Source organism: Oryzias latipes, chromosome 3 (assembly GCF_002234675.1).
Source record: "Oryzias latipes chromosome 3, ASM223467v1".
Lineage (NCBI taxonomy): Eukaryota > Metazoa > Chordata > Actinopteri > Beloniformes > Adrianichthyidae > Oryzias > Oryzias latipes.
In genome coordinates, this window is record NC_019861.2 from 9755142 (window position 1) to 9896000 (window position 140859).

The window sequence follows — 140859 nt, forward strand, 5'->3', positions numbered from 1 at the left end:
GGTTCCTCTGACTCTGAGTGCTCCTCTGTAACGCCGGGCCCAAAAGCCCGCAGATGTCCAAGAGGACGGCTCGAGGAAGTCGGAACCGGCTCATAAGCCACTCGTCCTCGTTTGCCATCAAGTCTTCTCGCTGTCTAAAGATGCGTTCACTCCGAATTCTTCCATTTGCCACATCTTCTAAGAGCGCAAGATCAGCCATTGTGCGTCATTACGCATTGTGATGGGGCATTTTATTTCCTTCCATTTAATTACATCTGACAAGCTACAGATGTCGGTAATAATCGATGTGGAAATGGGAAATTGTTCAGCGCAAATGTAATTTCTTGTTGCTTTCTGAATGGTTGAGACATACGCCATACATTGTTTTATCAAAAATAAAACAAAGTAAAGGCATATGCATGAATACCATAATTCCATAGCTTATGAAGAAATGTTTTACTATGTAAACAACTTTCCCCAGTGGACAATTAATACATCTGTCTGTCTATCTATCTGCACCTATATCTGCTCCGTCAGACGGACACACTGACGAGAATATCAGTTTTGCATATTATTTCGTTCTGTTAACTATATTATTTATGAGGATGAATTGCACAACATGCCAATATTGCAGAACATATTTCACTTTTCTTTTTGCAAATATGTGTTCATATGAATTTCTGTTGTAATTTTCGTTTGTGTAGGCTGTTAATTGTAAGACTTGCTTTGTGAAGTCTTCATGTTATTTATGAGAGGCAGTATTGTCATTTTCACTTTCACGTGTTTCTTCCATCTGCAGACGGTGTCGCCATTTCTCATTTCACCCGTTTTTGTGCATACACCTGGGTCAGAGCTTGCGTGAAGGACCACACATTTTCCCGTCAAGTTTGCTTTTTATAAATATCAATTATTGCTTATAGAGTGGCGTTCGCCTATTTTTGTGCGTACGCAACGTTTATAAATGAAGCCCCTGGTCTGGAGCAGGTTTAGTTGAAGGTTAGTTTGTTTTCAGAGAGGTAAAGCAGCATGGCGTGTCCATTTGAAAACGATTTAGTGGATGAAGAAGCTCAGACAATAATTTTTCCATCATGAGAGGGTGATAAGACCACATATGGATGTTGGAAAGATAAACCTTTTTACTTTGATCTAACTTAATTATTTGCTTTAATTAAGATAAATCAATTCTTTTTAGTTAAGTCAGCTTAAAGATAACATGTAGTTATCAGACATTTATTTTACTTTTATTTAAATTAATTAAACTAAGTAGGTGTAACTTTGGTGCTGCTGTTAGATAAGCACCGCAAGGAATTGTGGGATACCATTCGCTTTGCCTGTCTGGACGGATTTGGGTTTAAGTGTGGGTTTTTGACCAAATGTGTTTAGTTGTTTAGCTGTTTTACTGTGTTTTGCCGAGTTATTTGTACTGTTATATTTAATTCTTTCTGCACCATGTGTGAGAGGGAGGGAGAGAATGATGAGTTTATATAGCACCCCTACTGTGTTTGTATGTAATGTTATATTTATAGATATGGTACATGGCTACCTTATATAAAATTGTTTTGTTTTATTCATTTTATTGATATAAAAATGAGTATATCTGCAGGCTCAAATTCAGACATATGAGAGTTCAAGAATTACAATAAATTAAGATGGAAAAACTTTAATTGAATTGGAGTAATATTACATTTAGTTAGATAAATATGTGAATTTTAGTTGTAAAAAAATATTGTGTAAGACGTAAGAAATTAGGTTGAATAAATTTAATTCAATTACTTGTTACCAATTGAATTAATTTAATTTGGATAAGTTATACATATATGCGTCACAATGAAAATAAGATCAGAAACTCTTTCGTTTCCTTTGTCCGTTTTTTTTTTCTCCAAGCAGAAACTCTTTCTTTTGCTGATGCAGCCGTATTACTTTTTTGATTTAGTCTTCATACGCCGTCATTAAAATCTCCGACTCCGTCTCACTGCAGTTTAGCGCTCTCTTTTTTCTCCACGTGTTTCCATGGTGACTCCGGAAATCGGCGATCCATTGAGAATGTCTTTATACAACTGCTGTGCAAACCCAGGGTTACCAAGTCGAGCGCAATTACGCTAACTCATATCTGGTCTTTTGGAACCGACATCCCCAGCGTCGGTAAGCAAGTTCAGGCGGATTTCAGCCAGAGTTTAAGGGTTTAAGTCAGGGTAGTTTAAACATGCTTTGTGGAAAATCCCCCAGAAATGCATGGATCAAAATAAATAAATTAACATTACAATACAAATAAAAACTCAAAAAAGTTGATTTTGCATGATATAGGCCCTTTAACACTCCAAAATTCAAATTGAAATTCAAATTTTATTTATAAAGTGCTTTACAGATTCAAAACAATTTACTCATAAAACACAGAATCCAATCAATCCTACCCACCCAACAGAACAAGACATACAATAACACATGATGAACACAACTCAAAGTGTAAATAGAAATAAAAACTTATGTGGATACAAAAGGCAGTGATACCAACAAGTTTCCTATTTGGAAGCAGCAAGAGACTAGAAGTCAAGAAGACTTAACCGTTATACCTTTTACAAAATTTAATTGATAAGACAAACTCTTCAAACTACGTGGAGTGAACCTGTTTAGCTTGGAGGTACGTCGTCATTAAAGCGCGCGCGCGTGTGCTCCTGACAGCGGCGGAAGCTGTGATAGAGGCGCGTGGCTGGGAACAGAAAACTAGGGCAAAGTTGACAAGCTCGCAGCGATGATGTCATCGTGAAAGGGCTCCCGGCTCCGTCGCACGCCCGACCTTTCCCCTACTTTCCCTTTTCCAGCTGACAGGAGCAGCTAGTGTTGTCAGCAGCCGCGCTCGGGGGGACAAGCACCGCAGCAGGTAATGTCGTATTAGTGGCTGATGTTTGCGTGATTTTTATCCACACAGGTGAGGACAGTGGGTTCGACTGGTAGGTTTTAAACTGGACTCAGAAACTAGTTTTAATTAGCTTTTAGCTGCTTTTGACGCTGCTGTCATCAAACGTAAATAAAGCTAGCTTGGGTGTTCTTTATGCATTATAAAGGCCTGGGTTTACCTTTTGGGCTTGTATTTAGGCTAATGTAGTGAAGTTAGCTGCTAAAGAGACAATACTTAATGTTTTTAACAACACAAAAGAAGCAGCATTTGAATTAGGAGGGGTTATGTTAAGGTGGTGGCTTTAGGGTGCTAAACCCATCAGAATTTCACACCCCTAACACGCACACACTGCCTGAACAAACATTTGTGGGGTGACCAGCAGATATAGGGATGTAGGTTACATTGCTAAGAAAAAACCTACCAAGTAATGTCCACCATGTCTAACAGCTTGCAGATTAAACATCTTACCTTTGATCATTAAGGATTTTAATTCAGTGTTACCTAACCATTGTCAAGCAAACAGCCAGTTTGGTTCAAAATGTTGTTTCTGGGTGTGGTATGCGTGTAGCAACTAGGCTATAGGTTGTTCTATTGTTCTGCTTAAAGTCAAACAAAACATTTTAATTTCATTTAAACCAGCAACTAAAAGAATCAACAAAAAAGAAAACCAGACTGTTTTGGGTAAGCTAAGAAACTAACTGTCTTTCTTATTCCTCTGTAACTGAGTGGGTTATGTAATGTTTCTAAATAGGTTCATGATCAATAAAAACCAGGAAATAGCAACACTTGATTTGTTTTTCTGCTGTCAGCCTTCCTCACTCCTACCTTCCGTTTTTTGTAGAAATTAGTGGAAACTATGAAATGAGATCCAAACCTGTTCTCTCACATTTTTGGCGTTGTAACCATTCATTTTAACAACAATCCCATTCATATAATGATTGTTGTTGCTGATCCGATTCATAGTGAACATTAGTTAATTCTGAACGAACTGAGTCACTGACCTAAAATCAATCTTTAGCTAAAAATTCAATCAGTGTGACTCAGAGATAAATACCTGGATATTGATCAGTGCAGGTGAAGTTTTCAACATTCCTTGTAAATCTTGCAACATACAGTAGTGGGGCAAGAAAGTTTTCCCAGTGACAGTGCAATGACGTACTTTTTTGCCCCACTGTAATCAAGTGTAAATTATATATGTGTACAAACAAACAAGTAAACATCATTTTAGTTTCAGTTCAGCCCACTGTTTTCCACATGAAAATAATCCAAAAGGATCATTCTTAGAACATTGTAATAATGTTGATTTGTTTTTCTGTTGCTAGGGTTCCTTACTTTTACCTCCATTTGTTCATTTCAGCCAGTATGAACGCTGACAATGGTGCTCATGATTATGGATGGGATTCTCTTTCTGTACAGACTGGTCACTTGCTCTTTAACTGTGATATGTTTTTTAATATTTTTATTTAAAAAAAAGAATGAAAAAAAGAAATTTGCAGTTTGTATAAGCATTACCTAATGATTAAATTCTTTAGGACGATGTGAGAAGTCTCTGTAATTATCACTTTATTTTGAAGGGAACTTCAAAAGTCTTTGTTAATTGATTTTTGATAAGTGATATAAAAGATTATTCTAATTTTAACATGTCAAAGCTGAACATAATATATCTTAAAAAGTATTTTTTGATCATATTTGACATTGGTAAGTACTTTTTTATTTTTTTTAACATTAGCTTTAGATGCTATCAACCCCAAACGTGAATGTTTGCTGATGATCTAGTGTTTTCTGACTTGTTATATAAACTGATTGGTCGATTCAATTTCTTCTTTTTTTGTTCTTTTCCCTCCTAGATTTGCACATAAAGTAGCCTTGAGGGAACAGCTCGACATGTGGATGAGCACTTTTGCACGTTTTGCTCTGCCCGGCCTGCAAAGGACCACCTCAGCCTCGGCCTGTCTGGCACTTAGGGCTTGTCGTCAGCTGAGGCCAACTGCAGCTCTGCGGCCCCCTTTCATTGGCCCGGCGCACATTTGTGGACACCAGACCCTTGGGTCTGCCTCCATACCTTTTGCTCGCCAGTCAGTGAGGCATGTCCGGGCCCTGGACGAGGAGCGGGTGGTTGAGGTGGAGTGGGAGGATGGAGGGCAGAGTCTGTACCCGTTCACCTGGCTGCGGGACAACTGCCAGTGTCCGCGCTGCACGCTGGAGTCCGCTCAGGCCCGCCTGCTCTCGCTGTCTGACCTTGACATCCACACAGGAGTGGATGTGGTGGAGGTCACAAATGACAACAAGGTGGGTTGTTTCACCCTTTTTTTCCTCCCACTTTCCCTTTATTCCGCTTTGATTTCTTTAAAATTTGCTTTTCATCACAAAATAACTCAAAAAAAAAAAAGTGAAATTCTTTAGAAAAAGTTCCCACCTTAGATTTAGTAATTCAACTCTCTTGTAAAAACATAAAAAAATAGTTTTAAAGTAAAAAATTAAAAGAGATTTTAAGTTGTTTTGAGTTCCTGGGGTGTGAACTTTATCTAGGCAATAACAATACACAGTTTTTCTTATTTTTTAGCAACTTTTAATGAGATTTCTTTTCATAAATGTTTTCAGGACACAAGCTTTGAAAACTGTCAAATAAAAGTCTCCATGATCTCTAACATGCATAGAAGAGTTCATGGTTACCTCAGTGGAACAGATAAATCATCAGGTTGACTTTTGTAGCGTTGTCTCCATTTATCCACCTTACCTTTTACGCTAAAGAGGCTCAAACTCCTGGCCCATGTTTACTTCTAGATAAAGATTAAATTTGACCAAAACAATGTAATTTGACACTTTTGATTTTATAGTTTTTATCCCTACAATAAACCAAATAGACTCTCACTTGACTGTAAAGCTACGTTCACACCAAACACGATTTCCATGTCATGCTACGTTCACATTGGACTATTGCTAGCTAACGGTGATACGAGCGCATGTACCTACAGTTGAATCAGGCTTGTTGCGAAAAGTTAAAGTGGTCCAAATCTTGTAAATCTTTTTCTTTAACTCCTCTTTTCCAATATATGTAAGACTTGGTGTCATATCATTCCGGTCGGGCACAAACCGCAATTTTTAGTTTCTCCTCCATGATCAATTTTCAAACAGTTGGTACTTCTTGGATTTCAAAGCAACGCCATCCATACATCACTACTAAATCAAAGTCCCTGATTGGTCAAAGTTCAACCTGGTTTGACTTTTAACGCTCATTCAATAGCTGCACATTTTGTACATAGAGCCCAAAAAAATCATTAAAACTTGTGTAGCGATGCATGAACACAAGAGTTTTGAGCGCACGTTTACATTTTTTTTATCAAAGAACACACGTTGCAGAGGACGGTGGGAATGTAGCGTCACTATAAAGGCCCGTTCACACCGGGGCGAATTTCACCGGCGATTTTCGCCGACGTTTAACGCCTCGTGACTAAACAAAGGGCACCAATGAGAGTGTGCACACCGACGCGAAAAAACGCCACGCGTCAAAGCGTAAAAAAAAAACGCCTCTGGTTCGTTTTTTTTTTTTCGACGCGTCGCGTCGAAATCTATTCGACCAATGAGAATGGCGCTTTTGCACACGTGTCTGGAGCTTCTGAAGTTACAGTAAAACACAACTTGGGGGCGCTCAAACACAAAACTGCCTTTCTGAGCACACATACCAGCGAAGAAGATAGACGTCAAGTAGCGTCTACACTGCTGCGAAGAAATAATGACGGACATTCTAAAATATCCCCGAACCAAGCACCAGTTGGAGCTACTGGTGCTTGAAATATTCATGTTTTCTTTGTATTATTCTGACAAGCGCGTAAATACTTGCTCTCTTCTTCTGAGTGAAAAGCGACTTTAAGAAGCGTAAAGTTGCGCAGCGCCACCTTGTGTACAGGAGTATTTCTGTTTACATTAAGCGCCATCTAATGTCAGGGAATGAAATTGCATGTTCGCTCGGCTCATCGTCAGCGAAAATCGCCTGGGTGTGAACACAAAAAACGTGGCGAAAAACGCTGGCGAATAACGCCTGGCGAATATTCGTCCCGGTGTGTACGGGCCTTAAGAAGGGCCTGGTTCAAATCCTGGCTGGTTCTTTTCTGTGTGTCAGTGTGCATGGTCTCCTGGTTCATGTGTGGGTTTTCTCCAGCATTCCAGTTTCCTCCTGCATTCCAAAAACACGCCATTGGTTAAACGGTGGCCTCAAATTGTCCCTTAGATGTGATTGTGTGTGTGTGGTTGTGTTGCTCTGTGACATGCCTGTTCAGGGTGTACCCCACCTTCGCCCGACACTAGCTGGGTAGCTCCAGCAACCCCAAGAGTCTGCACAGGAAAGAAAGTGACTAAATAAAAAGGTTTTCTTCAAAATTCTGCTCCTATTAAAGATTTTCTTTTTCATCCCAGTATAATAACTCATTAGTCAGACATGACAGAACATACTTCTTTAAAAAAAAAAAAAAAAAAGACAATATCTCACACTTGGAAAGCGACCTCTCTGTGATAAACTGGACGTCATAGAGGGAAGAGAATCTAATTACGGCGGAGGCGCATGCTTAGCCTGACCTTTGAGGCCTCTGCATGCGGGACCCGTCTTTTTCTGTCTGAAGACTTTCCTTGTAGTCGGCTACATTCAAATTCCTTTATTGTGGCTGTCCTTCCAGGTAACTGTGAGCCTTTAGACTCCGGTTGGCCGCCTTTTTGGAAATACTGTTTGTTTTGTGCTGATGAAAAAGGAAAAGCGTTACTTTGTTTTTTTCATCTCCTGCTTCCTGTAAACAGACTTTATTGATGGAGCACTCTAGTAAAATGCTTGTCCTTGGTTTCTCATTAGAGATTACTCCCTGCAGGCAGAAAACCTCAAATATTTAAAGCGCACGAATAAAAGAAAGTAAATACTACTTCTAAAAATACATTTACTTGAGATTCATCCAAAACAGTATATAATTTTAAGATAAAAAAAGATTTTGTTGCTTGATATTGCAAAGGTTAAATAGAAAAAAGCTAATCATATGTGCAGTGGGGCAAGAAAGTATTTAGTCAGCCACCAATAGTGTGAGATCTCCCACTTCTAAGATAGATAAAGCCTTTAATTTTCATCATTGGTATATCTCAATTATGAGAAATAGGTAATGAAGGAGTGGCTTCGTAAGAAGCATTTCAAAGTCCTGGAGTGGCTCAGCCAGTCTTCAGATCTCAACCCCATCAAAATTCTTTGGAGGGAGTTGAAAGTCTGTGTTGCCCAGCGACAGCCCAAAAACATCACTGCTCTAGAGGAGATCTGCATGGTGGAATGGGCCAAAATACCAGTAATAGTGTGTGAAAACCTTGTGAAGACTTACAAAAAACATTTGACTGCTGTCATTGCCAACAAAGGGTACAAAACAAAGTATTATATTCCGCCGTAATTTACAGATAAATTCTTTAAAGAGCAGACAATGTGATTTTCTGGATTTTTTTTCTGTATAATTGGTGGCTGACTAAATGCTTTTTTGCCCCACTGTGTCGTGAGGTAAAGAAATGTCAACAGCCTTTGCTTGTATTTTTTAGGTGTCCATTGTGTGGCCCGACCAACACATGAGTGTGTTTGATGGAGACTGGCTAAAGAAGCACTGCTTCTCTGCTGCTGCCAGGCAGGCTATGCAGGAGGAGCTCTTCCTCAATGGTGAGTGTTGGCTTTTACATTTTTCCTTAAGAGCTCAATTTGTAAAACCTTTGTTCCTCTTGATAAACGTGTACGTCTATTTTTGATAAGATCTTTTATAAACCATGATGTTTTTTGATGGGTTGAAATAGATATTTTGTTTGTTACAGTTATAATGAAAAATCTCACGTAAAGACCACAACTTTTCAAACGAATATTCACATGTGACCAATATTAATCTGTGCAATATGCGCAAAATGTATGTAGTGGCTGTGTGACATGGCCTTTAAATGATATGGTCCCACACAACACACTTACCAGACATGACAATGGTAGGTTCCATGTTCCAACTATAAAATCATCCCTTAAGGTGGCTGCACCTTAAGGGATGTCAAAGCAGTTCCCTTGAGGCTGCACGGGCATTAAGGGAACTGCAAGACACACCTGCGCTCCTCCTAAGATGTGGCATTTCCTCCGTATGGAGTAGATGCAATAAAGTAACCAGTAAAGACCTTTGCAAACATGAATGTAAGCATTAACCTCCATGGAGCCTCTTGTGCTCATATTTATGGGAATATCCTGAATGGTTGTATCTGATTGTTATCATTTTTCATTTAGGATTTGTTTGTATGCCAAGTTCAGTCAATTTAACCCAAACTGAAGCCATGAAATGGTACATTTTAATAAATGCATTGTGGTCCTGCAAGATAAGCCAGTTTAAAGTTTATTTTGATGGCCTTTAGCCTGCCCATGTTGAAGTCGGGATGATTGTTCTCCTTCTGTGCTTGGCCTGCTGTCCGCCATGAAAACCCCAGCACAGTCTTCTTCTGAGGAGCTGTGGAGATGACAGGACTCCCAATTTCTCCCGCAAGTCTGAGGTGTATAAATAGAAAAGAAACTGTGCGAGCTCCACCTCCTGCAGGGACCCGTGCTGCCGGCCGCCCGCGCAGACTCACAGGCTGTCGGTGTCGCCCACTGTGTTGCGTTTGACAGTAAGTCAATAATCCAGGCAGACGTGGCTGCTTCCCGCTGTGCTTTCTGGAGCTTCTCCGAGCAGTTCAAGACGAACGGAGTTACGTTCACAGGGGAAATCAACAAACATGATCCACACAGTGCCACCTGCTTTTTTCTCCTGTGGGCTCTCTGAAGCCGGAGGATTAATTTAAAGTGTTAAGGAAAGTTTCTTCTCTTCCCAAATGTTCATGTATCACACCATTTCGTTGGGTAGGTGAAGGTATTGCAACGATAAGCTTTCAAATATTTCACAAACAATTAAACTGCTGGAAAATAAAAAACTTCAGAGAATCGTTTGACTGAGACTAGCAATTACTTTGTGATTGTGGTGGATGTGATGGAAGAAAAACACTTCTCCATCACTTCCCAGCTGTCTCACAATTAGAAAGAGGAGGGAACAATGTTGAATTGCTCTGTTTCCATGGCCATCATTCAGCAGGTGTTTCCTGTTTGGAGTTAAGTAGAAACAAGCAAGTCCACTTAAACTGGTTAGACATCCTGCCTTATTACGTGAAGCCACATAATGGAGATCAAAGCTGACAGTAGAACTTTGGTGTAAATGTAGTGATCACAGCTTCAAGAAAAACAACAAGTTATACAATGTTTGCTCTGAAGTTTGACATGTATGACAAATTTCACTCTTTATATGGTTTTACTTTACTTTTCAAGCAATCAAGACCAAAACATTTACAGAAGACAAAAAGAGATTTACATTCAGACATAAATAAATAAAACTTAATATAAGTCATTATTTGATTGGAAAATAAAAAACTAAAAGTAAAATAGATACTTATCCCTATATATACATCCACATAAGTAATTGTTTTTCATAAATAGGCATATTTGTGCTCATACATACAATACATATTGAACCTATTACATTTGAAGTTTGTCAACAACAGTTCAATTGTTGAGTAACCCTTGTGCTATCCTAGGCACTTTAACGTTGGGAGTAGGATCATCTAGACCCACTAGACAGTGCTCTGAACCTTTTTTCTTCAATGATTTGTGATCTTCACTGGTGTCCATGGATTACTTGAAATCTTTCTACTTTTATCCACCTTTGTCATGGTAGGGAGAACATGTCAATGTAAGGGTGGGGTCACCTAAGATAACACAAGGGTTAAAGAGTGGGAAATGAGTATATTCCCACCCCTATTATGTTAATTTTTATGATTAAGTGGCGGCTGGGTAGCTCGGTTGGTAAGGTGAAAGGCTACCATGCAGGAATCCAGGGTTCCACTCCCGGAGGGGAATGAACAATGGCACTGGGGGCAATTAACATCACCCAGTGAGGGTTCTTGGGTAGGACTCTTAATGCTACTGCCTCTTCCTGAGTGCGGTTCGGCTGTGGGATAAATAAATTAATTAAAAAGTCTCATTATTATAACAAATAGAATGATTCAATTATTGACGGTCTTTTGGTCATTTTGTACCTGCTTTAGTTCATTTGTTGTTGAGCTATAAGTTTGTTTTGTTGCATTTGTCTTCAAAGAAACCTAGTTTTAATGTTAAGTCAATGTACAGACATAATTAGAGGTCCTGTCATACGTTTTGAGCGTTGGCCGTTGCTCAGCAGTCTATCTGAGCCCAAGGACATTGCGACCACTAAATGGCTTGTTATGCCAACAGGTCAATCATTACTTTTTTAATGTAAAATAGTTCTGCTTCGGCCGGAAACAAACTTTCAGGCTGGCTTGAAAACACGTTTCCCCTTCTGTATCTGGATTTATTACTCTTGTATATTTTATAGGGGTAAACCACATCATTTTTATTTTTGGTCCAGTGGGGTTTTCATAGAGCTGAAGATTGGAGGATCACCTTTAATAATAATTTAAAAAGAAACAGCCACTGTTATAATGGGGTCAAACTGAACTTATGACCAGAGGCCGCCTGTGTGGACATCCTATTCAGGTTACATAACTACAGTAGTTCATTCTGCTTCAATGGAGCCCTGTGACTGTGCATATAGAGGGTTAGCTCCAATATTAGGTTGGGTCTTAAGAGGTTACACAAAAAAAAAAAATGGATCTCCATCGCAATTGTCACATAAATTAGTTACAGAGCCAAAAACGAGTCTAAGTTTTACATTGGAGTGAATGGGGACAGATTTACTTGTGTACAAAGCTACTAGTGGTTTATTGGTGAACTGCACCTGGCTATGGTTACTTTTGTTTTTAACCAAGCTTCAATCAGGAAGCCAAAATGTTGCAATGCCTCCACATGTCAACATTTTACTAATTTTTTCATTGCCACTCTTTTGCTATTCATCAAAACTGATGCCTAAAATAATAATACAACAGCGTGTTACAGCTTGTAAAAGGAATGTACATTTGAATTATAAATATAGGTAAACATAAACTGCTGCTGAGATAAATGTGAAAGGTTTTGTTGTGAAGAAAGTGCTCGTTCCAGCTGTGAAAAGACCATTAGTGCCCCCTCTCTGTTTGTCTTTTCTCAGAAGTAAAAGAATTGTCCTTCTGTTAAGTTTTTTTTTTTTTCCGTTAGTGACGTTACCAAAATGTGAGGGTGGCTGTTTCTTGTTGTTTTTTATTTTTTTAAATCCAGGACAGCAGGACGGCTAACTTTCCTGCAGATTTACAGTCTGCCAGACAGCAGAGAGGGTTCGGCTGTGGAACAAGGTAGCTGCACTCGAGTGGAGGGGGGGCTGGACTCAAGTCGTTTTGTGTACACACACATGTGGTCCTGAAGGACCCACAGGGCTGCGCGGCTCTCAGTCTGTTCCACACTGATTAAGGTTTTGTGTGTTTGTGTGTGTGTGCTTGCCTCCATTCACGTTGGAGTGTAAACAAATCCCCCTCCTCATAATAAGCAGTTTGGGATGATCTGTACTCCATCTTTCTCCATTCTCGGAGCCGGGAGCTCTCCTGGAAGACGAGGCTGAGCTGATGCTCCTCCGCACTCCAGAGGAGGACGTGCACGTCCTCACTCTGCGTTTGATTATTTCATCCTGAGTGCTTGACTGAAATTCCATGAGCAAACACCAGTAAAGTCCAGATTCCCGCAGGATAAATGATTTCCAGAATTCTCCCCGAGGAGCTTCTTTCTTTTGGTCACATTAGCATAGTCCCCAGTTTGAGTTCACGCTTTCATGCAGCACACCCAGATTTTTACAGACCCGGGTTTTCCTGTTTTAGTGTTTTCAGCGGTGAAATTCAAGCGCACAGGGATCGCAGAGGTCAATATGATAATTGGAGCTTTGGGGTTATAAATCAGACTGCACTGTACCTTCTGTTTTTCTCTTTGAGTCAATGTTTTTCCACTTTGCTTTTACTGTTACCATGGAGTTGTACATCCAAACAAGTGTGTAGAGTTCACCGCTGAGACATGGAAATGATCGCCATTAGAAAACACAGTTTCACTAAGCCGCAAGGTAATGGCAGTAAAGTATTCGGACTTAAATTTCGGGTTTTGCTTACATTTCGAAGTAACCGTTTCCTTGGACTAAATGTTCCAGATCCTGCTGATGGGTCATTAAAAAAAAAAATCTTAGTTTTTATTTTTTATTTTTACAAACACACCTATTTGAGGTGTTTCCAGAAAAACCTGAACAAAGAGGTCGAATGTGACACTGACGAAAAGCAGAGGAGCAGTAAAATCGCTGACGTTTGCATAACGGTGAGATGCTCGTTCAGACCTCCATCTGTCTCTGCCATATGGAAAACGGATTTAGAGGAAACGGAGGGGGGGGGGTCAAGAAAATAGCTGCATGTTCTTACGAAATCCAGAATTAGAGTTGGCAGTATTACCTTTCCTGGGAAAGAGCAGATCCCTGAGCCTGCAGATCCGTGTAACCAGGGAGTCAAACTTATGCTGCCTGCCCGGCAGAAGCGGACAAACACACTTTTCCTTGACATGGAGACACACTCTCTGTGTCTTGCTGTTTGGTGTTTCGACTCTCGAAAGAGATTATTTAAACATACCGGTAATATACTTTACACTGGCCTTTTGATTTAACAGAAGATGCATCAACACTTTTATGTATTACATGAAAAAAAACCTGTGATCAGTTAATTCACTGCAAAAACTGAAAATTAAGAAAGTAAAAAACCCTTAATTCCAGAAAAAATGCCTTATTATTTTTTCTTAAAAAAAGAAATCTTGCTAAGACCATTTTGCTTACCCCATTGGCAGATTTCTTTGACTATTTGAACAAATCTTTTTTTCAAATTCTAAGATTTTTTTACTTTTTTAGGGGGCCCATTTTTGTAGTGTTTAAATGTTGTTCATTTAAAACGTTGCATAGAGTTTTCCGTAAATACTTGGTCTCTACTTTTAACACTCCCTCAGAAAGACAATTTGACCGGATTAAAAAAACACAAAAAACAAACTACCAGCAGAAAAGAAATACTAAAGTGAAGTCCTGACATTTTTTTAGAACATCCACCCTATGAACAGCCACTAACTATTTCAGCTGTTCACCTGACAAAATTCTGGCCTTTAAAAAAAACAAAGACCTGTTTAACCCTCTAAATAACACATGCTCTTTGACCTACTGTAACTCTAACACGCAGAGAAAAGCGGCTTCTTCCTGTAAGGTTGCATCACATGAGTTTGCATGTTCATGTGGAGGTTTTCTCTGTGCACTCGGCTTCCTCCCACAGTCTTTAAACACGCTTCATAGGATACCGTATTTTCCACACTATAAGGCGAACTTAAAGCCTTAATTTTTTCGACAAACAGCAGTGCACTTTATAATCTGGAATGGATTAATTGTGGTCGTATTTACTGATGTCGAAGCGATTTCCAGAGGCACACAGTGTTTTTTTATTTTTCCTTACAAGTTACCATCAAGGTTGGAAATTATTTAGAATACGCTAGTGTGGCTAACGTGTAGCGTTGTCGTACTGTTTTTTTATGTGTTACTAAGAAAGTTGGTAGTTAGCGTAGACACAGTAATGTTTGTTTTAATGTTAACTGTTTGTTGTTGTTTTTACATGTCGCAAACATGGCTGGGCGTTACAGCCATTATGAATACCCTAACACAACTAACGCCTCTAACGTTGCTAACGTGTAGCATGTTACAAACAAGTTCTAGAGTTACTGTGAACACAGAAATAAGTCCGCCATCCAGTCAGACTTTATTAACTAAGTGTTTTGTCCTGCTTAATGTGCCTTATATGACATAAGTTAAAAAAATAGACCATTCATTGACAGTGGCCTTATAATCAAACAGGGGCGTCAAACTCCAGGCCTCGAGGGCCGACCTCCTGCCCGTTTTTCAGAAATCCTGCCTCATCTGCTGTTGATTACCTGTATCAGGTGTGTTTAACCAATAAGGAGCTTTAATGGCAGGTTGGTTAGAAAACATGTTGGACACCGGCCCTTGAGGCCTGGAGCTAGACACCTGTGATCTAGTACATCCTATAGTACGCAAAATACAGCAGTTGGAGATTCTAAATTGTCCCTATGTGTGAATCTTTGCGAGTGTGTGGCCCTGTGAGAGAGTGGCGTCCTATCCAGGCTGTACCCCGTCTTAGCCCAACACTAGCGGGAATAGGCCTAAGCAACCCCATGACCCTGAATGGGATTCAGGCAGTGACGTGCAGTCAGGAGAGGCAGGTGAGGCTGTGCCTCACCTGTCATTATGGGAAGAAAAGAGAAAAAATAAATTCAATTATTATATTTAATCAGTAATTTGTGCTTTGCAGTCATTTTGCATTTAAATGTAACATTTTTGGGTGTTTTTTCTTTTGAAAATCGCTGAATATCCGCATTTGCCGTTCAGATACTAAGTGACGTGCGATGAGGCACCAGCCCGCTGAGCCTCACCTTGGATTGCGCAATACCTATGCAGTCAGACGGTACTGCTGTCTCTCTGTGTGTCGGTTCAGTCACTTGTACTATATGAGCTGAGTTTACATAATTTAGCAGATGTATATGATGTACAGTGTTTGTTTTTATAAATAACTGTATGTGAGGGACGTGTTTCTTGTGCTGAGCGCTAAACGCCGGCAAAAACGCCGCTGGGTGAGGCCAGAAGTTCCCGTGCCTCAAGTTAGGGGGCGCCGGTGAGCCCTGAGAGTAGGACGCTAAAAAATAATAGAAGAAGTGATGATGAGTGAAGTGCAAGAGGCAAGTCATTTTCTTCAGAAGGAGCGGCATATGGTTTTATTTACAAGTAAAGGTAAGATGATAATAAGGTTTGTGCTTTTTCTATGCTGCAGTTTGTATATGAAAAAAAAACATGTTGAAATGATATTTTAAACAAAACACGTTAACTGTTGTCAATCAAATGGTGAATAAGTTACTCAGTATGTTTTTTTTCCAACTTTATTGAACAAAGTATTAACATACAAAATCCAGCATCAATGAATGAATCAGATAGCATCAGCAGTGGTAGTCAATGTCATCAATCCAAACTTATTGAATCATCTCAAGTAAAAAATATAAAATAAAATTATCAGAAATATATCCAAAATAGAATTTGCTGATAGACAAATAAAGTATCTTAAAATATATAAAAGGGGATTACAAGATAATAATAATATTTACAATACAAAGTTTTCTTAGAGGGGATTACTTATCAAACAAAAAAGCACAAATTGTTTCAGTCTTACTTGTTTTGGGTGTGTTAATTTTTTTTTATATAGTCGTAAAACTGGAGCAACTCGATCTTAAATATGGTGAAATTGGGAGTTGTTTTTTTTTTTTATTCTGCACTTATGAATGTAAAATTTGGAATCGAGAAGTAACAAATTAATACTTTTTTCTACTTTTTTAACATCCGAATTAAAATATGCGACTATTTGTTTCAAATTTAAAACAATGTTACAGTTTAATTTGCTGTTTACAAAGCATTCTAATTGGTTCCAAAATTCACGGGAAAATTTACAAAAGTATAAAAGATGAAGAACTGATTCAGGGAAGTTTTTCAGTATGGTTCATATGTTTGTAAATCTGACTGATGACGTCAGTGCCTCACCAGCCGTTAATCTCACCGCACGTCACTGGATTCAGGGGGTTCAGAAGATGGATGGATAGTTCATTAGAAGGAATAGAGACCAACTCGGTGCTGGAACAAGTCCTTCAAGTTCTTTAGAGAGCTAACCTGGATCAAGTCGCATCATTCTTTTCTAATCTGGCTTCATAACTTCATAACTTGCATCCAAGAAATATCATGGAAGCTCTTTCTGCTTTAAAGTTTTTAATATGCTGGACTGAACCATTATCAGGGGGTGTGGTTTACAACCTTTGTTTCCCCACATGGCATTCAATGATTGAGATCATTGGTTTTACCTAAAGGAGAGTCCTGGTGGAGGGAGTTCCTGGGAGCAGCAGAAGCTTCTGTCACTCACAGCGCAGTTATCTTAAACGACTCCTCATTTCACCAATGAGTCTGTCAGCTATTCACTCAGCGCCTGCCAGATGCTTTCAGCTCTATACCCGTGTCATCATCTCAGGCCTCCCATTCTATGCTTGTCATGTTTGTTTAGTCAGGGCGGAAATCATGAATCATTTTCTGTCACTGCTATTTAACCACCTGATACAAAACCGGTTGCATAGGTTTCAAATTGAACCACTGATTGATCTGTTGTAAATGTTGTCATTCTTCAGGCCCAGAGGCCACAATGCACCGTATTCACTACAAAGGATGATTTTGGTAGTATTCTGGTTACATCATGACTTTAGTCATTAGTTAAGAGCAGATTAGTTGTGTATTGTTTGTCTAGTAGAAATAAATGTCCCAGCTTGGTTTATTTTTGACTCACCTGTCTTTTAAAGACAATTTTGTTGTGGACAGACAAGGACAAAGATTTTCACTTTTTTTCCTTTCATGCTCAAGTTTATAACTCATTTTACATAATAACAAAAAAACACTTGGGGGCCAGGGCACAATTAAATGGCGTATACTTATATAGAGCTTTTTTACCTTCTTCAAAGGCCCAAAGCACTTTACAGTCACAGTCCCATTCACCCAGTCACACACAGGTGACGGCTCCGCTGCTGAACACTGGCCCCAACCTACCACCAAAGGCAGGTTGGGGTTTAGTGTCTTGCCCAAGGACACTTTGACACTTGGTTGTGCAAGGTGGGAATCGAACCCGCAATATTAAGATCATGGGTCGACCGCCCTACCGCTGCACCACGGCCGCCCATTAATTAAAAGACATGTCACTCTCTTTGTTTGTTGTGATTCTTTGGTTCTTTTCAATTAACTCTATTTATGATTCTGCTTCTTCTTAAATTAAGAAGTGTTTTGAACAGTATTTCAGTCAAGGTTTGTTCTGGTTTGTCTGATAAAAAACGAACCCCTGGGGAGGGATTGGATTGTGTTTTTGTTTTCTTCTTTTCTGTCTGCAGAAAACAGTGGGGCAGCAGAATTGAAGCATTTCTTCTGTCTAAAACAGTCTCTATCTGTCCTTCAGTTTGTTCAGTGGTTTTCTGTTGGCTCCATCTTTAAAATCTCATTCATGATAAATATGACATTAATAGTATTGTTTACTTTTTTATGAAACTTCCACAATAATACTGAAGTATAAATGACTTTTCTAATACACAAAGTAAGAGCTAAACGCCATTATGCTTATGCAACATAGAGACAGGTGTCACTCAGACCAATTTATACACATTTTAACTATTTTGATCTTAAAGGTTTTATATTCTATACTCTCCCAAATATGGTTTGGTTTTCCAAAGGGGAAGTGGGTCTTCAAAGTCTTCTTTCATGAAATGTTTTACCACTAATCCAAGTGGCTTCATCAGAACTGATGAAGACCTGAAGGCCGTGTCAAACTGCCACTATGTTCATTTTCCACGTATGCAATGTGGGTCTTTGGTGATACATGCGTGATTTACGTAATTCATGGGTGTTTCTTGCATTCGTCATTCACTGATGTACGCAAATGTCCGTCAGGGTTTTGGCCGACGGGTCTTTACGTGAATTTGAGTTTTGAGGAGACTCGGCAATGAATCGATTAATTTGAATTTGTTGTTTTAGACAATTTATTTTTAGGGAAAATCGAGATATCATTTGCCTTCTTGCGCTACCGTTTGGAGTTAAGTTAGTCCGCCAGTCTCTCGCTAAGTGCAGATGTTAAAAGAGCAGCTAAAAAAGAAAGGAGTTACTTCTATGAGGATTAAGAACTGGAGGATAAACGTGTTGGACTTAAAGCAGCAACAGAAAGTTTCATGAAAATGGTTGATTTGGAGACGGCGGTGTCGTTACAAACTGATGCTATGCTAACATCCTATGATGCTATGCTAACGAGCTTTGTGTCGTCTACATGTGATCACGATCCGGTTAAAAAGTCAGGCTATATCTTCACAGAGCAGACTATAAGACGTGGTGGATAAATGCTACAAAATTAATTCAGAGAACATTTATAAAAACTGGATTTTATAAATATAACAACAGGCACATCAAATGTGTTCTTTGCATAGTTTATTTTCACTTTTTTTCCTTTCATGCTCAAGTTTATACCTCATTTTACATAATAACAAAAAACACTTGGCAAGCCAGTTTTAACGTGGTTCATTTGTGCTACATGTGTGAAAATTTCATGTGAAGACCACAATTTTTCTCACTTCTTTCACATATATTCACAAATGACCAATTTTCCTCCATGCAATATGCGCAAAATGTGCGCAGTGGTTGTGTAACACGACCTTGAAGTCCAAAGGTCATGACTCAAATTTAAGACATTTTCTTTTTTGTTGAGGTTTCTGTTTGAATCAAATATACCAGAGTGTGTAACTGCTCCTTTCAGTGCAAACCTCTTACCTCTTGTTTTGTTGTGATGGGTTTAACCTTTTCCCAGCATCAGGAGTGTCCTTTAATAGATTATAGATGATGCTGCAGAGAAGACGCTGTAAACGAGCAGCTCTCATCACCGTCAAGGTGCTGCTCCACCCGAGAGTTCTCTTCCAACCGGTGGAACCCAGACCTCAGATTAACAGAAAGTGTTACAATAATGTTGAAACTAAAAAGCAGAGAAAATCCCATCAATCCAGAGCAAATCTTTCAGACCGACCTGAGCCAGAATGTTCTTCTGCAGTAATCTGCCCGTGTTCTAAAGTTTTGACGGGTCCTTTATTTTGCTTCGAGCTCCTTCATTTGTCATCAATTAGTCTTTAAGTGGAATGGACGTTTACTGTAAACCCAATGATGGATTGGACCCCCACCCATAAACACTCTCATGAGTTTGGCTTTCGCTCCATTAAGTCAAGGTTCAGAAACTTGGCCAGACAGCAGCACATTCAGTCAGCTGCTCTTCTGCTGTTTGCTCGCCACTTTTTTCCTCTTTATCCTCACAGGAGGTCCGTCCAGCAGTGGAATATTTTTTTTTTTCCATAAACAATTTACGGTTCAGGAAATAAAAGTTCTCCAAACAAACAGTGCGGCGTAGATGTATGTACGACGCGCCGTGTTTTTAACAGAACAGGGAGAATCTCCGCTGGGCTCGTGGGTATTTGCCATTTGTCACGTTAGCTTTTACTTCGGCGTGGTGTGTTGTAATGGGCTCCTGATGATTTTAGCAGCTCGAGTGAAGAACGTCAGACGTGCTGGAGGTCAGCCAGACCTTTGGAAATAAAGCCAATTCTCTGGAAACGTAAAAAAAGAAGCATTTTCAGTCATTTCACCATTTTTCTCCCACATGCTGCGCTGATCCATCACTGTGTGTTCCTGTAATCCTTTCACACTGGAGCTAAATCTGGGTTAACCCCCCCTGCTTTGTCACCTCTTTTGAGGTGTCAGCACCTTTAAACCAGACCGCCCAGGAAGCTGAATGATTCATATAATTGGGTTTGTCGTTTGTTTGGCGGAACTGATGCCCGGTTTGGGATTTGAGACAACGCTGACTGCAGGTTGATGACAAAAAAGTGAAGGACAGCCCCCCACAGACCCCATTATGTCTGTGGGTCAACCTGACATAATGGGGTCTGTGGGTCAACCTGACCCACAGACCTAATTTGCGGAACTGATGCCCGGTTTGGGATTTGAAACAACGCTGACTGCAGGTTGATGACAAAAACGTGAAGGACATGATGGCAAAAGCCCCCCACAGACCCCATTAGGTCTGTGGGTCAGGTTGACCCAAAGACATAATGGGGTCTGTGGGTCAGGTTGACCCGAAGCAGGTGGAGATGTTGCAGCTTAGCATTATTCCATAAAAACAAACCAAAAAAAGCTGAAAAATCTCTTTCTTGGTTTTGGTGCCTTTAAGTGTTTAGCTCACTGTGGGTGGGTGGGTGGGTGGTGGTGGGGATTGAAGTGACCCAGGAACATTGGCGCTTGGACTGTTGTGTTCAAAACAGCTGATCGATGGAATAATTTTGAATGTTTTATCATAGTTGAACTGATACCTGTACAAAGGTAATAATCTATAAATCCACAAATGGAGCTCATTTTTAGTGCAATAAATGGAAATGAAATTGTAACGTAAAATTCCTAGAAAACATATAAACCATAAAAGATAAGTCTATTGACTTTGTATGGTAATTTCAAATGATTATAACATGAACTTTTACTGTTGAGGAAGATTGAAAATATCTGTACAAAAATGAATATTTTGTTTTTTTTATCCTTTGGAATGTTTTGTTATTATTTTATAATGTTTCTGTCCTTGTGGCCACACCCAGCAGATTTTCTACATCGCAAATATGATCTTTTTCAAACTGCGTTTTTTTCCCATTTGCTCCGGATTCACAACAATTTGAGTAAAGAGGCTCAAGACCCACCTTTTTAATTTAGCTTTTAGTTGATTTTAACTGCTAATTTAATGTTGAAATGCCTAATTTTCCAGAAATATGTCCTCCATCATCAGAAAAATGCTGCAAGAACACGTTAAAAACACCATTTTTATCAGAAGGAGTCTAGGTAAATGTTTAATTTTGATTGCTGTCAGTGTCACATCAACTGGAGCGACAGAATCATTTTCAGAAGAATCTCCATAAAATCTCCACAGTTTGAAGCTGTAATAAAAGCAGGAGCCCCCCCCCCCCCTTCTTTTATTCTGTAATTAACTGCCCATCTGGCTCTGAAACGGAGGAATCCTGAGGCAGACTGCTGAAGTGCGGCTGATCTGAGGTCTGAGATGCAACACAAGCACGCCGCTAAACAAAAGCAGGGATTCAAGCAGAGCTTTGAAGGACTCCCAGACGCTCCAGACGCCAACGCAGGCCTTTCAGCTTTTAACGGCGCACGGAGGGGGGAGCCAAACTGCCAGGAGCTGCTCGACAGCCGCAGGAGCCGCAGCCTCACACGTCCTCGTCCGGAAAAAGCTGCTGCAGCGGGAGGAGCGGATTCCGCTCCTGCACCATCCCGTCAGGTTGTCAGAGGTGTCCTGACCAAAGAAATTTCAAACGAATCAACACGCAGCCCAAAACTGGCAGGGGGCTCGTACTCATGCGCACATTTAGTAAAAAACACACGTGCATGCGCCGGCATCCTGACACCATACATGTGTTTAAGTGGAAACTATGTGAGCGGAGGGAGGCTAGGCTGCTCCTGACAAAAACCAGCACCTTTTAAAATACAAACACGCTTGTTTGTGTGTAAGGATGACACGGATGCTTCAGGGTTGCTGGGATGTGGACTTCATGGTCTGCTGGTACACTGTGAGCTGTGACCAGTCCTCTCAGCAAAGGTTTAGAGCTTCCTGAAGCTCTACATACTTATACTCACATTCAAGTTATACTGCAAAAACGGGCCCCTTAGAAAGAAAGAAAAGATTCTCACCCCATTGGCAGATTTGTTTTTTCATTGGCAAAAATATCTACCAATGGGGAACAAAAATGGTCTTACCATCACCTTTAAATTTTAGGAAAATAATTCTAGTAACCAAGACATGTTTTCACTTTTTTAAGATGCAGGTTTTGCAGTGTTTGTGCAGGTTGTTGTTTTTAACATGTTTGTGTGGCATTTTTCCAATGCAGGATCTGCTGGCCACAAAAAGCTAAAATCCTGTAGACTTCTATTAAAAAATAGTCAACTATGATTTCACACTGCCCAAAATGAAACAATTTCAAGATCTTCCAGCTGAACATGATCTTTAAGACTTTCTCAAAAGTCCCCCTGCCTCCAGACATTTGGTTTCTAGAATAGTGCATTTATATAATGATAGCTCCAGGGTGAAATCAACAAAAACTTGGAGCGAGGAGTTGGGCATAGAAATATCAGAATCAAAGTGGGAAAAGTGTTTATCCAAGATTCACTCTTGTTCTGTTAACGGCAGACACCAGCTGAAAAAATGTAAAATCATCCATCGGCTCCACTTCTCTAAAGTACAATTCCACAAAATGTATCTTTCAATTACTCCCATTTATGACAAATGTAAAATATCTGACTGGCTCATGCTTTTTGGTCTTGACTGGCTTTTGGGACAGAAAATTTGACTGGTATTCCAAAGCCTATGGCTGCTTTAGTCCACCGGATGCAGAGTTTGCCATTTTTAATAATAAAGTAAGAAAGTCCCACTATCTGTCACACACCTAGGTGTGCAAAATTTCCACATTTGACCCATCCCGCAGCGTTAAAGGTCTTGCCCAAGGACCCTCAATGAGAAATGTTAATTGCTCACCATTGCTTTGGTAATTTCCCCACTACCCCACTACCATTGTTCATTCCTCTCCGGGAATTGAACCCTGGATTCCTGCGTGGTAGCCTTCCACCTTACCAACCAAGCTACCCAGCCGCTGAAAGTTAGATTTTACGTAATGCAGCAACCACTAGAACTAGGGTTGATGACTGGAAAAAGACAAATTCTGCGAGAGTTGAAATCTACAGCGTCTCCCCACTTTACAGTGACAATGCTATGCTATCTCTCATCCAAATTGAAAAAATGCGCCATGTCAGGACCGCCTCAGTTAAGGTTCACAATAAACTCTGGACACAATTCTGAATCAAATTCAGAAAGTTACATTTATTTAGCTCTGTATTGAGACTGCATTTTTCTTTTCTTGAATAGAATATAACTGGTAATTATTTATTTACTTTTGTACGGGGGGCGGTTAACCACGACTCCTGCTGCTTCATCACAGCGGTGATCAAAAATCCCACACCGTCACGGTTCTAGATCGAACCACCAATCCACCCCTGTCCTGCTCAAACACCTGAACTCTTGTCATGTAGGAAATGATGATAGCCCTTGTGCTATCCTATGGGGTCAAGATGACCCCACCCTTACATTGACGTGTTCTCCCTACCATGACAAAGGTGGACAAAGGTGGAAAGATTTCATGTAATCCATGGACACCAGTGAAGATCACAAATCATTGAAGAAAAAAGGTTCAGAGCACTGTCTAGTGGGTCTAGATGACCCAACTCCCAACGTTAAAGTACATAGGATAGCACAGAAGCCTGAAATGTGCATGTGTGCGCGTTTTCATTGAAAGTGGTCACTTGGACGCACGTTGCAGAGGGGGGGTGTGAACGCAGTTTCAGACTCTCTGCGTCTTTAGACTTGTTTGTTCATGCAGCAGGTCTGGGAGCTTTGAATTTGGTGGTGATTTGGATCCTTTTGTGTTTGCCTTCCCTTTGATCGGAGCACAATTACTCCAACTAAACTACGGGATTATCCAAAACAGCAAAATATCCCAAAACATGAAACTAAAATGGTCATTATTTCCTTCGCAATGATGAAGAAAGACTCAACCTGGCTTCCCGCCACATCAGTGTGTGGTCCTTAAGCCGCTCCAGTTCGCCTGCTTTTTTTTTTTTTTTAGTTTTGTTCTGACTACACCCCCCGAGCTCCTCACTCTGAGACTGTGTGACTTCATCGTCATATCTGTTGTCAGCGGAGCCTGAGGCGTCTGTGCTGCAGCTCTGGCCGCCTCAGGCTCTTCATCACCACACGTGGAAGGGCAGAGCCGAGCTGCGCCTTTGAAAACCAATAAAAACCGTGGCCTTGATGTTCCTGAGTGAAGTCAAACTAAAGCTAGACTGCAGTTTGAGCCTTTTCCTTTATTATGTCAGGGGAAAAAACTCCACTTCTGTTGGAGCTTTGGAGAAGATTCAGTTATTCTGATGGAGTGTATTAATTCTTAAAAAAAACCATCTGGACCAAAAGTACAAATAATTAAAAATGATGTTATTAAAAGACCAAATCCGTGTCAACAATGACAGTAGACTGAAGACGTGTTTTTGGACCAAACGCAGCTTGATGAGTCACGAACAGCTGTTGGCTTTCATCATCATCTTCTCAGGCTACGTTCACGTCGCCCTCGGCAACGCACGCTCAAGCAGCCTCTTACAGTAAAAAGTCTAAGTTAAATGTGTGTTTTTTCAAATCTCTCGTGTTCCCACGAGCCGTTAAATGTGCGTTAACAGTCTAACCAGGCTGAACTTTGACCAACCAGAGATTGTGACGCATGGATGACGTCCCCCTTATGGAACTGGAGTGTCAACCGTTGAAAAATTGATCATTGAGGAGAAATGAATAGTTGCGGTTTGTGCCTGGATGGAATTATATGACACCAAGTATTAAATAATGGAATGTGTGAAAGAAAGAAAGAAGAGGAAGCCCCTCCCTGCCTGTCCAGTGTGAACACGATGGGCTGCACTACAGGTGCCTTCAAGAACCAGCGTCAAACGCCTGCTGTGTTCGTAGTTCACCCCTGAGCTCCGGGCATATTTCTTGACCTGCACCTGATCCACATGCAGCCAGAGCCGTGATGTTCCTGTCACACCGTACACCGCGGCGCCGCTACCACACACTCACCCTCCCTTCATTAGTAATAGTGGCGTTCTGGCTGGACCTCTGACCTCTGACCTGGCCTGTCGTCCTCCACCATAACGAGCTTCCACAGGTTTGAATTGATAAACCAGAAACCGATTGTAGCAACCCGTGCAGCCTCTGTTTTGCCCCCCCCCCCCCCCCCCCCCAGTTTAGAAAAAAGTGAGGGGTTAAAATCCGACCTCATTCGCTGACGTCTTCTGCTTTTTCTCTAATCTGCATCTAATCAAGGATGTTTGAAAGGTTTTTTTAGGCTGATAAATACTGAAGAGACATAATCAGGCTTCCTTTTCCCGCTACTCCTGCAGATGTACTTTGCAGCTGTTTCTTTGGAAGCGACTGGAGAGAGACGGCTTGGAAAAAGGAGTGGAGACAGCTGGGTGGAGGTTTTTTTTTCCAGTGGGTCTGATGGAGACGTGTAGTTTTTCTCTCAGCCGTTCGTCATGAAGGATGCACTCTGCAGCGTTACTGCAGTAGTGAAGGCTCCAAAACAAACTTTGGTTAGGAGCACTTTATGCTCTTATTTTGATTTAAAAAAAAGATTCATTTTTAGCTGATTAACAAACCTTTAGCTCATTATGTCCCGCAGCAGTCCTGGACTGAAGGGAAAATAGTTTATTTTTGCAAAAATTTGACCCAGACACAAAAAAATAATAACATCACAGCGAGAAAAACAGTAAAATATCTCAAACGGAGCTCAAAAAAATCTTTTCAAATCCACTAATAAAACCAAAATACACGTGTAAGGGATTTCCAAAACAAAGTTTTGAAATTATTATGAGATGGCCACAGGACTTAAGGTATGGTGGCCATTTTAAAATGTAGCAATTTTGACGTTTTCGGACAAGATGGGAAAAAAAACCTTTTGGTTAAGAAAAAATGTACACACCAGCATCAGCCACCAGGTTAAGTCTACAACCACAACTGACAATTCGTTGACCTTTAACCTTAGCAAGAAGCCACCAACTAGAATAAAAAAAGAAAAAAACTGCTTTGGCACCAGCTACAAATTTAAATTCCTCCTAGAGATTTCAGTTTATTGCCTCCTAACTCCTCGAGCATCATTGGGAAGCTGTTTGGGGGAAAATGTTGTAGATTTTGAACAGCTGTAGTGTAGCAAGCTCAGAAAAATTTGCGTTCCCTTCTTGTTTGTGTTTTCTTTTTACCGGAATATTGTGAAAATGGAAAACAGGAATCCCTGGCTGAATTCAATAATATGAACATATTAGGTAGGCGGTAGATAGGAAGATAGGTAGGTATAGACCTGGTTAACAATAAACCTACGTTGCCAAGGAAATTGAAAGCTTTACTTTTGCTCATTTTTCTAAAAATTATATAGCCGTGTTCGTCCCCCCAAGGCGGCTAAGAAATGAAATGGTTGCTATGGAGATGGAACCAATAAAAAAAGCTGCCATTTTAAAAGAAGTTCTTTTTTTTTCTTCCATGAATTCATCACATGCAGCTCTGAAAGGGGGCAAGCAGTGCCTGTGGTCCAGACACCACAGCTTTAATTCAAACCACTTTTTCTACCGTATTTTCCGGACTATAAGTCGCCCTTTTTTTCATAGTTTGGCAAAGGGTGCGACTTATACTCCGCAGCGACTTATATTAGAAATAAATGGAAATAAATACATTGTTAACCCTCCTGTTATGTTCATTTGTGAGGAACAGAGATGATGTTCCTGGGTCAATTTGATGTTTGAGGTATGTTAAGTGTTAAGAGGATGTTAAGTGACTCAGAGAATCAGCAAACTTTTTTTTAAGATCTTGAAGGCTAACAACACAATATTCTATTTTCCAATGATTTCATAGATTCAGAAATGCAATAAAAATGACAACTGTTTCTACAAATACAGGATGAAAACAGAGTATTAGTTGGCCAATGATGCTTCATGAAAGGAATAAATAAATAAGTATGAGAAAGAATTACTGTGAAATTATTAGATAAACAGTCTGCTATGATTGTGTCATATAAGGTTGTGAAAGTTAAAATGCGACTTATAGTCCAGTGCGACTTATCTGTGTTTTTTTCTACTTTATAATGCATTTTTGGGCTGGTGCGACTTATAGTCCGGAAAATACGGTAATTACTCTAAATTTTAAATTAGTGGGGGAAAAAAGAGAATAGATTCAACTGTAATTGAATCAGAGGGGAAATTACCTAAAAACAGAAGAATTTGCAGTTTTTGAAGAACAGCGAACTAGGAAAATAAATAAAAAAGATGTTTATAGTTGAATTTTTCAGCACATTTGGAAGATTTGGATCCATTTTAGTAAAAAAAAGGGTTTCTGGGACGACACGGCTTCAACGGATTAGTCCTGACTGGTGTCCATCCGTGCCATTCAGCCGAACAGAACCAAAGTGGAGATCTATTTGTTTGATGTCCATTTGGAAGGAGCAAACAGGCGTCGGTGCAACTGGAAGATAAGAGGTGGAACAATGCGGAGAGGAAGCCGCTTTCACAGACGGCGTTCTTACAGGAGCACATTTGTGTCTCTGTTCCACTCGGCTGCCCCAGAACAAAGCCTCCTCTGATGTTCCGTCTCGTTTCAGAGCGTTATTACTGGGACTCCAAACTGCGCATCCCCACAGCCGATTACCAGGAGGTGCTCCATGATGATAAGGCGGCCCTCGCGTGGCTCCTGGCCCTGCGCCGCGTTGGCATCGTCTACCTGAAGGGGGCGCCAGCAGAAGAGGGCCAAGTGGCCAGACTGGCGGACAGGATTGGCTATCTGAGGCTGACGTTCTACGGGTAAGACCAAGTCAAATTTAAATCCAAGACCCCCCCCCATCCTGGTGTTCAGCTTCACATCAGCGAGTCGGTTTGGCCTTTCATCCGCCAGAGTGCATCACTTTGGGTTTTTGCAGCGGAGATAATTTGAGGATGAAGATGAAGGGAAACAACCTGAAAGCATTCCAAACCAAGACCCACTCGGCCAGAACACAAAGCGGACGAAGGTCCGCCATCAGAGGCGCTGCTTAACAACACATCCCTGCCAACAGACGATGACTCATTAGTGCTCGTCTGCTGCTGCATCTCAATGAAGAGTCGTAGCTGTAACTGTAGAGTGTTACAGACTTAAGAGTCTATAGTCCGAGGACTCTGCCCACGCTCCCCCCTCAGTGATCCCTCCCAGCTTTTCAGCAAACGCCGATTAATTGTCGCCGCTGATCTTCTGCAAGCAAACGCGTAGAGGTTCAAGCGGGGCTTCCTTCATGAATGCCGTCTTTGTTCTCAGGCACACGTGGCAGGTCCAGGACAAAGCCATGGCGAACAACGTGGCCTACACTTCCGGGAAGCTCAGCCTGCATACCGACTACCCCGCTCTGCACTTTGCACCTGGGGTGAGCCGATGTCTGCTCTGCTCGTTGAATTTCACAGGAATTCCAACTGCTGCTGAGCCCCGACGGGCATTTCTCCTGCAGGATGGCGGGGTTTTAAAGGCAACGTGTGTGTGTGTGTGTTTGTGTGTTCAAAGGTGCAGTTTCTGCACTGCATCAACCAGGCTGTGAAGGGGGGGGAGAGCGAGGTGGTGGACGGCTTCCACATGGCCAAGAAGCTGCAGAGAGAAGACCCGGAGGCCTTCAGGACGCTGACCTCGGTGCGCGTGGACTTCACAGACACCGGCACCGACTACTGCGATTTCATGCTGCAGTCCAAGAAACGCATCATCGAGTAAGAGTTCACCCCACAGACACCGTCAGAGCCCCGCCGCAGTGATGAAGCTCATCCACGCAGGGCTGTCATTTGAAGTCTCACACTGCCATCTGCTGGCCACAACCAGTACCTCCACTCTCACACTGCATGACCTCCAAAATCTGAGTTTAAAGGACACGTTTGGGTTTGAATGTTAGCATCTCCATTGATCCTGAGAGCTTTGAACTCATTAAAGTGGAAAATACAAACCCTCGCGTCTCTCACCGTTCTCCTTCGGTGTTCCAGTGTCGACGCCGAGGGTCGAGTCGTGAGGATAAATTACAACAACGCCACCAGAGACTCGGTGCTGGACCTTCCCGTACATCGGGTCCAGCCGTTCTACAGAGCCCTGAAGGCCTACGTGAACATCATGAACCGACTGGAGAACGTGGTCACCTATAAAATGGAGCCAGGTCAGAACCGGGTTTTTTATTTTGGGTCACTTGGTACCGGGCCACAGACAGAAAAAAATAGATTATTTCAGTTCGGTTTCTTTTTTGATCCTGAAAGAAGTTTTATTTTGAAAAAACTACCGGATTCTGTTCCCCACATTCGTCTTGGTCCTCTGACTTAATGAAGGCAAAGATCTGGTTCTGCTTTAGTTTCCCCACTGGCTCTGTCCTCCACAAAGAAACTTTTTAAATATGTTTAATTGTTTGTTAGCTTTCCTCTCCCTAACCTTTTCAGCTAGGCCATCTTAACCCTTGTGCTATCTTACATGACCCCACCCTTGCATTAACATGTTCTCCCTACCATGACAAAGGTGGATAAAGGTGGAAAGATTTCATGTAATCCATGGACACCAGTGAAGATCACAAATCATTGAAGAAAAAAGGTTCAGAGCACATAATGGGTCTAGATGACCCAATTCCCAATGTTAAAGTGTTTAGAATAGCACAAGGGTTACCATTCACAGCTACACTGCAGATTATTTGAAATCCATTTTGTCACAGCTTTTGCAGTGAAAAGGTTGACTAAAGGCCCGTTCACACCGTGACGAATTTCGTTTAACGCCTCGTGACTAAACAAAGGGCACCAACGAGAGTGTGCACACCGACGCGAAAAAACGCCACGCGTTAAAGCGTCAAAAAAAAAAAAACGCCTCGGGTTCGTTTTTTTTTTTCGACGCGTCGCGTCGAAATCTATACGACCAATGAGAATGGCGCTTTTGCTCACGTGTCTGGAGCTTCTGAAGTTACAGTAAAACACAACTTGGGGGCGCTCAAACACAAAACTGCCTTGCTGAGCACACATACCAGCGAAGAAGATAGACGCCAAGTAGCGTCTACACTGCTGCGAAGAAATAATGACGGACATTCTAAAATATCCCCGAACCAAGCACCAGTTGGAGCTACTGGTGCTTGAAATATTCATGTTTTCTTTGTTTGATTCTGACAAGCGCGTAAATACTTGCTCTCTTCTTCTGAGTGAAAAGCGACTTTAAGAAGCGTAAAGTTGCGCAGCGCCACCTTGTGTACAGGAGTATTTCTGTTTTACATTAAGCGCCATCTAATGTCAGGGAATGAAATTGCATGTTCACTCCACTCATCGTCAGCGAAAATCGCCTGGGTGTGAACACAAAAAACGTGGCGAAAAACGCTGGCGAATAACGCCTGGCGAATATTCGTCCCGGTGTGTACGGGCCTTAAAGCTGCACAGGTGCTACCCGCCCCCTCCGTAACATCTGCCCTCTCATTGGTTAAGGTGCTGCACGCCCCTCTCTCTCCCCCTCTGCCACCCTTTCATAGCTACAAGTGACAAATTCCTGAAAGAAAATACTTTTTTCCAAATGGTGGCTTTTCTGTTGGTTTTATCTCCATAGCAACCATTTTATGTTCTGGTCACCTGGGGGCAACAAACAGGACTCTGTAATTTTTATTAGAATTGGCAAAAGTAAATTTTTGGATTTCCATGTCAACAGAGGTTTTGTTAACCTAATATATTCATAGCATGAGTTCTATCGTTTTGTTCAGCTTGTCAGTGATTCATGCATTATATTCTGACTACGTTCTGGTAAAAAAAAATGTGCGAGCTACGCCAAAAACTTGGCCTCCAAGCCGTAAGTCCTGTTCCCATCCCAAAATAATTTCAAACTTTCCACGGACACCTCCGACACGTATTTGGGTTTTGTTGAAGGACTTTATTTTTTAGCCCCATAAGCAATTTTTTGAGTTTCACCCACCGTGATGCCCCCCCCCCAAAAAATTCCTGTTCTGTGGGTCCTAAACGCGTTCCAGTTTCGGTGAGTTCCTGTGCGTGCGGTGAAAGAACTGCAAATACAATCTGGTCTAACAAATGCAGCAAACGTCTGTTTAAATGTGGCGTCTGTGCTTTAGTGGAGCCCTCCGCTCATTTCTTTCTTCTCCTTTTCTGATTCGGTCTCCAGGCGACATCGTGACCTTCGACAACTGGCGCTTGCTGCACGGGAGGAGGAGCTACATCAGCCGACCGGACCGGCTGCGACACCTGGAAGGCGCTTACCTGGACTGGGACGAGGTGATGTCCCGCCTCCGGATCCTCCGCAAAGCCGTCCACGGGGAGCTGTGAGCGCCACTCTGAGAACATGTTGGCAAAAACCCAGGTGCTCTTGAGCAAGGCAAACGTGAGACAGTAGTTCAAAAAGATGTTCTTATAACGAAGATGCAACGATTTAAACTCTTCAGTTTAGTGCAACGCAACAATGCAAAGGTGAACAGAATCACCCCAAAGCTTTCTGGATATTTTGTAGCTTAAACTATGTTTTACATTTGAATGTCCAGTTTATTTTTCTAAAATAATTAAAGAAAAGAAGAAATCCTTTCATCTACGATGACTTGGGTGAGGGTCCCATGACTTTCAGAAGAAGGAAACTAACTTTTTGTTGCCGTCTAGTGTCGACTTGAGCTTTTCTGTACGTTTATGGATAAATTCAAAACTGCCTTAAGTGAGAGAAAGGTGATCCAGTTCTCTCATGAACATGCTGGGATTAGTCAGAAAAGAAATCACAAAGAGAGTGGATCTGTTTGGAACATTTTCAGCACATGAACTAAATTAATCTGGCAGAAAAAAGTCATTCCGACAGCATTTTAGCTGAGCAGGTTGTGTTGACATTTCAGACAAACGGTGGATTTAGTGGCACAAAAACTAAATTCAATGTTCAATGAATGTCTTAGGATCTCCACTTTCAAAAACACCCAACCTGGCATCGTAACAGAGCGCCGTGTTTCTCTCAAAATCGCTTCAACATCAACAAACAACCAGGATGAATCCAGATTTAAGACTTTTTTTAATGGAGGCTTTGAAATGCCTTCTCTAGTGTGGAAAATACTGTTTTTAAACATTTTGGATCTTCAAGACAAACGTGTTTCTCTGAAACAGGAGCCATCAGCTACCATCATGCCATATTTGGTGCTTGTACCGCCACATTCTTTTAATAACAGATTCCACAATTTAGCCTGATCTTTGCAGTGTTCCAGCACGATGCCTTTACAGTCCACACAAGCGCCCGTTGTTTTCTAGGGAAGCTTTTTTTTTTTTAAATAAAAACAAAAAAATGTCAACACCATTTTATTTTTGTAAGGAAAGTTGTAAAAATTCCTCAATTGATTTACGAAGCTGCTATAAATAAAGTTTTGATGTTTTCAGCCGTCTGGTGTCGTCTTTATAGACGGATGCTTCCCTTCTCTCTGCACTGATGTCACGGCTGTTCGGCGCCGTCATGGCGTTTCTTTACTTCCCAAAAACAAACATGATTCAGCTCCAGTGTTGGTGCATTTTGTCACAGCTGAGCCGTTTTATGATAAAGTTGAGCGGGAACTTCCAGGGCAACAAACGAGCTACGAACTTCATTTAGAACAACTTTATTTATAACCAAAGCTGCACATTATCCATTCATACCAGAATACTTCCAGTATCATTTGAATGTTTTTGGAGCAACTGACAGATAAAACTGAAATGTTCATATAAAGCAAAAAAAACAAACAAACTCCCACATCTTATTTTGAAATGGAGTTTTGTTTATTATACCTTTCCTTTGCACAGTAAACCTATGAAAATACAAGCACATCAGGATCAAAATAAAACCTCTTCCAATATATTGCTGATCTGGAGAAACTGCATACACACACACACACACACACACGCACGCTTAAACCGTGAGAGAAATTAGCGATGGAGGGACTTTTATTACTTCCTGGAGGAGCCGATCAGTTCAGCTGCAGGCATGACAAGTCGATCACAGAGCAGCAAACTGCTTTCCTGATCAATTCAAAAACAGACTCTTGATTTTCCTGGAAACCTTGTTTCTTCAATCAGTTTACGTACACATAACTCTACCAACCTTTTTGACAATTCACAGGAAAAACAATGAAATCTGTTTAAAGGCAGGTGAGGGCGGAGCCTTCTGTCAGCAGGTGTGAAGTGTTTTTTCACAAAAATGCAGTAACCTTTTAAGACTTGGCATCTTACACAGGTTGTTGGAATAATCTACTCCTGCTTACTTGGACTGTTTTCCAATTTATGAAACAAATACAACCAAACTTTGTGTTCATTAGTATGCGATGATTTCTAAAGACCGTTTCTAGAAGCAGATTTTAGGACCCGTGGGGTGCAGAGGAGGACAGGAGCAGAGCTCCCCCCTCTGGTCTTCTGTCAAACTGCGACATGACCTCTTTACTCTTCAGCACCTGCTGACAAACAAGCCTTCCTCCTAAAAAGAGAAGAAAAAAAGCAGTTTTCTGCCTGGTGCAATCGATTGATCGACGTTAAATCTTTAAAGACACCGAACAAACACGCCGCACTAAAATCTCTGACCGAAACGCACCGATAGAAAAGAAAATCTCTTACATTCCTCACCCTGTGAGCGCCGGGTCACTCCAAACACCCGGCAATGGCTAACTACTGAAGTATTGCACATCTAGCAAATAAACATTTTTGTAACATTTTTTTTCAGATCAATGTACAGTCAGAAAATGTATATATTAAATAAATACTATATATAGAAATATATATATAATATTTATTTTCCTATAGTCACATGCAGGGAACAAGAGCAGAGCACAGACGAGAGATCTAAGGGGAAATCTAGAGGCGGGACACTCACAGTTTTCAGGGTTCAAACACCGTGGAGGAGCCTTTACATGCGTGGCTGTGGTCCAGTGTGCGGGGGTCGGGGGTCTCCACGCTGTAGGAGGGCTTCTGGATGTTTCACCAGTTTATACTTGGACAGACTGGAACTTTACAATAACCACACATCACAGAATAACACAGCTGAATGGGGACGGGGGCGGGGGCGCTGTGGTTCACATCAAGGCTGTGCACAGGTCCTGCATGCACTCTGAGGGGAAGCCCTCACTGTAGTTCTTGGCAGCAGACAAAACAAGAAGAAAGATGAGGAGTGGAAGGAGCGGGCGAGTGCTTCAGTGGTCGGGCGTGAACGACAGGATGAGATTATTTACATGACATCACGTGTTTACACAGCTGCATCTACACGGTGGTACGTACACGGGACGACGGGGAGGGGCGTGTGCTTACTTAAGTTGGGGATTGTCAAAAGTCTGAGATGCCATTTCAAGTAGAGAGGCACGTTGAGGGAGACGGACGGAGCGGGAGGTGCAGCGCGGGGGGCGGGGACTAACTAGGGAGAGGCCTCGGAGAGAGCATCTTGGGTTTTCCGTCGGCGTCTTTCCCCTTCACTGCAGCCACGTACGAGAACAGACACAGGACGGAGTAACAGATCTGATGCGCCTGCGGGAGGAGAACACAGGAGGAGCGTGAGGACAGGCGGAGCCGGAGACGACCTCCACCATATCTGCATGATCAGGACCGTACAATAATCAACCCATCTAAAGCTACGTTCACGCCAGCCTAGCCAACGGGCGTGACGGCGCTACACAGGTTTCCACGACCACTTTGGGGCTCTACATTAAAGTTAAACCAGGCCGAACTTTGACCCATCGGGGGCTCGGCTTTGGTAGGGATGTTTTGATTCACAGAAGAGCCAACCGTTTAAAAATTGATCATGAAGGACAAAATTATTGCGGTTTGTGCCCGGCTGGAATTCTAGGAGACAAAGTCTTTCGTAATTTGGGATAAAGATATGAAAGGAAAAGCCTGGATTCACCAGATTTACAGCGCTTTGACTTTTCACACCAAGCTTCTTCCAAGTGTTCCAAATTATTATGCAAATGATATGATCAGCATCATTTTCAAGTCACTTTGTATATTAAATGTTATTGAACAAACCTAGAAAACAGTCATTTCAAAAATTGCATTTTATAGATTCCAAAGAACTGAAAATGGTCGTTTGTTGAATTTGCTGCATATTTACTGAAATCAAAAGTTAATCCAATCAAAAGCATCTTAGTAGGTCAAGTTATATTTGAACGTGGAACCTCTTATTTTGTAGCAGCTTCACATTTCTTGCATCCATGGAACTTGTGAGTTTTTGGAAAGTTTCTGCTTGACTTTGCAGGATGTCAGAATAGCCTCACAGAGCTGCTGTTTGGATGCGAACTGCCTCCCACCCTTATAGATATTTGGCTTTAGGATGCTCCAAAGGTTCTCAGTAGGGTTGAGGTCAGGGGAGGATGGGACCCCACCATCAGTTTATCTAGTTTTTTCCCCATAGCAGCCAATCATCCAGAGGTATTCTTTGCAGCATGAGATGGTCAGATGATTTTGTTATGGAAAGCGTGGTTCTTCTTTTTGTGCCACGGAAGAAAGTGGTCAGTCAGAAACTCAAACTTTTCAGAGGTCATTTCACACCTTCTGGGACCCTTAAGGGGCCGACCAGCTTCCTCCCAGTGATTCTGGCCCAAAACAAGACTCTGCCTCCTTCTTGCTGACATGGTGGCGATCAGCCAACCAGCTACTACTCCACCCATCTGGACCATTCAGGGTTCACTCATCAGTGAACAAGACTGTTTGAAAATGACTCTTCACGCATTTCTGGGCCCACTGCAGCCGCTTGAGCGTCTTGTTTAGGGTTGGACAAATAGAAGGTTTATGTAAAACTGCAAGCCTCTGGCGGATCCTACAGCTTGATGTTGGTGGGACTTCAGAGACCCCAGCAGCTTCAAACATGCGCTTGCTGCTTCGTGATGGTATTTTAGCAGCTGCTCTCTTAATCAGATGTCTTTGTCTGGCAGAGACCTTCCTCCTTCTGCCTTTATCTCCACAAACCGCTGTGTTCTCTGAAACAGCCACAAATCTCTTAATAGTACGATGATCATATTTAGGCATTTTATTTTTTCACATTTTTCAGCAGCAGAGGGATCATTTTTCTTTCCCATATTGTTTGAAAATGTTGGTCTGCTCCATAATGTGGAACTTTCGCCGTTTTTGCTTTAATTGGGATAATTAGTTTGCTGGGTTTAATAAAAAACAAAACGTTTGATCTTTTTGACACTTCCATATAACTTGCATAATCATTTGGGTCACACTGTAGGTGGCAGACATGTGCTAGTATTGAGTAGCAGCTGTCCAGTGTAAACAGTGCGTATAATGAACATGTTTAGTGCATTCACACGCCTGCTGTGAACGTAGCATGAGGATGTTTCTGGAAGCATGCGCTAAAGCGGACATAGTTATTGGACATACATGTGTTTGCAGGAATGAACACTAAAGCAGCTGAGTTCTGCAGCTCCTTCATAGAACATTACTGACCCAAATGAACTAAAGTACTCTGCCTGGTGACTTTCAAGCATTTAGAATCGTGATGATCAGCAGGTGGACTGTGAAACTAAAGCTCCCGCTGAAAGCAGATTTACTAAGGAAGATTAGATCTGAGCACAGATCAAGTCTTTGGTGCAGCAGGTCAACAAGCTCATGGAGGATCTCATGCTATGCAAACCAACAGCCGTGTCCATGAGGCTCCATCATTGACTGTATATGAGAACTGGACTGAGTGACTGACCCCTCTCCCCTGGTGTTCCAGACAGGAAGTCCCTGCTGGTTCCAAGAAGACAAAATCCTATTGACTTCCATAGAGAAATAATCAGATATTACGCAGTCTTTTATCAGAATAACCATTCTTGCTCTGATACCCTTAATATGTTCTTACTAATCTAAATGTATTCTCATGAAATTTGTTTTCTTTATTGCAAGTTATTCAAATTATAAGCCATGAAAAAATGGCCACTGAACTGACTTTATATAGTCGGAGCTGGAAGTAACCAGTTTTCTATGGGTGTCGTCACACTCCGTCCAGTTCTTATATACAGTCGATGGGTAAACCCTTAAGATGGAGTCTGATGGTTTAGTGCTTCTGATGGTTTGGAGGTTTAATAAGCTGCATTTGAACAGAACAAAGCAAAAAGATCCACCCTAAAAGTCCTGCCAGAGGGACATTTCAAACAAACTACTGGCGCTCTGGTTGTGTTCCAATTCTTTCAATACTTGGTGCTCTACTTAGTGTTTATCATTTTCTAGTGCTGTCCGAATCCACTTTTCCAAAAATCCAGTGCCTAGAAATTTCCCAGAAGTATTTGAGAAAAACCAGTGGATTGGTACCGGATTGGCAAATAAAGACCACAATGCATTGTGTCTGAAAACCAACGTTTTTATCATCAGAACACAGTGGATTCATAAATTGTCTTCGTAAAATGTTCGTATTTATTAGGTTTTTATTTGAGGAAATTGATCACTTGCCATTTAAAAAAAGAAAAAAGAAAGCATGGTGTCTGAATTGCTTTTAAAATCCAGAGCACTAGATAAAAAAACATTTTTTGAATAGGGCTAAAAACAGCATAATCATAATTAAAAGAGCACTGGGACACTTTTACAACCGATCAAAAATGATCCAAGTGGGTCTTTAAGTTTATTTTAGGCTAGAAGTTCTTTCTGGCTGTTAAAACATGTAAAACTTTAGCATCTGTTGCACTAAATAAAGTAAGAAACATTCCTAAAAGCACAAACTGATGGAAAGCAGGGACAGGAGGACTCACCATGGGGGTCTTGTACTTATGGATCACCACTTCTTTAGTTTCAGGAACTATGCCAGCGCAAGAGACAAAACACAGAATTCAAAGGCAGCAGAAACTTTCATGAGTTCACGTTTGAAGGCTTTGGGAGGAGTGGGCTTCTCAAAAAAAACAACATAACATGTGAATACAGTGTGGGCCAAGAATGGCCTTCATGAGACATCAGCACAGGATCCACTTTCCACGGAGAATTTGATCAAATCAGTGTAGTACATTAAAGGGCCTGTAGGGGGGGTTGTGTTCAAACAGGAAACCCTGCTGATGACACATTCGTGGCTCACAAAATAAGACAAATAAATGCAGCAAATGTGATCACAAGAGGCTGCAACTCTTCTACAGCTGGACCCCCATGTTTCACCAGTGAAATGACAGAAACAGGAGGAGAACTTAAGGCTGTCTCTGTCCAGAGAGACAGGGAGACTTTTCATTAGTAACTGTGAACCCAAAGCAGTGATGGAGAGGCTTGGAGGACAGATGAAGGAGCGTGGGAAACGTTAAACCCCTCTGCTTAACTCCCACTAACCAGCTGTCCCACCCCAGAAATCCACCGGCTCTGATACAAAGCTGGACCATCAGAAAAAGAAAAAGGTCTAGAATGATCTCCGAGGGGAAAAACAAACGGTGTAGGAAAGAAGCAGACGAAAACGCAAAAAGGAGAAAAAGGAGCGATGGAGCGAGGAAAATATCTGTACAGTTTGACTTTGAAGAAGAAAGGTGACAACACTTTACCTGCTGGAGAATGAAGGTTTTCATAGTGGCAAAGATGAGGGCAACATTACAAAAGCAGCACAGAGGCACGACAGTAACACAGCTCAACGTGTGACCTGCTCTGACATTCTCAGCGGAGCTTCCGCTCCTTCATGAACTTTTCCAAAAACTTCTGCTACTCCTCTCCCTGATTTGGTTGAGTGTAACCCACAGCTGACACCAAAATAAAAGCTTCTATCCATGCAAACGCTGTACAACCAAAGGGCCTCACTGTTTCATCGACTGAAGCTCCATTCATGAACACAACTCTGTGGAATGGTTGTGTCAACAGTTACACATCTAAAGCTCACACTGCCCTCAGCAACGCACCTTCAAACAGCCACTTCCAATGAAAAGTCTATGTGAACGTGCGTTTTGGGCTTCCAGAGCTATGCGAGTTACTACCACTGCTTTCAGGCTCTTGGTACAAAACGCATATCCATAGGAACAAACCCTATTTTATACTGAACATATTTTTATTTTTTGGTTTTGTTCGCACGGCTGGGAATCACTGCTGGTACATCTAATTGGATCAAACACTGAAGTATTTTTTTCTAATTTCACTTATGTCAAGTTGAGAAAAAGGGTTTTGACATAACTATAAGTTAAATGGAACAAAAGTGGAATTTTCATTAAAAAAAATGACTACAGATTTAGAAATGGATAGATGGATTTTGCATTTTTTAAGAAAGCTAGAAGAACTGTGCTATTTTTATTTTCTGTAATTCAACTTTTAAAGAGCAACGCCCAACTTCTTGCAGGACTTCTTGGATGCCTCACCTAAGTGATCCCAGTTCTTCTGCCAAATGGACAGGTGAACTCAATCTGTCTTGGTTCTATCAGCAACCCCATGGTTCTGCATCAGCATCCAAAATAAAGGCTGACCACAAAACTGAGTTACTGCCGTGCCGAGTACAGGCTTAGAATCAACAGATGGTGTATTTACCAAATTCCTCCAGGACAAAGACCCCCTTCACTGTATTGCACTTTTTAATGTGACTCAGCTCTATGAAAACCTAAAAAAACAAACAAAAAAACACAAACAAAACAAGACAGAACATTATTAAACTTAACACCGGATGAGGAGCAAAAACACTTCAGATCAAAATGTAACCATGTTTACTTTGTTGATTTCAGTTGGAGGTTAAAAAACAAATTAAAAACATGATAAGGGCTAACATGGGATGCAAGCTCTAACCAAAGAAAAGAAAAGCAAACTATGAGAAGTTTCCATGAGTAAAGCGCATACATGGGCAATGGGGAGGGGCAGCTTAAACCTCAACATGACTACTTTCATTGTGTGGAAAAAGTAGGAAATTACAATGATTAGCTGTGAACAGCAAAAGGTTGGATTAGAAGAAGATTCAAGTGTGAATGGATGCAAAATGGCCCACATAACGCACACATGGAAGTTCCACACAAAATGAAGACAAGGACACAAAATTAGACTTGGCGTACATCTACAACGTTTGAAAAAAACAAAAGAAGGGGGGGGGAGGCAAAAGGTAAAAAGAAAAGGAACCCAACAAGATGTAACTGCTAAAAAGCAAACACAGCAGAGGTTGTGTACCTTCCGCTCCTTGCAGGGGGAGAAAGCATGGGAGAGAAATGGTTTGGATTATTATCGGACAGAAGAGCACAAACACTCATCGACACTCCCAAGAGGACGCTACCCACAGGGGCCTCGCACAGATCCCATCAGGAATCGGACAGCTTAGCACAGCCAATAATGAAAAAGTCCACATCATAAGAAGAACCAGCCCCCCTCCAAAAAAAAAGAAAAAAAGAGGACGAGAGGTTTGGACAACTGGATGAGTCTGTATTTGCCTGGACTTTACCCCTCTGAGTCCCCCAGAGAACCTCCATGCCTCCTCCTCCAGCAACGAGGGCTGGCACCAACGCAAGTATGAAAGTCACTGATGGACAGAAGGGACGTTCACGGCGGCGCCACCCGACGCCACGTTTGCCACTTGTGAGGATGATGCATGCCGCTCCCAGCAATGAGCCGACGCTAACCGCTTCAGCAGCATTCCTGCAGCAGCATGTTTTCACTCAAAATGCAACAGTCTGACCGACAAATCTCTGAGGACTGCAGTGTTCAGCCTCCATCATGATGAAGGGGCCGAGGCAAAAGTCAAACTGAGAGGCGGCGTCCATAAGAAGAATGAATACCAACAGCGTGGCTGAAAACTAGTTGTTGTTACAGTAGATAATAGGACCATCAGTTTAGAGCAGACTAAACAGAATCGGATTTTTGTCACTGATGCTTTATTCCAACTTCATGCCATGCCTCAACTAACAGACCATGTTGGTTTGATCTTAAAATATTATAGTACAAATATGAGATCCAATTGGTAAAAACACCACAATCTCTTTTTGGGTCTTTACGTCAGCTGATGGGGTTTTATTTTTAAGAGTTACTGAAAACGTACAGAGACCTGTTGCAGCCACACGTCTTGACGATTCAGACGTCTAACGTATCCAGCTCTTATTCTGAAATTGTTGTGAAAATGATTGCTTTAAACTGGAGTTTTAGGTGAAACAGGTCAATGTGCAGCTCAGCATCTCAAGACTAAAAGGGCTTCAGTCAAAAAATCACGAAAGCATAAATACCAAATATTGTTAAAGGAAGCCCTGAAAACCAATAAAGCCGGCTTGGAACATTTGACTGTCAATTGACTTGACACCTGGACTGAGTGACCCCTCCCCCCTGGTGTTTCAACCAGGAAGTACCAACTGGCTCCAAGAAGCCAAATTTCCATAAACTTCTATTAAGAAATGAACAGCTATTACCAATGAGTTATATCACTAGAGGAAACATCACGTGGTTCCTCATGGGAGGAGAGCACCGCCATCTTGGTGAGGTCAAGTTACTGCTGCAGTGAATGCATTTGAATACATTTTTTGCATAATACCAGTTCATTGTTTGTGTTTCAACTGCCAAAATCAGAGAACTGAGTCCATGAAGGAGGAAGTATATCATTTCACAGGTAAGTATTATAATTTTTTCTTTTAATGCTGCAGGGGCTTTATTAATAGAACACATGTTGACATGTATGATGCTGCAGAGTTATTATCAACATGCTGCATGATGTACGGAGAATTTGCTGTCAACATAAATGTACATTTTATTTTGCTAAACCTGTATACAGCATACTAGGCTATTATGGTAATATAGATTTATACATTTCTGACTCAGTGACTGAACTTTTCACTATTCACTATTCAGACTTCAGGAAAAAGTGGATCTTGGCTATCAAAAGAGTTAACCCAGATGGATCACTGTGGTACCAACTAGTAATACAGTCTGACTGTTCAAAACATTTGTGGAAACACATTTAGATAAGAGGCCAGACTGTTAGCTTGAAACCCGACACCATACCATCTGTGTTACAATAATTGATCACTCACATGAATCAGTATAAATCTTAAATTTTTCTTTGTTGTTGTTATTTTAGGGTAAATTTACTGTTCACTTTTGGACTTCTTTTGAATATTTATTTTATTATTATTATTATTATTATTATTATTATTATTAATAATAATAATAATACTAATAATAATAATAATAGACTTATATTTTATTATTTATTGACTTATTATGTATGTATTGCTATTATTTATTGTTTGTATTGACTTACTATTGATTTATTATTATTATTATTATTGACTTATTGTTGGGTTTTTCTAAATAATTTAAATTACATGTCAAAGAGGTCTAAAACTCCTAAATGTTTATAAATTATTTTTTAAAAATTCTTTATAATAATTTTTTTATTTGTAAGAAGTCCTGCAACAATGCATTTTCATTAAAGTTTGAGCTTTTAAGGCTGACTGTTTCTCTTATTTAACAACAACAAATGATGTATCTATATATATATTATATATATAAATATAATATATTTACATATATGTATAAATATACATAAATTGTAAAAACTTTAGGTTAAGAACTTAACCCCGGTTCTCTGAAACATGAGTGAGGTATCTCACTATGGGACACGCCCCCTGCGCTGTCCCCCAGAAGCTCTTTTTCATTACGCCAGTCTTGACTGGCAGACAGAAGATGACGTCTGCTCTCAGGAGGCGGGACTTCCTCCTGCTATAAGAGCCGGACGCCATCTTCTCTCCTCAGTCTAAGTAAGCACACCTCTTCTCGCTCCAGGCAAGGAGGGTGATCTGGTGAGATACCTCACTCATGTTTCAGAGAACCGGGGTTAAGTTCTTAACCTAAAGTTCTCTTTCAACATTCGTTTCGGTATCTCACTATGGGATGTAGAGACTCCCTTATTGCCAGATAAGCTTACTCCGAAGACCAACAGAGAACAACCAGGCTGATCATACAGGTGAAGGTGTGGACCCCACACCTAGCACTGCGTGAGGCAGCCCTGGTCTAGTGACATCCAGTCTATAAAATCTGATGAAAGTGTGAGGCGTTGCCCAACTGGCAGCCGTGCACACATCATCCAGAGAGATGCCCTGAAAAACTGCCCATGATGATGCCATGCCGCGAGTGGAATGAGCGCGCAGGCCCGCCGGGGGTGTTAACCCCTTGCTGTTATAAGCCATGGATATAGCGCCCACAACCCAGTGTGACAGGCGTTGTTTGGTTATAGGCTTTCCTGTGTGAGGAGAAGCCCACGACACAAACAGCTGCTCAGATTTTCTGAAGCCAGCCGTCCTCTCCACATACATGCGCAGCGCCCGCACAGGGCACAATGTGTGAAGCCTCTCTTGCTCCGTAGAGGAAAAGGGAGGCGGATTGAATTCCAAAAACTCAATGGGGTGGCAAGGTATGGTAGGGTTGAAAACCTTGGGCATAAATGCCGGATTCGGTCTCAACAAAACCTTAGAATCCCCTCTGGAGAACTGCAAACAGGACGGGTGAACTGACAACGCATGGATGTCGCTCACTCGTTTAGCAGAAGCTAGTGAAATAAGCAGAGCTGTTTTAAAAGAGAGCGCTTTGAGGCTGACTTGCCTCAGTGGCTCAAACGGTGCGCACGACAGTGCGTCCAGCACCACCGGTAAATCCCAAGGAGCAACAAGGCTTTTCGACACCGGTCGGAGCCGACGTGCGCCCCTCATAAACTGACAAATAAGCGGATGCTGGCCCACTGTTTTGTCATTAACACCTATGTGACAGGCGGATATGGCCGCCAGATACACTTTAATGGTGGAAAAGGACAAACCTTTTTCAATCAGTTCCTGAAGGAACGATAGAATGACTGGGACTGGGCTCTGGAAAGGCAATACGGCCATTTTTACGCACCAGTCCTCAAAAACGCGCCATTTGGCGCCATAGGCGGAGCGGGTGGACCGCGCTCTGGCACTCTGGATCGTGTCCACGACGTTCTGCGGGAGTCCCGCTGCCATGAGATTCAGCCTCTCACGGGCCAGGCCCACAGAGCCAGGCACTCCGGATGAGGATGAAAAATTTCCCCGCGGGCCTGCGACAGGAGGTCCCTGCGTAAAGGCAGGGGCCACGGTTGGCTGTGCAGTATCTGAATGATGTCCGCTAGCCAGTGTTTCCCGGGCCACCGAGGGGCTACGAGGATGAGAGAGTGTTTCCCCTCCCGAACCCTGGTGAGGGTAGGGGCAATCAACTCCAACGGTGGGAACGCATACAGAAGTCGGCACGGCCACTCGTGCGCTAGAGCGTCCACCCCCAGGGGGGCGCTCTGGTCCGTCAGAGAGTAGAACATTTGACACTGGGCGTTCTCCGCTGACGCAAAGAGATCGACCTCTGCTTGACCGTAAATGCTCCACATCTGGGCTACCACCTGGCTGTGGAGCTTCCATTCCCTGTAACGCGGGTTCCCTCTGGAGAGCAGGTCGGCTCCCCGGTTCATTATCCCCGGTACATGGATGGCCCGCAGCGACAGAAGACGGGAGCTGCTCCACATAATCAGTCTGTGTGCTAGCGTGTGCAACTGAAATGAGCGCAGCCCTCCTTGTCTGTTGATATACGCCACCACTGTGGTATTGTCGGTCCTGACTAAAACATGGCGCCCTTTCAGAAAGGGTAAGAAATGTTTCAGTGCAAGAGACACCGCCAGGAGTTCCAAGCAGTTTATGTGAACTGATCGCATGTGGGAGCCCCACAGACCGTTCACTGTCCTGCCCTCGTGAGTGGCTCCCCAGCCTGTCAGCGAGGCGTCTGTGGTGATCACCTGTCTTGTTTGCACGGTTCCCATGACAACACCCGTGGTGAGGAAGGAGATGTCCCTCCACTTGTGTAGGGCGAGAATGCACGTAACCGAAGCAAGCACTCGTCGGTGACCATGGCGGGCGGGGCTTAGATTGAGCGACGCCACCCACCGCTGAAAAGGACGCATGTGTAAGCGGCCAAAAGGGATGACGGACAGCGCCGATGCCATCAGCCCGAGGAGTTTGAGGCACAGTCTGAATGTTATCCACGCCCCCCTGCGGAACTGTGACAGACACGCCCGGAAGGCTGTCACTCTCTCCGCTGAGAGTCGCGCTCTGAACTCGACCGAATTCAGGGATAAGCCGATGAAAGTGATCGTTTGAACTGGTGTCAATACGCACTTTCCCCAGTTTACTGTGAAGCCCAGTGCAGTTAGGTGCGATGTGAGCAACCCGGCCTGCCTCCTGAGTTCTTCGGGAGACTGCGCTGCGAGCAGCCAGTCATCTATATACATGGCCAGCCGAACGCCCATCTGTCTCATGGGTGCGACGGCGGCCTCCGTGCATTTCACAAACACCCGCGGACTCAGTGAGAGGCCGAAGGGGAGCACTAGAAACTCGTAAACCTTCCCTTGAAAGGAAAATCTGAGATACTTTCTGTGAGGGGGGTATATTGGGACGTGAAAATATGCGTCTTTCAAATCTATGGAGACGAACCAGTCTCCTGGACGCACAAACCGTACCAGACCTGCGTGTGTTAGCATTCTGAATTTGTACTTCCTCAAGTATTTGTTCAGTGCTCGCAGGTCTAGAATCGGACGCAGGCCTCCACCCCGTTTCGGGACCAGGAAGTATCTGGAGTAGAACCCGCTGTGAGCCTGCTCCGGTGGCACTAGCTGAAAGGCTCTTTTGCCCTGCAGTGTTTTGATCTCTTCCTGCAAAATTCGTGCATTTTGCCCCCTGGCCTGCGACTGCAGTATACCATTGAAAAGGGGAGGGGTAAATGCAAACTGGAGTCTGTAACCCTTGGTAACAGTGCTTATAACCCAGTCTGGCGCCCCGCAGTGCCGCCATTGCTGTGATTTGTCCGAGAGCGGGCCGAGCGACATCCGCGCTGAGACACTGGTGGGCGTGGCCAACACGAGCTGCGCTGGCGCAGGGCTCGTTGCTACCACGGTGCTGGGCTGCTGTGCCACTGGCGGAGCAACAGCTCCCTCCTGTGGCCTCATGTGCAGCTGCGCAGCTCCCACTCGGCTTCCCGTCATTTGTATGTGTTTTGTTTTTTGTTTTGTCTTTTTGTGTTGAGGCTGCGCCCTTGGCTCGGGGCCTGGTTGCGCGCCTCGGGGATTTTTTATTTGTGTTGGTTTTAAAAACCTTTTCAAACACTTTCTGGGACCCAACTGTGGCTCCACTGAGCTCTCTGTGGGTCCCTCTTTTCTCCTTTTCAACTGGCTGTGAACAGTGAGGGCCACCTGTGCCTCTGCACGCCTTTTGGTCGGGCTGGAACATGCCCTGGAGAAAAACGACAGGAACGGAACGTGTCGTGGAAGGGGGGAAGCAGGCTTCTGGTTTTGCCCGCTCTCCATCCCTGTTGGTTGCGCCCTAGGTGGCACGCCTCTTTTTCTTTGCGCTCTGAGCGACAGGAGGCGCTGGCTGGGCTGACGTTGTCACGTTGGGAGCAGACGGTTTCTTGGCCCAGGCCCCTCTGGCCTCAGCAGGCTTTCCGTGGCTCCGGTCACCTGGCTGAGGCTGGCGTTTCGGAGTGCGGTAAGCTGGTCTAGCTACCGCTTGAGCGAAGGAAAGACGCGGTGCAGCTGGGGTAGGAGGGGGTACCTTCCTGGGCAGACACAGCTGCAGTGCTTCACCTTCCCGTTTCTTCTCCTCACAGCGCCTTTGCATTGTGGCCATTGCTGGCCCAAATAGGCTCTTTGGGTCCACCGGCACATCGAGGAGTTGAGTCTTCTCCTTCTGAGAGAGACTGGATAAGTTCAGCCACCGGGCTCTTTCCTGGACAACCATGAGGGCCATGGCTCGCCCAGAGGCTTGGACTGCGGACCTGTGGAGACGCAGACAAAGGTCTGTGACCACGCATAGCTCGTTCCACAAGTCTGGGGTTGGAGTGCTTGACATCTGTTCCTGCAGCTCTGCCTGGTAGGCTAGGAGCAGAGAAGATGCATTCAGGGCTTTCACCGATGCGGCAACTGCCTTGTAGCCCTTTTCGGTGAGAGTTGACTGGAAGCAGTCAGCTTTCGAGGGCAGGGCGGGGCCCGCGGAAGTCATGGTGGACTTCTGTGTTGGGTGCAGGTGGGAAGCCAGCAGCGGTTCGACTGGAAGGATCTGCGAGAATCCGTTCTCCTCCATGTTGGCCCAATCCAAAGCCGAGCCTCCCAGGACGGGGCTTTTGGCTGAAAAGGGGGTGCTCCAGGTCCTGGTCGCTTCCTCCAAGCACTCAGGGAACACTGGCAGCAGCTGTCTGCTGGAAGACTTGGCTTTAGGCAGTCTTTTTCCCTCATAGCGAGACGTGGTGGCCTCGGTGAGGGCTTCAGGCCACTTAATGCCCAGCTTTTCAGCTGCTCTTCTGCAGACATCATGCAGGTCCATCGCGGCGGTCGGGTTTGGGAAGCCGCCGCACGCGTCGCCCGCAGCCAGCGGCTTTGCAGCCAATGGCAGAAGGAAAGGCTCGCTGTCCTCCTCGTCCTCCTCAGAGCCGAGGCTGATGGACTCGTCTCCGGAGTCGGGCACAGTGTCCTGAAACTCCGGGGGCGCGGCCTCCTGCTCATCCATGCCCTCGAGTGGCGCGACCGTATCCAGTTGGTCGCCCCAGCTCATGCCTGCCACCTCTCCCTGCGTAGACTCCTCTGGTAGTGGGGGGCTGGTTACCCCCAAGACCGGGTCCGCCTTGGACAGACTAGCTTGGCGCGCTAGTCTGCGTCTCAGGGTCTTGAGGGAGAGGCGCGCACAATGCTCGCAGCTAGCCGGAGATGCTAACGCGTCCTGGGCATGTTGCAGCCCCAGACATGCAGCACAGGCAGAATGGGTGTCTGCCCCGGCGATTTTGCTGCCGCATGAGCAGGCTCTAGGCAGAGGTCTGACCGTTTCCATGGCGAGGAAAGGTTCAGGCTCCATGACGACTTCGTCGACTCCGGTTGAGAGCGAAGCGCGAAAATTACTAGTATGGTGACTAGTTCTAACGGGTGCTGTTTGGAGACAGACCAACCGCGTGACCCAGACAAGCTATGTAACACCGACTAGCGTTCAGCGACCGAGTTGTTAGCTCGCTCTAGGAACAGTTAAGCTAGCTTCGGATACTACACCTGCCGTCTGAGGATGCTTCTGGGAGCGAGAAGAGGTGTTAGACTGAGGAGAGAAGATGGCGTCCGGCTCTTATAGCAGGAGGAAGTCCCGCCTCCTGAGAGCAGACGTCATCTTCTGTCTGCCAGTCAAGACTGGCGTAATGAAAAAGAGCTTCTGGGGGACAGCGCAGGGGGCGTGTCCCATAGTGAGATACCGAAACGAATGTTGAAAGAGAACATATATAGTTTATAAAAGCTACTTAGACACCACTAAAAGCAATAGAAATCATTGTCATGTGGGCGTCGTCGACCTCACCAAGATGGCGTCGCGCTCTGCCACCGTCGGCCAGGCTTCTAAAGCGGGCGTGTCTCCTCTAGCGATATAACTCATTGGCTATTACTCAGTTGTTGTTTTTTTATAAAGAGATTTTTGATAATCCTAATTTTTTTTCAGATTTTTTCTGTAGCCCAAATTATTCAGGTTATAAATTTATTCAATAAAAGTATGTGCTCTCACGTCAAACGTTCAAAACATCTCACAGATTCTCAAGATTTGAAGTGGGAGGTCACGAGCTGATTGGAGAGAATGGTTGCCATAGAAATGTTGACTAGGACCAATCGCTGCTTACTGATGTCGTCTGGCTCTAACATGACACAAATATGGCAATAGAATCGACTTCGTTTAATTGAAGTCGATTTCTTCAGGTGCCCCCACACTCACTTAGTCCAGTTCTAAAATACAGTCAATGGTTGGAACAGACAACACAGGATCGTTACTTCAGGATCTGATCTACGGCCATTTTAACATTTTTAAACACAAAAAAGGGCAATTCAGTGATTGTTTTAGAGAAAAATACTTGTACAAACTCTCCACTGTGAGCTTGTTTTGTTGTTTTTGAGAGCTACAATGTGGTCTGCATGGCCACAAACACCTAAACTGTGAGGCTGAACTGAATTCTGGGTTCTAAACTGTGAGGCTGAACTGAATTCTGGGTTGTCATTTTGACCCAGAGGTTATCAAAACAACCCAAAACAAACCAAAGAAGAAAATTATTAAGACGTCATTGACTGAAACCATTCATAATTACGCGCTGCCTCACAGACACTTAAACTGACAGAAGCCTCTTTAGTTTACAGCGATACTGTGGTAAACTACTGTGGTTCATCGGTCAGCCCACCCCTCAGTTTGCCTCTGTGAGCGCCCCAAAGCCAGCAAAGAGGCAGGACGGAGCCCATGTGATCCACCCATTCCACATTGGATCAGTTCAGGCTGAAATGCCTCAAATGTGATACTTTATCCAGAAAAATTGTCTGCTGCTGTCGGCCTTCAATAATAATTGATTTATAACCAGCAGAGTGTAGACAGTTTCTGCAGGAGTGTGTTTATGTATTTCTAAGACTCCCGTTTTTACATGTGGGTGGAACTTGGAATGTTTTTTTACAGTTTACATGTTTTGCAGACCGCATGTTTTTTACACTTTTGCAGTTGTATTTATTTAATATTTATTTCTTTATTCAATAAGAATCTCATTTTTGATAATAATTTTTCATAATAATTTTAGTAATATTTTTAATTATCTAATATAAATGTAATTTGTGATGTCCTTTATTGATGTTATATTATATAGATTATTTCTGAATGTCGTGTTGCTGCCACAGATAAATGAAATTTCGCCATTGTGGGATTAATAAAATCATCTATCTATCTATCTATCTATCTATCTATCTATCTATCTATCTATCTATCTATCTATCTATCTATCTATCTATCTATCTAACTCTTACACAGAGTCCTTTTATCAGAGTAATATAATAGTCTTAGTATAATAATAGTCTTAGTATAGTATAAATAGTCTTTAAGTTAATAGAGGCTCCATGGATCCCAGTTCACTGCAGAGATTACAACAGATTTTAAAGTAAATAATACTTTTTACTCTGTGCTTTACCTAAAATAACGAATACTAAGCTAACGAATACTACTACTAATACTAAACTAATAATAAGTCAATATAACTCTTATTTTACTACTTCACTGGTTGCATACAAAACACAATATACAAATGAAGTCTAAAATCTGTATCTAGAGTTTCATTTGTCTGCTACAAAACTATTGACTAAAGTGCATAAAACCTGAATTTGCAACATAAAACGATAAATTACACGCTAGAAAACTTTTTAAAGATTAACAACTTAAATTCTTTGCACTCGCTTTTCTAAAACACATTAAAGACCCACTCCAATAAAAAATGTGTTTTTTAACGTGTTCTTATGGGACTTTTCTGTTGATGGAGGGCCATATTAGGAAATTTACATTTATAAGTATGTTTTATTTAAATCATTGTGAATCAGTAGCAGAAGATGCATCCACTTGTAGACGACTCGATTCGTCTTCGTCTTTGTTTTCAGCCTCATTCACACCGCCATAAGCGTGTACGTTCAAGCGACCACGTCTCTGTAAAGGCGCTACGACCGTTACTACGACTGTTATCAGGCCTTAGAAGTTAAACCAGGTTGAATTTTGACCAATCAGGGACTCAGATTTGGTAGTGACGTATGGATGTCACAGACGTGCCACGCCCCTTTCAACTGTGAGTGGTGGGCATGACTAAGTAAATAGTAGAAGAAGAAAAAGAACCCCCCCTCCTCTGAGCCAGAATCTGGCTCAAAATATTGCTCGCCACTTTTGTTGCACTAGTAATATTATGTTATGTTGGGTGTGTGAGGGGCTGTAAGCTAGCGGGGAGAGCTCTCAGCAACGGGGAGGGGAAGGGGGGTGGGGTTGCTCAGTGCCAACTCCTGCTGCTCTGCAGGAACAATGTCTCAGAAAACAACAGTTATTTTTGATTTGGGTTAAAAACGGCAAAATCATAGTTAAAAGACCACAGGGAACGCTTTTACAATAGATCGGAGTGGGACTTAGAGTCACGTTTTAGAGCAAGCGAAAACAAAATTTATAATAATACATAATATTAAATAATATTAAAGTTTAAAAAATTTGTATTTTTTTTCTACAAGATTTTTTTCTTGACAAACAAAAAATCCAGGAAAAAAATTGCAAGTAAACTCTGAGAATGTAGATTATTATTAGTAAAACTAACTTTTGAAAGATCTTATAATTCAATAAGATAATCAATCAACCAAAAGAAATAGATGAACTCCGGCTATCACTGCCTGCGCAGAAGCAAGGACAACAAACGACGACGATGAAAAGGGTCCGGGTTTAGATGAAAAGTTGATTTTCTTTTGTCAATTATTAATGAAAAGTCTTTGCTTCAAGCCACCGTCTGTTACACACACACAGATCGACACATCTCCTCCTCCCACACAGTACATGAACATGAAGTCTGAGCACCACAGATGTCAGAGAAACACTTGTGTGGCAGGATGTGTCATCATTTTTGGAAAAGAAAAAAAAAATAAGCATGCGTGACAAAAACACATAAACCGGAACGACGACAACAACAAAACAGCAAAACAAAAAGAATAAAAAAGCAAATGCACAAATAAGGATTCTTCCTCTAAAGCAGAATCTTTTTGAATAAATGCTAGACGAGTTTGTGCTTTTTGTAAACAATTGATACATTAAATATCATCTGATGTTTCACAACATTAGAGGAAGACATTTCTCAATCTAAAGAAATGCTAGAAAGGCAAAAAATATTTAAAAATAATAAAACGAAAGGAGCAAACGGGTGGAAAAAAGAGGACAGGATGAGGTCTGAACCATCATGGGTGGACAGATTATCATGCCCTTTTGTGGGATGAGTGCCAGTTTCTCTGCTAAAGTACTGGCCTCTCACCTGGCTGTGCATGAATTTGAGGTTGATTCCCTCCAGCGTGACTTGAAGAAGTCCACCTTCCCCGGTCTTCATGTCCTGGACGGGGAACTCGCCGCCCAGTTCTGGACCTGATGGAAGAAAAGCTTCAAATTTGTCCCCTCCAACAACTTTTAGATTGATAAGAAATGTATTTTTGACTTTTTACCCAGCATTAATATAATAACATATAGGCATATATATAATAAATGCAAAGGATAAGCTTTGTATGCAAAGATCCCACCTGGTTTAATGCTTTGTTGCCTTGCTGCAGCTCTTTCCATGCTGTCCTTCACACAGTAGTAAAGTTCACGACACTGCAAGAAAAAAACAGACAAATTTGTAATAGAAACATCTCCCTCAAGTCTGACAAAAGTCCCAGCATGCATAGGGTCTCACCTTTTTGGTGTAAAACTTGTTGAGCTGGGTCTCTTGGCCGTTGCGTCTCCACAGACACAGCACCTTGGTCTTGGGACAGTAGGTCATGTTGATGAGCTTCTCGTACCACCAGCGCTCGTAAACGGTGCCGATGTTGCTGCGCAGGACGATGCAGTCGTCGCAGACCTGAAGGCAGAACGCAAAATGGAAACATGATCGCCCCTGCAGCCCCTTCTAGTAATAAAAAAAAAGGGGTTTTGAGATGGTTCACACCTCCATAAAAAATATGTCTCCTGTGGTGTCGGTGCCAGCATGGACAACAAAGGTTTGCTTCTTGATGTGGCGGCTTCCACTGGGCCTGGTAGACAGCTCACGGCCGTTCTACACACACAAAATGATAAATGACTAAACTAAATGTACGAATGATGCATTAAAAATGTAATCAAATATTTACCATGTTGGCCAGTTTGTCCAGTATTTCGTTGATCTCTTGGCTGTATGTGAGGCCTATGTGTGACTTGCCCATCAATCGCCTCACCTTCTTTCTGATGTCATTTTTATTCACCTAAAAACAGTGAATCCATTCAGGTGAGGTCAGAAACAAGAAGGCTATTCGGTTTCATGTGAAACTAAAACTCTCTTACTTTCAGCATTAACATGTAGGCGATCATGTTGTGCAGCAGCGTTGCAAGAAGCCTATCTTCGTCATCCTCCAGGCGCTTGCGGTCATGCTCTCCGAGCGACAAGTATCTGTGCAGAAACACAAGACGGTGCTAAGAATCTGGACGGGTTTTATGAAACAGTGGCGTGCTTCAGATGTGTCAAACCTTTCGATCATCTCCTGTGGCCCCTGGTCCATCCCCATGCCTTCACGCTCCAACATCACAGCATCTAAGTAGGCATCCTCCCAGAACTGCATCTGGTCCCAGAGGGTGGAGCGCTCCTTACCTGAAACCCCATGAGAAACAACAAAGAGCTCAGCAACAGCAGCACCATTTCAGCTCCTCCTATCCCAGCTGATTTGAAAATTCATCAAAGAGATAAATTAATGAACACATTTATGGACAAATAACTGAACTAAAAGGATAAAGGGGAGACAACAGCACTAATGGTTGATTTTCTCATTTCTCTTAAACTACGTTCACACCGCCCTGGGTCACGTGCCTTCAAGAAGCCACTTCCAATGTCCGTGTAAACGTGCGTGAACGCACATTTCAGACTTACGCGTTCCGAACTCTCTTGTTCACATGTAGTTACGTAAGTTTCTATGACTGTTTTCAGGCTCTATATTCAAAATGCGTGGCCATCGAACTAACGTTGCAAGTTAAACCAAGTTAAACTTTGACCAATCGGGTGCTCGGATTTGGTAGTGACGAGTGGATTGTGTCCCTATCAGTTCAAGGAAGTGCCAACTGTTTGTAAATTGATCATGGAGAAGATGGTTTGTGTCTGGCTGGAATTTTATGACACCAAGTCTTTTATATATTGGAATAGAGCTGTGAAAGAAAAAGTCTGGTGCAAAATTTGTGACCTTTGACACTTTGACATTTTGCACCACTCTCTTCCAGCAGTAGGTGGCGGACATGTGCTAGTAAACAGTAGAAAAAAGAAAAAAAAAGAAGCAGCCCTCCCTGCTTGTCCAGTGTGAACACCATGGGCTGAAGGCACATTAAATACCCGGTATGTGATAAAAATGAAGCTGCAGGCAGTTTCAAAGTCTCCAATAACAGACAAACATATACCTCACAGAGAAATGAAAGATATAAGCAGGACCAAAATTTAGTTGATAGGAAATTTCTTAAAGTGTGAGTATGGAATTAAACAAGGTAGTTTGGTAAAAGGGATGCTACAATTCTCAGTTTAAAACTGACCTGAATGTTATTCCATTGAACCAAATTGTGGGGAAAGTGTATCATTCCATGACTACTGCATTCCATTATGTTCATGTTGAAATGGTCAAATAATTGATTTAGTATTTATTGTTTTATTATATTACAGCTGGGTAAGTATAAGTCTTTTCTTTATTGTTCCTTGCTTATTCGCTTATTCAAAAAAGGATTTTTCTGCGTTTCTAGTTTGTTGTTGTTTCGTAATACATAACTCATATCAAACCAAAACAAAACTGTGACCCAAAGATCAAGGTTTGAACTGAATTGTGGGGAAAGTGAATTGTTGCATCCCTATTTACAAAAATAAAACCACAGAATTTCAACAGAGAGCCAGCTGAGCTGAACAAACACCAATGCACACAGGTCAAAAAGGCCAAAGGTCAGCCCTACTTAGAGAAAAGGTTTCCATTGCAGCATCCTCTAGTTGATCCCAGACGGAGCTCTTATCCCGCCCTGGAATAGTTCCCCATGAAGAGCAGCAGGAGGAAAGAAAAGCAGCAAGAGCAGGGGGGGGGTTAGGCAAAGAGGCACGTGGGTTTTATGGAACAAAACAAGAACAGGGCGAGCCCAGAGGCACACAGACACCAACAAACAGCAAGACTCAATCAATTTAGTAAAACATGAACATCGTTTTAGCCTCATCAGTTCCAAGTAAACAGTTTTAGTTTAGTGTGGAGAGGGAAGGAAGTTTCTTCATATTTTTATTTTACTTCTTGCTAAATATAAACAGCATTGGGGCATAATGCATAATGACAACCATTTTTTTATACAACCATAACTTTCAAATGCATTCCAGTTCAGCTCCATGCCTGTTCTACTCTTTAACTCTCATCTGCCTTAATTACATTTAATTCTTGTATTTTGCCAAACCTCTTCTACACAGTGATGAATACGACCTTTAAGTGCGTTCAAGTCAGAGTAAACATACATGAACCTTAGCTTCTGACTAGATGAACTCATTTTCTGAGTCATAGCTCACTACACGTCTGATTGCACTTTTTTTTATGATTATCTAAAAGTGTAGTTTGTATCATCATAAATCCAACAAACCTGGTGATACTTTTCAAATGCAAGATCAATTAGGTTATAAGGTTTTTTTTCTCATTCCAACAACCGTCAGTGTGAGTAAAGCAAAGCAGATCATTGACAGAGACAGAAGAAGTAGGTGTTTTGCAGAACACACGGGCGCCGTCTGACTATGCAAAGGGGTTTGGAAGGACGGAGCGGTGCCTACCCAGCAGGCCTTCACAAAGGTAAATCCTCATGCTGATGTCCTCCATGGGTTGTGTTGGTGGCCCTTTAACCACCGCAGGCCCGTGGTCTTTAGCACCAGGTTTCAGAGTGTGGGTCCTTCCCTGTGGAATCAGAGCAAAGCCTGTTTGCACTTCAACAGCTTGAACCAAGGATTACAAATATGCCTGGAGCTGTTAAGGAAAAGACAATACCGGCCATGGAGGAGATTCAGGATTTTAAAAGTGTTTTTTTTGCCCCATTATCTCCAAAACCCAGACGGTTTGTTTTTCTTCACAAGATTTTCTTTTTTGACAAAACTAAAATGGCAGAATTTAGGAACATAAATCTCCCCTCTCTAAAGTTATGAGCTCCAAATTGTTTTTAGATACCAGCAGGATACTTTCTGGTGGTCTGAACCATTAAGTGGCATCCTAATAAGATTTCTTTCTCTTTTATTTTTAAATGTTGTGAGTCCAATGTAACAGAACCAGGCTGCTCATTCTGAAAGGCTGAATGGGTCTGGAAGGGTGGAACAAAAAAAAACAGAATAAGAAAATGGACAGGGGGTTGAAGGTGCCTCTGTCCTTAACGCCCTTTTATGTTGAACAAGAAGAAAGATGAAGAGAACCTAGAAAGAGATCTTTCGATATCTGTGGCATTTATCAACATAGAAAAATTACAGACTCATTTTATGATTGAGTCATGTTCACCTGATTTTTCAACAATATTTGCAAAGAAGTTTGTTTCATAGTTTTTGATAACCATCTACTCACGAGGTAAGTCTACACTACAAAGTGTGAAGAAAAAGCAGAAAAGTTTGCATGTGTGCCTGAGCTGATGGACACACGCTTGAAGAATGGCCTGATTGGTTTGTTATTCAATTCTCATCTATTCCAGCCTAATTTATTGCATTTCTTATAGGTTGCTTACCCCTACTGTGGTGATATCAGCATTGATTTGAAGCGGTTTTACTTTCAAGCCCCTGTGGGTGACCCCAAAACTTTTCAGAAGGGATAACTTACAAACACAGAGCTCGTGGCTGGATTGGTTTCAATCTCACTGTCAGACAGCGTCCCCCTAGACTGAGCCAAATGAGGAGCGGTTCTTCCTCCGAGCCCGTCTCCGGCTGTGCTGCTCAGGTCACTGTCAGCTCCCAGAGTCTCTCCAGAGCTGTTGCTTATCTGCAAATGAAACAATCAGGGTAAGAACAACAGACAGGGGGACGTTTGACACGTCTACAACAGACATGACACAGATTATAATTTGTTCAAACAGGCCGTCCGGGTTGGTCGTGCCCTACCACTGTGCTAGCCTCTGAGTCCTGGCTGGTGCTTCTCGTCAGGATTGGCGGTTCTGAGCTGGTTACTGATTCTGTGTCACTCTTCTGTAAAGCCAAAGAAAGGGGGAGACAAACGTCAAAGGAGCGCATCGGTAGGGGACAACAAAACCAAACCCTTGATACTGTCACTACAAGAAGAATCAACAGCTGCAGCCTAAATACAAACAACTGAAGCCACACAAAGCCAGACGCTGGAGATCAGATTGAGACTTGTGTTGTGTTCCCACCAAATTTGATACGCGTGTCAAATTTGCATCTGCCGCCTTTCTTTTCATCTGCGTCAAATTTGCTGCTTATGCTCGTCTATAAATGTGTTCATGAACTTGACATTCCTGACGTGTGTGGGAGGAGCTACAGTCAAAAGTTTTTAGCCTCATTGTCTTCAGCAATGAGGCTAAAAAGAAGAAGACACGGATGATGTTGAGAGATCAGGTTTGTCTATTTGGAAGAGCTCTACAAAAGCATTGGTAATCACATCTCCCACATCTCACGTTTGAGTTTATGAGCTCACTCAGAAACTCTCAGTATGGTGAGGTTCACCATCTACTACAGGAGCAGCATCTGTATGACGGCGCTTTTAGAAGTACTGCCGTTACATTGAGACCCAGACTTGCTCTCCCGCATTAGTCCGATGAGGGAAAAAATAAAATAATGATAAAGTTAAAGGAACTTTGATTATTTTTGTGTTTAAAAGAGAAAAGAAAGGTATCATCAAGACAATTATTAGATTCTCTCTCAAGATGGTTTTGGACTCCACCCGCTGATGGCATCATTGAATATGAACCAAAGCTGGGTCACTGATTGGTTGATGCAATGCATCTTCCTTGCCAAGTTCAGATACTTGAACGCTGGACAGGCCTCTACGCCCAAAACACACTGCTGCCAGATTGCGTCTGAACATTGACTTACCATTGAAACTGGATGGCCCTGACGCGTGAATCGCATTCAGTGTGAAAGCAGCTTTATATCTTCTAATAAGTAGCTCCCATCAAACTGTGAACCGTTTTTTAAGTTTTTCCTGAAAAATATTTCCAAACAAGCTCAGACTCCTTTTGGCTCCACTGTCATGAACTTCAACTTTTAACATGTAAACATAGAGATTGAGGTGTAGTTTCTACATCCCTTATTTGTCATTTCTGTGGTTTCGGATTAAAAAGTAACGTATTACTGTTATTTAATTACTTTTGTTAGTAACACAAGAACGTAACAAATAACAGTTCACATTTCAGTAATTAGTTACGATTACTGGACTATAGAAACTCTCACTTAGGTTTTGTGGGCTCCGACATTTTCTCTTGGTTAAATGAAACGAAAGTTAATTTAAAAAAATGGAATTACTGGTGCAAACACGTGCGCTCAGGTTTGGGGATCGGTTAAAGTACAGACATGCCCTCACTGCTGCAGTCACGTTGCTTTCCAAACTGGCTCAAAGATGAGACAAAAAGAGATGCTGCAAGGACTCCTCTCCTCCCTGAGGAGCAGCAGGTGAGCAGCAGAGCAGAGACCCGCCCCCAGTACTGATGCGTTAGTTGTGAATGAAACGACTCTAAAGTCGGCTCTTTGGTGTGAAAGACAAGAGCCAACTCTTTCCTGGGAGTCGTCATTTTCTAAAATAATGAACCCTTTCTTACTTTGTTTTTCTCTCTAAGCTGCATATGACTGCATCTCTGGTCAATATGAGTTAGCATTCCATGCGCTCCGCAGGGGGGGTGGGGGGTAGTTTGGTAGACTCACAGCAGTGCAGAATTGTGGACAAAATGCAGACGTAGATAGAAATGTGAAACTAATTGTAATAGAAAAACCAAAGTCAGAGAAAATTAACATTGAGGCAATAAATAGTTCTTTGTGTTTTCAAGAGAAAGGCTTCATTTCAGATGTGATGAATATTGGCGGAACAAGTTCATCTCACTTTGAAAAATGTGTTGAAACTTCTGAATTCTAATGAAGCCAGGTTGTGTCTGAAACCAGGTTTCTACTTTGCACGAGGTCATTACTTTAAAAATAAAGTTAAATAAAAGACAAGAGGATTTAGTTTATGCAAACTGTTTTTCCCTTGATAATCTGTATGTAAGAGGAGAAAAAGTAAAGTAACGAGTAGTGAGATACTTTTTAAATAAGTAAAGTATTTTAATTTTGATCCAGTAACTATGTGAAGTAATTTAGTGATTTTTAGAAGTAATTTAGCCAGCTCTGGTTTAGACTTTAGATGAACAGGATGATCCACTCCTGAAGGATTATAAGGATGAAGGATATAAGACAGCATGTTTCTATACATTCTGTCTAATATTAATGATCAAATCTAATAATTATCAAAACATGTTTCATATAATCCTTTTTTATTCTGCCTTTATGCCTGAAAACTTTAAATCTATCTTGCTGTGTCATCTGCATGACTTTGTATTAAATCTTGAAACAGAAAGTTTTAGGTTTTAGATAAATATAATTTTTTTTCACATGACAACAGAACCGAGATAATGAGATGATAACCCATCCACAAACCTGGGATCCTGACGCGACACTGAGTCCACTGTCTGCACTGATCTGGGATTTCTTCTCCTCTGCATCAGCCGCCTGTGGACGGTGCTGCTTTGCTCCTTCTGCCCCTAAAAAATAAGCCTCATTCTCAGCCTGTTTTTATGAAAATCCACACTTAACCTTCTTACCTTAGAGCTGCCCCTGAACCAGCACATCACAGAAGCACAGACAGTAAGAATATAATCCTTTAACAGTGAATTAAGCCTGATCAAAGCAAAGCACACTGTGAATAAGTAGCTTAGAGATGTTTGGGAAATCATTTGGATGTCAAAGACTCTAGCACCATTAGCTCAAAGTACAGGAACAATACTACCTTTGTTATTTTTGCAAACAAGAACACTATTTCTATGACATGTGTTGACAGTTTTTTTCTTTTTTACAGAAAATATCAAGAGGCAAGCACAGTGCAGCAAAACTGGAAAACATTACAAAATCAAAGCAAAACTGCAGGGGCGCAGCAGTAAATCTCAAGTCAGTGCTGCAAATGTGGCTCAAGTTACACAAAGAATGACAAAACAGACACAGGCAGTTAGGCATGCACACAAAGTGATGGACGGTAAAGGAGACATTTTCTCTTTTGAGTGGGAACTGTTCTTCATCACCTCTCTAGGTGGAAACGTGGTGACGCATATATATATATATGCATGTTTCATTTTTTGTGGCATTTACCTTTGGCAAAAAAATAAATACATTTAAAAAATAAGTAAGTCCCTTTAAAATCTGGAGGGAAAAAAGTTTTTTTTTTTAAACGGCGACAAGGCAGCAGGGGTACATTTCAGCTCATTTCAATACAAGGGTGCAAGGGAATGAAAGTTTACATTTTTTAAGTTCCCTGTCCAAAACACCTCATTGCAATTAAGTTATGTGTTATCAATGTGTGAAAAAGGATGCTAAATTTATTCTTATGACAACTAAAAACAAAACCTTTACATTTAAGACCCACACCGATCATCACATCGGGGTTCCTACTGAACTTTAAATATGACTATGCCTTTTTTTAGCCTAAATCAGTAATTTATTCAAAATTCACCTCTTGAGTTGTGGGTGGGACCAATAGAGTGGAGTGTATTTTTTAGATCACACAAAAGCTATTTTTCAGATGAAAATCTGCTACTGATTTACAACAATTTGAATAAAGAAATACTTAGAAATGCAATTTTGAACCAAATTTGCTTTATCTATGTTCTCCATCATGCGAAAAATGCCACAAGAACATGTTAAAAACACCCAGAACACAATTTTCATCGAAGTGGGTCTTTAAAGTGTATCTTTATGAGTGTCCAATTCACAGTCCAAAGTTATACCAAAATAAACACATTTCAGTCTATTTATTATGTAGGGATCATGTCTGGTAAGCAGCTTCATATGCTTATCTGAGGAAACAGTTGTGGCTCTAACCAGCATAAATATTTCACATATTGCTTGTAGTTGAAATCAGATTATTGTTTATAAATGTCAGATATGGACTCGGACTTGAGTATATAAGCTTTTTAGGACAATTGTTTTGTTTTCTGCATAAATATGGAATCAGGTTTGAAAGGACAAAGAGATTAAGGGGGTGGAAAAAAAGGTCAGCAGGTTAACACCCCAAGAAATCTTCTGTTTCTCTCTTTTTCTGGTGTGTGCAGTCTCTTACTCTGTGGTTTTTCCATAGCTTTTTGCTTATCCTGGTGCTTGCTCCACAATTCTACCCAAGATGCATTGCAAGCAAGGAGAGAAAGACAGAGAAAGAATCAGAGAGCTGGTTGAAAAAGCATGTATGGGGTGGGTGAGCATTAAAATCAAAACAAAGCCAAAAGAAACACTGAGAAAACTGTCATTACTCAAAAAGGGTGGTTTGTAATGCTTGCATGTAGCTTTGCTTTGAGCCTGAACAAAACACCTCTATTGGATCCAGGTTTGAGTAACAGCTACTAAGGTAACATTACAACACACCAAGCGCTCCTGGTTCTGAGTCCTGGAGAACCACACAATAGTGTCCGAATAAGCTTCTTTTGAATCGGGCAAACCATTCCATGGCTTATGTTTGTCTGGCTCTCCAGAACTGGCAAAAAGAGAGAGCTGATATGGAAAAAAGCATGAGATGGGGTTGAAAGGCCAAAAGAAATTGGCCAGTGAGTGAAATTGAGCTATTGCAGAAGCCAGGATGCAAGTTTTTTAAAGCATTCTGTAGAATTGAAGGTGCAACTTTTAACAGGTAGATTGAAGGGTGCAGGTAGGAGAGGTGTGAGGGCGGTCTTATTTAGGCGGTCCCCTGTAAACAGACCCAGAACAATTTATGGAAGATTAGTAACGACAGGATTACAGATTTTCTGCTCAAGCCAGTTCTTTAGAAATCACCGGCAAAAGTACAAACTTTGCAGGGAGAAACATGTTTCTTTGCTGGGACTGTTTACTGGGGAGTGGTGCTTCCACCCTCCATGCTGAGAGCAAAAGGAGCTGCCATTTTCTTGCAGAAACCTGCAGCGAAGGCACAGACGTACACCGATCTGACCATCGATGCGCATACCTCGGGTTTCCTTTGTCCACTACAGCAGATTTTTACGTTGGAAGAACAAAACAAAGACATGCATTCAAGGTGCTAAGAGGCCGACAACAAGAGGCAACCTGACAAATGCTGAAGGGACACAAACGCGCAATCCAGGCTGAGGGGCAGAGTTATATTCCATACACTTTATTCATAGCCAATTTAAAAGGAAATTGGTTGGATTTTTTTAACTTCAATATGTTTTTCAGTTTTGAGAAATAAAAGACAGCATTTTTACTTAAAGTGTGTGGAATATAACAGCATCTGTGCAAATCTGTTAAGGACAGGTGAAGGGTTTTCTTTGAGACGACTGGAAGAAGGTTGCTAGTTGAAAGTCAATAAGCTTATAGAGGGAGGGAGGGGGGGGGGGGGGGGCATTCAGAGCACATGCAACCGGACCGGAGTGGTGTACACACCAATAGAGGCAATAAAGTTCTCCTCGTTCAGACTCCGCGTATCAAAATGGCGGGCTCCTTTGACCGTTGTGTGGTGAGGCAGCTGCAGGTGGGGAATGTTCAGGAGGCCCTGAGGTCTGGCCGTCTCCATACGACCAGAAGGACTCTCTTTACTTCCCGGGCTGCCAGCACTGTCTGTGGGGCTTCGCTTGCGCTTTTCTGGGTCTATCAAGTTCCCAAAAATTAAGCGGCCAAACACACAGTTCATCAGAATTACAGACAAAAAAAAATATATGGTTGGAGATTCATACAGAAGGAGGATTAATAAAATCAGGCAAAGCGAATTCCAGATTTAGCTATTAGTTTAGGGAGTCAAGATCTAACATGCAGCACAACTAATAATGAAAACAATGCAAAGACACAGACAAGTGTTAGCCCAACAGCAACAGTTCTAAGGTTTTCCAGCTAAACGTCTAAAATTCCCCTTCAGAATAAAATCAACTGATTGAAACAAGAACATTGTCCATCGATGTATAGCTTTACCTTTGGTTTGATAATGTGTGCGCGCTATTTCTAGAAGGCTGAAAACACTGGCCATTCCTCCAAGGCCTGCGTTGGTGTAGGATTGTTCCAAACTGGAAACTGTGCACTTCAAGATGTCCAGCATCCCCTTGTAGACCTTTCTGCTCACCTCCTGGGAATAAAACACGGCTGTAAGCTTCCATGACATGACTTTATCATACCTTCTAAACAGCAGACAGCTGCTTTAACCGTCCTGATTCACTGCAGAACATGTTCAGTAAACCCTTTAACACCGAAGCTTTAGCTCCAGGGTTGACATTCTTTCGACTACCTTCTAAACAGCAGACAGCTGCTTTAACCGTCCTGATTCACTGCAGAACATGTTCAGTAAACCCTTTAACACCGAAGCTTTAGCTCCAGGGTTGACATTCTTTCGACTACTGTAACTTTTTCCTCCATGTGTTTTTTAGGTGAGAGCTCCGCCTTTAAAGGGTTAAAGTCCCGCTCCGATCGTCTTTTGATCTAATTAAAAAGTGTTCCCAGTGGTCTTAACTATGATTATACCAATCTTAGCCAAAACAAAAATGCCTGTGTCGTTTTCTAGGACAGTTTCTGCAGAGCGGCAGAGCTGTTGCCAGGACCGTTGGGGTGGAGTAAGCCCTAACCCACTTCCTGTCATCCATCTGTTTAAAGTCTGTTCTGCTAGTTTACAGTTTTGAGCCAGATGTCAGCTCAGACGGGTGTATTTGTCTGCAAGTGGATGCATCAGAATGGAGAAGAGCCGGGAGCTTGTGGCCCGCCCATTGTATTTTTTTTTTTGTATTTTCTATGTCACACCTTTTTCAAACAACTTTTTTTTTATCTGCTTCTAAATTGCAACGATTTGAATAGAGAAATACTTAGCATTGTAATTTTAAGCTTAATTTTTTAAAATGTCCTCAATCATCAGAAAAATGTTAACATGCTTGAGATTAGCTTAAACATGGTAAAAACAAAACACACTTTTTACTGCGTGGGTATTTAAACACTGGAATGCATCATTTGGACAGCCTTTGCCAATGAAGAAACCATCTAGACAACATTTTGATTCCAATTCAAATTGTCAATATTGACAATTTTGTTACCAAACAAATAAAGCCTTACCACGTCACGTATGATCTCCTGCCGGGCGTCTTCTTCTGACTGCACAGCTCGGTTGAGTTTACTTAGAACAAAGACACGGAGCTGCTCGTTCTCCAACAATCGACGCACTTTCTTCATGTTGAGCCAGCCAACGCCCTGACCGTCAAGGACACTCTGTACCACTTCCTTTAGGAACTGCTGGTTCTCACTGAATCACAATAACACATTTTGATTCAACAGTGAAGTGTCGGGTAAATATATTATACTTTGATCAACATCATAACTTACAAATAAAACACAAAAGTTACCCCCATATTTTTCAGAGTATAAGTTGCATTTTCTGGGTTTTTGTTTTTCATAGTTTGGTTGACTGGTGTGACTGGTGGTGTGACTTCTACTCAGTTGCAACTTATGCGCTTTAAGGAAAAGAAACACACAGCAACAACTGCTACAGGTCACTGTACGTGTGGGATCAGTATTTGTTATTGACAGTAATGCAGCGGAAGAAGTGTCGCTCAGTCGTACGCCGGGCTTGGTGGAATTGTTCCTAAGTGAAATAGAGGATGAAGAATTCAATAGATTAAGTCATTTACAGAGGTATAAAGAGTTTAGTTGACTTGTTAGCATCATCTTTATGCTATGCGGGGTTATCTGAATAATGTTGTGCTAATACACTAGACTCCTTCCATGTTTCATAGAGCTAAATAATTAGGGTGTAATAATTGATCGATTAATGGATTATTTAATTTATATTCCTACGATCAAACCAGATCAATCTGTATGAGGCAAGTTATATTACTGACACATATCTGAAAATGCCACCACGCAGCGACTTAGACTCTAGTTTTTTAGAAAATTTGGCAGGTGGCGCTGTGGCAAGATTTGTGATTGGGAAAGAAAAAGTTGACATTTTATGGTGACTGGAGGAAGCTCGGTGGCAGTCTAGTGACAGGACTGTTGGGGTGGAGTAAGCCCTCACCCGTCATCCATCTGCCTGTCACTGGTCTGCCAGCGACAGGTGGATGGATTGCAGGAAGGCAGATAATTCATGAGAGGGTCTTTGAGGGCCCCAAAATCATTGAACTCCCGTTTTGGGCACTGGGGCTTTCCCCTTGCTGGGTTTCTTGGGAGGCATGGTGTCCAGAAGTTACAATGTGTGCCGCTTTTTATATACACCCGGGCAACCAGGCGGCGATATGAATGGCCGCCGTCCAGAGACATTTACACATTGTTCTATCAGAGCTGATCCTGAACCATGGATTTCGTCGTAATGCGCCTGACTCCCGCCATCTACATTCATGACCAGGCAAAGAGGTATTTAAAAGATCGGGCAGTGTCAATGCCCCCCCAATGGGTGGTGGCAGTTGTATTTGTGACTGTAGCTTTATTGGCCTAATCTATTATAAAATCATTTCAAAATAGAATCAATTAATTACATCAATATTTAAAAATACCTTTTGGATCGAGGCACGGTAGGTTTATTTTAGTATAACCTACAAACGAACAAGTGCATCACATTGGAAAAAACGTGATGTCAGTAAAAAATGATTAGTCCCATCAATCCAGTCCAATGTGTGTTTGAATTTCGCAGACATGTTAGAGATATTTATTTTGGTTATGTTAAACAAACAAACTTAAAAAAAAAAACATCAACATAAGCATTGACACTGAACAATGTCAACATAAACATTGAAAAAAAACAAAACATTAAACAAAATTAACCGAAAAAGGTGTTGGGTGAAGCCAAGGCTTATTTCCCCAACCCTGAATACAAACATCACATCTACCTACAAATTGTTAGAACCTTAAATAAGAAAAGAAAAAGGAAGAGGAGAAAACAAGAAACAAAACAAACACTTCTCAAAATTACCTCACAACCACCAGAGTTTCTCAGTCCAGAAGGTATTTTTGATATATTTTAAATTTATACATTTTCTTAAACTGAAATATGGAGCTTGCATTCTTCAGATCGTTAGATAATAAATTTCACATGTTGACCCCCTGAACAAAAATACTATTCCTTAATGCATTCTGACAACTTTCTTTTCAAACATATCTTTACCCCGAAAATCATAATTATTAACTTTTATTTCAAACACATTTAGTATTTTGGCAGGTACACATTGTTTTTTAACTTTAAAAATAAAAATTCCAGTAATAAGATCAACTAAATCCAAAAATGTAATTGCCCTTAATTGTGACCATACAGTGTGGTTGAATGTGCTAATAATGTTCTTGTTGGATTATTTTGAAGTGGAAAAACAGCACTGGGCTGAACTTTAGGAAAATCAAACTCATGGATTTGCCGTTATACTCCAGAGCAACTTATAGTCCAAATAATACTGTAACTTTTCATATTCCGAGACAAAAACTGTGCATTTTAAGACATTCTCTACCTTGTGTTGTTGACTCGACCCTGAGGCGATGGTGATTCTCTCTTCACTGTTGGACTGTGTTTAATCACTGAAGATTTCTGGTCCACAAGCGCTCGGGGAGCACGTGCACCTGGAGGAACTGACAAAATACTGTTTCTGAACCCAAAAGATAAAACAAAACTATGAACTCACCAACAAAAACAGCAAACAACAGTATAAGCGGAGTGGATTATCCAATAAAAAGGGAAATTGGTTCACAGGAGCTGTAACTCAGGAGGAGAAACTATTTTGAAAATGCTGCCTTTTTTTAAACCACGACACAAATAGGAAAGAAAGGATCTCTGTGGAGGGGACAGATGTTGTATTCAATCGGTTAAAGGTTATCTAGTGCCAACCAAACAAATAACTGAAGCAGCAACTATTTATTGTTGCAATACAGGAGCTGAAGAACAAACTAAGAGGCCCCCTTTGCTCACACAGACTTAGAGACACACACAGAGGAGTCTGAACGGTTCTTTTAGCAATGGCGTTACACATTAGTGGTATGGAAAAGGTCAGAAGGATAATGCAAACAGCACTACATCAATGACACCATGCGTGACAAAAACAATCGAGTGGATGGATGCTTTGCACAAAAGTGTTGTAACAATGAAGTGAGAAGATTTTCTTTAGAAACTCCAATGGTGCTTGAGGTTAGCTTAATCTTTAAAAAGCTATGATATTAACATTTCTAATGTGTGTGGGCAGGTTTATTTTCTCATCAGGCTCATAAGCCAATGTATTTTACATTTGGAGTTTGGTAACTTGAAGTCTCCATGAAACTAAACTTCCTAGACCTGCTTTAGGCAAAAGAAAAAATCATCAGCACATCAGGTTTGTTTCATCAAATGGTTTCATCAGTCCGTGTTAGAAAATAGTCTGCTTTTAGGGGGGGAAATTGGTGAGTCATGTGAAGCTTCAATTTGAAGTTGCACATTTTGTAGTCTAAAGAAGGGCTACCCAACTTAGGTCCTCAAGATCTACCACCTTGCATGTTTTCCAGTTCATCTTGTAGTTGGTCACCTGGATCAGGCGTGTTCAATCAACCCAAATAAGGAGACACTCATGTCAGCTAATAATCATAATTCATTCATTCATCTCCTTCCGTTTGTCCATTTCTGGGTCACGGGGCTGCCAGAGCCAATCCTGGCCACTTGTGGGGGAAGAGAGGGGGTCACCCTGGACAGGTCGCCAGTCTGTCGCAGGCTAGAGTGTCCACAATCACACCCCCACACACTCTCACATTCACACCAAGGGACAATTTAGATGAACCAATTAACCTATGAAGCATGTTTGTGGAAAGTGGGAGGAAGCCGGAGTCCCCGGAGAAAACTCACGCATGCACGGAACATGCAAACTCCACACAGAAAGGTCCCCTATCGATGTTCTGGTTCAGGTCCCCCAGCCGGGACTTGAACTGGGGGCCTTCTCAGCGCTAACCACTGCGCCACAGTGCAGCCAATAATCATCATGCATAATGCAATGCAAAGAAAACTGAGAAACAGGAAAGGTGGTAGATCTCAAGGATCAGAATTGGGCAGTCCTGCCTCAATGTTTATTAGTGACTGCAACCTCCTTAAACACATACATGCCGTGATCAGCATGAAGTACAGTATATCTCATATCTGTCTGAGAAAAAGAGTATAAAGTGTGTATCGAGTTTTACAACCTTAAAATAGCCATAATCCTACTATCGCCATAAACGAGAGAACGCTGTATTACAAAAACAACATCAAAAGAATGACGATGTTTGTACTGGACTGTAAGATTATAATGACAACTACAGAGAAAAAACAACAACACGTGGTTAACATGTAAAATCTTGATATTAAGAGATAATGAAATATCAGTATGCGAAAATATAAATGCATTTTTGCATGTTTTCATGAGATATAAAGTTACAAAGAGGGAATAGTTTCCATCTCTTAAAAAAGCATACTTTGCCATTTTGTTTCAGTCCTGTGTATATCATTTTAAAAGTAAAAAATGTGAACAATGACTGTAAAACAGATGGTTATTAAAATTTTTAAAGGGGTTTTGACCCATTTAAAAAGAAAAAATATGGAAAAACAGTGAGTCGTTCCAAGGAGCTGATATCCCTGACAGTCAATTTTGTTAAACAACAACATGGCTCGGAATTATCTAGACAGAGGCGAAGGAATATCAACTCTACATTTCTGCTTTCAATCAAATGAACATTTAACACAAACTCCAGCTCCCTTCTGGATGCAGATTCAGGTTTTGATTGGAAAATAAAACAACTGCTTTTAGACAAATTAGACCTCAGTTTTAAATTTAAATATTTTCTTGTGCAAGTAGGAAAACATTCTCGTTCCCTTGATAAAAACAGAAGCAATTCTTTTCTTCTTTGCTTTGATGCTGCTGACCCAAAATAAAACTGTAGGGTGGATTCCATTGTCTAAAACACATCTGTAATTTTTTTTTATTACTGCAAAAAACAAAATCAAATTTTCCTTAAGAAATACAATCTGCTTTGACTCTTTTTGAAAACATTACTGTTGGGTCTTTTGTATACATTTCCCTTCCTCATCCTTTTTTTCTCCCATGAAATATGAAATGGGTTTGATGTGTTGCAGCTAGAGCTGTGACGGTGTGGGATTTTTAATCACCGCGGTGAATCATCAGTAATCGCGGTGTCGCACTGCCGAACACAAAATTCCCCGGCGGCCGCGTCGCAGATGAATACAATAGAAATGAATAATTACAACACAGTATTCTTTATTAGCAAATAAAAGTAACAACTAACTAACTAACTATATAGGTATTGTAGAATGAGTATGTGCTGAAACCAGTGTGTCAGCGCCCTGCGTGTGTAGGAGGAAGGAGGAGCGCGTGCAGTGCAAAAGTGTTGGGGGTGTGTGTTCATGTTTGGTGTTACAGAGTGAAGGAGAACAGTAATAAAAGAAGGTTTCCCCCAGAAGAACGGTTATTGATTCTTTATTATTATTATTATTAACCCGCTCTGGAGTAGAGCTGTGACGGTGTGGGATTTTTGATCACCGCGGTGATGAAGCAGCATGAGTCGCGGTGTCTGAACTTCTGCGACACCCCCCCACCCCAAACACAAAATTCTCCGGCGGGCGGTCACATACGCACCCAACTTGTAATGGGAAGGAATACAATGGGAATTCCTCCAGAAGCCCTTGAAGTTTGACACAGGTCTCGCAGAAAAAGTAAATTATGAGCAAAGATGAATATGTTTATTATAGTTTAAATCATTATTTTTACATCAGATGAAAAAGTTGTCCACTCAGTTTGTTGTTCATCTCTGATAGACCCAACAACTCTGGTTGTCCTGAAAGTCTGAGGCTACGTACACACTGTCCTCGTTTAATACACATTAAAGCACCCAAGTCTACGTATATGTGAGTAAATGCAAGTTTCGGGCTTCCGCATTCATAACTCTTGTATTCATCTGCAGCTAAGCCTACCATTTTCAACCTCAACACACAAAACATGCAGCCATTAAACGCGCGTAGAAAGTTAAACCAGGTCAAATTTTGAATGGTATAAATGATGGCCCTTTTCATTCACAGAAGTGCCAACCGTAAATTGATCATGAAGGAGAAATTAATAATTGTGCTGTTTGCTCGGCGAGAATTATTTGACACAATGTCTTGTATATATTGGAACAGAGCTGTGAGAGAAAAAGCATGAAGCAAAATTCACAAAACTTGCACCACTTCTACATTTTACACCAGGCCTCTTCCAACTGCAGTAGTAGTAGAAAAAGATCAACAGGAAGAAGCTCCTCTCTGCTTGTCCAGTATGAATACCATGGGCTAAGCGCACGTTCAAGAAAGTACGTTTAAGACACTATGCCGAGGGCGGTGTGAATGTAGTGAGAGGTGGTGAAAAGGGGGGGTAGGAGTTCAGACTCCTGTGGTGCACCTGTGCTGCTAATAACTAAGGGTGTATTCAGACTGGGGAAATCCTTAGTTCTGGATCCAGTCCTGAGTCTTGTGTTTGATCTGTATTCAGACTGTCACCATTTTATCTGAATAATGGTTAGAAACTACAGCAACACAACAACAAAAAGTAAAGAAAATGAGTGGCAGTACTGAGAAAAGAAGCAAAATATGGAACCATTTGACTTATTTTGGTAGTAAAAGAAGGAAAATAATTACAGGAAAATAATTCCATATAAAACGAGCTCCACAACAAACCTGTACAGACACCTAAGAGAATCTTCTCCAGAACAGGGCAGATCAATACAGAAGAAACCAGATCAGCTCCTCAAAGTTGAGACATTTGATATTTCTAAATGCCAAACTTTTTTGGCTTGCACATTTAAATTCTTACTCCGGATTGTGGTTCCAGTGTTTGGTGTTGATTCGCTTCAAATTACGTAGTTTAAAGGGAGAAATATAAAACTGTACATAGTTAAAAGTTGAATTGTAAACAGCTGGTTTGGTTTTATCATTTATTTTTTACATTTTATCTTGAAGGAATAAATAGCAACATACATATTATACACTTATATGAATAAAAACAAATTTTTTACATTATTCGTTTTGTGCCTAATATTATTGTTGATAATAAATTTAATAAAGCAACAAAAAAACCTAAACAGCTGTTTAGGAGCGCGAAAGAGGCTCTTCTTAGTGAGCCAATCCGAAACAGCCAATCTCTAAGAAGAGCCGGGATTTTAACAACAATGAACCCACAATGGCAACAATGTTGGGACTGTTTATAAAGCCTGGGTAAAGTGCTGCACCTATTCTGTTCAAATCGTACATCAAACAGCTCGACCAGTGACAGACTGTCAATGTGCTTGACAAGTGAGTCCTCGTTTCCATCGGTCACGTCATTTACAGTCTACTCGAATCACTACTGAGAGTTAAAATAAAAAAATAAATAAAAATTGATGCTGTCTCGAAAAGTAAGTGTCAAGCTGGAAATCTATAGGGGAAAGAGGAACAATGTGCATTGAACTCCATTGTGTAGAGATAATAAGACACTCGTACAGGACCAGACCGGATTATTTTCTGCCCTGGCTGTATTCCCAATGTTCTGGCTGGGTCTTGTCAGTGTTCAAAGCGTATCCATTTTATTAGGATCAGTTATATTCCCAAATATGACTCATGGAGAAGAAGTTTAACTTCCATTTCTCTCTCTCTGCAAAACTCCTGCCCTACAGCCACAAGCTGTTCTTTCCTCTTAATCTAGGTACTTTGGAAGTGTCCAATAGCTGCTAGAAAATAAAGGATAATGTTCACTACAAGAAGCCGTTAAAACAAACCAAACTCCCAAATTTGTTGCACTGCAATGACCTAGGTAATTGGCAGTGGGATTACCTCCTTGCCATCACATGTTATGTGCCATAAGGTGTGAATAGAAGTGTCTTCAGCCAAGACAAAATATTTTCTATTATATGCCTAGTTCCTCCTTCCTCTCCTTCAGGGAATAAAGTCAGAGACAAAATACTTGGGTGTCACTTACACCCACAGAGTTCAGTGGAAGCCAAAAGAACTATGTGGAGGTGGTTGAAAAAAGCAATAGAAACCCAGTCGGGGTCCTGAGAGGTGTACAGTTCCTTGGTGTTGACCGAACAAACAAAACAGCTTTGACATTTACGTCTGTGGAGAAAACACTATCGGTACTTCATGATGTCCATATACATCCACAAAAAACATCATGAAAAATGTTTAGTTATCAGTAATGGCCACAGTTCTCAAACTCTTCTCTGGAATGTAAATCTTGAAGACAAGATCCAAATAATAGCATTTTCAGAAAAGGTGATCAGTACAAACCACTGAAAATGTCATAATTGAGGATATTTCCAATCTTCGTGTTTAAATGGTGTTTTATTGCCTGCAGTCACTGCTCATTGTTTACCGCACAGATATACAATATTATCAAACCTCATTTTGTACCATGTCAGAAATTGAAAGATGCAAAAAGCATGCAAGTAGATTGGTTCAGTCTTTTTCTTTTGTACTCTGCATTTTACAATTCTTAGTTTACTGCTTTACCAATGTCCTCACATTGAAGTGATTCAGTGTTTTCCACAGTTTATTTTTCCTAGAATTGCCATTATATGTATACTATATAGAGAGAGCATACAGTATTATGTATGAATCATAAATGTAATACAATAAAATTAAAAACTTAAAGTCAAAAAAGAAGGAAGGAGAATGGCCACTGATTACAAAAATGAGATGTAATGGCAAAATGTTCCACTGGATCTTAGACGGCAGACAAAAGGACATAACCAAAGACAGACAAAGGAGATGCTGGGAGATGTAATTGACTGGCTTGGAGAAGCATGCAGCTCACTCAATAAAAGGGGCAGAACCCACCTTCTCCGCTGCCCGGCCCGGCCTCTGTAATTATCTCCATTAGAGAATTTAGACCAAACACTGCACACAAAACCCAAACATAACCAGTCTGAACATCAACCCAAAAAAACAAAAACAGCCATGCACACTCGAGACAGACGGTGCAAAACCAAAATGAAAGACAGTTGGAAATGTAGAATAAAGGCAGAGAGTAGACAAAAAATTGTTTCGATGAAGGTAACAGAACCTGCAATGCTACGTTCACACCAGGCACTGTGTGATGGGCGTTCAAGAACGCAATTTTAGCGAGTTCTTGAACGCGCGTTATTGAATGTTGTGTTCACAACAGGCTGCTACCCGATACTGTGCATCTATATTTGGAAGAGCCTTGGTGTGAAATGTCCAAGCGGCGCATGTCTCATGAATGCTGCTCCAGGCTTTTTCTTTCACAGCTCTACTCCAATATATGAAAGACTTATTGTCGTACGATTCGGCCCGGGAACAAACCACAATTACTAATTTCTCCTCCATGATCAATTTTCAAATGGTTGGGACTTGAAAGAGACACCATCTATTCATCACTACCAAAACAGAGTTCCTGATTGGTCAAAGTTCAACTTGGTTTAACTTTCAATGCGCGTTTAATGGCAGCACGTTTTGTACGTAGAGCCTGAAAATTGACTTAAACACTTGCGTAGTTAGAGGAACCTCTAAATAAACACGGCAAAAGGTGAGAGTGAGGAAACAAAAGGGGGATTATTCCAAACACTAAGAGGAGATTTTTCTGTGAGCATCAATAAGTGAGACTTTTAACATCTCTCTACCCCAAATTACGGGGTGTTCACAGAAGAAATCTTGAATATGAACACGTGCAGCAAAAAGACTCCCAAACACACATATTGGGACAGCTAAAAGACACAGGGGTTAAAAGAAGATACACATGAACATGAAATGTGTATCCTCTAATTTAGTGCTACGATAAGAAACTAAGTGCTATCCAGGCACAGGCCACTTCAACAGGCAGGGACAAAAACCAACTACCACACCAGATGAAACATACCCGGGCTGTCAGGGGAATCTGGACAACAAAGACAGAACAGATCTTATTCAGAGAAACAGAACATGTTCTATGGCACCTATTCCACTGGAAAAGAGCTATTGAGCTGGTCCACAATGCTTCAATTTCTTTATCTTTTCTTTCTTAGTGCAAATGAAAATCCAACCTCAATAAAACTCAATTATTTGCTAAAAATGTACAAGTAAAGAAAAGCAGATACATGTCTAAGAAAAAAACCTCTAAACGTTTTGAACTTTTTCTGTTTTTTTAAAGGTGGATTTTCCTGTTAAATCTGGAGAGTTAAAGTGACATTCTCAATAATTCTTCTTTAAATAGTGCCATATATTACTGGCAATCAAGAGGAAGGTAAGTCAAGTTGTAAAAAAAAACTGTTCTACAAACCTGCGTGTTCCATTTCTTCCTCAACATCAAAATGAAAGTATTCTATTACACGCCAAAAATGTATTTATAACATAAACAAAAAGTGAAAGAAAGTAGAAAAGAATAAAACAGTAAATTTAGTATAAATAGCATATGTTCAAAAAGTCTTGCTGACCAAAATAGTTTTATAAATCTATTTTTAAAAATTATTAATTGAAAAGCATAGAATGGGATTTATTCAAATAGAATTAAAAGAAAGAACATGATAAACAGATGGTATTTTTTTATACAAGCAGGAAGAATTTTTCCACTGACATGGAAAAAATAAATTTCATAAACAAAAACATGTGGAGAGTGAACAGATTAGCTGTTTTCCCTACCTTTCAGACTGGGGAAGGGTGTTGCCTTCTCCCTCGCTCCCTTGTTGGGAAGGGCAAGATTAGACAGGCTGAAACTGGTGCCGTGGTTCTTGTATAGATTGCCTGTTAAAGGGATTTTGTTACCTTTAATAAAGATACACAAGACATTAAAGCTACACGTAGCATTTAGCGGGCCCGAGCATGTGCGACTGCCTGGCACGGGCAACCACCCCGCGAGCAACGCCCCGCTCGAGCCGTTTGTTGTCGCTCTTTCTTGTCCATTCTAGAGCTGCAAGCTACTGTTAAAATGACAGCAGCCTGTGGGGGGTATAATCTGTTGGCGTTAAGGACAGAGACCTCTGCATATATTATGAAAAAAAAATCTTAAACTGAAGCCTCGTTTAGACCTGCTCATTTTCTCATCAAGAAGAAGAAGGCATTTTCAGATTGAGAAACAAGCAATGATGATAATTGCCATCACTGTCCCTAAGGATGAGAAAAATTGAACTCATCAAATTTCCACTACAATGTCTAGACAAGTGTCAGCTATGTCTGATAACTTGGCCAATTAGCTGGACCAGGATTTTGCATAGTGCAGGTGGTTTAGCATCCAGTGTGACAAGTCTGTGGACAGCAGCAGTACAGCATAGCTTTTGGTTTCCACAAGAGAAGAACTGCTGAAACATCTGCCCTTACAGACAACTACAAGAGAAGTTGAAATTTATAACACTGTGAAGGAATTTTTCGTGCAGAAGAAAGTACCATTAGTAAAGCTAGTAGCAGTGACTGCACTACATGCTCGGGCCCTAATAATAAACCTAACAGATACAATAGGGTCCTTGCACTACGTGCTCGGGCCCTAAATGTGATGTTTGCATTTGATTTCATGAAATAATGATCTTTTCATTTGGAGTCCAGTGGACACCTGCCTGTATAATGTTGGTAAGGCTGCCATCAAACAGCTGTTTTCTTAACTATGCACAATGTGCATGCAATTACTGTTTTTTGGATCATCAACTGTCAATTTTTTAGTTAACATTCTTTCTTTCTAAAAGTCTAATCTTTTGGACTTAACTTGATTAACTCGTTACCCCGTGAGACAATTGTTTGTTATATGAACAAACCTAAAAAAAAATAATTTACTTTTAAAAGTGTGAATCCATCGTGTTGCAGAGTGCACTAAAGTTATATTCTACACAAACTGGTGCAGTAACTTTGATATTCACATACCTGGGACTTTTTTTAAATGGCTGATAATTAGAAAGAAACAAGTCTTACTGGCAAACGACATAAGTCCTCCAAATCCATCATTGCTGCTGTTGGAAATGGTGGAGTTTGGTGAGCTGTTGTGCGAGTCTCCCTCTCCGTCTGACTCTCCAGGAAGCCTCAGGCTACTGGGACGTAAAGGTCGCTGTGCCCTTCAAACGTAAAAGAGGCCAAAGTCAGAAGATTCATAACAAAAGAAAAAAAAAAAAACATTTCTATATTAGGCATGTGCTGTCACTGCACCACACAAGACGCATGTTACTGCAAACTCCAATGACCGATCAGAGAGCAAATATGACAATTTTATGGTTTGATTAAGTTTTCCATACTTGTTGCCATTAAGGTTCTGGACAAATCGAGGGGTGTAGGATTCTACTTGCTCCTCTGCATCAGGATCATCTTCCGATGGGAATCCGTACTGAGGCTCAAAGTAGGGGTTATCATACTCTTGCTTTTTGTTGGCCGAGTCGATCAGACCAGCATCTGCCACAGGTCGGACGAACTGCTCCCCACTCAGTCCAGGGACGGGGTTCTGTACAGCTGCAGTTGCAGATGCTTCGATTTCAGGTACCTCCCCAAGTTCCTGATAGAATGACAACATGTGATGGACAAGAACTGTGTAGATGTGTCCAATGATCAAACAGAATAATATCTGAGGTCAATTCCCAAAAACTAAGACCTCTTATCAAGCTAGGCATAAAACATGCTTTTAGACCAGGGATCTGCAACCTTCAACATTTGGAGACCAGCCTAAGTCATTTGCGTTAATCTCTCACTGAGTACAAGGCAGTTGGAGCCACAACATTCTTTTTTTACCCATCAGAAAATTAACACAATGAGCCAGGGAATGGGAATAAATGAGCCAGGTTGCAAAACCCTTGGGTTAGACCAACAAAACATTTTTCGCTTTTTATTTTTGGAGCATTATTTGAAATTTTACTAACATGGTTGACTCCCTGGATGATTGTGCTAGGACTTGAGCTTGCAGTTGTGCTTGAGCTTGAGCGAAGGGGTTGTCCATCAGATGGCTCGGCAGCTCCATCTCCACCAAGTAGACCTTCAGTGGTACGACCATCTCTCAAGTCTTGAAACTCAACCTCGCTGGCATCTCCCAGTGCAGCATGGGTGGGTGGATCTAAGTCTTGGAGATGATAATTATATGATATTCTGCCCAAAAAAGTGGTAGTAAAAAATTTGCTAGAAAAAAGAAAAAAAACTTACTTGGTGTGTCTCCCTGGATGTCCCCTTGAATCATCTCACTCACCAGGTCTCCAAGTGAGGAATAGGAAGAGCTGGAGCCATCATATCCATCACTATCACTACCACTGTGACACATCGAATTCATCTTACCATCAAGCACCAACAAAGCATCTTTGTGCAAAAATTATCAGAAAATGACACCACAGCCATTACCTGTCTGTGGGGTCAGAATCGTTGGCTTCCTCCTCCAAGGGAGCGGCCATTGCCTCGACTAGCTGGGAGCCCCCATCATAGACTCTGTATACTACAGACTGCAGTTGGTGAGCATACCACTTTGGCTTGTCTCCAATTAAAGAGGGATCAAAAACATCTACAACAGAGGAAACAAATGTACATTTAGAGACAGCACATGAAAATTCCTTTACTGCTCTCTCAAATGTGTCTTACTGTTATGTATCCTCTGAAATGCCAGGTTGGTGGGACTAAGAGCCCACTCCCCATAGAACTCCACTGCCTGGGTGTGAGAAAGTTTTTCTGCAAAGGGAGAGCGCCTCGGCCGAGAAGCAAGAAAAGACGTGGACTGAAAAGCGACCACCGGTCGAGGGAAAAGACGTAAGGTGCGAGTGTGCATCTGGAAGCCCTGGAGAACGTTTGGTGAATTGAAGAACCGCACCATGGCAACCCTGAAAATACAATGTTTTTATTTAATTTTATTCACGTTAAACTCAATATTGTCAAAAATAGATATAAAACGTGTCGACCCATTACACTGACTGTTCCAACTCACCTGGTGGCTACATCCACAGAATCAACGTCATTGCCATAAATGAGAGGGTTGAATTCCGTAGAAGAAGGCGAAGCCTTGTCTCGTCCAGGCGGGAGCAGGGACAGGTCTTGTCCTTCCTGGAACTTCTCCAAGTTCAGAATAGGTTGCGTGTTCAAGCTCATGCTGGCCAAGGCCTACAAGGCACAAAGGCCACAAATGACAAACGTAGCAGAGGATTTCCAGTCAAAAAAGAGCAATGCGAGTTACCACCCCCACTATTGGCATCAACATTATGTAAACAGATATAATTTACATTTAAAAAAATCCCTAGTATGGATTCATCTGATTGGTCAGTGGTCCCCAACCCTTTTCAGGCCACAGACCAGTTTAATGTTAGAGAATATTTTCACAGATTGGTGAACTGGGCGTCCGATTTTTTTTTTCTAGCTTCCAGTTTCCCTTAAATTATGAGGATAAAGTTTATCTTCATCTTCTGTAAAATATCTGCAATTGGTTTAAATTATATTTGTTCCCTAGGTTAGTGTAGATACCATTTAAATGTGATACAGATTTTCCCATAAAACCCACAACTGTCAAAGTGGAAGCTAAGAAAAATATGATGCCAACCTCAACCTCATCCGCCTTTTAAGGTTCGACAAATACAAAAAGTAATAGAGTAATAAATGTTAAATCACCGAGCAACTATATTAGCAGCATCCTTGTAACATTAGAAAGCAAATTTCTGAATATTATTATTGTGTATGGGAACAACTGTCACATATAGACATAGTAAAGACTGGTGGCTTTGGTCTGTTAAATTCAGATTTCTATTCGTTACTGACTCTTTTCTGCGAAAACAAACTTCATAAATACGTTTGTTTTTGTTAACTTTGCTAGCTTGGGAGCTTTAATTTAGCGGTGTTTTATATTCTCTGTGGCCGAGTATTTACTGTCCAGTACATCAGGAATCTCCAACCTTTCCAACGCCACGAACCGGTATAACGTCACACAAAATTTTCACGCATCGGTCTTTAAGATGTAGGCGGGAGATTACTGTGCATTACTAAGATGACGGCGGACCAGAAACATGACAAGACGAACTCTGAGCTTTTATTTTGATACGCATAACTTTGTACATCACACCGGGGTCATCATCCTCTCCCATTCCAACACTCATGGTGCAAAAAAGAACTACTGTCTATTAAATGTAGCTGTCTTTTTTTGGAAGTGGAAGGCTCCTCTTTTGTCTCCTGGCTGGGCGTTTTCCCCTTGGCAAAGAAACTTTCCAAAGACGTTTGTTTTTTACTCATTTTGCTAGCTCCTGGGTTTTATTTTAGCGGTAACCTATCAAGTGACCGAGAAGAGCACCTTGACCTGCGTCAAGAGTGACTTAGACGGATGTAACAGCGAATCGAGCAATTTTTCAAAATCTTTCAGATTCCAAAATAAAAATGAAATGGAAGTAATGTCAGTTGTTTAATCTTTCTGTGCGGCCCGGTACCAAATGACCCACGGACCGGTACCGGTCCGCAGCCTGGGGATTAGGAACCACTGCAATAGATAATCTCTTTGAAAAAAAATGTCCTAGAAGTATCTCATAACTGAAGCCCCAAATCACATGTTCTCAGTAGGTCACAATTGTGCTTTATTTCTCATTTCCGGCAAAACAAAGGATCAGTTTAACACATGTTGATGCCTGCAGTGGGGGTGTCGTCTTGGAAAGGAGCACAGGAAAGTAAGTCACTATGTATGGTTTGAGGGAACTGCTGCAATCTCTGAGGTAAATGTTTAGCTTGGCATGATGGAATATTAAGTTGCTGGGTCTGGATGGATCAAAGGGATAAGAGAAAAGCTTTGTCTTTGTTACGTTTGGTTACGAGGACAACCACTGATGCTGAAATAGATGCACGCACATTCAGTCATGCTCAAGCCAGAGCTAAGCCGTATTCTAAAAAAAACAACAACAAAAAAACCCAGTTTTCAACATTCTGGGATGTTATGCATGTTGTTCATGTCTGGAGAAGACAAGTAGTAGTGAGACAAGCAAAATGGTGTGAGAGAGGATATCCGTGCAGGGGCATTACACATTCCACATGAGGAGAAATAGGTAACCTTATGTTCAGAGGAGAAGATCTGCTTTTGGGTGATCACGGTCAACCTAACCAGACACTAGGAAGGGGATAAGAGAGATGCCAGGAGAGTCACATGAAGGTCTGGAATGAAAACTTTGCGACGGACAGTGAAACATCACATCAAGAAAGCAGCACAACCGAGGCCCTTTCCCTTTTCTTTTCTTTGTCTCACTTTTTTCCTCCCCAAAGTTGTTTTGTCATTTATTGAAAAACTCATTTGTTAGCCAATAAATGACAAAAAGATCAATGTTACTGAAGATCAGTGCCTCTTCACATCAGTTTGTCAAATTAAATATCTCTCTTCATTATTAGGCATTGACTGCGTATAGAGAATTGGACAAAGTGACCCCTCCCCCTTGCATTCCAAATAGGCAGTACCAGCTGGCTAAAAGAAGCCAAAACCCCATAGACTTCTATTGAGAAATAAACAGCCATTACCAATTCTATTTGTCGGAATAACCCTTCATGCTCTGCTACGTTTTTCTGAACATCTTGCTAATCCTAATTTTTTCTATTAATATTTTATATCGCCAGTTATAACTGGCCAATCAGCTAAAGCATATAGTGCCCGCTGGCCCCCACCTTGAGCATTTGACTGACAGATTCTCCCGAGCCGCTTTCAGCGCAAGGAGGTGTGGAGTTCAAACAGGCTTACTCATGACTGGCAACAGTATTTGCCCTGAAACGTTGACTCAGACCAACTTTAAGCGATCATTGTCGACCGGCTCCAAATGGCGGCGCCCATATCACAGAAAATATGAGATTGAATCGCTTCATATCGCCGGAGCCAGAGGTAAGGCCTGTTCGATCACAGCTGCTCTGTCCAGTTCTATATACAGTCAATGTTATTCGACTAAAATATTGAAATTTAGAATGGAAAGAAGATGAACAAATTCAGTATTCATTTTAAAAACAGCCAGAAAAGGCAGAGAATTTGCCAGCCTGAGCAAAGTGAGGAAAAACTGATAAGACAAAGAGAAAAGCATAGATGAACAGGTGGAGATGATTCTATGTAGAGGACCAACAATGAATCAACACTTACAAGGCGTTGACAACCAAAAACCAGACTTCACCTCGAGAATCTGGTCTTTGTAAGACACATGGCAACCCTCCATGGTGACCAACTTGGAAAAGCAAGTGGTTACGATGGAGTGATGATGACAGACAAGATACAAACAGCACATCTTTTCAAAAACCCAAATTAAAGTCTACAAGTTGGTTTTCTTAAAGACTTGAAATTTGCACAAGTAAGCAATCAATTACTGGAATTAATTTGAGCACAAATGTCTTCAGGCTGTCACACAAGACACATTCTGTTGCAGTTAAATAGCCTTGAAAAGAAGCAAAGACAAAATTCCCTTAAACCATCTTCATCTTTCACCCATGAATATTGTGAATTTGTTTCTAAATAAACACCAGCGGAGGCTTTGCACACTTCCACCGCCTCTCAGTCACACAGGTGGAGGAGCTGTTGATCACACACAGCTAAAACCTAGGTTCTGATTCAAGGTATAAAAAAGTCATGCTTTCACAAAGAAGAAAAAAAATTTCACCAGAAAAACAATGAACATATTCTAAAGCTGCGTTCACATCGAATGCAATTACCGCCTCAATGTAAAGTCGATGTATAGACACAATCAGAGGTCCTGTGGCACAGCGGTCTGGCCGCAGCGTGTTTTGGGCGCCGCAGTGCAATTTGTGTGCTGCGGCGCCTTCAAAGTTCCTGAATTTTGGCAGCGTCAACCAATCAGGGACTTAGCTTTTGCCCTTGACATGTTGACAGGATCAGTGGGTGTAGTGCAAAACCGGCATGCAGGAAATTCTGATCGATGCTGTTCTGAACTTTGTGACATTTTTCCTATTTGTCTTGAGACAATAATAAAAAGATCCTCTAATTTTATTTTTGTTTTTATTTTTTCCCTCCTCGGAATAATGCAGCAAGTCATTAAACTTACCCTAACTCAAAAGTGTTGAGAATTGTACAAAAATAATTTTATTCACGTTTGAAACTAGAAAAACCGTGAATGTTAGGGTTGCCAGTTAAAATACTGGAACTTCCAGTACCAGTAAAGGACTTCCGGTTCTGGAAGTTGATGCCTGCAGCCATGTCCTTTTGGCTTGTTTAATAGCTAAAGTAAATGTTTAAGATAACCAGACGCTTAAAATGTTTTAGTGTTGTGATTAAAAAAAGAAATCATTAGAATTTTGTTGTTGACAGATTGGTAGTTCATAACAAAAGGTTTTAAGCTGGGTTAAATGTAACAGAGATTTTATGACAAAATTACAATTTTTCACTTCTTTGTGTGTTTTTGTGCAATATTAAGACTAGTTTTTTAAAGTTTGAAAACATTTCCAAGAATCAGAACCGTTCGGGAGTAGCTAATCAGGTTAGAGGGGGTAAATAAGTTGCTAATACTAAAGGTTTAGGTCGATTTCAATCATCAAAGTTACCTCCAAGAGCTAAATGCATGCAGAAAGAAAAAAGAAAGTTACAAAAAACAAGAACAAAAAATAGGAAATGTTAATGCACTACAAAACACATATCCAATGCTCTTGCACTCATCTATAATACATACAACTTTGCAGTTGGGGAGTCACATACTCGTGAAAATGCTGAAAGAGATTTTTTTCATTTACAGTAATGTGACAGCACGATCAAATCACAGAAAAATAAAAGAGTACAAAGAAGAAATCCCTTTACAAAAGACTCATGTTTAACAAAAGATCAGAGCTGAACCCTGACTGAATCAGCACAGAACAAAACAAACCTTTAAAACAAAAAAGCTCACACGCACAATACCTGTTTCAGATGTTTCTTAAGCTCGCTTGCTTCGGGTTCTGGTAGAGGTGGTAAAGACTCTGCATTTGTGGGGGCTATAACCTGCAAAGATCAGAAAACGACAGAAGAAAAATATTTTGAAATGCAACACAAAAAAATATAGGAAAACCATCAACATGCCCCTTAATAGCAGAACAGTCAACTTTTAGCAGCAGTGTAATATTCTTTCCATCTATATTTCTTTTGTTTGTTTATTGTTTCAGAAGTTGGAGGAACAGTTCCAAAAAATGTGGCCAAGAAAAAAAGGGGTGCACACTACAATGAATTTTTCATTTTGGAAGGCTACACTGGCTGTGTGGAAAACGAGGAAGAATCAAGGATCAGTGACATTTGGGTTTTTATTCAAAACTTTATGCTGCTCATTTTAAAGTGGAGTTTAGTTTTTCCAGCCTAATATTATTGCTAAATGTTTTTGTTCTTAAGTACACATTTTTTGAGCTACATAACTAGAATTATTTTTTTTATGCAAATATCAAATTTGTTTGTTCATGTTTGGCTATTAAAGGCATTTTAAAATCTATCCATCCATCTGAGCACTTATACAAACAATAACGTCTGACCTGTCTTGTTTGTGATATAGCCAAACCCCCACCAACAATGAATAAAAAGTGTGCAAACAATAAAGACAATCAGCATCTCTGTTGAAAATAAACATAATTAGGACTGGAAAAAACCTGATTAGACAGGTTTCTAACATGATAACATACAAACCTTGCTGCTGTCAAGGTCAACAAGCCAAACATCATCTGGTATTTTGAAATCCAATTTATAAAGGAAGAAGCTGGCTGGCACACCAATAATGTAAGGGGTTGGAGCAAGAAGGAGCTGTGAGGACAAAGAAATATAAGGCACAATTTCAGCCTTTTTTACATCCAAATGTCTTTAAAAGAAACAGTTTGTTAAAGCAGGCTGTAAGCAACTATGGATTATCAAAAGGTAGTCTTACTTGTTCTGCAGACGCCATACATGTTGGCAGTAAGGGGATGACAGGAAACATGTACTCCAGAGGATAGATCATAGCCACAAAAGCCATGACACTCATTGACAAAGCATTGTAATCCCGAGACTGAAGAATAACCTTTAACATAAAAAAGTGACCATTACATTAAATAAAACAACACACACACTTATTTTTACATACACCGTAATGCAGATGTGGTGTAAATTTAGGCATGTCTGTCAGGAGTTCATCACAGAATAATAAAACCAAACTCAACATGTTTTTGACAAATCTAAAGTGTGACTTTCTTTTCTGCTTGGACATGTCAGTAACAGCAATGTTAAACTTCACTTTAACACAAACACAGGGAAAAGATAGTGTGTTGAAATGGAGACAGTCTTATTATGAAAGCTTTTATACAGCACTTTGTTCAGCTTGAGTGAATTTTTCCTTCTTTTCTTTTGCCCACATTTGTACTTCAAAGGGAAATTAGAGTGAGCACAAACTGCTGGGAAAACATGAAGGCGAAGACTATGCAACAATAATATGCAAACAAAGATTGCTTTGGTAGAAATTTAATCTATAGCATAATGTATTAAACACAGCGTTCCCTCATTCATCGCAGGGGTTATGTTCTAAAAATCCACAAAGTAGGATTATAGACGTTTTAGGCTGTAAAACTCCTCACTACACTCTTTATACACTTTTCTCAGACAGATATTAACATTTTTTGACTTTTCTCTTGTCTTTAAACCCTAAAGTTTAAGCCTTCATAGAAAAATACATCTACCGGTAGTTCTATAGAATCAAACAAAGATCTGCTGGTGATGAAAGATTTATGCGGATTTGGCAAAGTAAACACATTCTGTATATAAGACACGCCACGGAGGAAATTGCTTGACAAGGTCAACAGTTAATGACTACGCCGAACAGTATTAGAACAAGACAAAACAAAAAACGTCTAAAAATCTACAAAACAGTCGCAAACTGTGATGCAGCGAGGCACCACTGTATTCACAAATACTTCTGAATCATCTTCACACATGGACAAAATGCTCCTAGCCACTGTTGATGAAAGAAAAACCAACAACAGACATGACAGTGTTTTGATACTGACAAAAATATTCCTTTTTACTAATACTCGACCAGTGAAAATCAGATATTTGTTGTTTAACTAAATCATTAAAAAACATAATGAAAAGCTTCAAGCTTTGATTATTTTCTTCTTTATTATAGCTTTGTTTCTCCTGACATGTTTTCACTCTTCCTGAACAGTTAGTCTTCCTTTTCCATTTCATTTCATTTATGCTAAATTGTAGTTATGTACCAGTACATAACTACTAGTAGTCTTTTTAGCACAAACAATGGTGCCATCAGGATTTGTTGATAAGATAACTAAAAACAAGATAGTTAAAAAAAAATAAAAAAAATCTATTAAAATATGTTATAATATGGAATTTTGAATACTAAATGTCTGTCTATTTTAAATACAACATGTCATCATAAAAATGTCTCTGTTGACAAATGTATTTCTAAATTTCTGATTACCATTTTCTTGTTTAGTTTTATGTTTGGCCAAAAGCAATAGCAAAGACATCTTTCAGCTGCTTTTGTGGTTTCCCTTACCTTGTGCTCCAACAGAACACAGCTGAGGACCTGGAGACAGGCGTCCACACCCAGCAGTTCCAGGGGCAGGTGGAGGGGAAAGTCCACCAAAGTGAAGCGAGAGTTGTCAGGCAAAGCAAAGGTGAGTGCTCGCTTCAGTTCATGGGGCAGCACCTCCACATCCACACGCCTCTGACTCGCCACCGGCACAGGTGAGCGCAGTAGCCTGTACACCCAGGACTCGATGTCCCGAAGATCAGCGAGCAGCTGACTGCCTTTTTCTTCCACTGACAAGGCTCCAGTAAACACTCGCCACATGGTGTCTCTGCATAAACATAAAAGAGTGGCACCTCCTCATGTCTTTTCCTACTATGCAAGAATCAACTTTCATTTTTTATTTTTTAACAATCAAGTATGATATTTGATGGTTTAAAACCAAGACTGAGACTTTCTGCACAACCCAAAAAAACCTCTCTGACGTAGTGTGATTACAGCCGCCACAGTTTGCAGCAACACATTAGGCAACTATGAAGTCTAAACTGCCAGAACACCGAATAGAAAAATATATTCCATGTTTGTGTTGTTTTTTTTAAACTTTAACTTAAAAAAAGTATACAATGTGCAATTTTTTAACTTTCATTTATTATTCATAGTCTAGCAAAGTAGTGAAGGTCAAAACATATTGATGCCAGATTATTCTGGTGTTTTCAACCACCAGGAAACTTGAGCAAGCACCCTATGAAATCCCTAATCTCACAGGTAATGATTGTGAAACAGATGTTAAATTCCTCAACCCCCATTGGGTATGATTAGCACACTTAAAATGTATGCTTTTTTGGCATGTTTTGACGTGGCGTTTAGGTAATTCGGTCATTCTGCTTCCTCATAGCAACAGAAGTTGCTGCCCAAAGGCAGCAGGAGACCTCAATCTGTCAGAATTGCCATCGCACAAAACATTAGCAGCTATTATGCAATCGCCCTCCTCTTCCTTTACCATCGGACTCACTTTTCACAAGTCACTGCCTGCACAGGGTTAAAAATAAAACCATTTAGACCAGTTCATCTTCTGATTTTCAAAGCATTATTAGGTTACCGTATTCGCATCAGGAGTTTTTTAAGGCTGGTTAATTAATTAAAGCATTTTACCCAAAAAATAACCTTGAATTATAAGCATAAAGCCAAGCACCATGGTAGTTTAAACAATCAATGGCTTACAATGACTAAGTGAAAAAAACAGCTATTTAAAAGCTACAAGGAATAATGGCACAAAGCCAAAATCAAATCTAATCTTAAATAATAGTGTCCTACAATCGGTTGCATTTCTGACAACCAATTAAAATCCAGATAGCAAAGAACAAGCAACACAACAAAAACTCATAACCCAAATGAAATATGAAGAAATTCATTTGATATGTCTCTATCAAAACAAAACACAGCCCTTTTGACATGCAAACATTAATTTGATATAAATGTAAGCTTTATATCAGTAGCAAAACCATTGAGTGTATTAAGAGAACTGGGCTGAGCAATCCCTTCCCCTTCCAAACAGGTAGTGACGCTGGCTCCAAGAAGCCAAACTCCCCTGGTCTCAACCTGAAGCATTGGATTGACAGATTCTCCCAAGCCCGCTTTCAGTGGTAGGGGTGTGAACTTGGAACAAGTTTACCTCTGATTGTCAACAATAGTTGCCACAGAAACGTTGACTCAGACCAACTGTCGTCTGGTTCCAGAATGGCAACATCCGTATTACGGAAAAATGACGACCGAATTGGTCTCATTTCACTGGAACCGGAAGTAAACCATTTTCTATAGGTGACGTCATATTGGTTCAGTCCAGTTCTCTTTATAAGTCAATAAGCACAAAAATCAAGAGCCTTAATTTAAAAAAAAAAAAAAAAAAAAAACAGCTCTATTGCAGTCTTGGCCTTTATCTTCCTTAAACCTCTTTTTTTGCTTTCAAACAAAGTCAGTAAAGATACCAGAAAAAAACCTAGATCCGTTTCCTGCTTCTAGTAAATCAGACTTTTATTCTTCAAATTCATGCTGGGCAGAAACACAATTCTGCTTTAAGAAAATCTAAACTAAAAGTAAAATCAGTCAAAATAATTTTAAATGTATTAACTCATTGGACATTTAAAATGAAGCCATTTTAAGAGCAAACATTGAGATGATTTATTTGTTTTGGCTTCATGTTTCAAATCAACAGTCCAGATCCTACATGGTTAACTGTCCATGTGCGTGACCTGAAGTATGAGGCTGGATTAAACAACATTTAGTGTCAGAAGCATCTGTCTAAACAGAGCTGATTAAATTTACTATGTATGTTTTGGTTTGGGTAACTCGTCATGGAGATGTGGTGTGACGATAAAGCTGACTATGAAAACAACAGAGGCCGCAGATGGCCGAAAAAAATTGCATGAAGCTAAATCTACAAAGCTTTACAAAAGCTCCTATTCAACTTCTAAAAACATGGTGCCAACAAACATTCATATATTTCTTTAAACTTTGTATATCTTTTCATTCATAAAAAACAGATTACTTACTAATGCTAAACTCTAATTCAACATTGTACCGACTGTTAAAGCTAATGGCAAGTAAATGTAGTTTTTAGTAAATAAAGTCTCACTCTCTCTTTTGATCTTTAGTAAAATGATTCCCAGTGGTCTTTTAATTATTATACCTTTTTAGCCAAAAACCTGTGCTGTTCTCTAGAGCATATTTTCTGCAGAGCTGAAGTGGATCATTAGAAATTCGCCTCTGAGCTGTGATCAGGGCTGTTGGGAGGAAGCAACCCCGCCTCACTTCCCTTTTTTCCAAATGTTTCTTTATGTCTGCTGCTGATTCACAGCGATTTAACTAAAGAAATACTCAAAAATGCAACTTTGAGCTTAATTTTCTTCATCATGAGAAAACTGCCCAAGAACATGTTGACAACACGATTTCCCATCAGAGTGGGTCTTTAAAAATTCTGTAAAAGAGCCGACCTCAAACTGAATAGTACAAATGTTGACGAATAAAATCTGGTGAATCAATGTTTAGCAGAACTTAAAAAGTATTAAATGAGACTTCAGAAGAAAGAGCTTTTGTGTTAACAAACAAGTAGATAACATCTGAAACCTTACCTTTGGGTGGCACGTGGAAGGCCCGCTCTCTGAGTTAACCTTTGACTGCAACAGTCCACTAGCCTTTTAAGGATATTTAAGCACTCCCTAAAGGTGGAGAAGAATGGGTAGTGGCTGAGTATGCACAGGGAGGTCAGGGTGCTGTTGCGATTTCTAGCTGCCACCTTGGCAGCGTTCCGTCTGTGCTGTGGAGACCTTCCAGAGTTTAGCTCGTCACCTGCCTGCTCACTCTGTTCTGCAGAGGCAGGCGGAGGCACAGATTCAGTGCTAGTAGGTGCAGGTAACACAGTGGATGACGCTCCACTGCTGCCATCTGACACTTCGCCGGTGGTTTCAGCAGCCTTCGACGGCGTCTCTGTGTGACCACTCTTGTCTCCTCGAGGACGGTGATGTCCGCGTTGAAAAGATCGGTAAAAGTTGACGCAGATTCCATAGCGGGTGGTGCTTGAGTCCTTGTCAGTTAGCATGAAGACAAACGAGGAGTCGTCACGCAGACTAACTCTGCGCTGTCTTATGCTCAGACAGCCCTCGGGTTGGCAGAAGAACACCACATCCGGTGGGAGGGGGAAGTCTGGATGGTCTTCCAGTGGGTAACGGCGAAGAAGCTGAGGTGTCTGGGCCACGCTGTCACTACTTGGTTGCCTAAAATGGATGTAAACAAATGTACTTTATGATTTAAAAAGGAGTAAGACAATTTTTCAACTTTACTTTATTCTACAAAAGAAATACTGAACTGAAAAAGCACCCTCAATGACTTCCTTTGTTAATTCAAGAAAGTACAAACCGAAAAATTAGACTTACCTTGCTCCAACCACTACCAAGTAGTCAAGAAGGCGTGGGCACATTTTCTTCTTCTCCATCTTTGAACGCGTCCCGTATGTCAAAGCATCCAGGAAAGTTGTTCACTGTAGGCTTAGTGATGTCTTCCCATAGCAGGTGTATAGTTGAAACCGAGATCTTCACATATCATGATGGCAGTGACAAGAGACCAACCTGCAAGACCATTACAGTGATTACAAATAAAGCACATATGCATTACCCATATATTCATTAGTAATACTGAACTCATTGGCCAAAATTAGAGCAAAGAATGTATAAACAAATGAATCATTGTGATATCTGTTTTTCAAACTCACTAAAAACTTCAATCTTTTTGGTTATATTGTCCAAAATTGCTTTAACCAGGTTCCTAAGCGGGCCGACTGCATTGAGTCAAAAATTTCCTTTGAAAACAGCAGACCACTTTCTTTGGCAAATGGCACCAGACCTGTGGTCTTATTGAACAACAACAAATCTCTTGTTGGTGTAGTAAGCTGCTTAGGAGTCTGGGGGGATTGAGTACCACTGGCAGCTTGTTCTACAGACATTAAAACTATTTGTCTCTTAAGTGGAGGCAGTGAAGAAAGATCTAATAGAACATCAGAAAGATCACAACAATTAAAAAGGCAAAATTCCTGAAACTATAACTATTCCAAAAAACAAAAGCAAAAAAAGGAGAGAAAAAGAACAAAACACAGAATGACAAAATAACAAAATGAAACGTTTCAGAAAACAAATAATTTCAGAAATCAAAATGAAATGTTAAAAATAACAAAGAAGTAATTGGAAAAAGAAGGCATTTTGTGACGTCACTGATTGGATGATGACGTCTGTCCATCATTTTGACAGACAGTTATTATTGACAGTTATTATTTGGTATAAACCGCCTCAAACCAAAGATATTAAAGTTACTGTAGACCCAAACAAAGAATATTTTTAATTCAGGACATATGAAAAGATTCTGGATATGCTCTGTACAAAATCACAAAACTTTTATAAGTTTTATTTATTTTATTTTTTTAACTTAAATTACAGCTAAGTGAACCAATTTAAAGTCTCACTCTAAGTATATTTGCATTTATTTTCGAAGCATTCCTAGTTTTCTTTTAATTATAATTATGCTGTTTCTAGCCATGTCTCGTTTACTTGTACATAGTTTCTGCAGAGCTGCAAGGGTTCATTAACCGGTGCAAAAATGTAGTCTGTTGCCCTGATATATATGTTATATACATTACCTATTGGACACAAAAAAACACATTTTTTTATTATCTATTTTTATTATTACTGCATTAGTTTTTTTTCTGAGCTCTTTTTCAATCTGGAAATACGACTCGATCTCTAAGGGAACCGCCTTTCGCTCCTTGTGGGTGCCGCCCATTTCGTGGCGTTAACCTACAATCGGCCTCGGCAGCATGTCTGCGTTTCACCCAGGAAAACAAAGAACACCGGCACTTTTGCAAAGGTGGATGTGCTCGTTTTTAGAGGAATGCTCATGAAATGCGTGAATGGATCAAAATATCGCTTTGGGGTTGTTTATAGTGAGGAATGAATTTTACAATACACTTAAAGGCTCATATCAATTGAGTTTGCATGATATAGGCGCTTTTAAATAATATGTTGACATCTGCCCTCATTCTCAGTTACATCCAAAAGTAGGTTTTACATATAATATATAATACATATAATGCAGTTACATTCAAAAATATGTTTTACATAAAATTATTCTAAAAGAAATACTTAATTGTGATCAACTGAAAAATTAGACTGTGAACTTTTGCTTGGTAAAAGCAAACAATGGAAAGTATCTCTATAACAGCAACTGTTTTTTCCTTAAGAGCTGCTTTCCAAACATTGAAAAAAGACAGCTCTGTCAAAACACTTGGCTTCCAAAATTTCTTCTGGAGAATGAATGACTAAATCAGAGGCTAAAAATCCAGAAATTGAATCTAAACACAGAAGCATCTGAAACCAAAGAAAGTGTTTATCAGTTATACATCAAAGCTAACTCATGGTCTAGCCTTGATCCACAAAACCATTTTTGTTTAACAGTTTCTCCGACAGATAAGTTTTGACGAAAGTGCATAACACCGAGATCTTTTAGTTCAAACCAGAAACTCCACCCTGTAACACAAATAGAGGAAATTCAGACAGACACTTCCAAAGAAAAGTCAATATCAGGGATGCCCTAATCCATGCCTCGAGGGCCGGTGTCCTACATGTTTTTCAACCATCCTGTAATTGGCTAAACACACCTGATCCAGGTAACCAACAGCAGATAAGGCTGGATTTCTGGAAAACTAGCATTAAACCAGCCCTTTAGGCCTGGATTTGGACACCCCTGGTCTATATGCTTCAGGCTTCCGCATTCAAAACTCTTATGTTCATGCATCGATACGCAAGTTTCTATGACCATCTTCAGGCTCTACGATGTAAAAAAAAGCGTGCCCATTGAACACGCGTTGAAAGACGTTGATGTCCCTTTTAAGTCACGGAAGTGCCAATTGTTTGAAAATAAATCACGGAGGAAAAATTAATAGTTGTGGTTCGTGGCTGGCCAGAATTTTATGACACCAAGTCAGTCATATATCAGAATAGAGCTGTGAAAGAAAAAGCCTGGAGCAAGATTTGCGAGATTTGCCCAAGTTCGACATTTCACACCAAGCCTCTTCCAACTGTATGTGGTGGACACGGGCTAATATTGGCTAGCGACGGTAAAGTGTGAACCCCCATACGCTAAACGCTCGTCACATGCCCGGTGTGAACATAGTAAATCTCCCTAATCTCGAATAAAGGAATTTCACCTGTCCTCTCTTTAATAGACATACAAAAACACACAGACTCACTCCAGCATAGGATCATCCATCAAACACAGATACAGGTTAATGAACCATCGCAGATAAGTCTCCCAAGACAAATCAGACACACCGGTAATATACGGGCAGAACTGGAACACTTAAAAAAAAAAGACAGAACTTCATTTTATGAGGCACCCACGCTGATCATCATAAAACTGTCCAATCTGACTTAAGTAAATAGAAAAAAAGTAGAAAAACTCAAGAGTACATAGAATTCCTTTTTCAACTTTGAACTTTCTTGTCATTCTTGTGATACTTATTATAATGCCTTGAAGTCAATTTTGGCCAATCTTTTATTCTGACAGGAAGCCTGTCGTTTGACGTTAGACAGTAGTATAGAACAGAGTTCTTTATTGACTTAGTGCCTGCACAATGTCATTACAGCTGTTACAAGATGTTTGTCCTGATATGCTTTGCTTGATTTTCACAAAGCAATTTGAATTAAAGTCAGACACACCCATTCTGCTTTTATATGCACGAATGAGTTTGTCCTGGAAGTACAGTGGTTGCTAACATCCTCCTTTACATATAGCCAACTTCGTCTTTTTGTCTTTATTCCTTTACTTTCTTATTTTAGACATAATAGTTTTGAATGTTTGCTTTTCTGCTTTTCTCCCTTAGTATGTTGTTATTGTACATTCTTATAAACCCTCATCTTCAGTTAAGAATGAAGCTCTTAATTCAAACTCCACCATCAAAATGTTTTTTTCGTGAGCAATTTGGCAAATGGCAGAGATAAACAGAAAATCTGTTCTTCGCAGTGACTGCTCAGAAGTGATGAGGGCCAGAGACCACATTACAAACTGTAAGTACCCAGAGATTTGTGTTGCTGATGAATCTACAACAAAGCACAGCTCATTTCCATATGAATAGGATTATGATCCTGAACAAAAAAAAAATATATAATGTGGTATAGATATAATGTATAATATAATGACAGCAACGGCTGAAATGCTACTTTTTGGACTGATGGACCATAAGGACAAAAATATGTCAAAGCAAAAGAGAACAAAGAGTCGTTATTATAGGCTTAGATGTTTCAATAAAAAAATGAATCAATACAGACCTCGTCCACTTAATCCAAGTCTAATCAAGCTGTTTAGAACGTACCCATGCACAGTTCTGCTGTCTGTAGTAATCCTCATGCCCACTTAAATTTTACAACAACAATGCACCACTACATCCTTGAAAGACAAAAATAATCTTCCGCTTAGACACTGAGATTAACTGAAAACAATTTTTAAAATGGGTCTGAACAGAATAAATTAGATTTATTTTTCCTCTGAACAAAAACAATATTTCATGATGTGCCTACCTTTCTTTGTGTGACTGTCTGATGATCAGATAGTTGTCAAAATATTAGTTAGAAATCCTACACTATGAGATTTTGCTTAGAATTGTACAGACAGCAGCAGCTGCTTCTCAAAGATCTCTCCTTTCTTTCTTGATGCTCCGTTATCCCATACCTGCCGATAATCAATTAATCAACAGAATCTGATTAGGAGCATCTGGCAGCTTTTCTTCCATTCACAGAAACAACTAAGAAGGTACTTTCCCTCAACAAGCTCCATCAGCATTTTAGACGGCCGTTTATGTTATGGGTTTTATTTTTAAATCAATCTTATTTTCATCAATTGCATTTTTGAAGCATGCTCAAATACATAAAATGAAAGAAAATTGGTCATTACTTAAAAAAAAATACCAAGTTTCTCTGAAATCTTCTCTGTTAAATAAAACTTATAAACTCCTTATGCGCAATTTGGTGATTCTTTACACACAGCACTACAAAACATATTTGTGCAACCAGTTGCACTTTTTGTAGATGTGGCTTTTTCTGGCAGAAATAACCACAAATAAAAAAAGATCTCAAGGATAAATGGGTATTAATATAATCTGAAGCGTGACTCTTCAGCAGCAAATCTTCATAAGAGCTGTCATTACCCACAGCGGCTTCAGCAGAACTCGTGTAAAACGCAGCTGTGTCCAGAGGACGTTAAGAGGGACTTTATCACAAAAGGCTCAGATGCATTATGGGGACAATTACTTCTAATAACTGCTTTGGAGTAGAGCAGCTATTCTGGGATCTATGTGAAATAGGCTAACCTTGGGGTTTCCGAATGTCAAAATAAGTCTAAATGTTAATCCTTTTATAGCCATCAAAGAAAATTCCTCAGAAGTCTCAGATAGCAGTATAAAGTACAAACATTCTTTAAAGTAGTGTTTATAATGCCTTTATTTTAGAACAAGCTTGTTCATACTTGACTAATAATCACGGAACCTGCTAGAGCATGCTTGCTTTAGAAAAATAACATGTATAAAAGAAAGTACTGTATATTGTACTTTTTAACATCTCGTAAAATTGTTCAAATGTGATAAAAATATCAGATATTTCAACTGGTAAAACTTTTATAGTAGGACAGACTAAAATAAATTCATGACACTGAACCATTTTTACAACTTGGTACCAAAAATAGCAAGAACACAGGAACTAAAATATCCGGAAGCTAAATCTTCCAGTTTCTTACTGAGAAAATAACTATTAAACATTTAAATCTTCTAATCTAAACCAGTTTATCTTACTAATAATCCAGAAATTGAATCTAAACACAAGACTAGAAATGGGAAAACCTTCTGATCTGAAGCCAAAATGACTGTTCTATGAAACAAAAGAGCTCTGTCAGAGCAATAACAAAGAAGACCAATATCATGTTTAGGTATGGATGAACAAACTGTTCCACCTCCACTCTTTCCATTGAAATAAGCTCATCTTTTTCGCCCACTTAAAAAAAAAATCTAACGAAACAGTTTAATCTTCGAAGAAAAGATAATGATTCAGTTTGCACAACAGATGCATCTCCTCAGAGTGAAGGGAAAAGCAGCAGGCATTGCTTATGTAAGGCTGCAGCAGAAACATATTATTCACATGCTCACAACATGGACAGCAGTTTTGTCCGTGATAGCGGTCGAAGACTTACCAACTGGGTTTAGCTTAGTATGAGCAGACAGGAAAGAGCGGAGTGAGTCCAAGAAGGTTTCATTTTTGACTTGTTATAGGCCTGCACAATACATCTCAAATTTAACGTTTTCCCAATACCAGCCTGTGCAAGACGCACATCGCAAAACACGGCGTAAACTGTGATAAATGCTTACTTTAAATGTTTACACACGTGCTAAAACAATCCCATGGCAGCTTCAAGTATGTAACGAATCAAAATGAGCCCTTTAAACCTTTGGCCAATTGGATGGGAAACGTTTATGTTCGATGCCCGCCTCCTATGTAGATGCATAATTTAAGTTATGTTGAGTTTTAAAGTGGTTGCAGTGAAATGGAAATGAAGCATTAGTTGTTTTGCCATTTGTGTCTGTGTTTAAATTTATGTCGCACATTGCAGGTTTTGCTCATATCTTGAAGCCCTACTTTGTTATTTGAAAAAAGATAACTGAGTTTTCATTCATTATTTAGTCCATTGTAAAAACACAAGGCGCCAATTTAAAGTTTAGACTGAAACTGGCAGCAAAAAACATCATAGCAGCATAATATTCATTAAAAATGAGGTTGCATGAAAATTCTAAAACAAAGTTGTTCCTCAGGTTTCTTTTGTAAAAATGTAAAAGAAAATGTGCATAGCAGGGAATTCTGTAAACTATTTTCTAATACAAAAAGAAGAGTTTGACAAAATACATTATTAAATTTGAAGATCTTTTAAGTCAAGGCTTTTGCCAAGGTGTATAGATTACCTTAAGTCATTGCTGAAACGCTGCATCTGCTAGATTTATTTGGAAAGACAGCAAAACAAACGGCAAACAGCCAAATCCAAAACATTTGGGTTATCCCCTCCCTTATTTCTCACCATAATAACCATGAAGACTTAAACCACAACTAAGAGACTTTGACTGAACAGCAGATGATGCTGGCCATCTGCTTCTATGTTATAATGCCGCGTTGATGCATTTTGTGCAGACTTTGAAAAACAAATCAAAACTTCATTCATTTTCAATGAGCTGCAGTTGCATTAAATTCACTTAGCAACACCAATTTACAAGAGGTCATCTCAGGGCAAGGACAAACAAGTAAATAAAAATAAAAAAATGAAATATTTCAACATGTTTGCAGTTTTATTTCAATCTGAAGTCATTTGAAGGCTGAAAAAGAAACAAAGCAGCAGCTGCCTTGTTCATTTTATTAAAAATAAAAGTGTGTCCATTAACAAATGTATTAGGGGTGTCAAATTATGACATTAATCGCAATTAGTTAATTACGAACAAATTACCTCGTTCTTTCTTCTTCTTTTAATTGCGTTAATCTCATTTTTCACCTACAACCATGTAAAAGATAATGTCCGACGAGGTTTCTGTTCTCATAACTAATGAATAAAGCGGAGGCCTGAACCGTCAGATGCAAAGCAAAGGACGATAGCTTCCGTAAAGTGCATTAATTTCTGATAATAGACTCCTTCTCAGCCATTATCCTGTTTATACCATGGACACTGACAAAAGACATAAAAATTCCATCATTTATTAGTACTTTAATCTTGTTATTTAATTTAGATTTAAATAAGTTTTCAAAAAAACAAAAAGGAATATTTGATAGGCGGTGTGCAGCTACAGAGCCTGCACCGAACTGGCTCTGCAGCATCGGAGGAAAGTGGTATACATGCTAAACATCATGATAAGTTAAACAAAGCGTTGTTTCTAAGGTTCCCTTCTATCCGCTTGTTTTTGTCCAGTCACAACAAAGAAAGTCAAAGACCAAAGTCTTAATAGGACATTTCCTCCAGTGTCGGCTCCTCTGGTGTCATCTTCTTATATTTTTTTCTCTCTTTTTCTTCAGAAGCATCACGGTATTCAAAATGATCATATTCACCAAACAGGTTCAAAAAATAAATACAATCATTCATGGCTATTTTATTGTATTGCTATTGTAATAAACTGTTGAATACACCTATCAACATCTGTGTTATGGTATTACCTAGAAGTCCATGGTTGAATGTTTTTGATTGCTACATAAGGTGTTCTTACTGGGGGGTTCAATTAGAACACTTTGGACCTGATTTATTTATTTATTTATTATGACATTGAAAAAAAAATCCCCCTTTGTGGTGTAAAAGTAAAGGTTAAACATCTGTTATGTTTTTTTTTATTAAAAGCTTCATAAATTCACCATTTACCTTGTTTTTCGACCTTTTACTGTGCCACAAAGCCAGAAGTTGAAAAGAAAATACCTCAAAATAAGGCTTTTCATGCCGATTATTAGGTTTGAAACAAACTAGATTGATTCACCAATAGCTCAAAAATATTAATCCCCTGACAGCCATACTCTTTATATTAAACTAAGGAACATTTTAGACTAAGTGGATTAATGGTACCATGATGTACTAGCACATGAAAATCTATTAGAATGAGGAAGGACGGGTTTTTTGTTGAAGTTCATGGCTGTCTACTGCATTCAATAACGTATTTTCTCTGTTTTTGTGCATTATTTTTGATTGACGTCCCAGTCATGTAAAGCATTTACAAATTCAGTAACAACCGTTTTTGTTCTTGAGGCCTGTCTGAAAGTGTGACAGGACAAAACGACCCACTAGACGTTCCTACTAGAGAATTTACAATGACCGAAAACAAAAAAGCAAACGCGTCGTCGTGCGCGTCGACTCCACAGCACAAGTCTCCTTGAATAACTGGATACGAAGTGTAGTATAACAATTTGCACGCGCTACCTCCAGATAATGAGGCAAGGGCATCTGCCAAAAACGGGATAAGGCAGTGTCAACGCCTCTAAAATCCAGACAAACGGCCATATGGCGTTTGGGTACAGCCACACTTTTTATATCTGTGTTGAGCCGTGAGCATATATATATGTCGTGCTCGGTGTTGATGTCAAAGAAGCATCCTCTCACCTTCTCTCTGCCAGACTTATGCTCTCCTACGTCACGGATGGATTAGCTAGCAAGCTAAGTAGCTAGGAGTAGCTTGGCTGATTTTACAGTTACCTTATTTAAGTCTAAAACGTCACATGGCATGCGGTTGTCACACGAGAAAGAAAAGGCGTTAAAATAAAATAAAAAAAGCATACACGAACAAGTTGAGTTTAAACCTTAAACACATTGCATAAGGACACTCCTACCTGCTTGCGTTAGCTTTAGCGGCTAACGTTCGCCGAGAAGCCAGCTGCCAAAGAAAGACGGCCTGAGTTCTAGTTGTCCTCTTCGGTGACAGAAGGGAGAGGCTGTCTTGTTGAATTGAATTTTAAATTTAAGTTACTGTTGAGCATTTGGCTGTTCTGACGGAGGGGGAAACGACGGGGCGTACTAGTTAGTCTGACTAGCTCGGAGCAACGTAAAATGATGCGGGATGTGCGCCGCCTACTACTGCACGGAGAGCAAGTGGTTCGGTCAGTTACAACCAACCTGCCTTCACAACATCCTCCTCCTCTTCCTCCTCCTCCTCCTCCTCTCCTCCTTCCTTCTCATCGTGAGTCTGTGGGGAGTTCCGCATACTGAGAAACTGATCGACCGAAAAGATGAACAATTAAACTAGACTAAAACTGTCTGTTTTTCCTCTTTGCTTCAATAATGGGTTCGGTTTTTTCTACTGTTTAAATTAGCAACCGATCCTGTAACAAGTTAAAAATACAAGTAAAAAACTTTTTAATTAATTAATTTTTTCATTATTATTATTATTCTTAAACAAAAATAGTCAAAGAAATGAACGAAATGAAAAAATGAAACAAAAGAATCAATGCAAAATCATAAGTCATAAGAAAAAAAGTTATTTTAATTGGAAAAATACATGCTTTTTAAAGAATTAATTTAATGTAACATTATAACATATAGCACATTTATGAACTAAAAAAGTAAAACAGATTCAGCAACATTCTTGAGAAGTCCTTCCGACATTTGTCAGAATTTTCTGCAAGATATCTTTTACAGGTAAAGTTTGATTGTATTGTTGAAACATTTTAAAAGCTAAATGTGACATTAAAGCACAGATTCTTTTTTTTTTTTAATTATCTTTTATTCTTGGCTGTGGATTCTGGCTATGCCTCTGGCTCGTCTCGCGCCCCCGGCAGTCCCCCCAACTCTGTCTGGATGAAGCTCATCTGCTGGACTTTAAACTTGTAGTTGTAGAGTTAGATAAGTTCATTCTTCTCTATGAGTTCTGGTACATCCCCTGTCCGTCCTGGGGGAGGATCCCTCCTTCATGTGGACACCCCTGAGGTTTCTTCATTTTTTCCGGAATCCGTTTTTTTTAGGAGTTTTTCCTTACCATGAGGTAAATGATCCTTTTTATTTTATGTTTTACTTTTTAAATTACTGTTTCCATTGAGACAACTGCTGTTGGGAATTTGGGCTATACAAATAAAATTAAATTGAATAGATTATTCTTAGGATTCCAGACGTACCTTAACATGATGGCAGCTTTTAAATTTGGTGTGCTCCTTGTATGATGACGATAAAGCATTGTATTCTATTCTATTCCATTCTTCTTTCAAAAAGCATTACCTTTTGCTTGTCAATTACAACTTGTTGAAGCATACATTTATAGCTTTTTTCTTATATATTTGTTTATTTATTTCTTCTTTTATGTTGTTGCCAATATTCTGCTGTGTAATCTTAATCTCATGTTAAATTTAACTAAAAATGCATGTGACCTGTTTTAGACGGGAAACATTTCTATCATTCAGTGGTCAGGAAAGGTCAAATCAGAAAAATATAGAGGATGTCTGTTTAGTAAAAACCTCTTTAATTATCATTTAGTAAAAGACATGAAACAGATCATTTATGGAAAACAAAAATCCAAACTCATTGATTTGTGTGTTCTTTGCGTGGTTTATTAGAACTTTTTCTGTGGTTTTAACAGAGTTCATTTGTGCAACATTTGTTAAAATTTAATGTGAAAGACCACAACTTTACACAGTTTTTCCACGTATATTCATGTATGACCAATTTTCATCAGTGCAATATTTGCAAAATGTAGGTTGTGGCTGTACACCCTACTGTAAAAAGGTTTTCTGGAATTGTGTAATATTCTTTTCTTATCATGTATCAATAATCCCTTCTTCTGTTACTTAATAGATAATCTGCACTTGGGCTGATAAAGTATCAATGACAATGAACAGATATTAAGAACTGGATTATGGCAATCATGTAAAAAAAGGATATCTAAAGGATTCAGTATGGTGTGTGCAGTATATATCAGTGCAAAGATGTCTATTAATAGTTAGGAGATACCATATTATAAAGAGGACACCATCCTCTTATTTTTGTTTATTTATTTTACAATCAATGTATGACTTAATATTTTAACTAGGTTTGATGTGCCTAGCTTTTTTATTTTTGTCTTTTTTTTCCTTTATTGTTAGAAATAAACCAATAAAGCAAAACCAAGTTGAGTCAAAATGAGACGTTTTTAAAGTTTGAATCCTGTCTTAACTGTATTTTCTTCTGTCTGAGGACCACGTGTGAAACACATAAAGAAGTCAACCCAAACATATCAGCATTACAGCAGTTTTAATTTATACTGTACATACAAAAACAAGTTCTTCAGAGGTTACAAGTATTAAAATAGTCTTGAATCTCTATTTATATATCAATGTTTACAGCATCACCCATCAAAGACATGAGATCAGAAGTCACAATTACAGTATATACAGTACAATTACCTTTGAAACCTACAGAATTAACACAAACCTTTAAGAGTCAATGACAGATTTGTCTTTTTTGCTGTTAGTCATAAAGCACATTTACACTTTCAGATCTACTGTTTTTCTTTTGTCAGTGGAAATCAGATGAAACCAGGGTGAATAATTCACTCTCAAAGTCTCGAATAGAAGTTAACTGGTTAGTGTTTGGCCAGTAACCTTGCCAAAAAACAAACAAAAAACCAACAACCAAAAAGCAAACCCCACATTCTCCTTAAGAGGGGATACAAAAATTAAACTCTGAAAACAAATTAAGAGAATACATGTAGAAAAATCACAATTTTAGAATGGCATTGTTAATCTAATTTTTCCACCAAAATAAAAGTATTAACGTGTTACGTCAAGGACAAACGCATGTTAAACTTAAGTTTACGAAGAAAGGCAAGAGGTTCAGTGCGGCCTATGTAGAACATGACATGATGCAGCTGATTTATCAGTGTTGATGCGTCCGTTTTGAACCTTTCTATGCAAAATTCACTTCTATGGTTTTCAAGCAGTTTTTGAATTAGCAATGCAACAAACTGAAGCAGCAGCTGTGATGTTGAACTACAGCGACTGCCTCCAGTGGTGAGGAAATACTGCATTGTTGTCTGTGCTGAAGGTGCTTTAAGGAAAAACAAGAAGAAATTTTATATATAAAAAAGAAATAAAAAAAGAGAAATATTGTTGGATTACTCTGCAGCCTAAAGTAGACCATTAATGAATGGTTGTGAAAGGAGCTCAGTGGGTTTCTCCCACATCCACTCTTCATGTCTGTAAGGTGCATGTTAAAAAACAAAGAATTTAATGAGTGCTCACACAGCTACAGAGAAAAACAGGAAGATTAAACCAAAGTGAAAAAGTCAATTATGTACAATTAGATGGTCATGATGAAATGGCCCAAGTTCTAGACATCATGAATTGGTTAAAAAGTACATAACACCCCGTGACATGCAGGTAGAAAAGAAAATATCACTCTAGTTTGTGCTCAGGTCACAACTAAAGTCATATTAAAAAAATAATCAGGATTAAAGACAAATATTTTTGTGCCTGTGTTATCGGTTAAAGGTATCTGAATTCGTTGAAAAGCTGAAACATTTACCCCTGATACTGAAGTTAAATAGTTTTAAAATATATATTATTAACATTAAATTGTTTCAAGTATGTCAAAACTAAAATAATTCTTGACAATTGTAAAAACAAAAATCTATGCTTTACCCAGAAATGGAGCCAAACCATTAAGCTATCCTGACTTCATACTGAGTCTTCTGCTCTCTATAAGAATACTTTTTTTTAACCATTCAAAGCTGCTAATCATCCTTCTTCAACTAATAAACAGATTTTTTTATTTTTTTGGCCAGTTAAAAATAATTTGCAGTAAAGTGTTCCATTTCATTCATAATAAATTATGTTTGTGAGGCACAATTAAGTCACAGAGAAATGGATAAAGGATTCATTTCTTTCATTTTCTGTGTGAATCCAGGTAAAGAAAATGTTTTTCATTTTTAAGGAGGGATCTCACGTAGAGTTTGACTGATGGTGATTTGTTCATCTCATTATGAAGTGTTAAAAATACATTTCGTAGCACCTACTTCCCTGTATCAGTGCACTGAAGTGGTTTATTCACATCTGGGTTTGAAAAATAGGGTTTCATTATTGTATGCATTCACGTGCAATTATAAACTCTTGCAAATTTTTTTCCTGTTCGTTTCTTGCGTAAAGATAAATACACAGCATACATGAAAAAGAGGAATAGGTAAATATAAACTCACCCAAAAAAAGGTCCCTTGTGTATTTAAGAGAAAGACTAAATCATATAATAGCAGGTTAGGGAGTTGCTTTTGTTTACCTCTCACGATTGCACCGACAGTGGGACTCACTTTTCTCACCTAACAGAGCTGGATTGGCTGTTTTGAAGACCCACTCCGACAAAAGTCGTCATTTTTGGTATTTTTAACATGTTTTTCTGTTTTCAGAGTTTTTCTGATGATGGAGGACATATACATATAAAGAAAATAAAGCTTAAAATGGCATTTCTAAGTATTTCTTTATTCGAATCAGCGTGATTCAGGAGCAGATGAAAAAAAAGCAGTTAGAAAAAACTTGTGGTTGTAATGTAGAAACGACTATGGGCGAGCCACGAGCCTTATTGGCTCACGTGAGCTGGCATTTAGCTTGAAACTGTACGGCTGGATAGCTCCAATATTTCTCGCCATATTTGTTGGACAAGTCAAGTTAGGTTGAGGGTGTGAGGAGCAGTAAGCTAGTGGGAGAGAGTGTAAACAGATGGATGATGGGAAGGGGAGCAGGCTTACTCTACACCAACAGGCCCGTCCACAACTCAGAGGTGAATTTTGAATGAACTCCTGCCGCTCTGCAGAAACTATTTCCCAGAAAATTACACCGTTTTTTTTCCAGTTTTGGTCGAAAACGGCATAAAAGACCACTAAGAAGACTTGAACTCGATCAAAAGATGATCGGAGTGGGACTTGAAAACACAATCTGAAATTACCGCAGTTTTCTTTGGGCATTTCTGATGAACAAACAGTGTAGTTTTAATTAAAAAAAAAAAAAAACTACCCACAGAAAACTGAATTTAACACAATAAATAAATATGAACATGCTTAAGTAGCATTAAGAGTTGTTTGCTTGAGTTTCAGTTTTTCACTCTCATCCACAATATTACATTGCGGCTGTAACTAAACTGCTGTTTTTCAAGCAGTACATTTTACATGTACTGCTGTTCTGCAATTAAGATGTGTTTTTTTTGTAAGTTAGGAGCCTTTCCAAGAGGCTTAAACTACCCGCAGCTTTAGAATGGGAAACATTATCTTTTCTAAAAATAAACACTCCGGATCTTTACGAATATGAACTTTCCTAAACAGATTTAGTGACTTAAAAGCATTTATTCATGCGGAGCATGAATAATAAAAAGAAAAAGAACACTTTAAAAACGGCAAAGCTTTATATATCTACTGCATCAATGAGTAATCCAACATGCTGGTGTCGAGGCTTCGGTCCATCTCATCCACCAGGAGATGGATGAAGAACACACATTCATTCATTCATTCTTTCTGCTTTGTGGAACTTATGAGGAATTTAGAATATTGATATAAGTAGTCGTTTGGTTTTTTCTTTTCTTTTGTGGTGTATTTGTAAAACCTTGATAAGCAATCACGAAAAAAATTATTTTAAAGTCAAAGTGGGATGCTCTGAAGATCCAACTTTTGACTCTAATTCCAAGAACTCAGCAGCTGCACAGCTTTCTTGCCACCAAAGCCAGCAGCAGGTAAAAGTCCACTTGAATTATTCAGAATCCTCCTCCTGCAGTAACCGATCCTTTGTGGTCGAGGTGACTCCCTAACGCTGTTCGTGACAGTCTTAGCTCAGTGATTTCGGATTTTAATTGTGGGAGGAAGGGTACAGACCAGTTTGTGAGGAATTTCAAACTCAGAGAGAGCAGCAGCGGAAAAGCCGGATGATCACATTTTCTTCAGTTTATCCCAAACATAAAGTTTTGTGAGGAATCTCTCAGAGATCCAGGAGGTAAAGATGCTCTTCTCCTTCACAAAAGAATGAAAAAAATTAAAAATAAACCTCAAATCAATGACCGACCCTCAACAAGAATGAGTCAGTAGTGCGGTGGCTGGGTGGGATGTCCATGTCAGCGTTCATAAAGTTCAAAGGAGGCCAACTGATCTGCAGTCACTCATTGACGTCCCAGATTTCCGACAGCAGTGGGGGAAGCTTCTTGTCCTGAAGGCGAAGGGCGAAAACCTGCTCCGAGTGAACGCTACTTAATGTGCGAAGGCTCACCAGTTTCATTAGCATACGGGGAAACATCAAGTGATCCTGAAAAAAGAAAAACCCGGAAACAAAATTTATGATGATCATCACGTCGGTATGATGGGAAACGTTTCAACAAAAGTGCAAAGAATAAATGATCCGATTTCCTGCCCAGATATCTCCAAAGATTCAGAAGAAAAAGGAATGCAGGATTACAATAACTGTTTTATGCTGCTTTTTAAAGCAGATAATACTTTTGGAGAGGGACTTTAGTCTGATTCCAGGAATCTAACTACTCAACATAAAGTATCTGCATATTTACAGTTTCTGAAACCCCTCAAGTGTAAAAGAAAGATTTCAAATGACCTCAGTGGGTTTAAAGTAGGAACGTCCTAATCTGATCACTTGATGGGAAATCTGGCTCAATCGTGTGGTTTCAGACTTGATCAGATTCAGATGTTGCATCCCGATCAAGGATCCGATATGTATGTCATTCTCATTATGATCAGTGCTGTATATTTCAAGCGTATTATTACAGATCGACCCTCATGCGTATCATGAACGGATCTCGACCTTTTACTGCGGTAAAACAAAGGAAAATGCGGCACTAGTTTCAGCAGGAGGCGCACAAAAACAATCCCATAAAGTTAGCATGATGTTCACAGATTCAGCCTTCCGGGCTCAAAAATCCTTTTAGTGAACGTTTAAAACTGACAGTAAGTCTCTTTATCGCTTTGTCTTAATGCAAACAGCGTCATTTCCTATGGAAGCACATCTGTCTCATTTGTTTAAAATAAGTCAATAACGGAAATGCTTTTTCACTTTTGTCCCCCCCTCTCCTGATCTGGCTGGTCGGGCTGGGGAGGACCTGGTTCCCCAAATGACCACATGGCTCGCTTTGGCAACGTGCATGTAGCTCCACCTACACGTGCAAACCGTCACACTGCTCCCTGTCTGCTTCATCCCTCCTCCAGATACCTGCCGCTCAGCTTAGTGTCAGAATTTCCCCCTTGGATCTGCCTTTCTGCAGATCTATCATAAATATTACGAAGCTTAAAATCATAACCTTCTCAAATTAGTAACTTGGCACTTGTATCCCCTTACTCTCTACCCCCCTCTCTCTCTTTTTTTATCCGCCCCCCTTTTTCACATTTTTCCCTCTCTCTTCCCTCTGTTTAAAAAATAAGAAAATATATATTTAAAACATAAAATGTAACAGATAAATAGAAAAAAAAGTTTAAAAAAAACACAACAAAAAGGGGTTTATACAAATATACACCCTGGTTTTTCAGAAGACACATAACCAAAGTAAACCCTGTCCAGCACAAAAGGCTGGTTGCTCAGTTGTTGGACAGAATAAGTTAGAAAAAAAGAAGAAGAAAAAGCCATTTGGCAGATTGATTTTTCATTTTAGTTTTGAGTCAACCTTTCGGCTGTATTGTGAAAATGATAAAGCATTTCCGATATTGACTTCTATTTTGAAATATGAGTCAACTATGCTTCCATAATTTCCTAAGGCATTTTTTTTCCAATGAGAATTAAATGGAGAGACAGCAGTGGGACAGCTGCTAAGGGACCGTCACTAAAGGGAAAGCTCCGGGAAAAGGTGGTCAAGAAATCCCGAATCTCTGAAAAGCAACCAAAAGTAATAAATGCTTCCACTGATATGATCCAGTCATGAAAACTCATCATCATATTCATGCTACAGCAACAATCTAAAAAGTAAGTTATTAATTTTGAATGCAAATATAAATTATATCTGACCAAAAATATTCCATAGCTCTGAAGATACAAAAGTTAGTCACATGACTAATCATCACCCATTTTTACTAGTTAATACTTAACTATTTTTTCTAGCTGATAGTTAAACTATTTTGCTTGATTATTCAAGCTACTTCACAGAAGTGCTGTGTTTAGGAGTTAAATGATAAAAGAAGGTTAATAAACTAAAATTCTGGGACAATCTGAGTCGGCAGATTCTAAACATCTAATGACTCGGAGTGGGACATCTCAACCAATCAAAACAATTCTGCTTATTATGACAGCAGCAGTAGATGTGGATACTTGCATTTTGTCTCTTTATCATAATGTAAGAGCGCAGGGCGTCCACGTACGGCTGCTGCAGTCTCTCCACCAGGTCGTGGTCCTGCACATTCGGCCGGTCTGATCAACAAAACGAGCACAAAGGTTACGGCAGACGTTTGGCAGGACGCGTTACTCCATCCAGCCTGTGCTTCCATTTCAGTCAAACTACAGAGAAATGAGATGCAAACCTGCAGAAAAGATGTTGATGGCGATGAGTAGGGCATATTCGGCCTCATCCAGGTGCAGGTCGTTCATTCCTTTTGAAAACTCAAATATAGGATTTATGAACTCAAACTGAAGTCCTAGCAAAAAGAGAAAGCAAGAGAGAACCTTCTTTACTGAAAGGAATATGACGCAGCTCCAGAATGAGAGTTTCTGTTTCTTTAGGAAAAAAAATCAAATGACTTTCAAGAACAAATGTCTTGGAAACAAGGAAACAAACCAGTTTCACATGACACAACAAAGTTCACTGAACATATCAAAAATTCAGCAACTGCACCTGCTTTTGCAAAGTCCTCTTTATTATAACTAAAGTCCTTCAAAAATGTGATGCTCTCGATTGCAGGATTGTATCGCCGAGACGTTTCCAGCAGCATAATCTGAGGAAGACCAAGATATAACAGTGTGAAACACAGACACCAGACAAAAACACACAACTTTCACAGTTACTGAAAGCTTTTACTAGCTGCAAAGAAAAGAAGATTTTACCAACTCGTTCTGCATCATAGTAAATGATGGTAAATGGTGATTTGCACGCCATTTTCCGCCATTTTGGGAGTCAAGCACGCATTGTTTTGATACACAAGACGGGTAAAATCTGTGACTTTGGTGTAGAGAAATAGATCATGGTCCAAGAGCGTTGCTGTTGGTTATCACAACTACAGAAAAACTCCAAGTTCAAGCGTCTCTTTTTACGGACGCCTGAAAACGATGGATCGCCATGGTCAAACGGAAAGAGTGGCAGCCTGAGGACGCCAGCAGAATGAACATTTTGTGCGTGATATTCCTATGGTTACACATTTAATTTGTCTTCAAAGTGATACACATTTAGGGATGGGTTCTGTTTGGGTTTATCCAGTGACATCCGGTATTTTCTTTGTTTTTAAAGAAAAAAAACAAATTTTCCCCAAAAACATACAAATGTGAGGAAGCAGCACCACATGTTCCTGCAGAGCCTGAATGTTCCTGAGCTGTTTGATTCTCTGTCAGTCTTCGTCATCCTCACCCGAACCATGTGGATAAAATATAATTGCAACATTAAGCTGCTGATGCTTATTGACTTGTTGGTATATGAGTGTTTTTTTTGTATTTTGTCAATCTATAGGACTATATCATTATTATATGTAACCCAGTCCTTTGATGAGCACACTGCGACCTCTTCCTCGCGGCCTCGCTGCAGTAGGGGGAGGGGCTCCGTAAGAATTCTGATCTGTAGCAGACCTTTCAGCCCTTTATTTTGTCTGGCCGACAACACGGAAGGAACTGACAAAGGCAGACAGTCGAATTAACAACAAAAGATCGACACAACATCATCGGCTGTCGTTAGACCCCAACAATCTGACTCCCAAAATGGCGAGAGGGCGTTCAGGCAGGTGCTGTGATGTCACAGTCTTCATTAAATATTCACTTTACTAGTGTTGGTTGTAAAAAGACACAGCTAGTGACAGCTGTCACCACTGCAGATCAACAACAAACCTCTATAGTGGATGTCTTTAGCAGCGCGATCTGATCTTCTCTCGTGAGTTCCAGGAAACCGGGGAGCTGCTTCGCAAAATCCACAATCTCTTGAACTGACATGATGGCGAGCTCAGTGAAGTGGGCAAATCGCTGCTGGCGCACATCTCGGTTTTGGGGGTCCTGACTTTGTGGCCAAGGCTGCAATAATAATAAAAAAAGATAGGAGTTCATTTTTTGAACTGTCTGAAGGTAGGTGAGAGATTTCTGTTTTTAATGAATGTGTTCTGAGTTCCTTTTACCGTCACTTTTGGCCGATCCAGGAAAGACCTTTTGTTGCACTGCTTCTGCATGGCCACCAGCTTCTCAATCATCTCCTGCTGCTGGGGATCAAGCGTTGCTGCTTCCTGTGGAGGCGTGGGAGTGACCACAGTGGACGTGCGAGCCGTTTCCTCTTCCTGCTGCTTTTTCATCTTTTTCCGTCTGATTTGTTCTTCAGAAAGCACACCTAGAGGGCACGGTGGTTCACACACTTTTAACTAAAACTGAAACAAACAAGCAGCTCTATAATGCCTTGAAACTCACATTGCTCCAGCATGCCGGCCTCCCGGCACTTGCGCAGGCGGCACTGCTGGCACTTGCGGCGCATGTACATGTCCATTTCACAGCGGCCGTTGTTCTTGCAGGAGTACTGGGCGCTTTTGATGACGCTGCGGCGAAAGAAGCCCTTGCAGCCCTCGCAGCTCAACACGTTGTAGTGGAAACCAGAGGCTTTGTCCCCACAGACGCTGCACACCTCGTTTCCCAGCATCTTTGGAGCGGGGCCCTTCTTCCTCTTCACAGGCTGACCATCTACACATTCAGAAAGCAACAATAGACCTGCTTGAATAACTTCAGCTTAATTTAGCGCCCAGTGTTGACGCTCTTTGAATTATCGCAACTTTTTGATTGTAATGAAAAGAATTCCAACTGATTCTGAAGTGGGAAGCTTTACGATTGTTCAAAGAAGGCAAGTCATCTCCAGTGTTAAAGGGTTAAATGAAACAGATCTTTTTTTACCCCCACATATGCACTGCAGCCATGAAAGTTTTTAAATTGATGTAAATTCTGTTGATTCCTGCTATCAAATATTTTCATATGAAGTTGAATTGATGAGAAAGGACTGGGCTGCTTCCTTTCTGCAGACGATAAACAGGCAATAAACCTCCTATCTGAATTCATTTCAGCTGCAAAGTTAGACATTTGCATTTTCACAAGCTGCTTCGAATATCCGGAGAAAATTTCAGAACTACACAGAAGCATCCCAGCAGGAAATATGAATGCTGTGTTTTTGATTGGAAGTTGGTTGATAAAGCTGATCTTTAATACTGAAAACCCAGACAGTCCTTCTCAGCAGCTCCAAGTCTCTTTATCTGTGCTCAACTTTTCCCTTGCCGATTGTAAGGCAGGCTGTTGTTTCCATGAACACCGCCGGCAGAGAAATCTTTGCTTTCATTGCGTTAGCAGACAGCAGCAAAAATGCATAGAATATAAAAGTGCTGCAGTCTGACATGTGACTTCTGCATTGAATGCTTCTCTGCCTTTCCTGTTATATTCTGCTCCGGAGTGTCGTGAAAACGACAAAACAAAAACGACAACAAAAACGAACTTTGACTTTTGAAATTGTAACCTAAAATCCTAAATACTTTTTTGTGACATTAGGGGTTTTTAACCATGCAAGGCTCATATTTAGACTACAGTCACAAACCCAACAGGAAATCTGGCAGATGGTTTTGCGGCGGCCACCGAGGTTTTAAGAAAAGTTCAAATCAAACAGCAACCAGGTGATTTTTGGACACCGGTCAGTGGATGTCCGGGCTCATTTGGAGGTCGCACGGTGGCAGGAAGGACCAGCGTGATAATTGGCTGATATAAACCATCTGATGATTAGCCGATCTCATGGAAAACAACTGGTAAATTAGTTGATGCTCTGGGCCAGGGGTCGGTCACCTGTCCCGCTCAAAGAGCCATTTGGATCAGTTTCCCACAGAAATGAAAGCACAGCGATGCAGACTCCTTCCTATTTTTTTTTAAATCCAGTGAACCCAATAAATTTTATTAATTTAATGGATGACAACTATTTTTTATTAGAAAGCAGCTGTTAGTTTGTTGCGGGTCTGGAATCATAAGCAGTGAGTCTAAGCCCCGCCCCTCTACCTGTTCACATCCTCTGCAGCTCCTAGTTGTTTTCCCTCTGTGTGCAACCCCCCCCCCCCCCCCCCCCCCCCCCCCCCAGCGTTAAAGGCATCACAACATTCTTAGAACATGATGCACATTCTAGACTCTTCTTCTACTGCAAAAAAACAAATTCCATTACCCCCCCCCCCCCCCCCCAAATATCTCAATCTTCCTCTAAGTGGCAGCAAAACACAACAACAGCTTCTCTCCATTTGCAGAACTGTTGGACCCCATAGGTCCCTCATGAAGCCTCTGACCACCACTTTGATCGTCTGAAGAACAAAAACTACACCAGCTGACATGTGGAGGTCAAACACTTTCTCTCAGCTCTTCTGCTCTGACCCTGTCTGTTTAAAGTCCCACCCTGATTATCCTTTGATCTGTTGTAAAAGTGTTCCCACTGATCTTTCAATTATGATTAGGCTGTTTTTAACCAAAATTGAAAAAAAAAATCTGCAGCGTTTACAAGAACATAGTCTCTGCAGAGCGGCGGCAGCTCATTAGAAATTCACCTCTGAGTTGCGGCCTGGACACCCCCCCCCCCCTTTGCTGACAGCTCAGAGTGGGGGGGAGCTAGTGGCCCGCCCAGCGTATTTTCTACGTCACAAATACAATCTTTTCCAATCGTTGTCTTATTCACAACAATTTGAATAAAAAAGTTCTCAGAAATTGCAATTTTGAGGTAAATTTTCTTTATAAGGGTCCTCCATCCTCAGAAAAATGCCAGAGAACTTGTTAAAAACACCATTTTCATCAGAGGGGGTCTTTAAGGTACATTCCAGATGATGGAAAAATCCTCAGGAGTTGTGCATGGCTGCATGCAGACTATATTCTATCAGTAAATTGTCACTTTTTCCCTCTTTTGCTCTTTACAGACCCGCTTTACTAACGGAAAAAAAACACATATAAACACAGCTACTATATATAAAACCCCAACAGATGTCCGCAGCGTGCTGGATTGCATCATATCCCGCCTCAAATGTGGCTGACCCAGAACCCACTGCTGAGTGTCTCTATTTGTAAGAGAGCAGCAGATAAAAGGAGCCTCCTGCTGATCAGAGCACATGTGGATGAACAACTAAGTTCAGTCTGGACTGCGGCTACAGTTCCAAAATATGACCAGCCTGATGCTCATTTTTCAAAATTGTCATGGAAAATAACTGGCCTGCAGCTGCTGTCCAACCGGTCAGCTGCCTTTCTAAAGGGATGACTCATTTAGTGACATTTAGAAAAACAAAGGATTAACTCTTTATTCTCAGAGAACACCCCCACCCCCCCATACCTATGCTGACAGACGTGTCTCCTGCAGCTGGATCCAGCTTGATATCGTTTGGTTCCACCAGCAGGGCGCTGCTCATTTTAGACGGGCCGTTTCGAGCGGGAACGGGGAAGTCGTCCGGCTGGGGGAGCTCAGTCAGTGACTGGAGGTCATCGGGCTTCACGCTCATGCCGCCACTGCTCTCCTCAACCATGCAGTCCAGCTGCAGCTCAGACGTCCCATCAAACCCCTTTCTCTCCTCTGACGGAAGACCAGTCAATGAATTCAAAGCAGTCTGTAACATGGCGCATACTCCTGCTTTTATAAATCTATACCATTCACGCAAGCATTTTAAATGCAGCAAGAATACCGGGAAGATTTGAGAACAAGACATCCTGGTTAAGTCGTTTACAAAAAAGATTTTTAAATAATACATCCCAAAGGATGTATTACCTTTCAAAAACAGTAAAACGAGAAAGCAGCAAACTCCTACTTTACACTTTTATGTCAGTAGAAATGAAGAAAACAGTTCGTCTTACCATGACCAACATCTGGGATATCAGTCACAGACAGCGTGGACATCTTCTGCACAGCAGCTTGTCATTACGAAACCAACATGCACCTGTGCAATCAAATAAACAAGCAATCATTTACGACAGAGGATTGCATCACTTCCACAAGAAAAGGCTCACTGTTTTCCGCCTGAAGCTTCTCATCCAGCATTTCAATAAGAGCATTTTCTGCTTTCACAAAAAGGTGAGCACAGCAGAGCCCAGAAGATTTTTTTTTTTTTTAAAAGCAGAAACGAAAACCTGTCATGTGCTTTTTTTCAGGAACCTGACTCAGCAGATACAAAAGCATGATGCTCGGCTATTCTTAGTCAGTCTGCAGGAAACAATACACAATTTTGAAGCACGAGGGCTGAAGCAACAAACCCCAAACTCAAACTTTTCCAGATAAACTAATAACTGATAATAAACCTTTAGATGATGGATCATAAAGCAACACATCATATATTACTAGACAGCATAATACATATCAGATATGTAGACTGTTTATCTAAAGGTGATAAATAAAATTAAAAAAAATCAATATTGAAGCTAAACAGAGGACAGAAAAAGTCATTCAGTTGCTTAAAGCAGCAATAATCTGCCTGCCTGCTATCAGGTTTCCTTAAGCCTGACTTTTATTTGTCTATGTACTTAAGTACTAATGCAAATGCATTCTTTCTTACTTGCAGAGTAAAGACTGGATTTGCAACAATCAACGCTGTGGATTGGACACAAATGTTTTTTTTACTGCAGAATTCCTTAGTCAAATATTGGTTTTGTCATCTGAAAAGGGAACCAGCAACCCCTCCAGCACAAACCAGGTCTGACTCCAGGATTTATTTCCAGCTATGAAAATAAATGACCTGTTTTAACTTTCAAGTAGTCAGTTATGGTCATTTTGGAGCCAAAGTGGTTTGATGCATATTTGCATCAATGAGCAGATCAGCGCAAACATTATCAAAACATTTCATGGTTAAAAAAATAAAAATAAATAAATAATGTACAATAGTGTGGTGGAGTAATTTGGCATATATGTTGGCAAGAGTGTTCTTCTCATAGAGAAGCGCAATTTGAATAAATAATTCAGCTCTAAATGGAATATAAATGGCTGTTATGAACATAATTGTTGGTAAAAACAATGACAATCATTCCAGTAATGATAATGATATCAGGTGTGACGGTGATGATAGTGATGCAGCTGCAGTAATTACAGCCAGCTGTGTCACCACGTATGCTACGGTTTTGCATGAGTGTGATCATAATTAGGATAGTTATTAATAACAACAATACTGCTATTTTAGCATGTGTAAATCTATATAAATACCTATTTATTAGTAATGCCACAATTCTTGGTTAAAAGCAGAACCATGTGACCTTATTGAACCCAATGGAGGGAAAATGGAAAGGCTGCATCTTTACTGCATACCAGTACGTTTACATTGAAAGTGCTGAATTGAAGGATTTAGTGTTTATTGTCTTAATACTTTTTACTAGGCATAGTAAAAGCCAACTGATCATTTTTCTTTTCAATTTTATTTACTTACAAATGAAATGAGAATTTTTCTGAATTTTTTGCTGTTTATTATTATATCAAACCGAAACAAAACCGTGACCCAAAAATTGAGATTTAAACCAAATTGTGGGCATCCCTAGATTTAATCCTTTACTTGTATTGAATGCATATATAAATAATTGAATGCTGGTGTGTGATCTCCCTGTATAAATAAGTGAAAAGAACATTTTGATGCTAATAACTGTTGTCCTTCAATAAAGATAGAAGTTCTTTTGCTTTAATGTGTTTTTAGCTGCTTTTCAATGTAAATGTGTGGTAATCTTGGTTAATCTAGCTTGTGATGTTGAGTATTTGTGTTACATAATCATAAAAATACTGAACTAAATTAATTTCCGTTTAGCCAGAATTCCTCCTCTGACCTCCTTGTTGAATATCAGAGTTTGAAACATAACGGCTAAAAGTTTCAAAGTGAAACTTAACAACTGAACCTCTCCACAGCAGATGTGGAGTAGGTTGTGCCATGTGGTGCAGCAGAGCACTGCACTGACAACCTTCAGATCTGTGACAAACAGAGCCATGTCTGCGTCTCGCAGAGCAGGTGTGACAGGTGCAGCAGGGACTAACTCACCTGTGATGGTTTATGGCTTCTCCATTGTGCCTCAGTCTGTCGATGGCTCTGCCCCGCCGGACCAAACAAAGCCTTTTCTAATCAGCTTTCCAATCTGCTGGGACTCGATTTACAGACGTTTTCAAGGCTTGAAATCTTGAGTGTGAATATGACAGAAGTCCCCTCTTTATTTTTTTACTTTACAGCGCCCTACAGGAGATTGGAAAAAAAACAGGAGAGGGAGGGAGAGGCAGAGCCAGAAAGGTTACTGTTGGTCATTCCTGTGCTCCTCTTAGCCGCATTGTGGCAGCTTTGGCCTTTTAAACTTTGAGTAACTTTTGGTGAAAGCCAGTGGGAACCAATCAGGGAAAGCAGAGGCTGTCCTCAACTCCCCTCTCTTTTGCCAAATCATGAAAAGTTGAACTGCTTACAAAGCAAACCAAACATTTCTCAGAGTCCCAAGAATCATTCTAAAATAACGTTACAGAAGAAACCTACAACAGGCAGACACGAGAGCATTTTGCCTCCAAACAAACTAAAACAAAAACTAAAAAAAACAACAAAATCACTCAAAAGTTGATTAAAAACAAACCCTAAAAGGTTTTTCGAGTGTGGTTACAAATCAGGAAGTGGGAGAAACGGACAACTCTCACTCTTCAAGTTGTAAAACCTCTGAGCTTCGTGGGTGACCCCCGCGGTCAACCCCACCCTGATCTCACTGTTAGAGTCCAATGTTCCCTGTTTTTATCAGTCAGTCACCTTTGTCCATGAGCCTGTTTTCACTGGCTGCTGGGAATGGAAGTGCTAACAAAAATCCATACTTTCTTTTTCTTCACCAGACTCTGACTAGTTATGTAATTTTTGTACCTTTTAGCATGCACATGACAGCGCCACTAAACACTCATATGCGGTTGTTTTAGAGAGCAGATTAAACCGCAAGTCCTGAAACTCAAACTAAAAATGAAAGACCCAGTCCAATGGAGATGGGGTTTTTGGTGTTCTTAACATGTTCTTGTGGAATTTCTCAGATAATAATATAAAGAAAATTAAGCTAAAAAAAGCATTTCTGAGTATTTCATTATTCAAATTGTTGTGAATCAGGAGCAGATGAAAAAAATGCAGTTTTCCTCCACTTGTAGACGACTACATCCATGCACGTCTTTGTTTTCCTCATCTGAGCTGACATCTAAGTTAAGACTGGACATCTGAATAGCTCCAATATTGCACATCTATGTTTGTTGCACCGCTAATGTTGGGTTGGAGTTGTGACAGGCTGTAAGCTAGTGTGGGAGTGTGTAAACAGGGAGCTCTCAGAAAAAAAAGGAGGGGCAGCGCAAACCGTCCTGCCTGAGATTCAAGCTAGCGTACATTCACGCCGCCCTCAGCACCGCGCCTTCCAGCGCCTACATCCAGTGACAAGTCTATGTAAACACACATTTCCACCTCTGTATCCAAAGCTTTTCTATGAAAAAACATGCAGACTTTGAACACACGTTGAATATTAAACCAGGTCAAACTTTGACCAATCAGGGATTCGGATTTGGTAGTGATGTGTGGATGACGCCCCTTTAAATCACCCAAGTACCAACTGTTTGAAAATTGATCATGGAGGAGAAATGATTAATTACGGTTCGTGTCCGGCTGGATTTTTATGACACAGAGTCATTCATTTATCGGAATAGAGCTGTCAAAGAAAAAGCCTGGAGCAAAATTAGTGAGATTTGCACAAATTTAACATTTGACACCAAGCCTCTTCCAACAGTAGGTGGTGGACATGCGCTAGTAACCAGTAGGAAATGAAAACGACGATGAAGACCCTCCATGCTAGTCCTGTGTGAGCACCATGGCATAAATGCCCATTCAGGAACTATGTCCTAGAAAACAACAGTTGTTTGGATTTGGGCAAAAAAACGGCATCATCGTAATTAAAAGACCACTGGGAACACTTTCACAGTGGATCAAAGGATGATCGCAGTGGGACTTTAAAAGATACAATATTCTCCTTCACATCTGCTTGAACCCTCAGTCTGCCCTCCAATAAACATCTCTGTATTCTTTCTGTTGATCAGTCACAATTAATTTCATCAGCTTCTCATTTCAGGTTTCTGTAATTCTGTGTTGTCTGATGTTTTGTAACAGCTCAAAAGAAGCGTTTTCTTTTTTTTTTTTTTAATCCAGTGACAGTCAAGCATCAAGTTAAATAGCTGTCAGCATAAAATGAATGGGAAATGTTGCTCTCTGCGAGTCGCAGAGCTACAACGGATGCAACTCCAACCAGTCAAGCAAAAACAAAAAGGCCATTCAGCAGCAGCTTGGTGTGAAAGTAAGAACTCAGTCATTTCAGGCATCGCAGCTTCCACCTTCAGAGGAATTTTCCCAGCAGGTCACACACGGGAAGCAGAAGTGCTCTATTCTGAATCTGCAGATCCACTTTTTAAGGCTAAAGAAATATTCCGAGAATAGCCCTGGGTGGGGTGGTGCTGACCATAAGACATCACCTCTGCACACACCAAAAATCACAACACGTAACGTAAAAAGTAAAAAAAAAAAAAAGCATACAACCAGCAATTTGATGAAAAACTTTAGTTAAAAATTTGCAAAACACGTGAAAATGATGCAAAAAGGGCGCCGTCTTAAAAAATGCTGAGTAACCCTCCCACCTTATACTGTATGCAGAAAGTCCTCTCTAAAAGAACTGCTGTTTTTTGGATGTTTTCCAATGCATGCAAGGACTTTTGTAAAGGTTGCTAAAGGACGAGCTCTCTGTATGAAATATATATGGCCATTTTTCAAATCTTAAAAACTCACATAAGCAAATCCTATTTTTTTTATTAATAAACGCCCTAGAAGCTCTCTGCAAATTGTCTGGATGCAAAATTTAAACCATCACATCCTGCAAAACGATTTTAATGAAGTCACTAAAAATGAATCCATAAATGGCAGCTGTTCTGAAAGAACATATTCAGCAACAATGCTGTATTAAAGGGCTGGCATGTTAATGCAGCCTCTTTGGGACATCACAGACTCAAGAAGGGGGTCTCCATCTCTGTTCACTTTACCTGGATCTCCAGCATTCCCTGACATCCAGAAGGTTTAGACTGAGTTGAGTGAAAGTCTCATTAGTTGTCGCTCATCTAGTTGTGTGAAATGTATTCTCTGCATTTGACCCATCCCCTGGGGGAGCGGAAAGCTGCAGACACGAACCATTTAACCCCCAAATCCACCCCTTTAGTGCCAAGTGTCAAGCAGGGCGGAACCTGGTCTCATTTTTAGTTCTGGTATGACTCGACCATGGATTTCAGCTCACAACCTACCAGTCTCAGGGCAGACACTCTACCTCAAGCCCACCGAGTTGGTCATCAAGCCCAAAACATTTAAAAAAAACACTTTAAAGCTTTTCTGGGAATGATTTGGAAGCTGTCACTTCAAATTAACACACAGATTGATACAGCTACATAGCAATGATACTGCTGAGTATTGTATTACCATTGAGTTTAAAAGTCCAATTTTAGACGATCATATTTGCTTATAAACTTATTTATTCAATTAACATGTTTTCCAAATATTGTCCAGATTTAGGTTTAGTATTTGTATCCTCCTGACTACCAGAGAAAAAAATGTTGCCCAGTCAAAATGTTATAATTAAATACACAAAAACTACAATTCCCAAAAGCATGGTAGCCAGAAAAACAGGAGGAAAACTAACAAAGAGAGAATAAGTATTTAATGTAATAAAAGGTACGATCTCCTTTTTATTTACAGTGAGAGCCCACACTTTTGAAGTATTTGTGATTTTTTACCTCAATCAATCATGTTAGCATTGAACATTAGCTAACAAACTTTCTAACTTCTGACAAACTGAACTAGTTAATTACAAGAGTTCGACTGTTACTAACGAGTACTAACTTATACCAATAATTACTACCTCAATGTTTAGTTGAAACAGTAACTAGTTGCAGTTACATTCAAAGCATTTGTGACCACAGGCTTAGCTGATGCTAGCCAAATAACTTGAATGTTTACATTTGACGTAAAACACAAACTACGGGGTAATAAATGTCTTTGTAATTTATATAAAAACAGCATTTAGTTAAGGAACTATTTTCTTTAAGCGGCTTTTAAAAATTAATAATTTCATCAGTAAAAACTTCACTGAAATATAAACAAGGATATGGTGATATTAGCTTCCGGAGGCCATTATTAGCGCTAGCATAACACAGAAACTCCCCGTTAACAAGTTCAGCTTGGAATGAGCTCAGCCATAGCCACAAACAATACAAATCCTAAAAATATGTTCGGCACAAAAAACGTAGTTTTTTACTTGTGAATGACTCGACGGCTTCGTGACTGCTTATCAGAGAGTTGGGGTAAACTGCTGTCCCTCGATACGTGGTTCCTCAAAGCGGCTTTGACAACACCAGCTAGCATAATAGCTCGCTGCTACTCAGCTTGGTTTCATCATGTGATACAGACAGTGGAACAGCAAGTCGCTCTGGCACTTCTAGTGGCAGGTTTACTAACCACAGCTCTTTAAAAAAAAAAAAACTTTATTAACACCGATGCTAAAGAATCCATCAATCACACTACTGGCCTCTAGTGGCGCTTCTGGATGGATTTTAACTGCTTTTTAAAAGAATAACTGTCTATACAGCTTTTGCTTCTTCTTTTTTTTTATTTGTAATGGCTTTTGGGAATTATTTTAATATCCCCAAAAAGGGTTAAATTGGATTTGTAAACAGTTTTTCGAAAATAAATTGAAATTAAAAATACTTTGTCTTCTTTACAATGTTAATTTAAAAAAAAGGAGCAAAAAAAATTAAAAAGGATTTGTAAAACATTTATGGTGAAGTTACTTGTAGCAACATCATACAAAGCTGTTGCACTGCTGAATATTGTTTTATGAAGAAATGTATAACGATAAAAAGACAAAAATAAAATGTTTTCCACAAGAGGATTTTTATTTCAGGTTATCAAAGTCTTCTTAAATGATCAGCCACCCAAGAATATTCCATCAAAGTAAGAGTTAGATAAAAAAATAAAAATAAAACATAATAATTGTTTTTGGTTATTATGGATTGATTGGTTGGTTGGTTGATTGATAGATTTCAAGCATTGTAGTCAAAGCAATAAAGAATGTACTCAGATTTATCACACTTATTACAGATATTATGAAATGCATAGTTAAAATAAAAAAAGCTTGTGTGTTTAATTTAACCCACTACTTCAATTACGTTGTCAACAATATGTTTCGACACAACCAAAAGTCACTGTTGTTGCAGGAAGAAAAAAAACTCTTAAAGACAAAGCAACTTGGGTCATACCAACTAAATATGAAATACTACAGTCATAACCTCTAAAGCGCTTAATGTTGACAATGTTATACTTTTACATTTTAGAAACTAAAATTCTGCAACACACATGGCCTGGTGTTTCCTAACCTGACCAAAGTTTTGTTTAGCTTTCTCAGTTTTATTTTATTTTATTTTATTTTATTTTATTTTATTTTATTTTATTTTATTTTATTTTATTTTATTTTATTTTATTTTATTTTATTTTATTTTATTTTATTTATGTAGGCCTGTTAGGCAACATGGAAATAAAGCACGATGAAGTGTTTTGGGTAAAAAAAAAAACGTTTTACAAATCAACACAAAACAATAATAATCCTAGTTTACTTAAAATTTGTACTTTAGTTTTAAAAAGTTACAATTAAAAGGCATTGATTAAGGCGTAAAAGAATACTATGTTGAGTAAGAATGAGAGGACGCATGCGCCCTCACAGTTGTGTGTAAACCGCCGCTAGAGGGCGGACTCTCACTCCAACACTTGTGCACACCATAGGAAGTTCAGAAAGTTGACTTCCGCCACAGAAGAAGAAGACAATTTTTTTTTTTTTCCCGTTTTCCTTCTCTGTTAACTATTGCGGTTGTGGTCAATTCATAGATTTAAATGTTTGTATAGCTTTCATCTAAAGGAAAAAATGCCTGTCATTTGCGCAGCAGCAGGATGCAACAATAAATTCGTCAAGGGATCGGAAATACGATTTTATAGGTACGTTTTTTTAACTATTCTTTTTCTTCAAAACATTAAGCTTGTTTGTGTTTGTATCCACAGACGACTTCGTTTTAAACATCTTTTCGGCATAAAAAATACAACAATAAGGACACATTAAATGAGGTTTTCTCCTCACATTACAGTTCTTTAAGTTTATTGTGATATATTAGAAGGACTCACATGATGCTGCGGTGTAGAGCAGGGCTCTGCAAGCAACCCGAGGCAAAGGAGCCACACGGCACGCGGCCGCCTTATCCCTCTGTTGGCTCTTTTGGTTTGAAGTAAAAAGCTATGGTCGTGAGTTTTGTGGTTAGATTTTTAAAATGTCAGAAAGTAGATAAAAGTGTTGGGAAAAGGTGTAAACTGCAGTCAGAATATAGGCTTCTTTGGCACAGCAGTGAGTGTGTAGTTGCTGCTCTGAGGCAAAGTCCTTAATGCACATAACTGCATTCACATGTATGTTTTCATTTTATATTCTGCACTGACATTTTTGCGTTGGAGTTGGCCATCTTGCATTTTTAATTCACATAAATCTGCTGCAGCAGGAGGATCTTATTTGGCACCGGGTGTTTTATTTTTAAAGGAATTAGTATTTACTTCTGTCAACAAATACAAGTAACAACATAAGACTGGTATAATCAAATAATCTTAATATTTAAAAGCTTTATTTTGGCTAAAAGGCCACAAAACATCGTTAGTGTTTTTCTAAACGGTGAAGTGGGACTTATTAATACAAATTCCCACTAAAGTTGCTTTTATAGACCAGTGGAATATTTAAGTGAACCTGTTGATTTTTTCTTTTTTTTTCTTCTTCTTTTTTTTTTTTTTTGCAGTAGCAGTGTGTCATATTTATGCTATCTATAAAAACATACATTGTAGGCTAATTTAAATATTTAAATCACATCTGGCCTAAAAGTCTTTTAGGTTTTGAATAAACAAATGTACACGGAAAAATGAATAATAATGAAAATCCACACCAAAGAGGAGCTAAGATGGATCTTTCTCATCAAAATTGCCCCAGAGTTCACTAAAGTGACGTCTCCTGGACTTTGTTAGCTGCTATGAAGCTGCAGCTTTTACGTGTCCGCCATCTTTCTTCCCTTTTTCAGGTTTCCTCTGAGTAAACCTCAACTTGCCAGCAAATGGGTGCAGAGCCTTGGAATGAAGAATTTCATCCCCACTTCCAACACCTGCCTCTGCTCGGAGCATTTTCGAAATGACTGCTTCAGGGATTATAATGGCAAGCAGTTTCTACGGGAAGACGCCGTACCCACCATATTCACCCAGGGGCAGGACTCGTCAAAGGTGGGCTTTCCATCGAGTCCAAAGCAATGTGTGTGTTTTGAACTGAGTGGCCCCGTTTTAAAACCACACGTCTTCACTCTGCAGATCGAACTGCGGAAAAGAGCGGTCGTGCCGAAAGAGTCAAACACACCAAATCAGATGACCACACAAGCAGAGAGAGAGAGGGCAAGAGAGAGCGCCATGCGGCGGGAAAAAAGGGGAGGATTCAGGGTGAGTCTTTGTGTTGGATATATACACCTGTTGTAATCACTTTTTAACATCTGCAACTTGAATGTTGAGTAAATGTTGTTCGCTTTTTCCCACACAAATCAAAACTCTGCCTGACTTTTATTGACTATCACTTTAATGAAACTAATGTGACATTTGTGTGGACTGCAATGCATTACTGCAAAAACTGTCCATGATGCAGAGTATTTACACTATCAAGAAGATTTCATCTTCTTTTCTCATCTTTGATTATTTTTTTTAGGGGTGTAACGATTAATCAATGAATCGATTTATATTCTACTATCCAGCCAGATCGATTTGCCTGGGGCCGCTTGTTCATCAAATGGACCTATAACATTAAAAAAATCATATCAAAATGAAATAAATTGATTCTATCGATCTTGGAAAATGCCGTTTGGATTGAGGTACAGTAGATTCATTTGACTAAAACGTAAAAACAAGCAGCTGCATGACAAGGACAACAGTGATGTCAGTAAAAAATGATTATTCCAGTCTAATGTGTGGAAGCACTTTGTGAGAGTGTTCAACTAATTTTCCCTTTGAATCATTTTGATGTGGAAGAACAACAGTGAGCTGAACTTTAGGAAACTAAAATTTGTAAACATATTTAATTTACACTTGATTACCATAAAGAAATACAAGGAATGTGGAAAACTTCAGCTGCACTGTTCAGTACCAGATATTTCTCTCTGAGTCACACTGGTTGAAGTTTTGGCTTAAGATGTCCTGGATTGATTTTAGGTAATTGAATCAGATCAAAATAAACAAATATCAAACATGAATCAGATCAGAAACCACAAGTTCTGATATGAATCGAATGGAGAAAACGAATCGTTACAGCCTTAACCTTTCTTGACATTGTTATCCACGTATTGCTTGATATCTACAATGAGTTTGATAGATCTGTGTTTTGTACTTTTTCCTTGCAGTATTGTTTTTTAATGGTTGAAATACATCAATAAAATCAATTAAAGGATCATAAAGTGTTGAAAGTAAAGTTTATTTAAGGATAAAAACGGTTGCGATTCCATTTTTCTTAAGGATTTGATTCAGTTTCCCTTTACTTTTACATTTTAATTTTGTATTTTGTATACATCTATGAAAACGCACAACCAGTCATGTACGCAAACAGAAAAGGAATTTTTAATATATTAATTATAATTTCTTATATTAAGGACTAATTAAAAGAAAAAAATACAATACTTTAAAGACAATTTTGTTTTACAAATTAGATTTTTTTCTAATGATTACAATTTTGATGTTAGTTATTCGGTGCATTTATATCCAGCCTTTTAGGAAAACGATGTCGGCACTTTAATTAAGGTTATTGAAATGTTGCTGCTGTGAATTTGTGACGTTGGAGGAAATATATAAGAAATTAGACTAGATATCTATAAAATTCACAGTCCTATGTTTTTGCATATTAACGTAGTTTATTAATACACCCATCAAAAGCATCATTAACCCCAGTTACAGCCTAAAAGACTTACTAATTAAATCATGGGACAGACGAAACGAAACAGAGAAAAGAGCTGCCATTTGAAATGTGTGTCAGTGACAGCAGGAGTCAGATGAACGTGCTGCTGTGGTTTCAGGGAGGTCGAGGAGGCCGAGGAGCCAAGCAGATGTCCGACAGGTGAGACCCTCGTACTACACCCATGTCAGAATGTCATTTTTCTGCTTTTACCAGTAAGGCTGATCAGTCCTTACAGTCATGCAGATGAAAGGTCTCTTACTCTGACATCTGGGTTTTATGTTAAATACATGATTCTCTGGAGGACGGTGCGTTTCTTCTCTAGAGCCGCCATTCTCACTATTCTTTACACTTTAAAGACCCACTCTGTTGAAAATTGTGTTGTTTTTAACTCGTTCTTGTGTCAATTTGACTGATGGAGGACATAGAAATACAAAAATTAAGCTTAGAATAGCATTTTTGACTATTTCTTTGTGCAAATCGTCATGAATCAACTCAGAGGCATAATTTTGATGCTGCCCTGCAGAAACTATGTTCTAGAAAATGGCACAGGTTGTTTTTTTTTTACTTAAAACTGTAAAATGATAACAAATGCACCACTGGGAACACTTTTACAATGGATCAAAAGAGGATCTAAGTGGGATTTTATTCTTCTGAACCATTTTCTTTACTGTCTTCCCAAAAATATGATGGAGAAAAAAAATTATTCTCCTGTCACAGATCATTAGAAGTTTGGATTCTCCTTTGAGACCTTGAAAGTTACATTTCACCTCATATTTAATCTTTCTAATTAAATGAAAGGCAAAGCTGTCCCGAGGTTTCCACTGTCTTCTGTAGTGCAGAATTAGTCGACTTTGCCAGAATGTGTCATGTAATGCTCGCTGGGTTCACTTTACACTGTCCTAATGTGAGGTGTAAATAAGACAAACTCATTTTAGGAAAATCTCTGAGGGGATAAAAGGTCTAAAAATGGTTGCATCAGGGAGAAAGCACGCCACAATGTGTCACTTTGAAATTTTCACCACGCAGGCCGAGTGCTGCGGCCAAGAGCAAAGTGTACGACAGCAAAGGCCGGCTGCTCTCCAACGGCAAGGACGTGTGCGACTGTCTGGACGTGGACTGCATGGGCTGCTTCTACCCTTGCCCCGAGTGCGGATCGCGCAAATGTGGCGTTGAGTGCCGCTGCGACAGGAAGTGGCTTTACGAGCAGGTGGAGGTGGAAGGAGGAGAAATCATTCGGAACAAGTTTGCCGTCTAGAGACTTTTGGTTTTCGTTCCAGACTGTTTGTGAAGGCGGGAAGTTTTTCCTCCTCCTGAAATCTGGTGAGCGGTTTCAGAACCCTGAAGGTTTGTAAAATAGATATACATTTTCTGCATTTTTGATCGATACTTTGGTTTTTTACATTTCTACTACTAATATGCTTTACAGACGCACATTAATGAGCAAAAACTGAACTATAATTGCTCCAAAGACTCCAGTAAACCCACCCAGTTCTTGAGTTATTGCAGAAGACAAACAAATATGAGAGAATCTTACAACATAGGTTGATATTAAAATGTGTTTCCTTTGTTAATAAAATATGTTCAAGCTTTTATTTGGTCGTTCTGTGTGAAAAAAGTTGAGACTAAAGATTTTCTCACAAAGTTCTTAAAGCTGTTTTTCCACATCGTGCTTGTCTTAGGTTTGGTCTTGACAGCAACAGGTGTGAAACTTCAAAATAAAATGTTGCTTTGGGAAATCAAAAGTCCTGTAGTTACTTGTGAATTAGTGAACCCTGAAAACATCTAAAAGCGAAGTTGTGGACTTCTGGAAATTGCTGAGGTCAGGGGTCTGCAGCCTTCAACAATCTTTCCCCGAGCCATTCAGGTCAATTTCTCACCGACCAAAACCCGTTGTCATTTTTCTCTTCTTAAAAAAAATAGAATTATTTGTATTTATCTCATTGTTACTGTAATAATAAATATAACGCAACATGATTTTGCATAATATAGAACATATAAACATAAAATCAAAAATGGCCTTTTTTTTAATCAGGAAATAGTTCATCCCTTTTGACAGAGATTCATATGACTTCCTTTCAAAATAAAAGACTGTGTCACATATGATCATTTCAATGCAGCAAATGTATTAGTAGGTGGTGTAATGTCAGCAGTGGTTTGAAAAAAGCAGTTTATTTGACCATTTGTGGTGCATCTCAGTAAAAAATGTGTTATTCTAACTAACAAGATTTAAATCTAAGCTAATTAAGAGGTTTTTTTTAGTTACTTTGAGTTTGAAGCAAAATAGAAAATCCGCCTTTTAATCTGGTGCAGCTTAATTCTGGCTGCGCTTACTGACCTCCAATTGATTTTCTGTGGTACACGGCGCTCAGAAATCTATCTAAATGTTTTTAGTTTGACTTATTGTTTACGAATGACTTGAATAAAGTGAGTTCATTTTTTTTACTTTACTATTTATTAATTTTTACTCTACAGTTACTTTTTAAAATGACGTTTTTTTTAAAAGTAGAGAGCCACCATGGAGGGGTTAAAGATGCAGGCCCCTCGCTTTTGTAGAGGACTGACATGATTTCCAAGGATTTCCAGATGATCTACTATTTAAAAGTCTGCCACCCTCCCTTTTCTTTTCTTTTACTCTTAAAAGAATCAAACTTCCCTGTAATTTCTAATTCCTTACCTTAGTGGTAATCACATATTTAGTTTTTTATTTCTAATTTGCAAAAGCTAAGCATGAATAATTGAATCTTTTCCGCATTGTGACGTCCGGCGGCGTTCACCCTGCATGACACAGCAGTTCCTCACACTGCTAAAAGACAAAAGAGTCGCTGAACTCCTCGGGGAGGAAATGTCTCATTTATCCACATTCTGAGGTCATGCAACCCGAGATGAAGAATTGCCCAGCTCCAGGAAGCTGCGCCTCATAAAACTCATGCACCTTTGTCAGGCCATGAAAGTCACGTTCTGGTCAAATCTTAACTTGCCTGAATCGGAATGTGTGCAGGTGTTTCACAAAACCAGTGTAGGTAGTTTGATTAAATGTGGGCTTTTTGGTTCCCTGCTGCCTCTCATGGCCAACTGCATTTCATAGCTCATTGGTAAAAGGTGTGCCATTAAATTAAGCCTATTAATATTTATAAAAGGCTCTGGGCGAGTGGATGCGAACAAGTCGTTTATCAGAGGAGCAGATACACTCAAGAATTATTCACGGCTTACAATACGTCCCCAATGGCGCAGCTTGAGATGCAGACAGAAAACCTGGGAATAGAATAAACCAGGGATCTGCAACCTTTAATGCAAAAAGAGCCATTTGGTCCAGTTTCTCACAGACCAAAACCCACAGAGCGGAAAAGTTCCACTCAAAGGTTTAGGAAAAAATGCTTTCTTTTTGTTTTGTGGCTGTTCAACCATTCATTTATTAAATGTGGCTTTTAAATAATCACAATAACAAAATTGTAACTGTGTTAGAGTTTATATATATATATATATATATATATATATATATATAAAACAATTTATCTTAAATTAACTTTTAAATTTATTATTTTATGACTTTGGTGCACCATCGTCCCTTTTTGGCTTTTATTATTAAACATTTAACAGCTTCGATGTAGAATTAAATTAGAATTAAATCTATACATGTAAATGTATAGACTAAATGTAAATAATCAAAGAATAGCAACTACAAGACACTGTTTGGGAACAGAAGAATATGGGCTACATATCTATTTGAATCACAACAGATTTAAACCTTTTACCATTTTTCAATTATCTGACATGGTAAAAATCCAAAAATAAATGCTAAAACTTGAAAAACTAAAAAAAATAAACCAAAACTATAAACCCATTATTGATTAGCATTTTTTCTTTAAGGCTAAAGCGCCACAATGGAGGAATAGAGGAGCTGCATGTGGCTCGAGGCTCAGCTTGCAGACATCTGATCTGAAGTCAGGTTACAGCCTCCCCAGCCGCTATTATTGAGCAATACTATAGAACCTCCACTGAATGTGTACTTAAAGGGTAACACGAGGACAAGATGCTCTGTCTTAGGAATTGTTAAAAGGTTGAAACATTTGTTTCAGAATGTGTTCAATAGATGCGATCAGATGTTGTGTGATGCATCGAATGCAACACATTTTAAAAACAGAATGACGACTTTTGAAGGGATTGCTGTCAGATTTTCTTTACAAAGTGAAAAAGAAAAGCCTCTCAAGTTGTCACACAATAGTGTGAAGCATTTTTTGGTTATTCCAACCTTCTGTTGCCAAGCAAGTATTTTATATGACATGGATTTGAACCTTTAACCTTCCAATCTCAGGGCAGACACTCCACCATGAGCCTACAAAGCTACAGGTGAGTCACCATAATAATGACCTGTTTACATCAAGACGCGGTCAAACTTTGGCCACGTCAGATACAGTTTCAGGCTGACCTTTCGAGTTCATTCTCATACAGAGCTTTGCATCAACTTTTGTGCATTTTTTTCATAATATTTTGAACATTTTCTTGATGCCTTTAAGCTGCTCCATCACTCACACCCCAAATGATCTCCAGGGACATGAAGCTGGAAACCTGTTCAGAAGCCTTTTAAAGCATCCTTCCTCAAAGTTGTATAATTGTTTTCATATACACGTTCACAGTGAAGTTTTACCTTAACCCAATAACCACTCGTATCATATTTGATACATGCATTTCCGAGACTCCCTATTTCATTAGGTTAATCCAAACGTTCTTTAAAAGCCCATAGTGTATATATAACAAGGTCCATGTTTTCTGTCCTGTAGTTCATCATTATTCCACTAGGGGCAGTAGAAGGGCTTTTCCTGCTCATTTCAAAATGGCTGCTTCAGTGAAATCTCTAAAATATTTGATGGGAAAAGTTTTACTAGTTTTTTTAACTTTACGGGGAGAGTAACTTATCTGTAATTAATTGTTTAAAATGACTGTTGCTGAATCTGCTCTAGTGAAAGAATGCACAATTTGTTGACTATGTTCCTGATACTTGGAGATACTTATTCATGCATTTGTCTCCAGTAGGTTAGACTACTGTAACGGCCTGCTCACCGGCCTCTCCAAACGAGCTGTAAAACAGCTTCAGTACATCCAGAATGCTGCTGCTCGAGTCCTGACCAGAACCAGGAAGTATGATCACATTAGTCCTGTGCTCAGGTCTCTGCACTGGCTCCCTGTACCTGAAAGAATAGACTTCAAAGCAGCTCTGCTTGTGTACAAGTCTCTCCATGGCCGAGCACCAAAGTACATCTCTGACATGTTAGTGCCATATGAACCATCTCGTACTCTGAGGACCTCAGGGGCCGGCCTCCTGATGATTCCCAGAGTCAGAACTAAACAAGGGGAATCAGCGTTTCAATATTCTGCAGCTAAAATCTGGAACAGCCTCCCTGAAGTCGTAAGACAGGCCTCTTCTGTGTTCATGTTCAAATCTGGACTTAAAACATTTCTGTTTAGCCGTTTATATGACTGAAAGGTCCTATCTGCACTTTTCTTTCCTTTCTTCCTTCTTTTCTTTTAAAGTAAATTTTACGTTGATTATTTCTATGATTTATTGTGATTTTAATGCATTTTTCTGTTTTGTGAAGCACCTTGAATTACTTTGTGTACGAATTGTGCTATACAAATAAACTTGCCTTGCCTTGCCTTGCCTTGCCTTGCCTTGCCTTGCCTTGCCTTGCCTTGCCTTACTTTTAATACCTGTTCCTGGTGAATACTCAATGCTGACTGGCTACAGGGTGACATTAATAATGAATACCTACAAAAGAAGTTTTGCTCACATACCCCAAATGCCCTAAATCATTGTGCTGATCTAGACGCCATGTGGGCATCGTAGCAGCTGAACATTAACTGTATGGGGGATAGCAAACCTCTTTCTTTTGCTGCTACTAAGTTACCATGACAATTCATCGAAACACATATCAAATAGTCTTCTTTTTGTAAAAAAGCAGTTCAAACCTATAAAATTACAAGATGAAAATATGAACAATTGATTGAACACTTATTCGTTTTGTTAGTGACCATGGTATAAGCAACATTTTCGAAATGTGCAGTCGTCCATTAATTTCTCATAATGCACACTTCGTCACGCATCATCCCTAACATTTACGTAAGGGATAATGGCCGACGAAGTGTGCATCGTCAGAAATGAACGCACGCTGTGGAAGCCTGAACCATCTGACGTGCATTGCGTTAGTTTCTAACAATGCACAATTCGAAGGCCGTTAACCCACTTATACCGTGGTAACTTACAAAAGAAAAACATCAGAATCAAGTTTTCAACCGGACCATAGTACAAATTTTAATACTCACTCAGCAGCCAATTAGAATTCAGTATTTACCCGGACCACGGTATAAATCATGTTAGAAATGTCTCAATGAAATTTGAGACAGTGGGTATCTAGGCTGTTGTTTATTTCTCAAAAAACTTGTGTCAATATTTTTAGATCTTAAACAACATTGTTGTGAACGAAATCTCACCAAATCACCCAAAGTATCATACTTTCTAAATCTAATTTAAAAGATATTGTGGATTTAGTCAAAGGGTCTCATCTCAAATATATGGAGCCCTTAAAGGGCCATTGCAGGATAGATAATTTGGAAGTAAAAAAAAGAAGCTAACAGGTACCCGATACAAATGGGTGCGCACCTGTTAGTTTTTTTTTTTACTTAAATTTTTGTTTACTTAATTTTTTTCTTTTTTTTTTACTTCCAAATTATCTGTCCTGCAATGGCCCTTTAAAGGCTCCGTACAATAAAAAAAAATTGCAGTTTTTTTTTTAATTTGTAGTGGGCTTTACAGGTTTAAACACTTATCCAGGTTGTTAGAAACTTTAGGTAGTTCACCAAACTCTGCTTACGTCATGGTGTCCAGTTCCTCCCTCAGGCAGAGGAAGCAGAGCGGCAGACCAGACAACAACGTTGACAAAACGTCTCTTTAAATATTGGCTAAAGAAGTCATCAGGAGGAGAGCAGTGAGCACAAAGCTCCAGGGATAAAAACAAGCCAGTATCACAAGGCAGTGATGACCTGAACGGATGGAACTGTCAGCAGATATTCAGCCTGTTGTATTGACTCTGGGCAGGAGTTGAGAGGGAGGGGTCCGCCCGTTAAAGGCTGGAACTAAATCTATGGACTTCAAGGTTACCAAGAAGGTCTTTGTGGATCTTCAGAGAGCATGAATCACTGGGGCTGTCACTGATGCTACAGTGATGTACCCAATGAGCAGCCAGATTCTCATCGAAAAATCAATGGTGCTGAAACAACAGGGAAACTTTTATCTAGACAACCCAACTTTTTACAATAAAAGTGTGCTTTGTGGAAAAAATACAAATAGTAGAAATTGACCAACACGGTAAACATGAAGAACAAAGAAAGCTGACAAGCAAATTTGCATTTTTAAGACAATTTGGATGAACACAAACTGCAAAGGTGACCTAAATTCATTTGGACACCTTTTAACAAATCAAATTGATCTATGATGACATTTTTTTACAAGCTCCTGTGTATTGGATACTTGTATTTTCCCAAATAGCTTTTTTTATTTTCTGAATTAACCCCTAAAGAGTGATTTGTGTCTTAAACACCTTTTTTCTGGAAGCAAATAAACTGGGTCTTTTGTTGCTGTGTTTCAGAATGGAGAAAGCCACTTGGAGAATCCACAGAGACACACTCAGACCTGCCTACAGAGCTGCAGTAGCTCATTAGAAATTTGCCTGTGTAATGTGCAGGACCATTGGCATGTGTACACCCCACCCCCTTTCCCCTCCCTGTTACTGAGAGCTCACTGTTTTCATGGTCTCCTGCTAGCTTTCAGCCTCTCACACCTCCAACAATGCAACAAAAAGGCGAGAGCAATATTGGAGCTATCTAACTTTACAGTTTTGAGGCAGATGCCAGCTCAGACGAGGAAAACAAAGATGCACATGGATCTATTTGTCTACAAGTGGATGCATTAGAATGGCAGGGAGCTTGTGGCCCGACCCGCGTATTTTCTACATCACAAAAACAATATTTTTTAAACAGTATTTTCTCGTCTGCTCGTGATTTACAACAAATTGAATACATATATACTCATAAATGCAATTTTAAGCTTAATTGTCTTAATATATGTCCTCCCACCATCAGAGAAATGCCACAAGAACATGTTAAAAACACCAAAAGCACAATTTAATCGGAGTGGGTTTTTTAAGTACAAAAAACAGCCAAACACTTGAATCATAAATAATGAATGAAACTTCACAAAATGTGTATTAAAACATTCAGGTTATTGAAGTTGGTGAGGTATAACAATGATGCTTTGGTGCAATTTCAAAGGTAAAGATCTACCTCCCTCTGGGACAGCTGGGTTCTTGTGTCACTCACATTAATTAAGCCTTCACTCTAGACCAATGGCTAAATTCCCCGCCTTCTTTTCTCAATCAATCAAATTTCTGCTATTGAATTTATGGAAGTTTATCTCTCTACATTGTAGATCAGGGGTATCCATATCCAGGCTTCGAGGGCCGATGTCTTACATGTTTTCCAACCATTCTGCCATTGAAACTCCTTATAAACACACCTGATCCAGGTAAACAGTTGATAATACAGGGTTTCTGGAAAACTAGCTGGAGGTCGGCTCTGAAGGCCTGGCTTTGGGCACCCCTCTTCTACGGTTTTGCCAGCCCTTCTCCTCCCCATTCTCCACCTGGACCGTATGTCATGGACTGGCCTCAACCACAATCAGCGTCTAAGCTCTGGGGTTTATCCATGTATGGTCCGAGTTTATCCCGCCAGAGTAAAGACGTCATCTGTCCAGAGGCTAACCGCCAAAGGACTGTGGACTATTTCATGCGCATTTTTGTATCACAGATAAATCTTTATTCTTCACACTCCTGATGCCTCTCTTTACTGGATCAAACATTTACAACAGTCTGGCACTGTGGATCGACATGAGTTAGTTTAGAGCTTTAAGGGCTTTTTTTATTACTGTTTATTGTGCACTGATGGTTGTAGAGTCTCCATGTAAAACTTGATTTATTTTTTAATTATTACACGCAATAACACACAAATTTCCACTCTGGAAAGTTTTGTAACTGTCTTGAGCTACAACTTTGAAAAGACTTTTACTGCAGTTTCAGAGTGTTTGTTCTCTTGCACGCTATGTTCCTCCTGGCATATTAAAACTCTTCAGCCCAACAAACTGTCAGAAAGTCCAAGCCTTTGCCAGTGATTTTCTTCTTCTTCAAAGACCAGTCTGTGTTTTTGGTGTTTTTAACATGTTCTTGTGGCATTTTTGTGATGATGGATGATATTTATAAAGAAAATGAAGCTTAAAATTGCATTTCTAAGTATTTCTTCATTCAAATTGTTGTGAAGAAAAAATCCAATTTAAAAAAGATCTTGTTTGTTTAGTATAAAATAAACTCGACGGGCCACAAGCTCCACCCCATTGCGATGCATCCACTTGCAGGCGGCTACACACTGTATGCCTCAAGCTTTACAGGAAACTATCAAAGTCTCATATTTGACCAATAACCAATGTGATGTAAATAAGCTTTCCAAGAACAGTATTTAGAATCAGAAGATGCTGCTGCCCTCTGAATTATAAATTCTGTCATTCCAGTGCAAGAAGTTAAACAGGTGAAAAAGTCAGTTTGTTGGGAGCCACTTGGCAGTTTCACAAGCCCCTGGATAAAGGTGGAAGTCCAGACCCTTTCCAAAATATTAGATCATCAAAAGAGTATTCATTTCCAAAATTCATTAAAAAGATACATTTTTATAATATATATAGATTATAATTTTCTGCAATCCTGTTTTGTGGGTTTCATAAACTGGAACCCCAATTTATGTAAAAGAATAAACAAATAAATACTTGAAATCAGTGGAACCTGAACCTATATTCTATGAAAGTTTAATCTTTTTTAATGGAATTCTGACAATTAGTACTGTCCTCCATGGAGTCTTAATTTTTCCAAATTCATCTGTTCTTTTTGAGAGAATACAATAATGGAAAAGAGAAAGGAACATGGTTGACACAGCCTGCAATTGATCAGCCTAAAACATGGACACATAATAAAGTTAGGAACAAAACTATTTCTGGTGAAAGCGAACATCGAATCCAATGGAAGGAAGTGAGCTCCTTCCTTCTGCCTGGAATCTGCTGCAGTACCTTTAAAAAAGTATTTAATGCCTGATTTCAAGTTTTTGTATTTAGTTGCTGAAAGAAGTAAAGGAAAAGTCACCAAAGTCATGCTGAGTTTGAAATAAAAATAACAATCATATAAATCATAATTCCTCTGACATTTGCTGAGCTGTTTCTGCATTTTCTGAAGCGAAAAACTGCACTGATCAACAGTTATGTACTGAAGGATTTTAGTTTTTAGATACACTGCAATACCTTTATTTTCATTTAGACTTGACAGAAAGGGGATCTGGTCTTGCGTTTGGCTCATCTGACCTCCTGCTCTTGGACTGAGGAGCTGATTCACAGTATTACTGCCCTTTGTGGGTCAGTTACTCTGGTCAGGACAAAAAAGGGGAATTATCACCTGGACTTTTGATCTTTTTTGTTAGTCTTTTATTTACAATTAACCTGCTGACATCACGGTTTTCCTGTGGTTTAGACAGACTAGTTCTGTTATAGGAAAATGGCTCATAGTTCTAGCCCACAGCAGTCCTGGACTGCAAGGAGCAGATTGTTTTCAACGTTTTTCTTTTTTAGTGCACATTTGAAAATTTCGTCCCCGCCACAAAGTCAATAACTCACCCAAATTTTAATGCACTAGGTGGCAGATACTAAAAAAGAAAAGAGGAAAAGATGACACCACAACAAGCAAATATGTCAAGAAAATAAATTGGGCCAAAATCTCTTTTGGTTCAGTTGTTCCGCTCTGAGTATGGAGCATATTCAGATTGAAAACAAACCGAGATCACCTCCAAAGATCCGAGAGCGGTCCCTGGTTCCGGACCAGTGTCCACTTGGGTGCATTCAGACTGATAATCTGTTCTGGATTATTAGGTGAAACGAACTCTGGACACATTTAGTTTCTCTAAAAATGAACCAGTCTGAAAACACAATAAAACTCCTCCTAGGGATTTTTATTTATTGCCTTCTAACTCCTCAAACATAATTGGGAAGCTATTTGGGAAAAATGTTTGTTTTAAACCTTGTAGATTTTGAATGGCGTTAGTGTAGGTAGAATTTTCTTCTTGCTCTGACAATTTTTAGCAAAATATTGTAAAAATGTAATACATGAATCGCTGGCTCAACTTGAACCAAATGATAAGACATACAAATGAATTGTTAGAAAGTTAACAAAAAAACATCTGTTGCCAAGGAAATTCAAGAGTTTATGTTTGCTGATTCTTGTAAAAATCACATAGAAATATTTTTCACCCCTAGGCAAACAAAACCTAAAATGGTTGCTATGGAGGTAAAACCAACAGAAAATCCGTCTTTTTTGAAAAAAGTTTTTTTGTTTTTGTTTTTTTTAATGAACCTGTCATTTGCAACTCTGGCCAGGGTGACGAGGTAGAAGGGAACAGTGAGAGACGTGTAACACCCTCTAAGCCAGCGGTTACACCTCAAAGGGGGGAGTTGAAGACTAATTTGAGTTGAAGACTGGGTGCTCAATAAAGCTTAAATATCTTGGTAGTCAAAAAAGCACAACAACTAAAGACTTCTGCATAGTTGCTACGCAGAATGTAATTGTGAATGTATCACATGTACAAAATTGTAAATAGAAATACGTAGATCATCAGGTTTTGTAAAAAAAAAAAAAAGGGGGTGGGATCACACAAGATTTCTCTTCAACCCACCCCTTTTCAAGCACACTGTCTTGTTTTATCTGTCTTTTTTAAACTAATGTGTTTATTTTCATTTGTGTTTGAAATAAAGAAAATTGAATTGAAATTGAATTGAATTGAAAAAGGGATTAACACAAAACCTAAGGGGGGGCACAGTTTCTTTATTTCAGTGCTGAAGACATTAGGGTAATTTAACCACATGAAGCAAACAAAAGGTCACTTTAACAGCTCGGCATGTCTGCAGAAAGTCGGCCGCAGTATGTGGTTCTTGTGTTGCATGTAGTGCACTCGCAGCTTTTGGCCACAGGATATTTGAAACCCACTGGACATCCCTCAATGAATTTAACTTCGTAGGACCAGTCCCCACTGCAGATCTTTTCTTTAGGGTGGTCTTCATAGCTGATGTAGTTGGGATCCTGCCAAGAGTTAAGAAAAAAAATCACACATATTTTAAGCATTGTTACACATTTGTGTCTTGTTTTTATCATCTAAAAAACATTGCAAAATTGAGTACAGTCGTGTCCCGTTCTGAGATGGAGATGCTCATTCACAGTTTTATATCCTCCCGTCTCGACTATTGCAACTCCATCTTCACATGTTTAAGTAAAAAATCTCTAGAACGGCTCCAGGTTGTCCAGAACGCTGCTGCTAGGCTTTTAACCAAGTCATCCAAGTTCTCACACATCACCCCGTTGTTAATGCAGCTGCACTGGCTCCCCATCCACTACAGAGTGCATTTTAAAATCCTGGTCTTAACATACAGAGCTCTTAATGACCAAGCACCAGTCTACATAAAAGACCTGGTGCAGCCATACACTCCCAGCAGGTCACTGAGGTCATGTGACCAGGGTCTGCTGGCTGTTAAGAGAACCCGTTTAAAGACTAAAGGAGACAGAGCCTTTGCCACGGTGGCCCCATCCCTCTGGAACTCTCTTCCTCTCAGCCTCAGATCTGTGGACTCAGTGTTTTCTTTTAAAAAGCAGCTAAAAACATATCTTTTTAAAATAGCTTTTTCTTAATTTCTTTTTAACATGTGTTTTTACTGTGTTTTACTGTTGTTTTATCGTGTTGTACTGTGAAGCACTTTGTGATTTTTATCTGGAAAGGTGCTATACAAATAAAGTTTATTATTATTATTATTATATGTTTTACCACAAAAAATAAAAATATTTGAAAAATTGCAGACTTGACAGCTGATAGCTTTCACTGGGAACAATTCTTAGTTGACAGACTTCTTCAGCCGGAGAGCATTCAAAGTGCTTAAAAACAGTAACAAAAGGGAAACTTTGGAGCACCAGTGTTGACATAGCTTAACTTCTTGGACGCAGATCAAATGAACAGACATTCACAACTTTCCTGAGACAGAAAACATGTTACGTCATGAGCCGACAGTCTGAGTCATCCGTCACCTCATGGTAGCACCGTCCTTCGCATATGGTGGTGTGGACGCACCCGCTGATGCCACAGCTCTCCACAGGGATGCTGACGTTTTTGGGATGACAGGAAAAGCTGGAGACCTGCCCCACTTCCGCCAGCACCAACGCAGCTGCCATGACAACCAGCTGCATCCTCTGCCTGGTGCAGTACCGACACCTACCACAGGAGGAAGCCAGAGCTAACATGTGGTGAACCCAAAAACTCTGCAAGAAGGTCCCACAGCTTCATTAAGGTTGAGGCGGTTGGGGGATAATATTCCAAAAAGAATTTAGAAAATGTAGAGGAAAAAATGTATAAATTACTTTTTTTTAATATCAACAAATTTCTTACAAAGAAAACATCACTTTAGAACATGAGCTTGAAAACACAACCTGAGGAAAGAAAAGCCAATCAGAAGCAAAAGAAGTATAATTTAGCATTTCATTTTTGAAACTTTGAGAGCAAAAATTTGCAACAAAAAGACATTATGCATTTTCAAATCCCTTTTAACGCTGAACACTTGGGCAGTAAAGTATAAAGTGAGTTGCAAAAGTGGACAGAGACATAATTTCCTTTTGTCAACAAATAACCAATGGACACATTTCCTGTAGTTTGGCACAAATCCTACCTGTAGATCTCCAGCGTCACTGCGAGCTCGGCTGAAAGTGTTGCTTCCTCTGCTCTTCTCTAAGATGCATCAGTTAGCCGCCCATGCCGCTGCAGTTTATATAGTGCTGCTGGTAATCCCGTTAATCTGCTTGGCCTTGGCTTGGTTCTGGTTCTCCTACCTTTTTATACTTCTTGCAAATCTGTGGTTTTCCCCCCACCAGAGGTTCAGGGGATGGCTTCCAGCTCAAGGCCTTTCCTCCTACACACGAGGAGGGAGGGGGGCGAGGTATCTTCAAAAATCTCGCTTAGATTACATGAGTGAAAGGCTCAGATGGAGCAGAGAAACTTAAAAATAAGTCTGCCCCCACAGTGAGATGGAAAACACTGATATGAGAGACAGTAATTAATTTAGTGTGCTCCACCTCCCCTGCTTTGTATGGGGGGGGGGGGGGGGAGGGGGTCACATGTATACCTGGAGCTGAGGCACAATGCTGCCTTTATATGCAATCATTCATTTCTGAATCCTCCAGGATGTTTTATTTGGCTGTATTTGTATAAAACATGTGAAAATGTGTCTTTTTTCCTGGCTCACTTGAAGTCATTGTTATTATGCATCATTCTGTTGGGCTCATTGTTGCCACACTCACCGCCCTTTTGGAAAGTGATGGTGACCAGAAATGTTGTTCTTTTTTTTTTTTTCTAAGAGATCAGGGTCCAATTGCCAAGTCCACTCAAGTTTTTCCTGGATCGAGTTCAGAACCTTGCCGTTTGGCCTGTATTCAGATTGCTGTCAAGCGGCCTATTCTGATCCAGACCAAGGCTTGGAAACAAAACCATGTGACTAAAGATCTCTTCAGTCATTGTTGTTACTGTGGTACGGCGGAGGCTTGCTGCACGGGGGTTACTGGCAAGTAGACATGCCGAGTGCGCTTTAACTCAGAGGATGCTAGCAACTGCAGTGATGAGGAGACGCTGAGTGTTTATGATATGTAGATTATCGGGAAAACAGTCTGAGAAGCAATGTGTGTCACATTTTAAAGATGTTTTAACTATTTTGACTGAATCTTATCTTTATTTATCATAGTTAAAAGACCTCTGGGGACATTTTTACAATAGATAAAAAGATAATAAGAGTGGGCCTTTAACCCTTGTGCTATCCTAGGCACTTTAACAATGGGCTTACATAAATACTCACTCTTGTTGATTTGTGCTATTTGTTCACAGTAATATTTTAAATCTTTTTTTTAGATTTAGTAATATTAGAGCAAAATATATTTAGATAAAAAAAATTAGGAAAAAAAATAAAAGCTTTTTTTTAAACCATATGAACCGCGTCGCTCTGTGACATATTTGAGAAGTAATTTTCAAAACGTTTAAAAAAGAAGACAAAATTAAAACTTTCTACAGATAAGCCAAGAGAATGTAACCCTTGTACTATCCTAGGCACTTTAACATTGGGAGTTGGGTCATCTAGACCCACTAGACAGTGCTCTGAACCTCTTTTCTTTAATGATTTGTGATCTTCACTGGTGTCCATGGATTACATAAAATCTTTCCACCTTTATCCAACCTTTGTCATGGTAGGAATAACATGTCCATGTAAGGATCGGGTCAACTGGACCCCATAGGATAGCACAAGGGTTAAGACACAATATCTTGGATTTGTCGTTGAATATTTTTTTATACATAATGTGCTGATAAATCAGTGGGCACGCTTTTATTGTGACTAGAAATATAAATACACAAACAATTTCAAAGACTGTACTGGTTAGATGGAGTGATTGCAACACAACACCAAACGTTGTGGCAGAACTCTCTTTAATCGAGCTTGAGATGCATTGAGAGGAGGGGGCGGATGGGCATTTGTGGGGCTGTCTCTGACTGGCTGGCTTTTTGTCTGTGCTTCAGTGAATCCGCCCACCTTTCCCATACAGTTCATGAGTCTATTTGTCTCTGTTGTTACAGTTTCTCCCTTCTTCAGATTTCAGCAGCCCGAGCAGCCAAGCTGAGTGAGTAGAAAAATACAGACAGCCGATGCACAAAGTTAAATAGCTTGGAAACTAAAACTAATATTACACACGATTCTTTCATACGATCAACCCAGCATTACATTTTCATATAACAATTTGAAGGATTGCTTACAGCAGGGGTGTCAAACTCATTTTGGCATTCAAGGCGTCTGATCCCAAGTGGGCCGGACCAGTGACATAAAAGCAAAAAACTGTTTTCTTTTTTTTTTTTACTGAGTTGGAAAAAAAGCCTCAGCCAACATGGCAGCCTAATAATTTATTATTACACATTCATTTACAGAGGCCAATGGATGTAAAATAAAATGCATTTCACTTAAAAAATTGTTTTTTTATTAATTTATAATCAGACTGAATATTTTACATCTGATACTGAATCTACGGAAAAAAATGAAACACCTGCCTAAAATGTAAATGTGCAAATCAATGAATAATTAAACTAAATTAAACTTGTAAACATTTGTGAACATAACAAGAATTTGGAGTTAACCTCCTGTCTCTCCCCAAACTTCAGCCAGCCATCAATATCAGGATTCATATCAATTCAATTTTATTTGTATAGCCCAAATTCACAACAACAGTCGTCTCGATGGGCTTCATATCGATCCTGTGCAGAAACATATTTACTGTAATTCAAGTGTGCAAGACACAATAAAATGTCCAAGAATATTTTCCTGGTTTCTGCCTTGGATTCCTTAATATGGCCCCCAAGTCTCCTCAGAGATGTTGGATCTGTAATCATAATCCTTGACAGACTGCTTTTTGGGAACAAGACTTCTGCAGCCTTCAGTATTTTTCAATAGGTTCAGCATCTGAAAATGGTTTGGATGTTTGCTCCAACTTGTCTGCAATCAGGTGTCTGTCACTGCTCCATCACTGACGTCACGCTGCAGTAAATGCAGACGGGTTTTTTTCAGTCCAGCTTTTAGTTGGTAAATCCTCTCTTTTCTTTATTGCAAATGATGAAATTTTCCTCATTGTCTCATTGTCTCGTAGTATTACTGAATGTTATATTCCTTGAGCACTGCTACCTGTTGATGACATAACAAGCACGCAGGTTTTGCTTTCAACTCCGTAAACAAATAAAACTTTGTCCATTTTTCCTGTGAAACTCAGCACTTCACTTCAACCCTTTTTTTCTTTTTGACAACATTTTGGTCATTAGAGTGTCACTACTGATCATTCTTATAACAATGTAACAGCAGTGGGGCTTGCAGGGAACCAAACTACATCTTATTCAGACACAGAGCCATTAGGCTTCACTTTTGGCAGGTGCAAAGATATGCATTTTCACCTGTTTTGCTCAGCCTTTGCTACCCCTAGTGGCGGAATTGCGCATTTCGGTTATTTCTTTAAAAAAAATCACAACTTGCCACAGGAATGGACTAGAAACGTGCTTGTTTTTTTAAACATTCTTATAATTTTTACTCTTCATGACTGGGCCGGATTGAACCATCTGGCGGACCGGATACGGATATGTTTGACACCCCTGGCTTAGAGTTTCTTATTTTGATCAGTAAATGAAAGCAGAAATCTTGCGTTGGACTGTTGGAACCTCAGCTTGAAATACTCTGTCCTCATGAATAATTCTTTAAAATCTCCAAGTTTTTTTTTGCATCACTTTCAATCCACGAGTTAAAAGTTCAGTTGAATTCTACTTCATATTATTAAGCAATTCAGCC

At 40.0% G+C, this 140859-nt stretch overlaps 5 protein-coding genes across 25 annotated transcripts; 2 read left to right on the forward strand and 3 right to left on the reverse strand.

Annotated features, from left to right (window-relative positions):
- Positions 1–2730: 2730 nt before the first annotated feature.
- bbox1 (gamma-butyrobetaine hydroxylase 1) lies at positions 2731–32560 on the forward strand. The gene is made up of 8 exons (XM_004066938.4): positions 2731–2857; positions 4723–5164; positions 8432–8546; positions 27792–27990; positions 28478–28583; positions 28718–28914; positions 29182–29348; positions 31322–32560. Exons 2-8 carry the CDS (start codon positions 4760–4762, stop codon positions 31480–31482), a joined length of 1350 nt encoding a protein of 449 aa, XP_004066986.1. The 5' UTR covers positions 2731–2857; positions 4723–4759; the 3' UTR covers positions 31483–32560.
- A 198-nt stretch (positions 32561–32758) lies between these two features.
- madd (MAP kinase activating death domain) lies at positions 32759–98298 on the reverse strand. 21 transcript variants are annotated; one of them, XM_023952557.1, is made up of 38 exons: positions 98022–98298; positions 89025–89216; positions 88224–88865; positions 85123–85426; positions 83503–83634; positions 83268–83381; positions 82518–82598; positions 79698–79754; positions 77607–77779; positions 77267–77502; positions 77033–77189; positions 76841–76944; positions 76564–76760; positions 75949–76202; positions 75632–75771; positions 74375–74476; positions 73617–73634; positions 66237–66354; positions 63862–64048; positions 62740–62890; positions 62218–62421; positions 60911–60961; positions 59239–59342; positions 56704–56784; positions 56423–56581; positions 55402–55522; positions 54558–54620; positions 53106–53226; positions 52923–53028; positions 52733–52843; positions 52552–52659; positions 52300–52464; positions 52145–52217; positions 51886–51992; positions 40213–40221; positions 39589–39658; positions 37860–37906; positions 32759–34659 (listed from the first exon to the last, which is right to left on the reverse strand). In XM_023952557.1, the coding sequence occupies exons 2-38, from the start codon at positions 89081–89083 to the stop codon at positions 34546–34548; spliced, it is 5040 nt and encodes a 1679-aa protein (XP_023808325.1). In that variant the 5' UTR covers positions 89084–89216; positions 98022–98298; the 3' UTR covers positions 32759–34545. The 21 variants fall into 21 exon arrangements, with proteins under 21 accessions (XP_023808325.1, XP_023808335.1, XP_023808320.1 ...); XM_023952567.1 differs by having other exon boundaries at positions 56701–56784; positions 66237–66345; positions 98022–98297; XM_023952552.1 differs by having other exon boundaries at positions 56701–56784; positions 98022–98297.
- Positions 98299–100390: 2092 nt separating this feature from the next.
- nr1h3 (nuclear receptor subfamily 1 group H member 3) lies at positions 100391–118746 on the reverse strand. The gene is made up of 11 exons (XM_023952638.1): positions 118590–118746; positions 114290–114478; positions 112137–112219; positions 111622–111858; positions 108708–108974; positions 108425–108630; positions 108144–108323; positions 106948–107047; positions 106637–106750; positions 106432–106526; positions 100391–104429 (listed from the first exon to the last, which is right to left on the reverse strand). The coding sequence occupies exons 3-11, from the start codon at positions 112177–112179 to the stop codon at positions 104283–104285; spliced, it is 1389 nt and encodes a 462-aa protein (XP_023808406.1). The 5' UTR covers positions 112180–112219; positions 114290–114478; positions 118590–118746; the 3' UTR covers positions 100391–104282.
- A 1346-nt stretch (positions 118747–120092) lies between these two features.
- On the forward strand, positions 120093–124924 carry arl14ep (ADP ribosylation factor like GTPase 14 effector protein). Its single transcript, XM_023952643.1, has 5 exons — positions 120093–120319; positions 121432–121627; positions 121712–121837; positions 123451–123491; positions 124359–124924. The coding sequence occupies exons 1-5, from the start codon at positions 120249–120251 to the stop codon at positions 124585–124587; spliced, it is 663 nt and encodes a 220-aa protein (XP_023808411.1). The 5' UTR covers positions 120093–120248; the 3' UTR covers positions 124588–124924.
- Positions 124925–135268: 10344 nt separating this feature from the next.
- Positions 135269–137240, reverse strand: fshb (follicle stimulating hormone, beta polypeptide). Its single transcript, NM_001309017.1, is given in 3 exon segments — positions 135269–135541; positions 136535–136718; positions 137170–137240. Coding segments are annotated over 2 exon segments (354 nt in total). The 5' UTR covers positions 136694–136718; positions 137170–137240; the 3' UTR covers positions 135269–135346.
- Between the last annotated feature and the right edge of the window lie 3619 nt (positions 137241–140859).

What these genes read in the sequence shown, in the direction of transcription:
- bbox1 (XM_004066938.4), top strand. Translation starts at nt 4,760, where the DNA reads ATGTGGATGAGCACTTTTGCACGTTTTGCTCTGCCCGGCCTGCAAAGG. An exon ending in AGGTCACAAATGACAACAAG is followed by an intron (nt 5,165 to 8,431) that starts GTGGGTTGTTTC and finishes TGTATTTTTTAG; the next exon opens with GTGTCCATTGTGTGGCCCGA. An exon ending in CTCTGCACTTTGCACCTGGG is followed by an intron (nt 28,584 to 28,717) that starts GTGAGCCGATGT and finishes GTGTGTTCAAAG; the next exon opens with GTGCAGTTTCTGCACTGCAT.
- madd (XM_023952552.1), bottom strand. Translation starts at nt 89,083, where the DNA reads ATGGAGAAGAAGAAAATGTGCCCACGCCTTCTTGACTACTTGGTAGTG. An exon ending in ACAAGTTTTACACCAAAAAG is followed by an intron (nt 52,218 to 52,299) that starts GTGAGACCCTAT and finishes TTTTTCTTGCAG; the next exon opens with TGTCGTGAACTTTACTACTG. An exon ending in CTTTGTCCTGGAGGAATTTG is followed by an intron (nt 37,907 to 39,588) that starts GTAAATACACCA and finishes GCGCTGGCATAG; the next exon opens with TTCCTGAAACTAAAGAAGTG.
- nr1h3 (XM_023952638.1), bottom strand. Translation starts at nt 112,179, where the DNA reads ATGTCCACGCTGTCTGTGACTGATATCCCAGATGTTGGTCATG. An exon ending in AGACACGTCTGTCAGCATAG is followed by an intron (nt 108,975 to 111,621) that starts GTATGGGGGGGT and finishes CTGAATGTGTAG; the next exon opens with ATGGTCAGCCTGTGAAGAGG. An exon ending in TGGATCGGCCAAAAGTGACG is followed by an intron (nt 108,324 to 108,424) that starts GTAAAAGGAACT and finishes TTATTATTGCAG; the next exon opens with CCTTGGCCACAAAGTCAGGA.
- arl14ep (XM_023952643.1), top strand. Translation starts at nt 120,249, where the DNA reads ATGCCTGTCATTTGCGCAGCAGCAGGATGCAACAATAAATTCGTCAAG. An exon ending in TCGGAAATACGATTTTATAG is followed by an intron (nt 120,320 to 121,431) that starts GTACGTTTTTTT and finishes TCCCTTTTTCAG; the next exon opens with GTTTCCTCTGAGTAAACCTC. An exon ending in AGGGGCAGGACTCGTCAAAG is followed by an intron (nt 121,628 to 121,711) that starts GTGGGCTTTCCA and finishes TTCACTCTGCAG; the next exon opens with ATCGAACTGCGGAAAAGAGC.